The sequence below is a fragment of the Suillus fuscotomentosus genome (genome assembly GCF_016647785.1).
Source record: "Suillus fuscotomentosus strain FC203 chromosome Unknown F5891scaffold_82, whole genome shotgun sequence".
In the NCBI taxonomy this organism is placed as follows: domain Eukaryota; kingdom Fungi; phylum Basidiomycota; class Agaricomycetes; order Boletales; family Suillaceae; genus Suillus; species Suillus fuscotomentosus.
In genome coordinates, this window is record NW_024539594.1 from 1 (window position 1) to 138965 (window position 138965).

Sequence of the window (138965 nt, forward strand, 5' to 3'; positions counted from 1 at the left end):
GATGATGGTAGACCTTACAATTGAAAGCTACTTATATATAGCTAGGTACAGCTGATCACACTTGGGCACATTGCCAGTGATGGCAGCTTTTGCAATTGGAAGCTGCCAATATATAGCTAGCCATAGTTGGTACATTTGATAATAACAGCATCACTGTGCTAGGTAGATCACAGCTTACTACCATGGGTCTGCCAATATGACGGCCTACGGGGAATCCCACCTATGTAGTCTACCCATCTACTCCTTTGTCAAGTTTTCTGCAATTTAATAAAGCTTTGCTATGTATCATCAAATATTTGATGATGGTAGACCTTATAATTGAAAGCTACTTATATATAGCTAGGTACAGCTGATCACACTTGGGCACATTGCCAGTGATGGCAGCTTTTGCAATTGGAAGCTGCCAATGTATAGCTAGTCATAGTTGGTACATTTGATAATAACAGTATCAATATGCTAGGTAGATCACAACTTACTATCAGAAGTGTGCCAATATGATGGCCTTGGGAGAATCTGCCTACGTAGTCTACCTATTTATTCCTTTATCAAGTGGTCTGCAATTGTGATAAATATTTTTAACATTATATATCAGATAAAGTTAGGTAAAGCCTTGTTATACTCTGGTCAAATGCCTGATGCATGCATGCAATGGGCCACGAGGCTCGGTTGATGGACATTTAAGTCAGGCATGATACAAAAAAATTGATTTACCCTTCAAAAATAACCCATACCATGGGTGAAGGGTGTTCTTATGCTAGCCATCTTGCATTTCTTCACGATGGGAGGAACCACATGCCTGTCATACCGGAAGACTGGGCATTGTATACCACCCATGTGGCCAGCAAGTGGGTGGAGCAGCAATTTCTTGCCCATGTATCTGGATGACCATTGGTCAACCCGCCGGCTGGTTTGGACCTACTGACCTTGCTGTCTTGTGGGCACCTAGCCTTCCTCATGGCTGAGGCCTATCAACACCCAAGTAAGTGACACTAAATTGTGTTCTCAACATCTACACTCACATTTCCATCTGGATGAAGTCAAACTGGATATTGATATTATTTAGTACAACGAGGCCCTAGCCAAACAGGAATTGGGGATGAATGATGCCCAAGAGGATGCCTTGTTGGTGAGATTTCCTCCAGCCGAAAATATCTTGTTGGACTGCCCTTCGGTGGTCATTGACTCCAGATACAGGATTATTCTTTGGTATATACCGGATGCTTTGACACTGTGGGTGCAGGTGAGTTCCTCGGCTGACACTTGCAGCTCTGAATGACTATTCTTTTCATAGAATGAAATGTTTTTAGTGACCCTTTCCATAGGTGATCTGTTGAAAAAGAGCATCACAAATGGCAAGTCAGGTGGTTGGAGAACCCACAGGACAAATTTCTACTAGACAGAAACTCTGGAATTGACACCCAGCTGCATCAACATCGTGCCATGTTGGTTCCAGCAAGGACATGAGGTGGGTCTCCGTGGCTCTGGCTCCATGTGATACTCAATACAATGCAGTGCTATGGCCCGCCTCCCGAGAATCTGGATGATAGATTCAAACCCGAGGTTTCTGCAACATTGAAGGGCGATAGGAGCCTGGCAATGATAACCGCAATGCAAAGACTGGCCTTGCTAGCTTCTGCTGCCTTACATGTCATGCATCAGGAAAACCTGTTTTGTGCTAGAGAGCTTTATAGATAGGTTCCAAAATGGGCCTAACTATAACAGCTTTAGTTGCTATAGTGCTCTCTATAGAGCTTTATAGCAACAGACCATTTTATTCCCAGCTTTAACAACTTTAATAAATATAAGATCTATTATTCAACTCATTTTTCAGATGCCATTATGTTTGGAAGATTAAATTTGTTTGGTGCATAGTAACGCCTCCTAATACAGTGTTTTGTATGCATACTTGGTGGACCAATTATTTAATAAGAACCTGTCACAGAGATCCAGTACATTTTCTGATCTCCATTCTCTGGAAACATCAGCAGTACCAAAACAAGGAATTAGCTGACAAGTCTGACATATGGTGCTGATAGGAATGATATCTGCTGGTACTACATTACCGCTCCTTAGTGGCATCTTCTTCACCTCATACATACAGTGTTCTTTCTCTGGCACATTTTTGAGCATAGTATACCACTAGATGTAGGCCAAGGGTTCTATTGGCCAGTACTCTGGGGAGGCAAAGGTGCCATAGACTTGTTGGGGTAGCTTGAACAATAACCTAAGTCGCCCGATTCTTGTATCTGTATTCTCTAAAAACATCCAAGGTAAAAAAAGATATGATCAACTTGCCTTGAACCCCAGTAGCTTGGCACTCATCCGTCCTCATGGCCACAACTGTATCAAAGTGTTTCTGACCATGGGAACCATGAGTCTTTGGACAGGCCTTTATCCAGTCAGTTTGTCTACTACTGTCAACTTCATCCTCCCCTAGTTCCTCCAAAACAAACTTGAAACCATGGTATATGTCAAGCTTGTCAAATGGAAGCTGAGTCATCTCCAATCTATTGCATCCAAATCCTTCACCTATAGCCCTTCTCCTACATTGATTGAGATAATTTTTGAGGTTCTGTACCAGTCCAGGGCAGTGATGGGACTCCATGATACTCTGTAGTGATTGACCAGAACTATGTGGCTTTTTTGGTAGCAATATGTGAGGTGGGATATTAGCCTTGCCTGAGTTAAGATGTTGCCCTAGATTATCCAGGTATAGATGGAAAGATGACACCTGTTCATATCATTCCAGCCACGAAGTCATTTGAGGGCACTCCTCCCTTTTATTAGTTGCCCTCCAGGCGTCCTTAGCAAAATCAATGTGAAGGCGCTCAAATGCCTCTGTATTGTAATTGTCCATGGCACCAAATAGGCGTATAGAGTTGATATAGTGGGTGAGGCTGTGTATTTTTGGAATATTGAAGTGGTCCCTTACGCCCAGTTCAATAAGCACCCCCTTATGCTTGTGAAACATGTCCAAAGCATCTTGAAGATAGCTTAGGGTTTGATCATCGTGAGTGGGGTACTGAGCTAAATAGATGAAGTCCAGTAAGGAGCGGTATGCAAGTATGACCTGTCGAGGAACTTTTCCCACTAAGCATCCCAATAAGATGCACACCATCTCTTTCCTCTCTCTACCAGAGATCTGAGAGAGCACAGTCCAACCATTCTGGAAATGGCAAACCTCAAAGCAGGGTGGGAGCACTCTAATCCTAGCATCTAATTCTGAGGGGTGCATGAAGTGTGCGCACAGTGTGTATAGCTTCTAGTAGGTCCCTGTATTGGACCATATGTCATTCCTCTGGATTGTCTGGAAAGGACAGGTAGGTGGTGTGCCAAAGCATGCGAGATGGAATAGTATTGATAATTTGATGCATAGCGTGAGTGTTGTAAAATGATAAGCCGAGCTTTTCAACCACCTGTTTGGAATTAAGCCGTGAGCACAATAAGTAAAGTGCACATGTTACTCACCCCTGGAATGGACAACAGGCGGTCAAGGGACTTATCCCCAATGCCTTCTTTGGTTGCCCACTCGGCTATCCTCCACTCAACCTCAGAAGCAAAGGGTGAATATTTTTGGGATGCAACACCCTCCATATCAACATCTCAGTCCCCATCAAATTGATGCAGGTCTCCAAGGATGTGCCTACACCAGCTCTCAACAAAGGTTTTGCCCTCCCTCACAATAGCACTGGCAGTTGGGTGCTCCACCACCACCCGCCGATCTTCATCAACATTTAGAACCCTCCTTGATGAACCTTGTGTGGGCTCTTCTGCCTGGGCCGAATCTGATCTTGAAGGTGCATGATCAGCAGGAGGCTGCACAGGTATGAGGTCAAACAACTCTTGGTTCCATGCTTCGTTAACATCCTCAGGATCGCATTCATCGACGCCTCCTTCATCCACGGGCATATCCTCCCCCTCCGCAACCAGAGTGTCTGGGATCACAGTACATTCAAATGTACCCAGATTCCCAAGATCCCTCAACTTTCCCTTATGATACCATAGGCACCCTTTTGTCTGTCCCATATGAGTAAGGAGGCCCTTCAAAGTCCTAAAGTTGTTTCTTCCGCATGTGGGGCAGGTACAGCTTTAAAGATCTTAGGCATAACTTGGGACCATGTGCATTGTGGTCATTATGCGTGAAACTGCCGAGTGTGAGAAATAGCGCAATGGTATTGCATGGTATACCTAGTAATCAAATTGGAAGAATCCAGAGGGCATCTGGTGTGAAGCTGCATACCAAAGAAAGTGGGGGAAACTCACAAAAATAATAATGGTCAGCTGCTGCTGGGGTATCCAGGAATGATCAGTTTGACCAGGGCAAGATGCTAAACAGAAACCACCAAGACCAAGGAAGAAATGGGAGATCACATGCTCTGCCTGGAAACAAATTCTCAATGGTAAATGGGCGCTGGCGATGGGGATGACATGTATCAGTGCAGGATTCGTAGTAAGTAAACGATTGCAAGGAGTATGTACAATACAACAAGATAGTATAAATTTCCTCTGCATGGCCTAGTGTGTGTCCAAGAGGTTCAAACTGATACAGTCAATAATACTTTTAAAAAGGAAGTTCAAAACAATGCCATAGCTTATACTTTTAGTTCTTTCTCCTCCCAGATGTCGATGCCTTACCTGGGACATAATCTTCATTGTCATTACAATGAGAACGCGAAGTGCCAGACTTCTTCCCTGCTGCAACGGACTTTTTCTTGCCACCATCGCTGGTGCGGGACTTCTTGATCCAGTCGTTGGTGATGGGCTTCTTGCCTCCGCGGGACTTCTTCCCCCCTTCATCGGCAAACGACTTCTTCTTATTGGCACGGAACTTCTTCCTTGCATGGTTATCGTCATCCTCGGGAGCCCTGCATTTGGAGGAACCAGCCATAATGTTGGAAGTGGGATCAACAACAGGATCAGTGACGGTGCTCTGCTCAGTAGGCAGGTTGCCAGTGGAAATGGTCGCAGGGGGACGAGCACAAGAGGTTTGCTTTATGACAGCTCTACTAGGAGGTTCGTTTATGGGTTCTGGCTGGACATCGCCCTCAGGAAGCTCACTCATTGCTGCCACAGCATTCAGCACGAAGGAGATCTTGAATATTTCGGTGCGCGTGTATGAAGCTGCATCAGTGGGTCTGAGGGCTAGCTTATCTTCTGTAATGCTCTTTGGGTTGATGTCATCACTGACCTCTGCTTCCAGGAGGGAGAAAAAGCTGGCATGTGATTCCTCCCATGGTGAGGAGGAGGCAACCTCTGTTATGGCTGGGGTGCCTCTATCTGAGTGTTCCTCTTCTTGTTGCACAATCTCAACCATTTCAGACAAAAACCCGATCATCTCCTCATATGTGATACCGTCGTCCAATATCTAAGAAAGAGCCCCTTCAGTAACATTTCCCGACTTAGTCAGACAGCCAAAGGTTGAGAATCAACCCAGTTAGGCGGGCCATCCAGCATGGGCCTATGCATGACTGAGCATGGATGGGCCCACACATAATTCAGCACCCATGTTGGTGGGTGGGCCAGGTGAGATTGATAGGATGAGTGGGCCAATTATCATGGGACACAGGTACCAGGCCTGACAGATAGGCCCAACAAGTTTTTCTTTGGCCCACACATGTCATCTTGGAAAGGTTGGCTAATTGTTTTCGGCCCAAAATAATATATACATATATGATCTCACAGGGGCCGACAGTTGCATGCATTTGATCACGGAAGGGCCAGCTGATCATATGTTGGCCAATACGATCTTGCTATGGACTGACGGTTGCATACATATGATTTCAGGTCAGTAACATTGGCCCAAGGTGATGGGCGCATTTGATCTCGGATGGGCCAGCCAATCATTTTTTGGCCTATATGATTTTGCTACAGGCCGACAGTTTGGTGCATGTATTGAATCTTGGAAGGGCCAGCCACATGTCGGCCCGAGGGAATAGGTGGGCTCATTTAATCTTGAAAGGGCCAGCCAATCATGTTTTGGCCAATATGGTCTTGCTATGGGCCAACAGTTGAGCGCATTTGATCTCGGAAGGGCCAACCATATGTCAGGCCGAGGCAATAGGTGGGTGCATTGAATCTCGGGGGGCCAGCATATCATGTTCTGGCCAATATGGTCTTGCTATGGGCTGACGGTTGAGCGTATTTCATCTCAGAAGGGCCAGCAATATGTCAGGCCAAGGCAATAGGTGGGTGCATTTAATCTCGGAAGGGCCAGCATATCATGTTCTGGCCAATATGGTCTTGCTATGGGCCGACAGTTGAGCGTATTTCATCTCAGAAGGGCCAGCAATATGTCAGGCTGAGGCAATAGGTGGGTGCATTTAATCTCAGAAGGGCCAGCATATCATGTTCCAGTCAATATGGTCTCGCTATGGGCTGACAGTTGAGCACATTTGATCTCGGAAGGGCCAGCCATGTGTCGGCCCAAGGCAATGGGGTGTATGATTTCGGAACAACCAGCTGACTATTTTTGGCCCAAGAAAATATAGGAAGAACATGGTTGGCCTATAGTTATTTCGACCCAAGATGATGCAAAGGTGATCTCAGCAGGGCAGTTTCATGTGCATTTTCAGGACTGCCAGTCCAGCCCAGTGAGTTGTACGCAACAGTATGAATGCAGATCTCGGAATGGCTGACAGTTAATCATACTCGCAGTAGAACACCCAATTAAGCTCGGAAGGACTTACGGAGCGATGTTGGGGGCAAGAAATATGTATTCAGCACTGGCAGAGCTGACAGCAGGGCTTAGCGTCAGATGAATATATATATGCGCATTATCATGTGATGTAGGATACTGTCATATCCCGTATTCCAGACCTATGTCTGATAATATTCCCACATCTCATCCGGACCTTCGGACACCTTATCCATGTCTCCAGTCCTCTACCCATCCGGATCCCTGCACCTCTGCACATCCACATCCACACATCCACATCCAGATCCCTTTACCTCCGTACATCAGACCTCCGTACCTCCACAGCTAGCCTGCTTCATTCATCCTTTGTCCTATCGCCCTAATGTCATACCCCATACATCCACGCATCTCGTCCGGACCATATACGATCTGGTCCGGTCTGGTCCGATCCAATATACGATAAGCTACTTAATTCATTTCCTGTGCATATAACGTTAACACAGCCTATCCAGTATTTCCTTGTTCCCGGTATCTCGGCTATACTTACTACCAGTATGCTTACTGATCCATTAACCTATGCTTCATTTCCGACTCACGTTTGACAACTTGACTTATGCTTCGTACATATGTAGCCTTGGACCTTTGCTTATTGATCTTTCCGATAGTCACTTAGTATATAAACTCTTGTATATGTCCTGTAGTTCCTCAGTCTGAATATCATATTAGTCCTTGCACTAGTCTTCACTCTAAGTCCTCATATCAGTTCTAGTCTTCCAACTTAGTTGTTATCCATCTCAGGCCTAGGGAGTTTCTCCCTAGGCCAGAGCTCTACTTATCCGATACTCCACTCATCTGCTCATCTGATCCTCCATAGTTTCCAGAAGTTCATCCGGATCTTTCCCACGGTCCTCCAGACCTATTCTGCTTCGGACTTTGTCCTTGCAGCCTTTCCTCTGTTTACTTCTACTCAGGACAAGTCCCAAGTAGCCATTATACATATCCGTATCAGGACAAAACCTCATTGTAATTTCCGGAACTTTCCTGCACTCATCCGGAAGTTACTTGCACCCGTCCGGAAAGTCCTTCCGAAGTTTCCCGCGCCTTCGGATGTCTTCGGACTTTCTTCGGACACCAATCCGAAATTAAGGGCACATACTTGGGTAAGGGGCGCAGCGCATGAGCTGAAGCCAAGCCCCTCAGAATCAGTCCTACCCTTTGTGCATGGTCTTAACAGATACAGGAGAATCTTGAATCTCGGAAGGTTGAAGGATGGCTTAGCTAGTTATAATTGGCGAAAGGAAATATAGATTTGATTACAGAAGGGATCGCTATTGGGTTCAGGTAGTGTTGTATGGCCAGAAGATCATACAGAAGGGCCAGCTTGTTATCTTGTAGCTCAAATGAACATACCTACAATTCCTGGAAAGGTTAGGAATAACGGAACTCGATTTTGGGGCTGGATATATCTGCGAAAGTTTAGGATAAGGTAACAGATGGAACAAAAATCGATAAATCTGATACTGGAAGGAGTTACAAATGGGCACATCGGATGTCCAATCGGTCCAGTAGACAATAACAGTTGAGCTGATCAAATATGGTGAGCGGCAGCTGAAAGCAGTTATTAAGGACATGAGTGTAAATCTAATTGCATCGAGCTCGCCTCTTCCGGAGTGTGGCGGAAGGGTAGTAGATGGGGTAAACATCCTTCAACCTGTATACTATTTGATTGAGAACATGTTACGCATAGCTATCACTCTGAGCAGGAAGTAGTGATGAACGGTTGCTGATATGGGGCCTGGTGAGTGCATGAATGGCTGAAGTGTAATATAAAGCAGGAACGGTATGTACCCATTTGTAACACATTCCAGTGTATCTATGTATCTCCTGGACCACATATTACAGTGACCTATCACCATATAATACGAGGGAACGGACGTGCATAATATCCCATATGATATGGGCCAGCGGACCATGGGCCCATGATAAAAATATCCTTGACTATGACGGATGGGCCGGGAGGCAAATTATTCCCGATGGAGGCGGGTGGGCCCATGCAGGGAATATATAGAGTAGATGAGTGGGCCGATGTACATGAATATTAGGTAGACGGGGATGGGTGGGCTGAGGTAGTTGGATATTATGCAGATGGGTGTATTAAGGTAGATGTGTATGAGATAGATGGGTAGGTACTTGTTATCACATTCACGGGTGGGCCCAGACACATATTAAATTAGACGGGTGGGCCAAGGGTATTATAAAATATTGTATTAGATGGGTGGGCTGAGGATGTTGTATTAGACGGGTGGGCCGAGAGTGGTATAAAATATAGATGGGTGGGCCCATGTGTATCATAATTGTAGACATGATGGAGCTGAGGTAGTTGTACATCAACCAAATCAGAGGAGGTAATAAATCAAAGTTACCAAGTTCCCGGAGCAGCAGGTGATCTCCTGACATGGCCTTTGATGGTGCACAGGTTGTCTTGCAGAATTTGGAATCTGGGGTGTGAAGCTTGTGTTGCCCTATGAGACGCCAAGTTCCGACCACCCAAATTTGGGTCAACTGTACTGACTTCTGAGTTCCAGGACCCGGGAGTCAACAAATGAATATCTGATAACCAGCACACTTCCAATCAGGTAGTATGTCATTGAGCAATGGATCATCCAAGGGGTCCCTTATCAGACTCGGTAGTCAATATAGGCAAATGATAATGAAAACATGAAAGTTGTTATTATGCTATTTTTCAAACCCGAGACCTGAACATATGTATGCAACATGTCCATTTTTCACTTGTTGCACAAATCACTGAGTTTTGAGTACTGAAACCTGAAACTCAAAACCCAGCATGCAACATGTTGATTTTTTATTTATATTACACAGATCATCAAGTTCCGAGTGCCGAGACCCAAGACCTGAAAATATGTATGCAACATTTCCATTTTTCACTTGTTGCACAAATCACCGAGTTTTGAGTGCCGAAACCTGAAACTCAAAACCCGGTGTGCAACATGTTGATTTTTCATTTACATTACACAAATCATCAAGTTCTGAGTGCCGAGACCCGAGACCCGAAAATATGTATGCAACATGTCCATTTTTCACTTGTTGCACAAATCACTGAGTTTTGAGTGCGGAAACCCGAAACTCAAAACCAGGTGTGCAACATGTCCATTGTTCAATTATATTACACAAGTCATCGAGTTCCGAGGGCCGAGGGCCGAAACCCGAACCCTGAAAATATGTGCACAACATGTCCATTTTTCACTCACTGCACAAATCACCGAGTTTTGAGTGCTGAAACCCGAAACTTGAAACCCAGCATGCAACATGTTTATTTTTCATTTACATTACACAAATCATTGAGTTCCAAGTGCTTCGGGTCATGTCCATTTTTCACTCATTGCACAAATCACCAAGTGTCAAGTGTCGAAACCTGAAACCCAGTACTTCAAATGGACACAAATTGTATTTGTATGTATTATCCATTGGTGTAGGGCTCAAATAACTTGGGAATTGTATTTGTCAGTACTCAGTACTAGGTACTCGGTGATTGGTACTCGGTGATTGGTACTCGGTGATTGGTGATTGGTGGTCAGTGGTCAGTACTCGAGACTCAGGTAGTCAATATAGGCAAATGATAATGAAAAATGACAGTTGTAGTCCACATCAAGGTGAGTGTCTTGGTAGTCTTTCTTTGTCATCCGGCAAAACATCAGCAATAATGAAAAAAATGAAAGTTGTTATTATGCTTAACTTCCTTACCGAAGGTTGTAGTCCAAGTCCAGGTGAGTGTAGTGGTAGTCTTTTCTTGCCAATTGGTTATCTTGTTACTCATTACGCAGTACTCGGTACATGGTAATTGGTACTCAGTATTTGGTTGTGATACTCGGTATCCAGGAATCAATAGTCAGCTTAATGAAGGTTGTAGTCCAAGTCTAGGTGAGTTTATTTGTAGTCTTTTCTCGTCCATTGGTTACCATGTGACCAAGATATAAGCTAAAGAAATCCAAAACATCAATAATGACAAATGAAATACATGTGTGCAGTAAGTGAGTCTAAAGATAAAAGAATGAATATTAATAGCGAGACTTGCACATTATGTCAAGATATACAACATAACAAGCCTGTGATGTGATCAGAGACCTGGAATAACACCCATATACATCCATTATAATAGCTTAAAAGCTTAGAAAGATTCATGAAGGATTGATGTAATGATAGGCAAAATGACATATGTGTGGAGAGTGACAATAGACATCTTTTATACAAAGTCACATTTATATATGATTCAGGTCGAAAATATCATTACAAATAACTTTCATTTTTCATTATCGCCAATGTTTCAGATTTCTTTAGCTTATATCTCAGTCAAATGATAACTGATGGACAAGAAAAGACTACCAATACACTCCCCTAGACTCGGACTACAACCTTTGGTAAGGAAGTTAAGTGTAATAACAACTTTCATTTTTCATTATCATTTGCCTATATTGACTACCAACCACCAACCACCAACCACCAACTACCAACTACTGAGTACTGAGTATTGAGCACTGACAAATACAATTCCCAAGTTATTTGAACCCTACACCAATGGATAATACATACAAATATAGAATTCATGTCCATTTGAAGTACCGGGTTTCGGCACTCGGCACTCGGCACTTGGTAATTTGTGCAATGAGTAGATGGGCATGTGGCATACATGTTTTTGGGCTTCAGGTTTCAGGATTCGGCCCTCAGCACTCAATGATCTGTGTAATGTAAATGAACAATGAACATGTTGCACACCTGGTTTTGAGTTTCGGGTTTCGGCACTTGAAACTTGGTGATCAGTGCAACAAGTGAAAAATGGAAATGTTGCATACATATTTTCAGGTCTTGGGCTTTCCGGTGAAATTGTGGTCCTGGATGAACCAGGCAACCTCCTGCCAGAATATGATTCTTCTGATGAGGAGATGGAGGTTGAGGTGAAGGTTGATCGTCCTGGTGAGAAGGTTGAAATGGCTACATAATTGCTCAGTGATAGATGTACATAAATCTTTTTCAATGCATGTTACCTATGCCACAATTGAATGATTCAATCATTGAGTTCCAATATCCAGAACTAGAAACTGTAGATTGAGGTAGATATCACCCGAAACCCGAACACCCTAACACCCGAATGTCAAATTCTCACAGTGCCGAACCCCGAGTGCTGGGTGCTGGGTGCCGAGTCTTAAAACCCAGAACTCAGGACTTGACATTTGAAATGAAACACATTTTTCAGACATGTTTGAATCTGCCTACATATATCCATAAACATTTTACTAACCCCCGAACCCTGACAAATATCTTTGTCCAGTCCCACATATCGAGTCCCGAGTTCCAGGACCCCCGAACCCCGAAACCCAGCAGTCCACAATTTCGGGGTTCAGGGGTTGGTAAAATGTGTATGGATATATGGAAGGTTGATTTAAACATTTTTGAAAGATGTTGCATATGAAATGTCAAGTCCCGAGTTTTGATTTCTGGGTTTCAGGAGTGCCAAGTCCCGAAGCCCAGAGTCCCAAAACCCAGAGTTATGTCAAATTTTCAGTGCTGAACCCCGAGTGCCGGGTGCCAGGTGCCGAGTCCTGAAACCTGGAACTCAGGATTTGACATTTGAGACGAACATCATTTTTCAGACATGTTTATATGAACCTACATATATCTATAAACATTTTATTAACCCCCAAGCCCCAAAATATATTTTTGTTGTCTCACATCCCGAGTTCCGAGTTCCGGGACCCCCGAACCCCGAAACCCGGCAGTCCACAATTTCAGGGTTCAGGGGTTGGTAAAATGTGTGTGGATATATGGAAGGTTGATTTAAACATTTTTGAAAGATGTTGCATATGAAATATCAAGTCCCGAGTTTTGATTTCTGGGTTTCGGGAGTGCCAAGTCCCGAAACACAGAGTCCCAAAACCCGGAATTCAAAACTCAGGACTTGACATTTGATGAGACATCTTTCAAAAATGTTTAAATCAACCTTTCATATATCCATACACATTTTACCAACTCCTGAACCCCTAAATTGTGGACTGCCAGGTTTCAGGGTTCAGGGGTCCCGTAACTCGGAACTCAGTATGTGAGACAACAAAAATATATTTCAAACATGGGTAAGTCAATGTGTTTGTCAATCAACTTGATTGTAAATCAAATTTTATTGATCTCTCCAAATTTCCCAAGTTCCGAGTTCCAGGACCCCCGAAACCCAGCAGTCCATAATTTAGGGGTTCGGGTGTTGGTAAGAACTTGGGAAATTTGGGGAGATCAATAAAATTTGATTTACAATCGAGTTTATTGACAAACACATTGACTTACCCATGTTTGAAATATATTTTGTTCTACATACCGAGTTCCGAGTTCCAGACCCCAGAACCCTGAAACCTGAGACCCGGCAGTCTCAGGGTTCGGGGGTCCAGAACTCGGAACTTGTGGAAATTTGGGGAGATCAATAAAATTTGATTTACAATCAAGTTTATTGACAAACACATTGACTTACCCATGTTTGAAATATATTTTGTTCCACATACCGAGTTCTGAGTTCCGGACCCCGGAATCCCCAGACTGCCAGGTCTTGGGTTTCGGGGTTCGGGGGTCCGGAACTCGGAACTTGGCATGTAGAACAAAATATATTTCAAACATGGGTAAGTCAATGTGTTTGTCAACAAACTCGATTGTAAATCAAATTTTATTGATCTCCCCAAATTTCCACAAGTTCCGAGTTCCGAGTTCTGGACCCCCGAAACCCAGCAGTCTGGGGGTCCAGGGGTCCGGAACTCGGAACTCGGCATGTAGAACAAAATATATTTCAAACATGGGTAAGTCAATGTGTTTGTCAATAAACTCGATTGTAAATCAAATTTTATTGATCTCCCCAAATTTCCACAAGTTCTGAGTTCCGGACCCTGAAACCTGGCAGTCTGGGGGTTCGGGGGTCCGGAACTCAGAACTCGGTATGTAGAACAAAATATATTTCAAACATGGGTAAGTCAATGTGTTTGTCAATAAACTCGATTGTAAATCAAATTTTATTGATCTCCCAAAATTTCCACAAGTTCCGAGTTCCGGACCCCCGAACCCTGAGACTGCCGGGTCTTGGGTTTCAGGGTTCAGGAACTTGGAACTCGGTATGTAGAACAAAATATATTTCAAACATGGGTAAGTCAATGTGTTTGTCAATAAACTCGATTGTAAATCAAATTTTATTGATCTCCCAAAATTTCCACAAGTTCCGAGTTCCGGACCCCCGAACCCTGAGACTGCCGGGTCTTGGGTTTCAGGGTTCAGGAACTTGGAACTCGGTATGTAGAACAAAATATATTTCAAACATGGGTAAGTCAATGTGTTTGTCAATAAACTCGATTGTAAATCAAATTTTATGGATCTCCCCAAATTTCCACAAGTTCTGAGTTCCGGACCCCCGAAACCTGAGACTGCCGGGTCTCGGATTTCAGGGTTCGGGAGTCCAGAACTCGGAACTCGGTATTTGTAAACAAAATATATTTCAAACATGGGTAAGTCAACATGTTTGTCAATCAACTTGATTGTAAATCAAATTTTATTGATCTCCCCAAATTCCGAGTTCCGAGTTCCGGGACCCCCGAACCCCGAAACCTGAGACCTGGCAGTCTTGGGTTTTGGGATTCAGGGGTTGGTACATCTCGGTTTGGGGTTTGGCACTGAAAATTTGACATATATATTTTTGTGAGTGTTGTGCTTCTGGTGTCCATGCTTATAAATAGGATATGTTGCACACCAGGGTTCAGGTGTGGGGTTTTTCCACTTCAGTCCTCGATTATTGGTCAATGCCACACATGGTCGATTCATGTTTTTGTGCTTAGGGGTTTAGATTTGGTGGTCAATGGTAGGTATATGCACTCATAGTGTACATGTATCCTACGTGTTTGATTTGCTGGTGGCTACATCAGCTGTATGTCTTGATGGAACATATCTAGGCTCACCCATATATGTACCCATCTGTGTACAATTCCCCCATGTCAGCCCACCCATCTATGCATTATCCCCCACCTTGGCCCACCCGTCTATGTAATACATCCTATGTTGGCCCATCCGTCTATATAATACATCCTACGTCGGCCCACCCGTCTATATAGTTATACCCCACCTCAGCCCACCTGTCTATGTAATAAATATTTTATCACACCCTCGGCCCACCCATCTATTTGATATCCCTTTCGTCAGCCCACCTGTATATGTAATACTTTTCACGTCGGCCCACTTGTATATGTAATACACCCCACGTCAGCCCACCCATCTATGTAATATTCCCCTACCTAGGCCCACCCATATATGTAATACACCCCTGTTGGCCCGCCTGTCTATATAACAATATTTGCCTTACATCTCTCTTCAGCCCAGCTGTCTATAATATCCTACTCTACATATTACCCAGATGGGCCCACCCATCTCCATGAATGATCATATTCCCCCGGCCCATCTGTCAACATCAAGGATATATATATCATTGGCATACATGGGCCCACCTGTCTCCATCGGAAATAATATGTGTCCCGGCCCATCCGTCATCATCAAGAATATACACAACATGGGCCCATGATCCGCTGGCCCATCTCATACGGGATATTATGGAGGTCGGGTGGCCCGTATAATATGGAATTTGTCACTGAAGGGGCTCCCTGGACTTGCACAAGGTGACCAGGGAACAGTTGTGTGCCATTCAATACTGCATTCATTAAGAACTCATATCTTTCTGCAGTATGATATCCTTGACACTTTCCAGTGGCGCTTGACTTCAATATTAAAAAGGTGAGCATTGCCAGGTGCAACAACGGTATGTAATGAAAACAAGTAAAGACAGTAATATGATTATGAGCGTCAGGATCCGATACCTATCAATCGGATATAGTTGAAAGCTCACTGCAGAGCTCAACGCATGCATCTGCATCGACCGGCAAAACTGCAGGATCTGGAGTTTCAGCAATGTTTGCAGCAGATGCAGAAGTCCTGACATGGCCGTGGACACCCGTCAAAACGGATGCATCCCACGTGTGAGTCCACTGTCTACCAATGGCAGAGATGTTCGGGTTGTTGTTGTGATTAGCTAGCCAAGCTAGAAGGTGCACATTCCCATGGTGAGGGGGAGCATACGCAGTGGTGTCGATCCGAGGACGGTGTGTGGTCAGATCATCCATATGATCCCGAAGGGACATGGTTAAATGTCCGAGTGATGACGATGTTGCTTTCCATTCTGAATCCGAGTATCTGAGTTTTTTCTCCAGTACATCCAACCGCTGCCCAACCACCTCTTCCACCGAATCGAGTCGTTCTTCCAAATTATCAACCCTGTCATTAGTAGCAAGACCATCAAGTCGCCTGCCCAGGTCTTGAATGCTCTGTAGGATGTCCCTTGCAGTTGGCTCACATTCTGCAGGATTCACAAGTGCTACTTGTCCTTGGGGCTCGACGGACATGGATGAGCCCATTGTTGGGATTGGCGGTACCTCTGTTTGAGCCGGCACGACATCCATGTACTTCAGCTCACTCACCAAGGCCAAATCTGAAGCTGCTTAAGTTTTCTGTACCATCGGTGGCACAGCAACACTCACCTTCACGTTCTACTATGTCATCCTCAACTACAGACAATGACCGATTGGGCGGCATGGGCATCTTCTGGGACCTGGTATTAACCACCGTCTTGTTAATAACTTGGGACTTCGGAGCACACAACTTGGAGCATCTGGTAGGATTGGCAATTGCCTCGGCTGCCATGGCCTTGGCTTTCGCTTGCATTCTCTCCCAGACACCAACTCCATTGATCGCACATGTGACCTTCATTTCATCACAATTAGTGCTGGCAAGTTGAATGCATCCAAATTTCTTATCTGGAAGGACAAGACAGGCCACCCCCAATTTGCTACACTTATCACACTTCTGTGGGTGGTGACGAACAAAAACTTTGCATGTTTTAGCTTAGAATGGTATGCACAAATAGACTGGTTTACCTCTGCTGCCATGGCGATAGCAGAATCCCTATCCCATTCAACGGGCTATCAATATCAAAGTCAGAATCGGTGGTAGGTGGAATGAAGTCAACACACCCTGGTCTCCACATCCCAGAAACCTCTCTCATCAGCCATCTTGGTCGAATCTGAACGTTCCGGTGCCACATTCTTATCAGTGGGAACATGTAAGAATCTGGTGGGTCACCAGTGCCTGAGCTAGGATAATGGGACTTACCTCTATGACAGAGGCGATGTCAGTATGCTCATTCCGCTCGTCACCCGATACATGCTTGCTCCTCTTCTGACTCGACTTGCCCAACCAGGATGGAGCACTCGGTATGTTCCCCAATTTCACCTCTTCTGCGCCGTTATCTTCCACCTTCCTCTTCTTCCTGTTTCCAGCCTTTGGTGCTGTCTTCTCCGCGTTCTTTGTCCCTGGCACAAATAGGTTATATTTGGAGGGGATAGAAACTGCAGACATGGGAAGCGGGGTCAGAGGTTCCAGCGCCATTGAGGTGGGAGAAGGCGATGGCGGTGCAATTGCCTGTGAAGGACTATTGACAAAGTCCCTATCTATGGGAAGAGGAGACAAGGTGGGTGGAGGCGCTATGGCCAATGGTGCAAAATGGACTGCCGCAGGAGTTCCGGACGATGTTACCAGTTCAGAATACAAAAGAATGGGAATCTCATCGGCTGCATGAGAGCGGTAGTTTAGCATCTTGTTGAACCGCAGGTGACCCTTGATTCTTGGATCATTGTCTATCACAGATGTCCAATCTGGCATTGTCTGAACAGCGCCAGCATTTGAGCACTCTCGCACAACAGCAGTGCATGACAGTAGCTGTGGGGAAAAGGATGTCGCATTCCCTCCATGAAGTTTTAAGTCTTTCGCCTATGGCGAATGTGTTAATATTGATGACATAATGAAGTGCAAGCAAGAAAAAGTACTCACCATGCGTCTGGCAATCTCATCTAAGATTCTGAGGACCTCTGGATGACCAGACTCCAACAACATGCACCGCTTGATCAGCAATTGCATGGCCGCCAGTGTAGTATCCAGCGCTTTGTTAGCTGTATCAGCGGGTGTCATGATGAAATTAAAAAAATAAAGTGTTGTAGGTTAATGGGTGTTATAGTATAATGGAAGGAACAAAAAGTGGACTTTGAAAAACTTGCACATGGGTTGGGATTTATATTCATGAGTCTGTTGTGGCTCTTTCTGAGTGCTGTTGATCCACAATCCATGGATTTCATTATGACGTAATAGTATGCCACATCTACCATTGTTCCACTACATTGAGTTACCACAGTGGCACCGGTCGATTTGTATTGCAATCATCATCGACTCCCTTTTTCGAACCAGACTATCATGACCTTCAAAAAGTTAGGTTTCTTACTCCTGAACAGCCATATCTTGGTGATATCGCCTCCACCTGCTCTACCTACAGCAGCCATGCCAGCGAAGACGGTCCAGTAGCGCTAGGGCGTGCTTCTGATAAGGGTCTCATCGACTGGTTGGGCTCTTACGTCCCATTGGAGTTGTGGACTCCTCCTGCATTGTTGAGGAAACCCAGGATGAAAGGAGTTGTCGGATTGGAAAACTATCCGAAGTTTAAAAGTAAAAATGGCTTTTCTTAGCCGGAATACTAACAATGGTGCAACAACAGAATACAACTTGACACAAGAGTTTCCTACCGACCAAGAAAAGATGGATGATTTGTTCGCACAAAGGGATCAAGGTGAGTTCGTTCATTCGAGAGCAATGATTTTCACTCACCGGACAATGTATCATAGTATACGACCTTTGTTTCAACGGCCACTTTGACGAGATAGGGAGTATGCTTGCCAGTGAGTCTCCCATTAGCCCAAAGGTTCTTTCCTCACTCAACAAATGGTGCAAGACATGTATGCTATGGAATGCCGGCAAACATTCGTAAATGTTGCCTGAACTTTATGTAGAGCATTGGCCAAGTTTGCTAGAAGACAATGAAACAAATGTCTTCGAACATGCAGAACACTCTATGAGGTCTGTGATCCGAATCTTGCATGACATTTGGCCTAACAATAGTAAGTGTTCAGATTTTAGAGCAACTGCCATTGACATCTTCAGTAGTTCATCACAATGCAAATGGCATTGCAACAACTGCCGGGCATGTCCTCGACCCCATGTTGATACCGACCTCCTTCAGGACTCAAGGCAGTATCGGGGCTCACATGGAGGCAAGAAATAGAGTGGCAGAACTGGGTGAGGACATTGCAACTGTCCACCATTTACTCAACGTCCACCGCCGCATTATGACACAGCTGGATGTCATGATAGCAAACTGTGCAAAGTGACCTGCCCATGTAGATAATATATCATGTCCCGAGAAACAAATAAATGTAGTATATATTTATATCACCATGTATGTACATATGTATGTATGAAGGCTGAGAGGGCCAAATAACCGCTCAAGTTCCCTCATGTGTAAGTGGATAATCACGATCTCAGATATATATATGTATTACAGGAAGGAGGTGTAATGGATTCAAATAAATCATAGTCAAACTTGGCTTGACAAACCAAGCATACTGACCGCACCATCTTGGAAGCTATGACAACAGCAACGTTGGAATTCCAACCGATGATGAAATTGTATGGTCAGCAACATTGTGATATCCTCAAATTTATACATGTGTAAAACATATGGATATAGCAGGTACACAAAAGGGATTCATAAACACTCAGCACGATTATGTCCAGTACTGAATAAAATCAGCCTGATTGTATCTGGCAAGGTGGTACATCATGAAGTCGGCCAAACTGTACTTTGCATACTCTGTACATGGAGTTTGAGCATGGTTATGCATGCTATCCCACATAAACCAGGCCCATATAATTCTATCGCCCTCACTAACCTGGATGCCGTGCCTCACAAGTCGGCCAGAATAGCTGACCATGACGCCCGGATTATAAGCTAGATCTATTCCTAAATTTGTCAGATTCATGACTGCGTTGTCATAGCTTCCGATCAAAGTAAGAATGTCAAATCCTTCCAGGGGGTATTTGAGATCATGATGACATGGTGTGTCTCTGTTGCATACAACAGCGGCACCGGTATATGCCGACGCCCAATGTTGCAAACAGCGGTACATCTCATCTTGCCCTTGCTCCGCTGCCCAAAGCCCAAGTTTAATATGAGGGGACATCAAGGCCCGGTACAATTGTGGATGCATCACCTGAAGGGCAGCAGATGACAGGAAAGCCAGCTGCTGTATATCCATAATTGAAGAGAGATTGCAATTGCCTTTTAGGGTACCCGAAACTTCCGGTATGAACTGTTTTCCGGGATCCTGAGATGGTGGGCCTTGACACTACTGTCGTTAAGGATGACGTGATTACAGCAAAACTTGTGCTCACCTCCCACCCCTGTTGGAACCAGCAGGGAGAAATATTGATGCACCCAGGAATCAAACCAGGTTCCATGGCTGCGTGGAAGTTGGAATAGTTGGTCCACCATTTGCTTGTCCTTCCGGTTGACTCCTTTCCAGTGGTGATGCTTTTTCGCAACAAGTCCCCCATACCAACTGTGGCAATGAACCCCAGAGACCAATTCAACACACCCGGGAGATATCATAGAATGATCTGGTAACTGGCGTCAATCACCACCAATGGGCTATCTAAGAACATGCATTCGGCAGGAGGAAACTTTGCCAACAATACTTCTTCACGAGCATCATTCAACCCTGACTCCTGTTTGGCCAAGGCCTCATTGTACCTAATGATATTGATATCCAATTTGACTACATCTGTCAGAGCAGAGTAGCAATAGTCAATGCCTGAACTCACTGGGATGTTGATATGCTTCCGCCAGCACAAAGGCTAGGTGTCCACAAGCAAGCGCAGTTTCAGGATCGAGTTCTGGAGGTGTAGGAACAAGAGGTCTCCCGGCAACATGCATGGCGAACTGCTGCTCTACCCATTCACTTGCTATGTCGACGGCATTCAGAGCCCAATCCTGTGGAATGAATGATGTTGCGTGAGTATGTAGATCACTCTCAGCCAGCTATTCATAGTAGGTCATCCAATACTCATTGGATATCATGGTGGGGAGGCACAGTAAGTGCTGCAAGCACAGCTGGCATCTTATACGGATAATGTCCAACTTATGGTTGTCTTTATGATGTAAAATATCACACTCCTCAATATTATTAATAGCAAACACGAGGCATCCAGGTGTATAGGAACAGCACGTGTCATCCCATTGTAACATTTTCATAGATGCCAGAGACAGGCTATATAATATTTACATACAAACAAATCACTTCACTACACATAAAATTCGCTTCCGTGACTATTTACATAATGGCTCTGCGTCAGCATACAAAGGGATGTAACTCAGGGAATGGATCTCCACGAGGGGATGTTTCTATCTGACCATTGTTGTAATCCTGCTCCAATACGGCTGCGGCCACATGGGACACTGCTATTGCATCACAGACCTCGTTTACTGGCTGCTCCAGCCAATTCATTGCATCCACCACTGCTCCAGTGGCCTCAAGCTTACTGACAAGGAGTTAGCCAAGGTCGAGACCGAGTCGGGTGACTTCAGTCCGGAGCACTTGAAGTTGTTGAAGCAGCAGGTCCTCACTGCATGGGTGGATGATTGGTTCAGGCATCATCAACCCCAGGGCAGGCTGATTATTTGTGCATAAAAATCAGCATCTATGCTGAATTATATTCAGGATCACTTAGACCAGCCACAGGCTGCCAGGATGTCAGGACCTGAGCTGTCTGCTTGGTCTGTTTTCTGTCAATGAATGCTTGCAAACCGCTATAATTCAATTGTAAGCAGAAAACAAAAACAAAAAACACTCGGTTGAAGTACATACCTGAAGTCTCATATTATACATTGGTCAGATGTGTCGCCAGAACTTACTGCTTCTGAACCTCCACTCAAGGTCTGTATGCCAGCATCTTCGGTAACAAATGTGCACATATCGTTCAGATATTTCCTGCAGAAGAAAAAGAGGATTCCTACCCAAACTTAAGAGTGGATACAGGTGAATTTACAACATGCTCATAGGGGATTGATGGTGGGTAGTATGTCTCAAAGGATGCCTCACTTCAAAATACACTGAAGAAGTAAAGTGTTAGTTGAAAAAAAGTCGTGTTAGCAATCTCGCTGGCCTGATTCTCGCACTAACCTTCACTCGTAGGACCAATATTAGAGTTAGGAAACCTGGGGGAGACAGAAATCAATGATTGAAATCAATATAATGACAGATATAGCGCAAGTGAAAACTAGGTAGTGGTACATGATGTGATAGTGGTGAGATTGCGAGGGAGGTAGGAAAAATGTCAGTGATAGAGAGCAGCAACATCAGGAACATCATCACATTCTTCTGCTGCTATAGCTTTCAGAAGAGCATCATGCTCGGAATCATGACTGCTGCCAGTACTTCTTGCAGCCGACAAAGATGTGTGCTGGCATGTGTCATCTGATTCCAGCATGCACTGTATTTGAGTATAATACTCCATTTCCTGCTCTGATGCTGACCATCCTTTTGTAAAGTCAAGTCATTATTTGTTCAGCAAAAATTTAAGCATCTGGAGGATCTCTACCATAGCAGGGCTGAGGCGATTACACTTTTTGGTACACATCTCGCTGCTTGATGAAAAAATGTGTTTGCAGGGAACAGTGGAGGCTTGGATTGGGAGATAATCCATTGTGAGGTTGTAGATGGTGGGAAAGAGGGTTTTTGAGCTCTGGTCGACATGCAATCAATAAGGAATGGAAGTGAGTGACTCAACATAAAAATGCACGTTCCAAAATGCGAGCAGGTCAGTTCCTTGAGGGCTGACATGAGATGTACTATATGCGTTAAATTCCTCGTCAACTGTTTGAACACCAAGATGCTGATGCGGCAGCAAGTCAATGTCTAGAATATCATAAATTTGTGCACCTAAGGTTGCAGTGCATAGTTGGTGAGCAGGCAATTCTACCAGTGGATGTTGAGTAGAGCTGGTTCTCTTCTCCCGCAGCTGTAGGACACGTTAGGTTAAATATGCACCGTTCAAGTCAAGGGAGACGTACCAGTCACTTGATAGAGTCTCTGGCAATATTAGCGCGTTCTTTGCCCCAGTGACCATCAATCCATGATAAATGCAAGCTAGGGTCAATGACTATACAAAAAGATCATGAGAAATGAAATTGTATCAAGACTGAACTCACACATTGCAATGGCATACACATTCGTCTGACTCATCTTGTGACCATACTTCTCCGCCCAGGCTAAGCCTATATTAATCATGGGCGCACAGTGCATGGCGATCCGGGCCACCCCTTCCCACTGCTCCATCAGACGTTCTAAGGCAGAGACTGCACCGCTTAGCATAGGTGTACTTTCTCCGGACATTGATTGTTGGCAAGCATGGGGTGCCTGACATAAATTAAAACACATCGTGGGCTTCAGCAACATCAACACTGACCTCTAAAATCACTTCAAGGTCTTGCAAGACCATCCGCTCCATTGGACTCAACCCATGTTTGGATAAGCTAATTTCAGTCACAAGATAGCAATCAATAGCCTGGGGCACTGTGAGTTTGCAATGAATGTTATGTGAGACAAAGTCTTACCGGGCAAAGCGTTCGGAGATGATTGAGCATGACATATGTCAAATCCCATCGAGTAGGTTCATCGCATAGAAGTTCGAGGACTGGAAGCTTTCCTCCTGGAAAGAAATTTCCCTGGTTGCCAATTGAGATAGCATTCCAGAAGGCTTCGCATCGCTGGCCTGATGTGTGGATCACACGCACAAGATTCTTACCCTGCTTGACAGGTTTGAGTTTCAGGGCTTCCAAATACCCCTCCTTTTTGACGGTGATACCACAAGCTAGCCACTCGGTAGGCACTGTTGAAAAATCTACGGAATGGTAAGCAGTGATGAAGTGTTGAATGCATATGTTGATTATATGTGGGAAACATGGGATTTTGTGATCAATGGGATCAAACTCGATGCCACATGCTGACAGCAGATGAGAAAGCTCGACCATGGCAGTCTGGTTATTTGATGCATTATCTAAAGTAAAATGACCGATCTAGACTAAGTCAGAATATGTTACATGGGTGGGGTCAATCACTAACCTTATCTGTCACTTTTGCGTGATTGAGGAGCCCTAATATGACTACAGCGAGCGATGCCCCATCATGAGAACTAGGAATATAGCTAACAGCTAGAAGGCCAGCCTTGAGAACGAGCTTTGATGCATGTAGGGCGATCCAGTGAGCCATCAATGCAATGAATGGACGTCGGGACTCATCTGACCAGAGGTCAGAGGTAAACAATATCTTTCCTTCTGCTTTCTGGGAGAATGTAAGATAACTTGCAAGATAAAATAGTCGTACACTTATGGCCAGATATTGCTTTAAAACATCGAAATATTGATACCACATTTTGACTATCAACTCACGTAGCTTCGTCTGGTGAGGAATGTCGCACTCCTGTAGATCTTTCCACAGAAGTAGAAGTAACTGACGGAACTCAGGGCATTCTATTACATTCATCGCCTAAAGACAATCAATAAATGTTATATAGAGTAAATAAGTACTCACCTGGTCATCAACCACAATGAATTTTACGAGTTGCCTATGCATCTCCTCAATGGTAAAATCCAGTATCTCATCTGCAAGTGCTGACACCCCTATCGTGAGTTGTGAACCAAGACGCCCACCACCAGGGGGGGAACCAAACAACTCAAGAAGTTTGTCTGGGTTCTGGTCAAGCTCTTGACCTATCTGTGCGAGAGTCCACCCTATATGGAGAAGATCTCGAACTTCTTTCACCCCAACTTTAAGATTGTGTTGCTTGAGGGCGGTTATGTAAACATGCAGGTGACCGCGAAGAGTGCCTGTGGTAGTCGACAAGCCGTATTCGGCAATATTGTGTGATGGATCTTCTTCTTTCTATATGTCCCTGGCGAACAACATGAGAAAGAGAAAAATAAAAAGACTCAGAGATAATACTTACACACAGGGTGTACATATGCGCTGCCCTGACATTGTGTCTTTGGTGAAAGAATGGTGCACCTCTGATGCTACCTGTTTTGTTCGACGTCCCATGGCTAACAGATTGGATCGAGTTGAATTGGTACCTGCCTGTGTTTGAAGTGGGCTTGGGACTGTGCGGACTGCCTCTACTGGGGTGAGCAGGTTGCCGTCCTCTTCTTCATTGACATCGTCAACAACATCAAGATCGATGAACTCACCATTGTCTGCCACACAGCTTGGACCAGCCCTGCAAGCTGTACTGCCTCAAAGCCTGGTGGCAGGCCATTGATTTCTGCGAGGATTCTGAAGAGTTGCAGTCACTGCAACATGGGGAGCTGCAGTGAGGGTGGATGAAGTGGGGGGAGCTGCAGGGAGGGTGGGTGCAGCAGGGGGAGCTGCAGCAACAGGGGATAAAGTCTGGGGTGTGTTTACGGGGGGAGCTACAGTGGCAGGGGATGAAGTCTAGGGTGTATTGAGAGCACATTGTCGAGGTGGCATGGTCATGAATGTTGCGAATCCAGTGAGTGAATTACTGTTCTATATAAATAGTTGTTCTGTGAGTCCCAGAAAATGCAGCAGCAAAATACTGACTCACCTGATCGTAAAGGCCAAAGAATGGTCCGCATACATGTAATCGTCTCTCAAGTCTCAACAATCCAAGGGTATGTCAACTGCCGTAGATTAGCAAAGTGAGATGCGGCTAGAGCCTCAAGGCTCATGGGGTCCTGGGCATCAAACAACCCAAAAATGTTGCCTAACATGCGGTACCCTGGATATGTGCCTGGAAAGCTATTCCAAAAGAATGAATTAGCCGCTAGGAGTTTTTGAAATGTGAGTCGGAAGTACCATACCTGTACATACATCGTTCGGGGGGTAGAAAATGGAGGTTTCCGATCTTCGAGCCTTGTGCAATCATGATTCATGAGGCATGCACGCCTTCTGACTGCGCCGGTTTTATGATAAGTAATATCGGTTGGATAGATCAAATGGAAGTACGAACCTGAACTGTAATCCCCCCATTAGCTGAGCAACTCAATTGAATTGACAGTCTGTTGGCACAAGATCTCCAATGCGGCATGCTGTAGTTTTTGAATGTAGCCTAGTAGAGTAGATCAGAGATTAGAGATCCCAGTGAATAAATGGCTATCATTATTACCTGAAAGTTGTTGTGCATTCAATTTTGGCTCCAAGTGAGTCATAATGAGTCAAGTCAGCGATCATGCGGCCAATTTTCAGATGAAGTTAGTAAAGACAAGATGATGGTAGGAATCAAAATCAGAACTTCAGTAAAGCTCGAAAAACACACGGTTGACAGCAGCTGAGTAATACTCGGCATGATGTCAGACATTGGACATTGGACATTGGACATCAGACATTCAAGGGCATGTGATATGCAATGCAGGGAAGGTCATACATTAGTAGAGTAGAATACAAAACCATGTCATATAATGAGTACCTAGTACCTAATAGATCCCTCAGTGACCTTCACATTTCAACTGACAGAAATAAACAAATTTGTAAAAAAAAACCATGTCCCTGAGGGATGGTCAGTGCTGGGGAGGACGAGAGAGGAGGCTAAGCAGCAGGAGACGAGAGAGGAGGCAAAGACTCATCGCAGGGAATGATGGCAAAAAGATCAGGCAAGATCATGCCAAGGTATCAAATGTTCCATTATGGAAAGTGTCTCTGCATGTTTCATGATGGTGGCCAAGAAGGTGAGCATGACTGGGAGATAAGGATTGAGATACGCACAATATAAGTGGCGGGGGAGGGGACACCATCTTTGAGGTTCTTACCGGCAAAAATAAGACGCTGGTGACTGGTCAGGTGGGTCTGATAAGGCTAGAATAGAACTAGAGAAGGATAAACTTAGTAAACAAAGAAGGCACAAGAAAGGAACAAGGAAACACTCACCTTGTGCACATGGCCATGTTACCTGATGGGCCCTAATACAAGGAGTGGGATTTATGGACCTCATGTTCATATCAACATGCCACGTGACATGTTCGAACATTTTTTTCTGTGAATTACAGTAAGAGGTGGAGTGCACACATGAGGTGGACATGAATTGGTTCTGCACCATCAAATGTTCCAGCCTGTTACTAGAATACATGTTCCCTGTACACAAACTCATCTACATAAAATATTTGCTCATGTCTCAGGTACCAAAAAGAGTGAACTATTGAATGATATAGTACGTAACTAGGTCTTTTTATGCTGTGGTATCTTGGAAGCAGTTACAGGCATGGGGCAACCATTATGTGGGCATAAACTTGAAGGCTCGAGTTAATGAGTATGTAAAGAATGAACACGAACTACTCACACATGACGAGTTGATCTGCGAAGAGGTGTTGTCTTCAGTTGACACAGAGGCACCTCCTTGGCCACTGAGTGCTCTTTCGGGATGGAGGAGGATGTGATTGGACTGACCGAGATCCAGTGAGCATGTAGCTGGTGCAGGTGTCATGGCATGAACATCACGGAGCAATAATCTAAGATAATCATAGTCGGGATCCTCAGAGAATGCAAGATTGCGCGAATAAATCAGCATAGTGGTGACCTCAGGAGGAATTCCAAGACATAAATCTTCAATGGTGGTGTCCACCTTGCGTGCCAGTATAGAAGAAGTGGGAAGCTTCTCGTGGTCACTAGTAAACCATGGAAGGGAGCCGTGCAAGAAGTAAATCAACATGTATATAAGTGACTCGAGATCGTCACGATGACCAGGCACAACTCCTAGGTGGTTATTGATCGAAGCGAACACGGGAGTGCCAGTAAGATGTCCACCATGGCGAAATGGCATATGTGCTTGGGTGGTAGTGTTCCAGTACTCTTTCGCAACATCAAATCGACAATAAAAATGGTTTGCTCTAAGTCTCCACGACCGACAAGGACATTTTGCGGTTTTATATCGCTGTGAACGTAGTTGTGTGAGTAAATGTGCTCTAGAGATAAGAGCTGGGAAACATATTAGCATCTGCCAGTGCCAGGACACCATAAACAAAACTTACTAATTGGTCTCTGAAATTCAGGACGGTATGAAGGCTGAATTTTCGATTGTGCATGATAAAAAGGTCATGCAGTGATGGCCCAAGGAGATTGAGAACTAGAGCATGAAATGTTGCCTCTCTACTGAACCACACAGCACGCGGAATCCCAGCTCCTCCTTCAAGATGTTTCAAAATACGATATTCGTGCTCTAAAGAGGATGCATTGTTGATGAGACGCTCAAGTTTGATGGCAAGGTCATCATCATTTATAATGTTCCGTGCACGATACACAACACCTAGTACATGTTAAATTCAATTTCAACATATAAATTGTACATGTAAACAACATATTACATACCATACAAGCCAGATCCTAAGATGTCTCCCAACCTAAATCTGCCATCAACCCAAATTGGGACCTTGTTCATTGTACAGTAAGATATTTGAAGAGTTATTAGACAGAAACAAGTTTGAAACGACAGAAGAGGTTGTGGCATTGTGTGCACAAGTTGGTTGGAGCCTGGTTCAACCGGCTCAAGCTGCCTTTCACACACAATGGGCTTGAAGTTGGTTCGTGCAGCTAGCTGAGGTGAACCGAGCCGAAAAATCAAGTGAGCCTACCTACTGCTAACCGAACTGCCGCATAACCAATAAAAGCCAAAGCCGAACCAGCCATAGCCAAGCCACCCCATTACTAGTTCTGCTCTGTCATCTGGGCGATATGGACAGCAGTGAATGTGGAGGTGGTGTATTCAAACACATGGGCTGCATCCCAAATGGACAATGCGCTGATGCAAGACTCGGAGAGTGCAGGAATCTGGTCGGTCATGATTTCTGATATGATAACAACAGTAGGGAAATACAACCGGGCCTGACCTCCTGGTTTATATGTGTTGTTGGAGATTCAAAATCCACATCTGGTAATGTAATTCATAATGACCAGTTTCCATTGTTCAAATGATTGTGCCTGGACCGGTAGATCTAATGCATTGAATGACATATATTATTTATACTACGATCAATTGATGATACTATACATTCAACAATCAAGCATTTATCGTGAACTTTGGATTTGCCTTTAGAAAACTTGCACATGCATGTTCAGCCAATTCATGGTACATGTGGGCCTGCTGAATTGCATAACATTTGTGCCCTTCTGGAAGTGGATCGCCATTATGGGTGATGCATGACAACCATGAGCATGCCTTGTGGAGGAAGAACTGCACAGTCCAACCCATTTCATGGTCAACCAGTAGCAGTTCTTCCGACCACCGATCACGCAATGCTTTTGTGCGAAGCCAATGAACCCTGTAAACTGTGCCCTGTCATTGATGGGTTAATATAATAAGTGAACAGTCACAGACATTCATTTATCCAATCACTGCTGACAGAATCTCCCTGAACATCAAGAGACCAGAACCATGGAAGCATGGTGTTTCTTTGTCCCCAAGCATTAGGACTGGCTACAGCAGCAGTAGCTTTGAGATGACTTCTCTCCATCCGGAGATATTTCTCTAAGAGGTTGTGAGCTTGTAGATTGCCGAGTTGTGCCCGGCATTTTGAATAAATCATTGTTTGCCGTTTGATGACCCTTTCCACCGAATGTACCTGAGTCCACGCCCTGGTTGACTTTGCCTGGGATTTGGCCGGATGAACTGTGGTGCAGAAGAGCACAGCCTTATCAGCTAGCAGAACTTGGATTGCTTGCAGGGTGTCATTGGCCTGCCCTTCCCAAAGTGCAACTTCCTGACCCACAAGGTGGATGACGCCCAGCTCAGTACACCTTTTGATCCCAATATTCAATGGGAGAGGTATAACCACCTTCTCAGGATGGAAGAAATTGCATTGAGGGACATGGTTGGAATCATGGTCACTCTCAGTAAACATGTCTCCTTCGCCCTCTGAATCATCTATAAATTCAACCTCGAGATCTCTGATATTGTCATCCAGACCAAAGTCTTCTCTGAAAATGAGTAACTGCCGTGGTTGTAAATTCATCTATCCGACTTTGCAGCTTTGTACAATGTCTCACTATCTCCAGGCGCTGCATTTTGGTGGAGTGTTTTCCCAACCTCCGGATGTCGATCAAGAGAGATATTTGCAGCTCTTCTATAGTGATACTGGATGTGATCCATGTAGCAGCACCGCGCTTTGCATGCCCTCCTCTGTTACCGGTCCGAGAAGACAGTAAAGCCAACTCTTGCTGTTTTCTCATTGGTGCTATCAAAATTTGATCACTGATGGTGCAGATCGGACATATATCTGCTGTGACTCACCCTTTTGCAGCTGGACGTCGAATATGTCCATTGCCGATGGATCCGTGCTTCAATGCAATTGTGCTTCTTGATCTTGTTCCACCCATGCTTCGACCATGGCAGGATCCGCGGTTTCATTGAGCTTCTCAAATGCTGTCATGCTTTCGGACACTCCCTTCACTGCTTCTCAATATTTCCAACATAGGAAACCACCTGGAGAGTGTTAGTATTAAATATGTAAGGAAGAATATATCTCAACTCATTCTGATCATTTTCATAAAATTTGAGCCATTCATTTGGTAATCATGACATTCCTGTCGATGGGGAATGGACATCCCTCTCGCAGAGGGAGATATGATATTCAGGGGCGCCCACAATGTCTTCATGATCTCCCCGTTGATCCTGGCTGCCCCTGTGATGAAGGTGGATGCATACCGGACATAGCATTTGTCCTGATGACCATGGACATGCCAAAGTCCTATTCCCAGAACAATCTCCATACTGCCCAGAATGTTCAAGTGTGAACTGTCATTTACCCTGCACTGCAAATATTTGTTATATTGGTAATTAATGTCATAAAATGTCAAAGCTCGACTGAGTCCATTGGTATTATGGCTCAAAGCGTGACATAGAGCATAGTCCATGTTCATGTGTCTAATCTCCGATGTGAGGTTTAATGATAATGAGTGGCATGCATGATCTTACCTTTCGCCTTTCTGAAAATAAACAATAGAATGGGGGACGAAACAGCCATGTCGAGCACATGCACAACCGCCTATTCCTGTAGCTTCCAGTTTGTGTTGGGAAGCATTTGCTTGATTTACAGCCTGATGGTTGTTACATTCCGACATGTGCACATTTTCTTTGGCACCAGCAAGATGCATCTTGTATTGTTCTCTGGTCACCATGAAACACCTTCCATCAGTCAACCATACTTCATCTTCCAGACAAGTAGGATGGAGATGTTCTGCTTTAAAATTACCATCCATTACTAGTGATCTGGTGTATATACATTCTGGATGGTTGCTGTCTCTTTCGGATGGCTGTGGTGCATTGATACCAGGTTGTGGACAGGTGGGGCAAAACAGGGCAAGTTCACCTGGATCCGGAAGTCTTCTCTCGTGAGCAAAGCTGTTCAATTTTAGAAGTTTCAGTTGATGCCATTGCCTTCCAACCTGCATTAATTCCCTATACTGGTCCTGTCCGGAGGTCAGTTAATACGATGATGACCAACCAGCACCTCAGACATACAGGGACTAGATGCAGAAATGTGCTAGATGTCATTCTCCTTAATTTAGAGTAGAAATTCATAGCAGAAGTCCCACATTCCAGGTTGTCGAGGAGAAAACTATCCAGTACTGAAAACCTGAATGCTGATTTGGGCCAACTGAAACATGCCGGAAACATGCCCATTGCAAACAGCTGCCTGTCTGGGGTAGCGGCATTTGGGCATTTACAATACCTGATGAGGAGTGAATGGACTCCGGATTTGTTAACAACTGTTGTGCATTCTTTTGCATATAGAAATGGCAGTTCCGGTATTGCTGAGTAGTCAGAGGACAGTTCGCAAGTGGGCTCATCTAAGTCCTCCCATTCATGGATATCCTTGAGACACGGACATGGAAGCCCACTATGCCCCAGATGAAATTCCATATCGATCTTTGTCAATAATGTCACTTCAAAAAAGCTCCCGTTCCATTTGCTTATTTTGTGAAATGGCAATCGTCTATGCTCATCTTGACAGCATTTGATGCAAAACATGGGATCACTGAGGCAATTGTGGCACCGGTACACCACCGAATCTGTGTTGCATAACGAACAAGACTTGTTCGAAGATGGAGCCTCCCATTCTAGAAGGACTCGAAGGTAATTGTCCTTCCAAGCCATCTATTCCCGGAGATAATCGTTTGGGCTCTGAGGTCCTGGTCAGCCTTGAATGGGTGAAGAACGTAGAGTATCATACCTTGGTCTTTTTTTCGCTAACAACACGTTAAGCAAACCAATAGGGCCATGATCACTCCAGTCTGCATTATGGGAAGTGAAGTCGGGTGTGTACTGAGGGAGCGTCATACTGGAGCTTTGTTTTGTGGGAGACTTTGTTGGAGATGACTGTGTGGATTGACTTGGCTGGTGTTGTTTCACCGGACATCATTTGCCTTTCCGGCCCCGAGTGGTCTTTTTTACTTTCCATTCGACCAGCTGAACTGTTCTTGGAGGACTCGATATCCTTACCCTGGATTTACCCATGAACATGGTATGAAGTTGTGTGAAATATAGGACAGTAGAATTACAGCAGCAACCTCTGCTCACTTAATAGCTGACATGAAGGGAGGGCACATAACACTCTTATTACAGACATTTAAAAAACACACACTCACCATCACACCCAAGTACATCCTATCACTATCCTCCATAGTATATAATGTCTGATCATGACTCTGGCTCTGAATCTGAATCTAACAAACAGCCTGCATTAAATGAAGATGAGGTCACTATCCTGCAGTCCTACATTGAGCAATGGGATTCGGCTGAGGTATCGGACCGCAACAAGGTCTTGAAAGCAGCTGCAACCAAGGCTCGGACAAAGGCTCCAGTGATGGGTATACAACTGCTGAAAGATCACAAGGCGGTGAGTATTGTATCATTTTCAGCACCAAATAAGCTTTGATATTCGGTAGGTATATGAGACATGGTTCCAAAACTAAGGAATGAGGAAGAAGCCAGCTAAAACCCCTATCAAGATGGGGCAGAGATGGACCGAAAGAAGTGTTATAGACACCCTCCGGAAGAAAGAACTATTAAAAACAATACAAGACGAGACTGGAGCTAAGCCAGGGACGAAAGAAATGATCAACCATTACACCAAGCAGCTCAACCTCCTCATTGCATCCTTGTCCCCAGAAGAACTCAAAGAAGCCAAAGAGACGGCTGATATATGGAACTGTCAGGGTGTTCCGGATGACGTCAAGTCCGACATTGCCAGGAAAAAAAGCAATGACATGATTCATCATTTCGCAACTGAGATGTGGAACCGGGCAGGAATGAGGGTCTTTGTTGTGTCAGCTTGGAAAAATGAAGAGGGTAAGATTCATGTGGCCGGGTGAGTGATCCAATGAATGCAATCAGTAGCTTCTCACATTTCCGGCAGTCACGACTATAACAATGAATATGGTGGTGCCGATTCTATCATGAAGACTCGCAAATGGGATGCCATCCTGCTGGAATGGGATTCATATGCAGAGAGCGCATTTGGTAGAGTCCTAAACTGGCTTCTGTATAGTGGAGACTAACGAAAATCAGATGGTAACTTGGATGGCAATGCAGTTGCAACTCGCAAAAAAGGTCGACAGGACAAGACTTACATCCTTGATGTTGGAGGTGACAGATATCCCATGCTCCCTGCATGTGATTCTATGGATCTGGACACAAAGAAAGCTGTTGTGCGCGCATTTTTGACTTGGCATTACAGTAGGTTGCTGTTTGCCTCTTGGAAGTAATCTAACTGTTGAAAAGGAAAATGTTGTGGGGATCCAAAAATTTCAATCCCATGGAAGTATGTCACTCCTAGATGCGGCGAGATCATTCCGACAGAGTGCCTTCTGGAAGGACACAATCTCGCAGAGCCTTCAAAGTTAAGGCAGATCCATGCCACGGAACTGCTACAGTTCTGGTATAACCAACAGGAAGAGCGCGAAGAGCGCGTATTGGAATTTATTGGTTGGTGGGACAATGATAAAGAGGATATGGTGCTTGCTGCAGACATGGAAGTACCGATGACAACACCGAGACAGAATAAGAGAAAGCTCAAGGAGATGTCAGATCCGCCAAGGAAGCAGGCATGTCCACGGCAGCAGTCTCCAGCAGGACAATCACAATCTGGTATCAATGCTAAGACAAAAAGGGCTGTACAAGAGCCAGAAATGAACATCCGACATGGAACCGCCACTTCAGGTCGTGCACAAAAGAATCACAAGGTGAAGAGGACATCAAACAAAGAATCTGACAATGCACGAACTATCAGCGACAAGTCCCTTGCTGAACAATCCAATGGATCGGAGGATGATATTCCTAGTGGCCAAACAGCAATTGTGCCAAAATACCATAGTGGTTGCCCAGTCCTGATCCCTGGTAGCAATGACTCTGACAGCAAGGTTGAGGAAAATATTCATGAAAAGTCTGTTAAACCTGCACGAGGCAAAAAGGTTGCATTTCCGATCCAGGCCGCTGCTGTTGATGTGAGATAATCAAAGAAGGGTGCAGCAGTTGAGAAGCCAAGAGATGGCCCTCGGAAGCATGTGAAAAAGGGCCCTGACCCTGACTGTTCGGCATCCACCGTGACACGCAAAGCCATTGCACCAAGGCAGTGGATGACAGATCTACCGATGGAAGCCAGTAGATCATCTCATGAGCGCAATGATGCTGTGGTCAGCGTGAAAGCTCGAGGGCAGAAAAGGACTGCCGAAGAATGTTTGGAAGGATCTCCTGCTAAACGGAAAAGAAGTCAAGGAGTTCAACAGAATAAGTGGCTTCTATAGAGGCTAAGGAGAAGCCAAGGAAGAAACGGGTTGAAGAAGCTACCGATGGGTCACCCTCAAAATGGACAAGGAGTAAGACTTCACAACCTGCTGCAGGCAAGCGCTCCCAGAAGCCGAACTCTCAGTACAACAATTATGTGAAGCCCTAAGGCATTTCGGAGTGTTATGACACCCATGCCTTAGATGGCTTTCAATTTTGTGGAATGGATCTGGTAAGGTTTTATTGACTTTGAAGATAGACGTTTTCGAGTTGTTTGTATGTCCAGCCCCTTGTATTGCTCACTAGCTCATTTTACACCAACATTGAAAGTTATTTGGACTGATTATATACGGCAATTGAGTAAATGCATGTGAGGCTGCCGCTGCTCTATACTGGTGATCATGGCATCTAGTGGGTCCATTATCTGGCGGTGAATGTCGAGCAAATGGTGAATATTAATGACATCTGCACCAAGTTCGGTCACCTGATATTTTGCATCCGCGTATGCACCGAACAGACTTCAATTTGCCATGAATGTGATTGCTAGCTGAGGGTCAGGCACACGTGTGACCACTGGTGTGACAATGCTGTGTATGTATCAATCGACTGTCTCACGTGTAGGTCAGGCGTGATGGAGCTGCAAGATCAACATACTCACAGTCATTATGTCCTATGCTATTTAGTCGTTGGATAGCTTGATGCATGGACTCTTTGGCCTCCTCAAATGCATTGGGATCGGCTGGTGAAAAGGACCACCCTGTATATATCGGACATTAGCAAAGAATGCAGTGAGTCACATATGACTTACTTGAGGTGGCAGGTGAAGATGTAAGGTCTATAACTTCTCTCCCCTCTGGCAATGTCAGGTCAATGACATCAATTTCCTCTCTCATCTCAGACACTTCTGGTGGCTCCTTGATTGTTATGTTATCCATCAGATCATCCCACCCACAATCATAAAGATCCTCAGTGCTGTCCTTTTCAATGTCCGGAAGTGTGTTTTCCATATCAATGTCATCCACTTTGAATGAATTTAGTGAATCTGACCTAGACCAATCGGTGGGAATAATATGCTGATTTGCACGATAGTCCCCATGTTCATCGGAAGGATCCTGAAATATCTCGGCAGTTGTGGTCATCGCAAAGTCCTGCCGCCCGCATCCATATGTATAATCAGTGCTATCTCCCGGTGTTGTGGTTTTTTCTGGCAACACAGCATCATCCTCCCATCCGCAGTCGTGAGGATCAGCCATCAACAACTTTGAGAGAGCTGTCTCATGGACAACCAGATCATCCCACCCACACTCGTATGAATGATTTTCTGCCTGTCTCAGTTGACTAACCTTGTCAATAGAGTGCGACAATTGAGCCATATCATCTGTTGAATCATGGCCTTCCTGGCAGGAAGGTTGATTTATACCTTCATCCTGGCTTGGATTCAATCCTGTGAACCTGTCAGTTGGGATTGAAACAACAAAATGCCCACTAACTTTCTTCTGATGAGATATTCATTGGTGAGGCTTTGGTATCCATGGTATCCTCCCATCCATAATCATAAGGGTCTGCAGCAGCAGACTTATTTGGCGATACCGCCCTGTTCACCATCGGATCATCCCATTCGGACTCGTATAAATCATCTGCAGGTATAGGTTCCTGCAAAACTTCATTTCTCATTGAATTTGAGAATTCAGCCCAGTCTGCTTTGTGGTTGAGTAATCAAATGTTGGCTGCCAAGATAGTACTTGCCTTCCTCTGGTTCAACATTTTCTAATCCTATAACCTGGTTAGTAGAAGTGTGAAGAAGTACATAACCGACAAACTTTCTCCCGGCATTATGACTTCATTTGGAGCTGCAGTTTCGTCCTCCCATCCACAATCATAAGGATCAGGCATCGATAACTGATTTGAGGGTGCAATAGAACCATCCCATCCGCAATCATAGGGATCATCAATGAGAGTTGTGGAATCCGGAACCGGATCCATGGGATGCGGTGATGTCTGTGAATTTGGCGTATGTTCTATTTCATCAACACATGTTAGCATATTCCTGACAGCCAGGTTGTGCCAACCTTTGGATGTTGCATTTCCTAATAATATTAATATGGTCTATTCTCATGAGTTATTGAACAAACGCACCTTCTCCAGGCTTCGCAGCTTCTTCTGGCGCTGTGGTGCCATCCTCACATCTGCAATCATATGGATCGGGTGTGGAAAACTCGTGAATGGGAGCAGCTCCATCGACAGTCGGATCATCCCATCCGCAATCATAAGAATCTTGGAGAATTGTTGAATCCATCACCAGACTGATGGAATTTGGTGATGTCTGCAATTTAGCTGAATCTTCTGATTGATCAACATAAGTTAGCTTGATCCTGGCAGCCAGTGTGCTAACCTTCTGATGTTGCACCTCCTAATTCTATTCATAAGTTCAGTCACTGGACAAATCTAGTTTGTGCAGATAACTGACCATCAGGACCTTCAATTGTTCGGGAATGTTGGCCTCTTAAAAAGTTTGGGGTCCAGAGCAATTCAGTTACATACATGTCTAATACAATTTGTTAGACAAATGGATGAGGCATTTTCCATGCTCACTGGACAGCATGCTTGTGACTTCATCAAAGTCACCATTGAAACAAAGCTCTTATTCTGCAGACAAGGTTTGTTCAACCACGCCAGCAATCCAGCAAATGACTGACTTTTCTCTTTCTTTCCCATGGAATCACGCTGATATTCATAATAATGGGGAAGCTCGGCACAGAACTTATATACTTTAATGGGGATGTTTGCAGAATACTGGGCCAAATAGGGGTTATGGTGAACTTGCATTTATACACCAGATATGATTCCAGTCTGATGATTCCTTGAAATGTCGGAATGCTCTCTGGTTTGGGGGGAATCCATGACTCTAAAGGGACATAGGTGCCTCACCAATCGATCAGATCCTCCTCCAATGCGCAGCGGTCCTGTACCGGGGAGTCAGCAGGTGTAGAACACTGATATTGAGACTCGGTAGAATAGATGCTGGAGAGTTTGTCGTCAGCATATGAGAACACTTTGTCACCAGCATTTGACATAGTTGGAGTGGCACAATGAACATGTAGCTCAGATATGATCATATGTGTGAAAATGAAGTCGGAGAACATCATAATAAATATGCACCAAGATATACTGTGATATCTACGGCAATTGAGTACTTGGGACAATGATCGATAACAACCTTCTATTACGTGATAATTACATTAAATTGGTCCAGACTGCCATGCTTCTATGTTGGCCATGCTTTTCTCGGAAACACCCACCACCGACATATTGGTATAGATCCTGATATGGGTAAAATTTATCTGAGTCATTCCTTTTTCTCTTCCCCAGAGAGTTGCGCTGTTATCAACTCACCAACATTTTGCATCTAGTGCTATGACACCTTCCGAAGCAGATGCTGCTCTGAATGACACATTAGAGGATGTGCAATCACTTATAAAGTGATGTATGAAGTTGAAGGAGGGCAATTCAGTGGCTGGGTTGGCATTATCGGATGAGATTGCTAGACATGTGGTATGTCCGCTGCTGTTTATGCGGTGTTAATGTTGGTACTAACACAATTGGTTACAGGCAAAAGACTTAAAACTCTACGCAGGCCATGCAACATCATTCTCCCCCCAGCTGCTGTCATATGTGGCAGTCGTATGGCAGTATTCCAAGGCTGGCATCTTTCAAGCATTGCTGGACTGGACAACCATTGTCGACAATGATTCACGCATCAAGCATCATCCAAGATTCCACAAAACGGTAAATTATCGTCATGTCACCAGTTTTGGGGTCACAGAACCTGTTGCTTCTGGTTTGGCGGATGTGCAAGCTACCTCCTCAACACTGCCCTTTGATGCCACTCCGGAGGGCAGATCAATTGCTCATGTTCAAGACCCTGCCCTCACAAAGGATATCTTGAGCCCAGCCATACATGCACATGCATCTACCCCGGCAGCCTTGTTTTACCAGGTCCCGCCAACTCCTCCGCAAACAGTAATGACACCATTGGAACCTCTGACTCCTCTTTACCCTTCCACTGCAGCTGCACCAAGCAAGGACAATCCTAGTGTGACAGGAAACATGAAGACACAAGCAAAGACTGTTCGACAATCTGCCAAGGAGAAGAACAGACAAGTGGAAGACAATGCCACAAATAAAACTCACAGAACGCATAGACCAGCACCATGCCTATTATCCCGGAAATCTGCTCCCAAAAGGAAGAAGTTCATGTCAGATGATGAGGAGAACCGCCCGACCGGAAGCATACTCATCACCCGGAAGGTGCTACATCCTTCTTTTGCTGTTTGTACTTCTGACTTTAGCATAAATGTTGCAGCACACATTGTCGGCATCGACAGCAAGTGCAGTTGCAGGACTGGTCAATCCAATGCCCTCAGACATGGTCGATAAAGGTTTCTGGGATGCAGACACCAGGGTAGGTCGTCATCTACTCAGTGATTCCATTTTAATGCTTAATTCTCTAGCTGGCTGGATGGGGTCATGATTCCACCATTGCAACCGCAGTGGAGGTGGGTTCTTGATACTCTGGATGCTAATATCAGGTGATGTATGTTGTTCCAGTATTCTGTTCGCTATAACCCCCGAAAGTGTGACAAATGTGTCAAATTGGATGTACCTTGTATTGTACTGCCAGACAAGAAACATGGGTTCACACAACTTGCCTGTGCCAACTGCGATGAAATGAAGATAACCTGCACAATTGATGGTGTTGGCATCCAGGAGAAGTTGCAAGCAAAGTTGAAGGGAGATGAAGCTCTTCCTCCCAAATGTACCCAAATCCACACCCCCAAATTGTGCCCCACCAAAACTCAAGCTAAAGCTGTCACCACAAAAAAAAAGAAAAACCCTGCACATGTATTCACCTGTGCCGGACAAAAGGTTGTTCCATCGGATTTATCGGGCGGTAAGCACATCTATAGCACACTTCGGGCTAGTGAAAATCAATCAAATTTCAGACTCACATGCGGACCGACCAATGGAGGGTGTGACTCCACATCTGGATCCACTCGCACCCCCAGCAACGGTCCAACCAATCACTGATCCTATGGTTAGGTCAGGCAGACTCCAACATCAGCCTGAGCCTGAGCCAACTGCCAGAGATATACTGCATAGTATATATGACCTCAGTAGACAGTTCGATCTCCTTGCCACAAACAAACGGGTGGACGTGTTAGACACAAGGTTAGGTGTGATGGAGAAGACATTAGATGTGAGGTTGACCGTGCTGGAGAAACGTTTAAGCACTTCAAATCAGCATTGGACTGCGACATCATCATCTCTGGGCAATTTGGCCATGGCTCTTCGGAAGCACAAAGACGATCAGATGATGCACCGTCCTCATGAGAGCATAGCCGGAGACTCACAATCGCAGCAACATAAGGCCATGTATCTGTTGTGGTCACTTCACAATACCGGCAGCAGTGATGAGGAGGCTGCCTTGCAAATTGCAAGGCAGCCCCCTGGTGTCAACAGCAAATGGCTAGATAATGCCAGGAGATCTGTATCTACAGCTGTAGCCGGAACATCACTTCCATTTGCCTCCTCTCCTTTATCCTCCTGGTTCTCTAGTGCCCCTCCCAGCACATCTGGCAAGTAGATCGTTGTCACATATGGCTGCACATGTCATGACTAAAGGAGCCTAATGCTGTAGTTATATTTGTCTTGTATTTCTATAAGATAGCAGTGAGGAGATGTATGAAGGTTTGCAATAGAAGAATCGGATGTTCCACTAAATTGAAAGTTTGCTTTATCGGGAATGTTTGGCATACAATGGCCTACTTTCAAGACGATTCTGCCGAATGATATGTTTATTGATGCATAATATGGCAAACATATGATCAAAGGGATGCTTCTGGGATGGGCCAGCTGGTTTCACCAATGTTGTTTTGGGCCCAAGAAGTCGCGTTTTGTGTTGTCGGATGGGCCAGACAAGACAGAATTCAGTTGTGGCGGCTGTGTATGAATGTATTAATCATGGAAATCTGCCCAGGTAGATGGGCTGCACACCAGGGACCCATGGGGAGTGGGCTAGCTCATCACTCCTCTAGGGTTACGGATGAGCTTAGCTAGTTATTTTTGGGCCCATCAGCATATGCTTTGATCTCGGTAATGCTGATGGGAGGGCTCAGCTAGTCATTGTTAGGCCCAGTGAGGCTCAATAAGCAAAGGTCCAGTTGACCAAAAAGCATGAGTTTCATCTCGGAAGGGCCAGGAAGTGATGTTTTGGCCTGTGTTATAAGCATGTAACTCTCTGAGAGGTGACCAAGCTAAGATAGATAATCTCGGAACATTTGACGGATGGGCTCAGCCATTTATTGTGAGGTCTGTGAACATTACAAGGGCAAACTGACATGCCAAGCAATTGATTGTGTGTGTAATGCGGTTTTGGCAAAGCACAGTTGGTCATTTGATGACTCAGCACATATCTACACTATCTTACGGATGGGCCCTACTAGTGAACTGTTGCTCTTGAAAGGGCTTGTACACTGGCTTAAAACATCGGATATGGGTCTCTGGTGAATATGGATGGGATTGGGCATTGGAGCCATTACAAATAGCAGAGCAATGCAACTTTTGACATGATACCGGAAGAGATATATATATATTGACATTTGCAGATTGACCTCTCCAGAAATTCAACACATCAATTTCACGAATGATGTGAAAAACCTTGTAGATCATGAGCCAAATGGATCTAGTTGTGTGATAAGTGCATGGAAACATCAACATACATGATTATCTAGAAGTTACATCCCAAGCATTCCCCAGAATCGCCAAACAGGTGATCTTGACCTACTATGCACGCCCCAATTGTCATCATGAGCATCTTCTGTATGATACGCAAGACATCCAATCAGGTCGTGGCAATGCCTGGTATCGGAAGATGGTATGATGACCTGTGGCTATGTATGTACCAAGTAATCTGGTTGGTTACTATATTCGGTAGCCACAACTTACATGAGCTCAGTTACTACAAAGATGAAGCAATACCAACAGTTTGATATGGGAGCCCATATGGATCAAAAGATGATATATGTGTTAGCGTGCTGGCTACCTATCACCCCCAGAGCTATAATCGGACACAATCATTGTTCTGTAGCTCAGCATGCCAGAACTTGTATTATGCCTGGGCTACAACCAGATGAACTATATACACTGCAGTATATTATGCTATTGGAAGTTCAAGCTTTCATGCAATCACGATGAAGCCAGGTGTATGTGACTAGGTGGGACTAAGCCATATGCACAAAAACCATTCAAAAAGGAATAGGTGAAATAAGATATGTACTAGAGCTTCAAACTGGGTAAAATTACAGAATCTCCGCAATATCGGTGACCCGCGCAGTATATCTAAGAGTCCGAACATAGATAATGCTTTCAATGTAAGGACAGTGAGCAACTAGTCCAGTAGCATATTTCCGGGGGAATGTACAAATGTCCCGGAGGTAATTAAATACCAGATAGAGTTCAATATGAATGCTGATCCGGATCCGACATTGACATAGATGTAGGAGGTTTTGTATAACATCCGTAATGACACTCATATAGCTATCTGCCCACTTATCAGCATCGTGAGTCTGGTCAGACATATTATCTGCCACCATCATTCTGTAGTTGGAAGTGGTAAAACTTTCACTGACAAGAACTATGTCCACCAGAGGATTATTCTATTGGATGTCACAGTGTCATGCAATCATGGTCCTCATAACTAGGGGAAACAACCTATTCAAGAAAACAACAGTGCAGTCTATATGTACACATGAAAAGGACAGAGGTGAACTACAGGGGACAGTGACCTGGAATAGCGTAGTCAGGCAAAGAGCAGCTAAAATTACAGGATATATATGTACTTGGGTATCATGACATAGCAAACTAGTTTGTGTTTGAGGTTCTAGATGTGCCTACATATCTCTTTACTGGGAATCCGATAAGTTGAGCCATTGCTCCAAGGCCTTCAACCGCTGGTTGAAGACACTCTCTACCAAAGCCACTCTTGCCTCCCATGCTTCCACATGCTCATTGGTAGCAAAGAGATCCAATCTCCTTCCGAGGTCCTGGATGCTCTCCAGGACGTGCCTTACTGTGGACTCTGGATCTATGTTGTTGGTCGGAGCAGGGTGGTCATCCTGTTCTGACCGTGGGACAGGCTCCGATGTCGACACAGTTGGGAGTGGTTGCATAAGCAGATTGCCAGGTGGTACATCCTTTGGTTGTTACCCAGCCTCTAGGTAAGCTAGATGAGGTCAAGTTCCTTGGATCCAATGGAAAACTTACCCGTCTCTTTGTGTCCGAGGCCAGAAGAACCATGTGGGGCGGTCTTCTGGGACTTGGGAATGCGGGCTCTGGAGTGCTTGTCAGAATTGGATAACGCTGCAGCGGTCTTAGCTTGCAACATCTCCCTCACACCAACACCGTATTATTGCAATTTGCTCATGCAAGTCATGTGTATCTGAACTTTTTGTCCGGAAGGACAATGCTCGGTATGTCCAATTTTGTGCACTTGTCGCACTGCTGAGGGTGGTAATGAATGGAGCACTTGAAATATATTTGCTGTGGACTCTCGAGTATGCATGTATTGACAGACTTACCTCCCACGGCATTGCGACCTGAGAATTCTGACCCCACCCTGCAGGCTACAAACAACCATCAGTATCAATGTTGAGCAGAGAGCCGATAATGCACCCTTGTCTCTTCCTCCCAAAAATTTCTGTCATCGGCCGCAGAGTCTATACCTGCCAGATTCAAATCCTTGTCTGAAGCTGCCTTAGATGGTGGGAGCACATTCTAGTTCAGGATTCATATACAAACATAGCCGAACATACCTTTACCAAGATAGTTCCAGCGCAAACTTTGTCTTCACCAGTCGATTGGAACTTCTTCTTTCTCTTCTGTCTAGAGTGGAGGTGACTTGAGTCCATCTGTGATAACCGCCACATCTGAATCTTCATCGCCGGCCTTCTGTTATAACTTGAATAGGTCGAGTGTCCCGATGCTGAATAGCAGGTCTCTAAGCAATCTCGCGAAGATGGAAGGACAGTAGTCTAGCCTTGGATGAAGCCCAAGGGATCCTCTGACAAGCTTGGTAAGCGCGGTGGCTCATCAAGCTGTAGGGCTAACAGATATACGGCTAAGGTAGTGTCGGCTTGCCTTAGAAGTGCGGTCAAGACAGAGGGACTGGGGAGAGGATGAACAAGTACTGGGATTGTACTAGTTTCTAGAAAATACCAAGTAGATCAAAGTAAGGAATACAATGATCGGTGTCTAGTCTATATAGGCATATGCTATAAGGTTCGGTAGGAGCCTGTATCATGAATCTATCTGAGTCAGAGATAAGATGAGGTGAGGCAAGCCTTGCTTGTCTGATAAGATGCATGAGGCGCCTCTTCTATGTCAAGATACGTACTTGAGGCACTCTGGCCTAAAGGTCCATCAACACATGTGAAGGCATGTGTTGGTCTAATTCTACATGAGGCATACAGCTGTCATGATGGGATCGGGAGGCCTTCCAGGCCATAGTGAAGTCATAACGGTTCCAGACTGCTGTCAGTCAGGACCTAGGCTAGGTCCGGCAATGTTATTGTAACACCTTCCTCTTGTTGCTGTTGCTGACCTGCGGTGCTGCATTTCCGGGTTTCTTCTTGGCACCCGCAGTTGATCTACATCAGGAATGGCCTATCAACCATTGCTTCTGGAAGATCCTGTATGGCTGTCCGGGTATCCGACACACCATTTATGGGTGAGAAGTGGATTAAGGCCTATTGTGCCTAGGAAATTTTGTCATAGACTGTTTTACCCCTTTCCGGGTATCCGATGCACCATTTATGGGTGAGAAGTGGATTAAGGCTTGTTGTGGTGCATGCAAGATAAATCAAACTACCTCTGATTGCGACAACAGATGCACCGCAACAGGCCTTAATCCACTTCTCACCCATAAATGGTGCATCGGATACCTGGAAAGGGATGAAATTTTCCAGGCACAGTGTATTCTCACATAAAATCAATTTCCTGGTCATGGGGTGTTGCTGCTTGGCTTTGTAAGTGCATTGTTGCTGCAGCAGTGAGCACTCACTGCAGTCACCGCTCGAGACACCATCACTCTTGTTGTCAATGTCAGGTGTCTGGACCGCTCTGCCTGAAACTCAACTGTATTGTCTTGGGCGATAATCCTCACCATATTTTCCCAGTCGACATTGAGTGGATGGAGATTGTTGGTGACCTCAAAGAGGTCATCAAAGACAAGAAAAGGCCGGAATTTGACCATGTTGCCACTCACCGTCTTGAGCTATGGAAGGTGAGTGATCTGATGCCTAGGATTGGATGTTGATAATCTGATATTTTGGAAGGTCGACCTGCCTATCGACGAGATGATTGAGCACAATCTCAACAATCTTACACTTGACCCAATGAAATCCCTATCACCTGTGGATGAAATGGTAGAGATTTTTCCCGATGCTCCTCCGCGCAAGTATCTGCATATTATTATCCAATGCCCGCCCGCCAGTGAGTTGTCCTTCAATATTGCCACCCTTTCCTTACTGATGGTGGTCTGACTTAGTGTCTTCCGGACTGCTCCACCTGAAACTCAACTGCATAGTCTTCGGCAATGATCCTTGCCATATTTTCCCAGTCGACGTTGAGCGGACGAAGACCGTCAGTGACCTCAAAAATGTTATCAAGGTCGCTAAGAAGCCAGAGTTTGACCATGTTGCTGCTGACCATCTTGAGCTATGGAAGGTGAGTGATCTGATGCCTACGGTTGAATGTTAATAATCTGATATTTTGGAAGGTCAAGATCAATTGGAACAATATAGACTTACGGAACACGATCATAGACAGAGGTGTCGAGCTGCACCCGTTAATTGAGCTGTCCGATGTGTTTGCAGATGGAATAGAGTGCGGATGTATTCATATCATTGTACAACATCCTGCCGTTGCATGACACATTCCAGCTGTTGATCGGCAAATCACTTATCTCAAGAAGGGCGCGGGTACTCCGTAGGCTGGTGCAAAACCATCCACATTCTCTACAAAGCAGGACCAGCAAGAGTACCTTTGCAATCGTCCTTGCAGAGCCGCGGACCCTGTTCCCATTACTCTTCTCGAGCCTATCTTCGCTGAGTTCGTGGATGATTGTCAAAATCATCAACCAACTGTCTGTGATAATAAGGTTGTTTTGCAACTTTCAGAAAAGATGGCCTCCTTCTATCCCAATGAGCTCGTGTGGATGAATACATTCCGGCAAGTGCTCCGGGACTACGGTATTATACTCAATGCTTCTATGGTTGGCTCGACCAGATGTACAGCAGATGGACATCTTTTGTCTACCAATGGACAGTTTGTGCTGATGATAATTGAGGGGAAGAACAAGATTGGAAGTGACACTGCCAAATCATTCATGGAGCAATGTTGTACTACCGCAAGTTTATGGAAGACTTGAAGATTGAGATGGCGAGGCTCCGGTCTTTCATTCCATGCATCCATATCATTGTCTTTGGTTAGTTCATTTCACCAGATTAATTGATACAGCTTTTTATTGATCACAACTAGGGGAATGCATCGGCTTTTCAGGCTCTGTTTTCACCAAAAAAGTCCAGTCCAATGTTCTGGTCCCTATGATTCCGCTGTTTTGGCATTCAAGAGACTTCCACATGCAAGTGATGGCAGCTTGTACTTTTGAGGCTCTCAAAATTGTCGTTGAGAAACTTACAAAACTATACTCCCATCCAATCCCGTCCCTCGCACCCAAAGATCCACATCTTAAATGTCCTTACCCTCGGAGTTATACCAATTCCACCAGTTTTATCCAGCAATTCTCGTATGCTGAGACTCAAATCCTCAGGGATCGACTTATCTTCTTTGGGGAAACCATCAGCAATGCGGCTGGGAGCAAGATATGCATCAAGTTTGTCAGGCACTATTCCCCTCAGGCCCACGAATTCTGTGCCAGCAAGGGGAACACCCCCAAACTTATCACCTACAATTCTTTACCTAGCAGCTGGAATCTGGTGGTTATGGATGCCCTTGATATTGATAATGATTGCTTTCTGCAATGACCTGGCTCATACCGACTGCTCAGTGGGATATGTGTGTTGGACCATCAGCCGCTGAAGGAGACCATCACCTCTCTCATCCAGGATTTACACAATCACAATGATGGATACGTTCATGGCGACCTTCAAGATACCAATTTTGTTGTGCGGGATGACAAACACTTCATGTTGCTCAATTTTGATTGGGCTGGACTGATCCAGAAGACACATTATCCTATCTATGTCAATCGGAAGGATATTTGATGGCCTGATGGTGCGTGGGATGGGCAGAAGATTGTGGCGGAGCATGACTTGGATATGCTGAATTATCTATTCCATCCTGAGAAAGATGTTCAGGAGCCAGCTGCAAAGCGCTGCCGTATATTTGGTGAAGGGCCACTAACAGTCATTTGATTCATTTATAATTTGTTGTATCACCAAAAGTCCACTTTGCTTGATACCAGTCTGTTTTTTTCCCATAAAGCTATCATACAATGACTTAGGGAGAACGGCGACATATATTAGTATCTGTTATACTGTAGCTAGCCAATTTGATTATTGCCCATGGCACACGCCTTCTCACAAGTCTCAGTAAGGAGGATTCTACCATACATAAATGGAATATACGACCTCATCCTCAGTGGAGGCAGTGATAAAATGATGTCAGAGTAGACAGTATCTCACAGCCATACAGGATCTTCTGGAAGCAATGGTAAATCAGTCCTCAGTGGAGGTAGCAATAAAATGATCACAGAGCGGACGGTACCTCACAGCCGTAGGAGATCTTCCGGAAGCAACGGTGAATCGGTCCTCAGCAGAGGCAGTGATAAAATGATCTCAGAGTGGACAGTACCTCAGACGGTGTCGGCATGAGGAAGAGAATGCAGGCAAAGGCATCTGCGGCTTCCTCAAGTTCTGCCAAACATTCCGGAATGCACTTTCCGACATCTGGCGCGATCTCCAAGATGCCGGCTCAGAAAACACTTGCGCAATCCTCCTGTTCTTCTGGGGTTAAACTTGACCTCATGGCAGGTGAGTTTGCCATCAAATCGGAAGAAGTTGAACTCATTGAGATGACTCTCAGATGCGGAGCAACAGCCTGGCCTGCTAGATGATGTGCTCATGCATACATTCCCAATTCTTCTCAGAAGCCAATGACTGGAACTGGATGATCAGCTTGCGCCGACCAACCTTGCCAGTCCTGAGCTAACTGCAAGGGACATTCTGCAGGGCATCAAGGACCTCAGCAGGAGATTTGATCTCCTGGCCACCAATGAGCGGGTGGATACCTTGGAGGCAAGAGTCTCTTCAGTGGAGAATATCCTCCACCAGCGGTTGAAAGCATTGGAGCAACGGTTAAACACATCGGATGCCCAATAGAGAGCATGTCAGCATCTCTGGTACATCTCGTGATACCCAGATCTGTTATGCAAGTCACCATTACCATATATATAATAATTTCAGCCACTTTTGTCCTGACTATGCTGTTCCTGGTCGACGTTCCGGTAGGCTGGGTCTTGGTCCATGTAATTTGTATATATGAGCTGCATTGCTGGTTGCTACATATTGTTCTCCCTAGTGAGAATATACTTTACTTCATGATGATCACATGAACCTGTGACAGTCAATGTCATAATACTCCAGTATAGATAGTTCATGCGGTAGAGGACATATCATTGCGGATGCTACATGTATGGTGCATCCCTCTGATATGTATATCAAGATGCATCCCTATTGACTAAACCTCGCTATACTACCTTCTGAGACCAAATCCTATATTGTGTCAAAGTAATGTCAATCGGCCCTTCCAAGATGACATGTGCATGTACCAGGCACTCAGCAGTGTTTCCGAGACCAAATGCTTTACTCTTTTGGGAGATCTGTAAGACACTGTACAGCCTGAAAAATCCCTCACCAAACCTTCCTGAAACAGCAATAAATATTGATGTACTGGGCATATCCGTAGGCCCTTTACAAAATTGTTTACCGGGGCCATCTGCCACTCATTCCAAGATGATTACCAACAATCTGTAGATGCCCCTTCCCCAGCCGCTTGTGTACGTTCTGGGTTGAAAAATTACTAGCCACCGACTAGGCCTACAATACCTGGCTGAGCCCTTCCCTAAGTTCTTCCAAGATCCAACACTAGCACTGGGCCAAAGAAATAACCTGCTGGGCTTATCCACAAGCCCCTCTGAGATAACTTTCATATGTACTAGGCCTAAGAACATCCAGCTGGGCCCTTCTGAAATCATATTAGCCTATCTTGGGCCAGAGAAATAACCAGCTGGCCCTTCCGAAATCAAATGCAAAGTCTATGCTGTATAATTTGATTTGTGGGCCCTTCCAAGACCAAATGCAATTCCCTTGGGCCTTGTTGGGCCCAGTTGGTTTGCTAAAGCACAAACATTGATCTCGGATGTGCCGGGCTCATGAATATTGGCTTAGTGTATCCATAAGAACCTTTACAATACAAAATGGTCAATCATATTGTAACAATTGGAGCATAGCATTGGGCATAGAATATCGGGAGCCAGTATATACATGAACCTAGAACATATAAAAGCTGGTCATATGGTAACAACAGGAGCATGACACGGGGCATAAATCCTCAGAATATCAGGAGCCAGTATGTACAAGAACCTTGAAAAGACAAAAAGAATAGCCATATTGTAAGATCGGGAGACATTAATGCAAGGACAGTGTGTAACTAGGGCGTTGTTGTGTTCCTGGGGGGGAATATACAAATATCCTCAAGATGTGGACATCACTCTCCGCCATGCATCCGAGATGTTCAACCATTGGTTGAAGTTGGTCTCCGCTGAAGCAACTCTTACCTCCAATGCCTCCACCTGCTCATTGGTGGCGAAGAAATCTACTCTCCTGCCAAGGTCCTGGATGCTTTGCCAGATGTGTCTTGCTGTTGGCTCGGCATCCATGGCATTGGCCGGCGCAGGCTGGGCATCCTGTTCCAGCTGTGGGACTAGGTCGGCTGTGGATGTCATTGGAAGTTGCGCCATTGGAGCATTTCCAGGCAGGACATCCATTGGCTGTTGCTCTGCCTCTGCGGAATCTAGATGAGTGGAAGCTGCTCAGATCAAATCAAAAACTTACCATTACCCTCTTGTTCACTACCAGAGGAACTAGGGGGCGGGGGCAGTAGGTTTGTCTTCCTAGATGAGCAGCCAGCTGGTGTCTTGGCGCGGGACTTCGGAATGTGCATTCCAGAGTGCTTGGGAGGATTGGATGCTGCTACAGCGGTCTTCGCCTGCAACCTCTCCCTAACACCCATGCCATCAATTGCACATGTGATTTCATGTGATCACAGTTGGCACACACTAGTCGCGTGCATCCAAACTTCTTGTCCAGCAGGACAAGGCAGGGTATGTCGAGTTTCCTGCACTTGTCACATTTCCGGGGGTGGTGACAGACGGAATACTGTAAATTGGTTAGCATATTACAGCAGTCATATTGTCACGAGTTCCAAATACAAACCATTATTTGTTCCTTAATTCTAAGTCCTTTAAGCGCCCAGTCACAGCGCCTGTTCCTAAGAATATGTTTACTGTTGAAGAAGTCCCTATTATTGCGTCTATTGTAGAATTACCAGAGTCACGTGATCGATCGGACAATGCCGAAGATGTTGACGTCATGCCTCGCGACACTCTTGGAATGTTCCAGAGTCTTACTGCGGCTACGGCACATGTTATGACATCATAGTTATATATAGAATCGTACGATACCTTTAATTATTCTGATTGGTTAGTTAGTTCATACTCAATTTCGATCTCAGTTTCAATATGTGTATATAGGTAGCTCGTCGTAGTCAGTAGTTCTTTAGTTCAAACCTCTTGTATCTCCAAGTGAGCAATCCAAGACGTACCTGCTGCCTTATCCTCTTTGTGATTATCTTGTTGTTTGAGTCCTAGTCTCTGCCCTGCATTAATTCGTTTAAGGGGTTGTGACATTAGGTTTGAACTATAGGAGACTCCGACTCTCGCGTTACACTCTCGCATCTCTCTTTCTTTCGCTTGGTCGTGTTGATACCCATCACACCATCAACCAAAACAAAGCCGTTATACTTTTGCCCGGCTTAACCGCCACGATCCTTTGTTTTATCCCTTTGCTCATTTGAGCGCATTTCTTTACCTATCATCTTTCGTAGTTAGTAGTCCTATACCAGGCCCTGTCTTACCGCAGCCGCCAGTATACGGAGGTGTTCACGACATTAGGCGTGTCACTGCAACTTTGAGTGCTGGCCCAAAACCCTGCCTGCTCAACGTTACTATAGTTTCATTTTACCTATTCCTTTCTTCATACGCACGTAGGCATTCGTTTCGAGTCGATAGCGGAACTGTCTAGACGACAAACCGTGCTTTCGACCTACGAGGATTTAGCGACATACCCTAGTGAGACTCGCACTTGTAAGCTTCGGCTGGAAGAGTGATAACTTGTCCTAGGCTTGTACCCTCAGAACGGAGATTGCATTGTCCCTAGTTTTTCCCACTCGATCGAGTATAGTTACGTATCCTTTTTAGTTAGTATTAGGGAAGCATCGGTTGGGTTGATTAAAGAACCCTTCGATCCTGAAGTACATGGTAGATCCGATCAGATATCGGGGACCGCTTCAGTTTTCCATTACATAACTTTCTTCTTTTCACCATCATTCCCTTTCGGAAGAGCCCTTACGAGCAGCTCTTCAACAGACATCAGTGAATCGGGTTCCAGAATACAACTGGCACTATGTCTGAATTACCAAACTCTCCTACACAGTCTGCACCGACAGTGGTGTTACCATCCACTCCACAGGAGGTTGTCGAGTACATTCACATGTCACTTGCAAATCAAGCGGAAAGCTTCAGGGTCAGAATTACAGAACTAGAAGCCAAGAATGCGGCTCTAGAAGAAGCAAACAGACTCCTGGGCGTACACCTAGAAATGCAAGAAGACGAGACTGTAAAGATACAATCTCAACAACCATCCTTCGGCTCTGCAGGAGCTAGTCTACTTTCATCGAACTCTTCCCCTTCCATCAAATACTCGAAACCCCAAGACTTCACTGGAGAAAAAGACTCCATAGAACTCATGGTCTGGATATCCCAAGTAGCGCTATACACGGCGCAATGGCCCAACATCCAAGAAGGCCAAAGAATAGGAGTAATGCTCTCCTTCATGAAAGGCACTGCAGCCAAATGGGCGCAACCTTACATCACTAAACTTGGAAGGACCGGAGACGAGAAGTTGACCGTGGAGAAATTCCTGGAAGACTTAGAAGCCATGTGGGGGCAAGAAGATCATGAAGGAAAGGCGATCAGAGAACTGGAATCCCTTAGACAAGGATCTTCCTCGGTTCCAGAGTACGCGGCCGCTTTCAGACAAAAGGCCGCACACACTTCCTTTTCCGACTACGACCAAAGGCAGAAGTTCAGAATGGGACTTCAAGACCGCGTCAAAATACAGCTTGCTCATGTCCGTTACGAGGACAAAAACACCATGAAGAAACTGGTGGAACATGCGATCCAAATCGGACGCAACTTCGAAGAGCTGGACGCGGACAAAAAGAAGACGACCTGGTGGACCCCTAAACAAGGCCCCAGGACCCCTGAATACAAACCTGATCCGAGCAGGGAAAGCGATGCTATGGACGTCGATGCCAACAAGCAGCGAGGTGCTCCAAAACCTCAAGGAAGGACTGGATCCTTCAAATGCTACCGCTGTGGAGGCGAAGGCCATATGGCTAGAAACTGCAAAGACGCAGTCGCACCAAAAGTGCAGGTGAAGGCTACTACAGTGCCAAAAGAAGAAGACCCTATTCCGAGTTGGTTCAAAGCTTGGGTCAGCTCCAAGGAAGGCAAGGGTTTTTAGAAGGGTCGAAGTCAAAGTCTGCGAACTTAGACCCGAACAATCGTTTCTCCATTCTATCTACGTTCTCGGATGTATCAGAAGTATATATTAAATCCAAATCTGAGCATTTTTACATTCCGATCACGTTGAAGGGAAAGAACCGACAAGCAGATGTGAAAGCACTGGTAGATTGCGGTGCATCGACATTATTTATTAGCGAAAAGTTTGTGAAAAAGAACGAAGTCCGGTGCCATAAATTATTAAGGCCCATTCCGGTTAAAAATATCGATGGCTCGTTAAATGCCGCTGGATCGATGACTCATTATGCAGAATTAGGTCTAAAGATCGGTGATCATGTTGAGGATCAAGCAGCCTTCATGGTTACAGACTTAGGAAGCGATGATGTTATTATTGGCATAGATTGGCTAAGATATCACAACCCGGAAATAGATTGGAACGCTGGACGTTTTGCACTCTCTCGTTGCCCAGTTAAATGTATTACTAAAAAAGAACAAAGACAAAAAAATAAAGAAAAAAGAAAAGAACAAAAAAAGATAGAAGAAGTGCCAGACCTGATTCCCACAGAAGAGGATGACGAAGAAGACATGGCGATGAAGAGGGCGACAGTTGAGGAAATAGAAGACGAAGAGTATCCTGGAGAATGGATCAAGTATAAAGCCTCGGTTGCCACGGAGCAGAAGGTTGCAGAAGAAGCAACGAAGGTGAAGAAATCGGTCGAAGAGATGGTTCCCGATTGGCTTCATGAGTACCTGGGAGTTTTCTCAGAAGAAGAATCTAAGCGCTTCCCTGAAAGAAAGAAATGGGATCATGCGATAGATCTTAAAGATGATGGCGATCTTCCGCCGAATGCGAAACCCTATCCCTTATCACCCAAGGAGATGGACACTTTGAAAGATTGGTTAAAAGCCGAGACTGCACTGGGACGTATAAGAAATTCACAATCTCCAGTGGCAGCACCTTTCTTCTTTGTGGCCAAAAAAGATGGCAAGTTAAGACCAGTGATGGACTATAGAAAGCTCAACGAGAAGACGGTTAAAAATGCATATCCGCTACCGAGATCTCAAGATTTGATTGATGCTTTAACCGGTGCCACGATGTACTCCAAGATGGATGTAAGATGGGGGTACAATAATATTCGCATGAAAGAAGGAGATGAGTGGAAGGCGGCCTTCAAAACGCCGTTTGGTCACCATGAACCAACCGTGATGTACTTCGGGTTAACAAACTCCCCTGCCACATTTCAAACCATGATGAACGAGATATTCAGAAATTTAATTGATGGAAAGACCGTAGTTGTCTATATCGATGATATCCTCGTGTTCACGAATGGCAATAGGGAGCAACACCGAAAAGTTGTACGAGAGGTACTGAAACGACTAAAAGAAAATGATCTGTATCTGAAGCCTGAAAAGTGTAGCTTCGAACAGACAGAAGTCGAGTTCCTCGGGTTGATAGTGGAGAAGGGTGGTGTTCGAATGGACCCTGTGAAAGTAGAAGGAGTAATGAAATGGCCTGTACCCAAATGCGTTAAAGATATTCAAGCATTTATGGGCTTCGCCAACTTCTACAGAAGATTTATCTTCGGGTTCTCAGACATCGCTAGACCAATGAATGATTTATTACGGAAAGATGTCAAATGGGATTGGACGGAGAAACAGCAAGATGCTTTTGATGAACTGAAGTCAAGGTTTACATCAGCTCCGATCCTAGTAATGCCTGACGTTGAGAAGAAAATGAAAATAGAAACCGATGCTTCTGATTATGCAACTGGAGCAGTTCTATCTCAACTGATGGAAGATGACCTATGGCACCCCGTGGCATATTACTCTAAGTCAATGAACGATGCAGAAAGAAATTATGACATCCATGACAAAGAGTTACTTGCAATCATTCGAGTGTTGGAGGAGTGGAGGCACTATGTGCAGGGAAAACCTCACCATGTGGAGATCTGGACGGATCATAAGAATCTCGAATACTTTATGACGAGCCAAAAGTTGACAAGAAGGCAAGCCAGATGGAGTTTGTTCCTGGCGGAGTATGAATTTACGCTCCAACATAAGCCTGGTGTAGTCAACGATAAGGCCGATAAGCTTTCTCGGAGAGAAGACCACAGAGGGGGGGTAGAAAACGACAATTCTGATCGTATTTTGTTAAAACCGGAGTTTTTTACTGTAAAAGCTGCTAAAAGAGGTCAAGTTCTAGTGCAAGGAGAAAAACAATTGCTGAGAAAGATAAGGCAATGCACAGAACGAGAGCCCGAAGTCGCTAAAGCGCTACAAACGCTAAAAGCAGCACCGGTACAATTGCGTAGAGGAGTCGAAGAGTGGAATGTGGAGGATGGATTGGTGTTATTCCGAGGACTGGTTTACGTTCCAAATGATAAAGAGATCCGCCGAGAGATATTGGAGTTGTTTCACGACTCTCCACCGGCTGGACACCCTGGATGTGCCAAAACCTTAGAATTGATTTCCAGAAATTATTGGTGGCCTTCAATGACGAAGTATGTCCACGATTACGTAGATGGCTGTGATAGATGCAGAGCAACGAAGATTCACCCAACGCAACCACATGGTCCGCTTAAACCAAATGAAATACCAGCGGGACCTTGGCAATCAATCACCTGTGATTTGATAGTAGATTTGCCTAAAAGCGAAGGGTTCAACTCTATTTTTGTTGTCGTTGATCGATACACGAAACAAACGCACATCATGCCTACGAAAAAGGAAGTTGACGCTCGAGGAATCGCGAAACTTTTCTTAGATAACGTATGGAAACACCATGGAACTCCGAAACAGGTGATATCGGACAGAGGAACACAATTTGTCTCCAAATTTATGGGACAAGTGTCGAAATGCCTAGGCATAAAATGGAACATGTCGACGGCTTATCATCCTCAGACAGACGGACAAACAGAGAGAATCAACCAAGAAGTAGAGCAATATCTGAGAATGTTCACGTCTTACCGCCAAAATGATTGGGTAGACTGGCTTCCGATAGCAGAATTCGCTCACAATAACTCTGTCACTGTAACGGGTCATAGTCCATTCAAAGTACTCTACGGATACGATCCAGAGTTTACTTTTTCACCAATTTCCAATTCTAAAGTACCTGCAGCTGATGAACGAGTGGATGTAATGAAAGAGGCAAAGGAAGACGCAGAAAGTATGCTGCGAATGGCGAATGAGCGGATGAAGAGATTCTATGATAGAGGAGTAAAAGACGCACCACAATTCAAGAAAGGAGATCTGGTCTGGCTCAATGCCAAAAATATCCGTCAGAAAAGACCAAATAAGAAACTCTCCGATCGACGACTTGGTCCGTTTGAAGTGCTAGAGAAGACGGGTGATGTAAATTACCGCCTGAACCTTCCAGCAAAATATCAGATTCATCCGGTATTCCACGTAGAATTACTCACTCCGCATTCCCCCTCGACCTTAATCCAAAGACCTCCACATCATCGTCCGCCGCCAGAGATCTTATCAGAAGGCGATTCCGAATGGACAGTACGAAAAGTCCTAGACTCGAGACTGCACAGATCAAAACTCCAATACCTAGTAGAGTGGGAAGGATATCCGATAGAAGAAGCGACATGGGAACCTGAGGAAAACCTTGAGAATGCACGGTTGAAAGTTCAAGAATTTCACCGGCAAAATCCGAAGGCATTAAATCCCCGCAAAATTAACAAATCGGTGTTCGAAACCCAAGAGTTTTTGGAATGGCGCAAGAAGTTTATTCATCCTAGTTTCATTCGCGATGACGCTCATCCTAGAGAGGGGGTAATGTCACGAGTTCCAAATACAAACCATTATTTGTTCCTTAATTCTAAGTCCTTTAAGCGCCCAGTCACAGCGCCTGTTCCTAAGAATATGTTTACTGTTGAAGAAGTCCCTATTATTGCGTCTATTGTAGAATTACCAGAGTCACGTGATCGATCGGACAATGCCGAAGATGTTGACGTCATGCCTCGCGACACTCTTGGAATGTTCCAGAGTCTTACTGCGGCTACGGCACATGTTATGACATCATAGTTATATATAGAATCGTACGATACCTTTAATTATTCTGATTGGTTAGTTAGTTCATACTCAATTTCGATCTCAGTTTCAATATGTGTATATAGGTAGCTCGTCGTAGTCAGTAGTTCTTTAGTTCAAACCTCTTGTATCTCCAAGTGAGCAATCCAAGACGTACCTGCTGCCTTATCCTCTTTGTGATTATCTTGTTGTTTGAGTCCTAGTCTCTGCCCTGCGTTAATTCGTTTAAGGGGTTGTGACACATATACAGAATGACTTGCCTGCAACGGGGTAGTGATATGGGAATCCTGGACCCATAGGGCAGGCTACATAAATGAGTGAGTGGAAGAGCTTTGTCAAGCGCAAATAACATACCCTGGTGTCTGCATCCTGGAAACCTGTGTCATCAGGCACATCAGAAGTGTCCAGAACTGCCGAGTCAGCATCCTTCTTAGCAGCGACAGGCAGCGATACCTTGTGCTGAGGGAGTTAACAATTTGGTCAACAATTCATGCAACTGACATACCTTTGGGATCGCATATACCGTTCCGGTGGGAGCTTTGTCTTGGTCTTCATCTGATCGGAACTTCTTCTTCCTTTGTTGCCTCAGTTTCAAGGACCAGGGAGGCAACTCAGGTGTGTCAGTAACTGCCTTGTCAGTGTCATCATCTGCCACTTTTCTCTTCTTACTTTTGCTGACCTGTAGCATGACCTTTGCAGATTTCTTCTGAGTGCCAGCCACAAAGAGATTGTGTTTGAAGGGAGTTGCAGGAGGTGCTGAAGTGTCAGCAGATGATTTTGGATCTGCAGGCTTGGGTGGCGGAGATGTTGGTCTGGGTGGAGTGTCCGGTGAGGTGATTGGATCTCCATCTGCGATGGATGCAGTCAGCAAGACCGCCAAGACCGTGGACGGCAGCATCAAAGTGTCTGTTTGGGAGAGGACAGCAGACACAGGTAAATTTACGGGTTCAAAAGAGGTAGAAACCTCAATCTCAGAGGGACTGTGGTAGCCCATGGTCTTGTCAAACCTTGGGTGGCTCTGGATCCTTGGGTCATTGTCAGATACAGAGGTCCAGTCGGGGATGCACTCAAAAGTACCGCCCTTGGAGTACTGCCAGATCACGGCAGCACAGGAGAGTAGCTGCAGGGAGAATGATGTTGCATCCCCAGCATGGATCCTTAGATTTTTGGCCTGTGTGGGGTTTAGCTTGCCAGGAATTCCAAAGTCCAAAATAAATAAACTCACCACACGCCTGGCGATGTCATCTGATAGTGTCAAACTCTCTGGATAACCCTCCTTCAACTTCATGCAACACTTCATGAGCAGTTGCATGGCCGCCAGAGTGGTGTTTAGGGCATTCTTTGCTGCCTCGGAAGGTGCCATGGTTGATATATTGAAGTAAGTGTGGTAATGTAGATACAGACAAGCAAAATTGGGTGTTTGGAAAATTGTCCAAGTGCCGACTTTTATATCAACCCGTTGGTTGTGGCCATTTCTGCAAATTGTGGAAGCTCTGAAATGTGGACTGGGTGTAACATTATTGTTGCACAATAGAACTGCTGTCTTATGTCATCACATCCACATCAGGAAAGGCTGATCCGCATATGCCGCCTGACCATAATCTGCTGTCGGGAGATCCCATACACAGCATAGCATTCATTACGGGTGAGTAGTGGATTAAGGCTTGTTGTGGTGGCATGCTAGTCTGTATAAGTGAGACCCTCACCCAAATACTGTCTGTTATCACAATAATATGTGGTTTGATCTACAATACCTCCACCGCAACAAACCTGAATCCACTTCTCGCCCATAATGGGTGCTATGCCGTGTATGAGATCGCTGGACTCTACACAATTTTCCGAAATCAGTTGTGGATTTGCAGTGTGGATATACCTATGGCAGTGACCGAATGTCAGAGTGGTAGCTACAACTGTTCTGTACAATAGTGTGACACCCGGACCATATTTCTGAGTGACCACAGTTCTCAGAAACACCCAGAACCGGCGGATTGGGATGACACCCAGACATTTTCCCACACAAACATACTCTCTTGCTTCCATCCCGTTCATTGCCATTAATGAACTTCTTCCCTTCACAATTCGTCATGATACCTCAGGAGGCAGCCAACGACGCCCTGGAGACTACTCTGGCTGATATGCAGTCGCTCATGAAGTGTTGCATGAAGTTAAAGGAAGCCAACCCAGAAACCTTAAGGCTCTCGGATGAGATCACCAGGCGAGTGGTAAGTTATATTTCCTCTCCAACTTTAGAGTTTTTTGCAACCCGACCATTTCACACAGGCCAAAGATTTGAAACTCTATGCAGGGAATGCGACATCATTCTCTCCCCTGCTACTCTCCTGCACTGCCATTATCTGGCAGTATTCAAAAAGTGGCGCCTTTGAGAGTGTTCCCGATTGGACTTCAGTAGCAGAAGACGACCCACGGATCAAGGACCACCTGCGATTCGAGAAGACCATGGACTATCGCCCACCCTTTGCCCTTGATGTTTCTCTACTTGCAACATCAAGCACAATTCCCACCACCTTTCCCACCTCACTACCTGCCCTTGACAACCTCAGCTCTTGCATCAATGTCATCCCATGCGGACCCAGATATCATTGCCAAGCCTGTACCGGAACCAAGATGATCTTTGCACTTACAAGCACGTTAGAATCCGTCCTGCATGGACCTGGATCTCGTCACTAAGCTGGTAGAGGAACCAAAACAATCTTCCCGCCCACGAGTGCTCAAGAACCTGCCCCCTCTCTGTTGTCTGGCACATCCACCCTTGAGATACTACCACCTGTATGTGGCTGAAGCTGAGAGGGAACATTGGAAGGCACTTGTCATGGCTGGCGATAGCAAGAAGAGAAAGGCATGTGATGAAGATACAGATGGGGCCGTTGTGATTGAAACCCTCAAGTTGCCTTCCTCGCCCCAAGAGCCTCTGAAAAAGAAAAGGAAGTTGATGTCGGATGCGCCAACCGGAATCATTGATGTGAAACCGAAGGTATGTCAGTTGATCTTGGTTGATGCAGCAAATGGCTTATCGCTCCAGGCATTACCATCTGTTGCTCCTGACAAGGCTGGTCCACCAGGCAATGACCAGGGTTTCTGGCATTCAGACATTCAGGTAAGTGATTCTCACTTATCCATAGCACTGATGCTGACCCATTGTCAAGCCTGCAGAATGGGGCTCAGATGATTGTATTGCTACTCCGTTCCAGGTAAGTCGTTGTGTCTATCTGTATCAGGACAACCTAACAAATTTCAAGCATTCTGTTCATTTCCATCCCCAGAAGTGCGACAAGTGCACAAAAATGGACATACCATGCATTGTCCTTCCGGACAAAAAGTTTGGATGCATGCGACTTGTGTGTGCAAATTGCGACCTCATGAAGGTCACCTGTGTGATTGTCAGCATCGGCATGAGGAAGATAATGCAGGGAAAGGTGTCTGTGGTTTCCTTGAATTCTGCCAAACACTCCAGAATGTGCATTCGGAAGTCCTACGTGATCTCTCCAGTTATACTTAACATCGCTGAAGGTGAGCTTTCCTTCCAAATGGAAGGATGTTAATTCATTGAGATAACTCTTAGAGGTGGAGCAACAACCTGGCCTGCCAGCCGATGTGCCAATCAAAACGCTTGCAATCAATAGCACAAGCCAACAGCCCAAATGGGGTGATCAGTTTGCGCCGACCAACCACGCTGATCCCAAGCCCACTGCAAGGGACATCCTGCAGGGCATTCAGGACCTTGGCAGGAGATTTGATCTCCTGGCCACCAATGAGCGGCTGGACACCTTGGATGTAAGAGTTCGTTCAGTGGAGACTATCATCCACCAGCACTTCGATGCACTGGAGCAATGCCTTAATGCCTTGGATGCCTGGTAGAGAGCAATGACACCCTATCTGGTACATCTTGGATCGACTAGTTTCCGGGATTCTTTATATCATGATACCCCATATATTCTGTACTTTTAGCTACATCTTTCCTTACTATGCTGTTTATGGTCCCCATCTGCTGTAGCTCAGTTCTGGGTTTATGTGATTTGTAGATATGAGCTGCATTGTTGTTTCATTCAATATCTTGTCTTCCCTAGTGAGGATATGCTTTACTTCATGATGATTACATGAAGCTGTGATATTCATGCGGTAGTGACAATGAAAGTTTTGAGACTCCTGACTATGGCATGATGATCATGGCCGATGATTTTCTGAGCGTTATAACGATGTGCATCATCGTGGATGGTACACGTATGGTGCATCCCTCCGACATGTATATCAACGTCGGATCCGGATCAACATTTGTATCGAACTTTGTCCTGTATTTCATTACTCGTTTCTTCGTTTCTGTTGCACCAGTTGCATCTGTAAAACTAGTCTCTGGTACAAAGTGCACTGACTTGGCTAAAATTCCCTAGCCGAGCCCTTCCGAGATCCAACACTTGCACTGGGCTTATCTGGAAGCCGCTCTGAGATTATTTGCATATGTATTAGGCCAAAGAATATCCTGCTAGGCACAACTGTTGGCCCTTCCGAAATCTGATGCCTATCATGGGCCAGACCAAATAGCTAGCTGGCCCTTCGAGAATACAATGCAGTCCCATGCCATATATTCAGCTTAGTTGGCCCTTCCGAGATCAAATGCATATTCTCTTGGGCCCATCCGTAGGCCCATCCAAGACTACCCAGCATATGTACTGGGCCGAACAATAGATGGGACTATATGTTGCCCCTCTGGGTGGGATCATATGCATATCCGGTGGGCCAAAAAAACTTGCTGGGCCCATCTGTGACCCTACCAAATCAGTACCACATCCATATACTAATGGCTCACCCATTACTACCAGGAATTCCTTCATGGTAGGCCCACCTAACTTGCCTGCATATTGGGGCCCACCTTGACTGGCCCAATCTGTGTGAATGTGCATGTGCTGGGCCAGTTCGGGCCTTCTGGATATTGGTGCACTGGGCCTAAACCTTACCAGCCGGACCGATCTGCATATTGAATGTGAGGACCAATTGGGCCCTTCCAGATGCTTGTGTACTGAGCCGATCTGCACCTGAATTTGTTATGTGCCAGGCCAGGTCTTGCATATTTGACCTATCCACACACTGAATTGGTATCTACTGGGCCCAAAATAACCAGTTGGCCAGTATTGTGATGGGCCCAGGAATAACCGGTCGGCTCACTTGTGCCCTCTTCCAATACTGTCAATAACCAGCTGGGCTCATCCATAAGCTATTCCAATATGAGCTGAGCCCATTCGCCAGCCATGCCTGATACTATTATGGGCTCAAAATATTCCTGTTGGCTCTTCCGACATCAAATTTCCCCAAGAATAAGTAGCTAGGCCCATCCGTACCCCCCTTCCAAGATATATAACTGGGCCCATGTACCTTGTGGCCCATTACAATTGTCCCATTCATGCTATGGCATCAACACTTGGCCCACCCACTAGCATGGGCGCTATTCCACACTGTGGGCCCATCCGTGCATAAGCACACATGGGCCCACATTGGATTGCCCACCTAACTGGGTTGATTCTCAACCTTTGGCTGTCCAACTAAGTCAAAAGTAAAGTACTGAATTATGTAGTCTCATTCCTATGATTATCACATTCTAGATACTTATATGTGGCTGGGAGATTTGTACCTGTTTCTTCATCAAATCAACACCAGTCCCTGGCCTCTCTCTCCTCGCACTTCTCACCTGTTCCCTCCGCTCATTGAGCACCCGTTACAGTTTGATTCGACCACAAACTCGTCAACTTGACCATTGAAACTCATATAATTCCATTCATCTGTTCTATTGTTGCCTCAAGGCATTATTCTACTTACATGTCTGATCCTAATAGTGCCAACCCGGACATGGAGAACTCACTCCCCTCTCAGTCCACCTTTGTTCCTACCCTGAAGAACTTCCATGAGGTCTTACAGGCCATCACAGTGCTCAGACAGAGCTCTGACCATCTTGACAAGCAACAGCACACCATAGGTCGCGCCCTTGAAGACATTACTGACAAAATCACTTCCCTCAGGTTCCCCACCATGCCTACCAGCGCCATGGGACACCAAGGTCACTCAGACTCAGTTGCCCCGCAAGGTGTTGCCAAGTTTTGGAAGCCAAGACTATTCAAAGGTAGTGCGACCGACATTGATGCTTTTGTCGACGAGATACTTAGTGCTGTCGAACTCTCTCATTCATCGCCACCCACCGACATGGACAAGGCTTTGTACTTGTCCACCTATCTAGACAATGGGTCACCACACTCTTGGTTCACAGCTATTCACCATACCAATGATGACTTGCTCCACAACTTCAACTCACTAATTGACAATTTCAGGCAACACTTTGGAGACCCTGACACTGAGGGCACGCCCCTCTGAAAGATCAAAAATCTTTGACAAATGAGCAGCTGTGCTAACTATGCATCCAAGTTCTGCGAGTTATTGGTATACATCAACTTCAACACCTCAACTACGATACAGAAGTACTACGACAGTCTGAAGGATGAGGTGAAGGACTTGTTACTAACTGTTCACGATCCTCCCGATAGCTTCGACGGTTATGTCGACCTCACCATTGCCATCGACAATCGACCCCACCATTGAGAAGTCGAATGGAAGACGGCAAAGAAAGTTGCACCCCGCCAGCACACCACTGCGGACACTAACGCACCACGCCACGCCCCAGCACGACCATCAGCCTCCACCTCACTCCCTCCGGGGGTACCAATGGAGATTGATGCCACCAAAACCATGCCCTGCCAACCTCTCACAAAAGAGGAACGCAACCGTCGTTTCGCCCAGGGCCTATGCTTGTACTGCGGTGGTGCCGAGCACACCATAAAAAATTGCCTAAATATGTCAGAATGTGCAAAGAAGAAATTCGATGCACATACTGACTCAGGAAAAGCATATCTGGCTGCCATCTCGTCCCAGGGCATCTGGTTGTAGATGATGGGACATGTCAGAATCACCTTGCAACACCGGATCCCACTCACATCCGTCTCTCAGACGGACACTATACCCCGCTCGTAAAGTCTGCTCCTGCCTATGTCTTTTCTTCGAATTCATACTTAAACTCTCCTTTGCATTTCTTTATTTCTGTCCGTCTTTCATTTACTACCAGAAAACCTATTGACACTTTCGCCCTCGTCAATTGTGGTGCCACCACATCTTGCATTTCTGACTGTTTCACCTCCCGTCATTCCCTTACGTGTCGTGTCAAAGAGATGCCAATACCTATCATGGCGGTTGACGACCATCCTATTGCATCTGGGCTGATCACCCATGATGTCATCTCCCATATCTCTGTCTCTGATCACAAGGAGATTCAACCACTCGTGGTTGTATCTGTTGCTTACCCTCTCATTCTAGGTCTAGACTGGCTTCGCCAGCATAACCCCAACATCAATTGGGCAGAATCCACTCTCTCCCTCAACTGTTGTGGCCTCACTCGCAAGAACTCCATCATCATCATAGCAAAGGGCTTCAGTCCTGCACTACCATTAACTGCCTCAACACTAAACTCCTCGACCACCATTGGGCTAGGCCTTGGTCTACCTGACGCCACCTCTTACCTGTCTCACGCATGTGCAGCGCCTCAACCATCATCCACAAAGCTACCCAAGACTGATCTGGACCCCAGTCCAGGTAGACCCACATCCTCATTCCTCTCTGCCCTCATCTCCCAGAATGGCTATGGTCACTCTGTCCCTCCTAGCTTGTACCCACCAGCACCCCAAATTCATTTCATATCAGTGAAGAAGTTCGCACAAATGGCTCGCTCAAATCCTGACGAGGCTTGCCTCCTCCACTACCATCATCCACACTCCCCTGCCTACATTTGCACCACCTCGTCATTGTCAATTGACACTGTCGACAACGAAGTCCTGACAGTTCCCCTTGTCGACAACAAAATCCTCAAGGCTATCCATCCCAAGTATATGGACTATGCCTCCTTAGTCTTCTCCCCCTCCAAATTTGACAAACTACCCCCACATCGAGCATACAATGTCAACATCGAGCTCAACAAAGGGAAAATGCCCCCTTTTGGACCTCTCTATCACCTCACACCCCCAGAATGTGAGGCACTCGCCAAGTACGTTCATAAAAACCTCGACCGCGGGCACATTCGCAGCTCTACCTCATCTTCAGGTGCCCCAGTCCTCTTCATTCACAAGAAGACCGGTGAACTACACTTGTGCATTGATTACCATGGTCTCAATGTGATCACAAAGAAGAACCAGTACCCCGTTCCCATTGTCCACAATCTACTTGATCAGATAGAAGGTTGTAAAGTTTTTTCCATTATCGATCTTAAGTCTGCTTACAGCCACCTTTGCATTGAAGAAGGTGACAAGTGGAAAATGGCATTTCGGACACCACTCAGACTTTTTGAACATCTTGTTGTCCCTTATGGTCTCACTAACACTCCCACTGCCTTTCAAGCATTTATTCAGGACACCCTCCACGATCTGCTGGACATTGTCTGTGTCGTCTACTTAGACGACATTCTGATCTTCTCCTGCTCACAGGACGAGCACGACAAACATGTACGGCTCGTACTAGACTGGTTACACGATGCTCACCTTTGTGCCAACCCTGCAAAGTGTGAGTGGGACAGATCAGAGGTTGAGTATCTGGGCTACGTCATTGGTACTGATGGCATCAAGATGATCCCAAGAAACTTGATACCATCGCCTCATGGCCCACGCCCACATCTGTTAAGGATGTTCAATCATTTTTAGGGTTTGCTAATTTTTATCATCGTTTTATTGATAGTTATTCGCACATCACTCAGCCGCTCACTAATCTAACCTGAAAGGGTATTACTTTTGAATTTTCTAGTGCAGCTATAGCTGCTTTCAACATGCTCAAATGGGCCTTCATGTCTTCCCCCATCCTCCAGCACTTCAACCTGCAGAAACCCTGCATGGTTGCGACTGATGCCTCTGACTTTGCCATCTCCGGTGTTTTCCAACAACCAGACCCTGACAGCCATCTTCGTCCTGTGGCATTCTATTCCCACAAGCTGTCCCCCGCCAAAATCAACTACGAGGTCCACGACAAGGAACTCCTTGCTGTCATGGACACTTTTCGCGACATGCACGTGTGGTTACCTGGTTCGCCCTTTCCAATCTCTGTCATCTCTGACCACAAAAACCTCGAATATTTCATGTCCTCATGCATGCTCAATCACCGTCAGGTGCGTTGGGCGATATTCCTCTCTGACTTCAATTTTTCACTAGCCTGGGCCCCAGGGAAGAGCAATATCGCTGATGCTCCTTCTCAGCGGCCTGATTTCCTCCCAAAAAAGGGGGATGAGACCCTATTGGGTCAAAATCATGTCATACTAACACCCAAACACACAGATTCATTATTCTCAGTCACTCCCTGCCTTAACGCTACCACTACCCTCACCATCGACGACTCAGCCCTCCTCGAACACTTCAAAGCAGTAATTTGGGAGGACACTGAGTGGCATGACGCACTCACGTGTGGCAACACAGACTTCACCTCCGAGGGTGGTCTGGTGTTCCACAAGGGAAAGCTTTTTGTCCCTTCCTCCTTATGCACTGATACCCTATTCTCCCAACACGATGCTGTCATAGCAGGTCACCCAGGACAAAATCAGACATTTGGACTGGTTGCATGAGACTACTCATGGCTGGGCTTGCAAACCTTCGTCAGACGCTACGTTGAAGCCTGCAACACGTGCATGCACATCAAAACACCTTGCCACAAGCCTTATGGCTTGTTGCAACCACTGGACATTCCTACCCATCCATGGAAGGCAATATCCATGGACTTTGTCATCAAACTCCCGACATCTCACGGATACGACTCTATATAGATTGTTTGTGACTGCCTCACAAGATGCGCTGGAACAGTGCACTCTGGCACCAGCATGAGAGCAGACAACATGAGGCTAAAACCTCCAAGATGTGAGAACAGTAAAGACCAGAACAGCCAAGGCCTAGGCAAGCACAGGCAATGCCAAGCAAAAGCCTCACAAAGCTATCACACAGCAAAAGCTGGTGGAAAGTGGTGTATAACCTAACCCCCTAAGACATGTGCTATATATGTGCTATCTATGACCTCAAACACCTCTCCAGGACCCCTGGCACCTGTCCCTGCCAAACCCAACCACTACAGCGCCCACTTCGTCCTGTGTCAAGAAACACTATCAGCTCCTGATCTTGCTTGGTTGTTCCTTGATTCCATCTTCTGTTTGCACGGACTTCCTGACTCTATTGTTTCTGACTGTGGCTCTGTTTTCATTTCCAAATTCTGGTCTGAACTAACATCATTACTAGAGATAGATACTCGCACATCGACAGTGTACCATCCGCAGACTGACGGTCTGACGGAACGCACGAACCAGACGATGGAGACTTACCTCTGAGCCTACTGCTCTTATCAGTAGGACAACTGGGTTGATTATCTCTCTCTTGCTGAGTTTGCATTCAATAATCTCAAGAACACCTCTACACGTCAAACCCCATTTTTTGCTAACTATGCTTTTCACCCAACCTTTGAACCACAGGTCACCAAACGCTCAACTGTCCCCGCGAAGAGCTGCGTGCTGAGTTACAGCTCGCCCAGGGCGCCCAAGCCAAACACTACAACAAAAAGGTTACAGTGGCGCCAGAATTCAAACCTGACCAATTGGTCTGGTTGCTGCGCCACAACATCAAGACCACATGCCCTTCTGTAAAGCTCGACCATTGTCGGCTGGGCCCATACCCCATTATTCGCAAGATTGGTTCCTCTGCTTACTTACTCCGACTCCCTTCCTGTCTGTCTCATCTTCACCCCATTTTTAATGTTTCCCTTCTCAAACCTTATGTTGACTCTTTGGAATTCCATGCTCACTCATCACCACTGCCTTTCACTCTCGCTGCTGACCCTGCCAACAACATCAAAACCATTCTCAACTGTCGCAAGACTGGACACCATTATGAGTATCTTGTTAGGTGGAAGTCAGTGTCACTGCCCGAGTCAGATAATTTGTGGCTCCCTCTTTCTGACATCCCCACTTCGTTCAATGAGTTGATTGAACATCATCGTCGTCGCCATCTGCATTCTCCACGCCCTCATTTATTTGACATTAATAAGAACTACCATGCTGCCCTGTCTACTACTGACAATATTCTCCCTTCTTCTTCACAGGTCCCAGTGCCAAATGCCATGCCTCCCGAGCCTCCCATGCCTGCCCTTGCTGCTGTCCCTCCTGCTGCTGCCCATCCTCCATTGCCCACCGCTGTACGTCAGAGGTTGAGATCTGAGTATGTGCCCCCTATGCAGACTACGACCTGTGGGGGTCATGTCTCATGTCCTGCCGAAAGGCTTGACCTGTAGACTCATCCTCACTTGCTCTAGAAGGGGGATGATGTCACGGTCATGGTCACTCTACGAGGTCTACGTAGTCCATGGCTATTCTACTTAGCTCACAGTCTCTTTACAGTATCAGCATTGCGCTGATGTACTCTGTTCTGTGTGGAACAGCTCGTTCAGATATTTATGGACTTAGTATCTCACTGACGTGTTTACTATACCCGGTCTCATTCCTATGTTTCACCTTACATTATCATGTTCTAGATACTTATATGTGGCTGGGAGATTTGTACCTGTTTCTTCATCAAATCAACACCAGTTCCTGGTCTCTCTCTCCTCGCACTTCTTGCCTGTTCCCTCCACTCATTGAGCACCCATTACAGACATGGATTGTTGGGGGACCAGTTTCCCAACAATCATTCAGCTTTTGACATCTCTGGAAAGTACATATATAGTACTACCACATTAATCGCATATCCGAGACCGTGAGAATCTAGAACAGTATGGGTTGTCACATCAGGTGCTGGTATAGTAGTTAGTCAAGTCAAGAGGTAGGGGAAATTCAAATATCTAATATCAACCTGGACAAACTTTGCATGCCACCACCACCATTATAGTGTTATGGTCACATTAATTAAACCATATATAGTAATTACTTCCGACTTTCAACGGCCAAAATAATATGAAGAACATTGTTAAATGCGAGTGATTGAAGTGAGAGCACAATGAATGTGATATTGTAGTTGCGAGTACAAATTGTAGACTACGATTATGTGAATTCAAAGCATAGAAAGCATAATAAAGGCACTACGAATGATATCAACGGATCAAAAGCAACTCAGCGGATCAAACATGATAGCGAAGGCAAAAAAATTGACAGAATGATTACACAAGTAAAGTACGTGCAGTCTGAAGAGGTTTGATAGCAGTGCAAACACACTTGGATGTCATGGGTCCCGCAGATGCCGTTGCTGAGCGTTTGAGAGAGTGAGAACCTGAAGTTGGCACATTCTCCTTCCCCTTGTGCGAAGGTTGCCTGCACTCTGTCAGGATGCCAGCAGAGGCCTGTTCAAGCTCACTCAACTCCATAGACTCCCAGACACTCTCAGGCAAAGGAACACTGGCCTCTCTGCATCCAGAAATGGCATACTCTTTGTGCTCACTGAGAATATGGGCGGTCATATTGTAGCACCAGACACTTGAGACGAAAGCAACTGGCACCTTGTGTGAAGTTTTCCCAGGTTCAGGAGGGAGGGTTGGATAGCATAGACCGCACTTCAAGGGTACGTTGCAGCAGGGATTGTTCTTGGATCCATGATCCGCAAATCCATATTTGAACGTGTGTCGGTAGGCACACTTCGTTTCCCAGTCTGGGGTGCCGCTCGTAGGCACCTTGATGGTGATGGCACATTCGGGAAGTCCAGAACAGCTGCAGAATCTGCATGGAAGAGCATCACCAACCTTATTCAAATTAATTAATCATGTAGAGTAGCACTTGAAACAAAAACATACCAGTTCTTTCAGACTGATCTTCTCGGGTGTGTTCATGGACTCGTGCAAGATATGCTGGCCAATATGGGCATGGATATTGGTGACTTTCGTGTTGCAGAGGGGGCAAGTAGTGATACGCTCGCCTTTGGATGCAGATAGAAGATGGCCTGCTTCGATCGAGATGATAGCTAGTGTACCTGACAAGAATCATTAGTGACACATGTTTCAATTGATGTGATCAAAGACATACCATCGTTTGAGCGATAAGGGAACATATCAGCGTCTGAAGGGGAAACTTGTGCAATGAATTTGAGAGGGACTTTAGTTTTGACAGCCTTCGCCCATAAAATGTCACAAGCAGCTTGAAGTGCATCTTGACGTACTTGCCAAGTGCTTTGCCCACCTTTGATCTCCTGGAACTGGTCAGAATTGATGTCATTCCAAAACCAGATAAATGTTGGCTCGGGATTGACAGGTTCAATGAGTGAACCAGGCACACTGATAACCATGACATGTTCTGTTGACTCCTCGGTTCCAGGGATAATAGAGCAAGCCTTCACATAGCCTCCGTTCCATAGGAAAGATGTTGGGGACTCAGGTGAGGGACGTGCTGGAATGATAGTCAAGAGCTGTCCTGTGACTTTGATTGTCGATTGCGAGGCCTTCATGACGGCAATGTTCATTGATGCACAAGAAATATTGAGTGACGTAATGAGTGTTGACCGCAAGATTCCGATAGAGAGTGTAAGACCTGAATGAAGAATTGTAAGGAAGATGTCGCCGACAAGGAATGAGTGTTGATCAGTGATGCGACCAGCAGACATTTCAATTCATTTGTTGACCTTGGTGTAGCCCGCACGAACCCGCTCCAGTCGATTGTGAGACTTGGAAATGACATTCTTATTGATGACAAGACGGCACACTGTCTGCTTGTGAATCCACTGGCCTTTGAACAATAGGTAGTCATCAGGACATATTCCTGGGCCTTCAGGCAATGGGGGAGCAGATGGGTCAATGAGAAGCAGAAGATGTCTGGTACTAGGTGGAGCATCGGAAATGGACTCCATGGTCAATGCCTCCTCAAAGGTCAGCATGACTTCTTCAGAGTCAGCCTCAGCAGGTGGGATTGGGTAAGAGTTTGGTACTACATTATCATGAGAAGTGACAATGGGCACAAGTGGGCTATGGCACAAGGAGGGAGCTACATCTGGTGCAAAATTATACAACTTACCTCTGAGGGAGGAGTTCCTCGTCTGCCTCTGAAATCTCAAAGTATTTGTTTTCTCCGAAGGGCCACAGCATGTCGATAGCTGGATCATGGAAGAGCTCAATGAAGGAGAAGTTGATAGGATCAACTTGCGAAGTACTGAGAATAGAAATAGCCATTTCCTGGCCATTGCGCCAGGCAGTTGGGAGATCACACCGCCCAGAGATGATGTCACCTTTCCACATGTCATGGTTGATGTGGTCTATGTCCTCGACTCAGGTGCCCAGGCTCAGATGATGATGGCCTGGATCCAGCTCAGGATGGCGCTTGAACACGCCATCAATATCTTTGGCGGCACCCAAATGATTGATCACCTGTGAAAAAGAGCATCCAGAGTTATGGCCACCTATCATCTGAGTGCGACTGAAATGAAGTTCTAGATTGTCATCTCTGGAGTCACCAAGAAAAAAGGAAGCATGCGGATCAAGAACCTGTTGCTTCGCTATGGAAAACATAATGTTCTTGACCGTGGTGTGCATGTCGTAGTAGAGTTGATAAGACATGAAGGAGCATCAGTGAGAACGGAAGAGGGTGAATGAAAGATGAGTGAATCAGCTGAGATACTGGACCTGTTCTGTGAGCGAAAGATTGACATTGATGAAGGGAATGAGGAAAGACTCGATCACATCACTAAGGAGTGCGATTGACATCAAGTCAGCATGTCTGTCGATGTTGGGAGAAAACAAGTCATCCAGGAAGTCATGCTGTGACTCAGTGAACTTGATGATAGCTTTAATAAGTTCTACTGCTCGGGGGACATCTTGCAGATCATCGGGATGCAAGAGTTTCGTGACACTGGCTTTGTCATAAGCAGGCAGCCATACAAGATAGCAAGAGAGCATCATAGCATTGATGATCCATCTATTGTTGAGTGTGATGCCAGAGGGAGAGCGTATTAGTGTGCATACACCTAAATTAAAGGAATTGTCAGACTGGAAGACTCAATAAACATTGAATAAAAACTTACATTTGAAAATATGCTTTGGATCAATGTCTAGTGTTACATCGTCATCACCTGTCCACATATTCAAGCCAGGCATATTGATGAGTATACCATATAGCAGTGACTCCAAGGATAAGGGCTTCTTCACAAAAAGTCTATGTCCTGCTGCATGACGAGTAGCATCACCATCGGTCACAAGTGACCAAATCGGCCCGACAGTCACCATTGTCCAAGGCAACATTGATTATTTGTTGGAGGCAGGGGATGTCGTATTCAGAAATTGCCATGAGAAGGCGGTGGTAATCATCAAGCCTAGTGAGAGCACTGATATACTCGCGAGAAGCATTAAGGCCCTGAGTTGGTGTTGAATTAGCAAGGATGCATGTACGGAATGAGAGTAAACATACCTGGAGTCTCAATTGCCGAGCTTGATCGGCATAGCTTTGCACAATGTCTTGCATATTTGCGAGGCCTAGATACTTGTAGTTAGTATGAGGCTTCGGATCCCGTGCAGTTTGGGAGAGGTGGTCAACATGTGCAGAGAGTTCAGCGCATTCGCCGCAAGGTGAACCCTCGATCAAGGCAGACCTGAAGCAACACTTTGATCAAATATAAGGTGTGCTAGGCTGGGTGAAATTGATGACGAAGGGGAGCCTGTCCGGGCCATCATGATAGCATTCCCAAGGGAGAACCATGATGAAGGGAGAAAGTTCCTGTGGCCAGACGACCAGGAGTCCAGGACAATTGTCAGGATGAGCAGCAGGAAAATTGCTGGGAGGTTTGTTCGATTAGTTGAGACAAATGATGAAATGAAACCGAAATGAAACATACTACATGCTTTGATCTGAGGTAAATGATGAGAAATGTGTGATCGGTTCATCAGACACGTTCCTGGCTTCTTTGTGCCTTTGAGAAATTGTCCAGAGGCATTTCTTACTGCCTCGATGGGCACTCAGAGCGTTGAAATGTCCAGTGTCCCACAGAGGAATTCCAGATGGGAGACTTGTTTGACACCACTCCTCACAGTCAGGGCAGCAGATACTCCATCATTGCTAAGCACCAACATGTGTGAGCAATCAACCAGCACAGAACACCTGGTAAAGTCCCTCAGTTGTATTTAATGCCAGTTGTTCAGCAACGTTGATCTCCAAGATTGGGGGATTTCTCCATATCTCTGGTGAGGCAGATCAACTCAGAGATGACTCTGGAAGCCAGTAAGATGAGGGTCCTTCGCTGTCTGGTAGCACAGCAAAGTCCGAGATTGGACTAGAAGAATATCCAGATGACTGGTCTGTGTCAATAAAATCTGATCTGTCATCTGTCATGTGATTTGATCCGAATATGTGTGTTCTGATATTAATACGAGCCAAGTTGTTACTGTAGTAGTTCTGTGCTGTAGAATACATAATGCGATAACCTAATGTAAGTCTAATGGTTTGGTGAAAGCTGCTAGGACAATGGAGAGGTATCAGACATTAAGAACGTGTTGACAAGATGTGTCACATTGATATTGACGCATCATGTTGCTTATTGCATCACATGTTCTCAAAATTACATCTAGAAATTATTGTTCCTTTATCAGTGTGCCCCAACGCGCACTTCTTATTAAAATAAGTATCTAGATGTATTCTATAGTACTGATTATATCACACTTTCTGTATTCAACTAACGATTTGACGTAGAACCTAGACCGCTATCGAGAAACTTAGAACTTAATTTTTGAAACTTCGGGTGGCTGTATATTAAGGTTTACAAGCTTACTAATGTCGAGCCCTATATCCGGGATTTGCCTTTTGCCCAGACCTCTTGAGTCAAGTCAAGTTATCTCGCCTATGCCACTCCTTTCCAATCAGATCCAATCCATCACCCAGTTCGGACATCGTGAATCCGAGAATTCATGTTTACCACAAAAGCATGATTCCCTGTACCTATTCGACGGTAACATTGTCCTCACGGCCCCAACTAAGTCTGGCGGAACGACCGTATTTCGGGTCCACCAATCAATACTGTCCAATCATTCACCCATCTTTGCAAATATGTTGAAAACCCCTGTCAGGGATGAAGTACAAATGTACGATGGCATTCGACTAGTGCGCCTCACTGACGATGCCGAGGAGATCGAGTCTGTGTTCAAGTTGATGTATATTCAGTCGTAAGTAAGCTTTCTCCAACATATTCAGCGATTGATTTGTGCCGCCTTTCTAACTTAGTCCTCTGGTACTATCTCAACGCCTGAGTAGACATGTGCCTCCGATAGTGCGCCATGTTCTGAAGCTATCGAACAAATACGAAATGAGCGAACTTCGCCAAGCGGTTGTTCAGCTGTTGGAGACTCAATGGCCGACGTCGCTATCGCAGTGGGATCGACTTGAAAGCGAAATAGCAGTCATGGCATGGGATCAAGATTACAACCCTATACCACTTGACCTCGATGACAGCCTGCCAGAACCTGCTTTGGCAATAAAGCTGGGCAGAGAATTCCATATTCCAAGCATAATGCCCGCTGCTTTCTACCATCTATCTCGTCTCTCCATTGGCCGCCCGCTCCATGTCCCAAAAGATTCGCTGCGACAACGCACCGCCGACTGGAACCTTCTCACAGCAGCCGACTTGATCTGCCTGATTATGGGAAAGGAAGGTCTGTCGATGGTTGCCGCTTCAATGTTAATACCGGATTGTTGCGGTGATAAAACTGTGAAGACCCATTGGATGGAAGAAGACTGTAGGGGATGCAGAAGGTCGGAGATGGTGGAGCAAATTCGTTGGGAGTGTAAGCGCACGTCGGACGTTCTCTCGACCCTTCGTCAGTACTTGACGATAGAGTCACTGTTGTCACCAATGTGTAAAACATGTTCTCGTATCATCAAGACCCAGCTGAGGGGGGTGCGACAAACGCTATGGGCTATGTTGCCCCTTCTGTTTCAGTTGGAAGTTTGACTCGACACTTTTTGCGATAGGATACAACTCTAGTGTTAAGGATGTACATATGTTAACTGCAATCTCTTCACAGGATCAATGAGCCTCCGAGAAAAAGCGTCATGGCATTGATAACGAGTCACCTCTCCCCTGGAAAATGGGGACATCAGAAAATGACACTAGAGGTGAACAACAGATTTACCTAGGAGCATGAACTGCGACAACACTACTACCCAAACACTTGGAACAGCTTTGCACAAGTCATCAGACAACATCCATGCGGAAAGAAGACTGACTTGTTCATTCCGCGCTTTGTGAATATCGTGGATGATGTGGCTGTCGAAAATCTGTGCTCATAATAAAGCTTCTTGAAGGAATGGGCGTACGTCAAGAGCGGTGACAAGGGGAGGGAGAAGTTGAAGAATTTCAAGGGAGTCTAAGCGAGGACAGTGCGGGGCGCAACGAGTTCGGTGCTGTTTCATCGGTGGGGCGGAGGTAGAGCTTGAGAAGAGTGTGACTTATTTTGAATTATACATCCGCCTGCAGTACCTATGACAGCGTCACCGAGGGATCGGGATCGAGAATATAGCAGAGAATAGACATACTCTTCGGCCTAACTTGTAAACATGGAGCTAAAGAGCATGGTCATGCCTTACCACACGGCCCGACAACACAGCTCGCGCTTGGTAAAGATCTGCAGGGTATAAGCTCAATATTCATGGGAGTATCAGTCTGGAACTGGCTCTTCAACAGTAAACCATGCAAGCGATCGATGAAACGAAGGGGCTTCGAGTGAACGTCCGACCCATTGACTAACGGAAATTTGGTGAGAACCGGCAAAAATCACGATTAACCTTTGTCTCCTCGTTTGCGAGCACTCAGCGTCATGTTCAGATAGAGCTCTGCCAGCCGATCATGGAATACGGGACTCTCTCCGCCTTTCTCATCGATTAGATACTCGATATAACAAGTAGACATGGTGGGGTCAATCTTCTCGAGGTAATCTGTTACTTGAGTTCGAGGGAGTTTAATGTCGTCAGATGTAGATATCTTGGGTGAGACAAACGATCGTCAGCAAGGAACTAGACAAATTATACACACAAGTGTCACCTCGAAAGCCGTATCACAGTCGTTTCCAAGATCCAGCGGGAAGACTCAAATACTCGGCGTCGACGTACTTGGGACCAAGTTTTGGCAGGTAAGGCAGGTAGGATATGACAGATCGAGCATTTTCTCTCATGTCCGCTTCCTTCTCGTTCGACCCTGGGCAAGGTCATTGGTTTGCAGGCGTGATCAAGTAAAAGACATCAATGCTCACTGATTATGAGCCTTAGCATGCATCTGCTTTCCATTGTAGAGATGTATCAGCTCTGCGAATGTCTGAGACAACTGGTAAATGCTACGTTTGAGTTGTGTACAGTTTGACGCACCTCTCGTGCCCGAAGCTCCTCTGATACCTCACTCCAATTGGCCAATTGACAAAGTGCACCGAGGAGGGCCGGTTGAGTCGCAAGATACTAAGACTTGACGAGCGCTGTGTCCACAATCTGTGCAAACCGCACAAGCCGCTCCGGAGTCGACAGAGGCAAAGGGATGTTTGGCAATGCAAACAATTATTCGGTCGAAGTCTCGGAGAGGAGAAGCCACTGGCGAGACTGAGCAGGTGCAATGTGTACTGCCGCGAGTCACCGCCTGCGAATTTGGGATGATGATAGGTAAGATATCACCATAGAGCGTCCACTGACCAGCTGAAGTCATCTAGAAAGTTTATTGACGTGACAAATCAACGAAGACAAGATGCCTGACTGACCTTTTTGTTTCATGGCTCGGCGTGCGTACGTGCCATTCGCAAAATATGCCCACTCGCCCATGATGCCCTGACTCCCCAGGCGGGCGCGGTGCAAATTTGAACACGTTTGCGTTGCTGCAGCGGGTCTGCCGCACGCTCCGTACCATTACCGGTGACAACGCGGCTGCTAGTACTGCTGGGCTTGCCAGGTCGAGGTCGGCCTCTCTTTGGCAAGCCGTCCGAGGTCAGGACGCCCGGAGTAAGGTTTGACACGCAATTTCGCGAAAGCAACAAGCAAGAGTCGATGCAGAAGATTTCGAGAAACTCAAGCAGGAGAGAATGATTCTCGTTGTGTACGTGTGTTTATCTTATCTCCTAGCGCGCACATGCTCGCCTTCAACCAATTGTCAAGTTGCCTAGAAACGCCATAGCTATCTTAAATGACCTGGTAAGACTAATCCCCGCATTCCTGACTTACTGTTTTCTTCATCTTTCTACAGCAACACCCAACGAGTATATCCGCGGCGCCACCCTACGTTTCCTTCTAGAAGATATCTAAAGGTGCTGAACTCCCTGCTGCGGCAGCTGTCTTGAGCACCGTCGCTCATCCGTTCGCAAGAACGCCGTATTCGCCGTGTACATTATCTACCACGAATACGAATACCTCATCCCAGATGCTCCTGAGCTTATGCAAACTTTCATCGCTGCAGAGTCTGACGCGACGTGCAAGCGTAACGCATTCGTGTTTCTCGCTCGCTCTGCGATACCGAAGGCTGTCGAGTGGGTGTACGATCAGCTGACAAGTCCGATAGACGAGCTCTTGCATATGAGCATCATAGAAGTTACCAGGCTGTATTGTAAGAATGATACGACCCATCGAGTGAGCCCTCTTCACGTTGAGTTATCTTGCTTCTCCTCCCTTTTGTCGTCTTGCAGTCGTGATACATCAGATGCGCGTTTGAGTTGTTGAACTCATCGTCGCACGCATCAAAGCATGACGCTGCTACCACACTCACCGCACTCACGCAGAACCCGGCTGCTGTGAAAGGTACGTTCACGATAAGGTCGCGTGCACATGTTTGCTCATCTTAGTCCTCAATAGCCGCATCGTGGTTGGTCTCGCAGTCCTCCACGTTGCTGTGGTCCAGGACTGATTTTGGGATAGGCCCTGGAGTCCAGGCAACTTCTCATCCAGTCGATCCACGTATTAGCGGTTAAGTTTTCTGAGGTGGCTGCAAGCGTCGTCCATGCACTCATGGAATTCCTCGGGGACTCGAACAACCCCTCTGCGCTGGACAACTCTCCCTTTGTCTGGTTTATTTTTTCCCTCCTGATTTCCGCATCTTATTTGACTAACATATGCACAGCGAAGTGGTCGAGAAGTTACCGCATCTCCGGCAAAGCTTCTCCAGTGCAAAATTTATTTTCTCTCTCTCTCCAATTAACGCTCCCTCTACGCTGAAGAATACACGTGCGCATAGACATCTGTGATAGGGAGAGTCCTAGAGCACGGTTGAATGTGGACGCGGCTTTTCGAACAGCGCCGCTCATTTTCATTGCAGTTTCGAGGAGTAGTCGATCGGTTAGCTTGGTATCCGCTTCCTTGCACTATCTTATATGTGCGGTCTGCATCCTCCCTCGCAGATATCAGGTATTTGGCATCATCTGTGTTCGCGTCCAACTAACATCCCGAATCGGATGTGTGCAGCATGGAAGTTCATTTCCGCGAGATTATAGACCTCGTATGTACCTTCACTCATCTAATCGAACTGAGCTAATCTATTCGGACCCCCAGCCTGGAGCCGACACACACAGTGCCGTCCCTAACTCCTCGCTCATTGTCGCATGCACAGCGACCAAATTCAATACCTCTCGGCACACCCTTAACTCACGGCCGGTTTCGTACACCGAGGTCCAGACGGTTCTCCAGGGGCGTGGAATCGACCTCACGCACAAGTGTTTCATTATCCTGCAGGGTGAAGTCAAGTCTATCGCGCAGATGAAGCCTGAAGGCACTTCTGAGCACCACGACGGACTACTCGAGTGCCTAGAGGATATCATCGGTACTGCTGTGCTCAAAGCACCGATGTCTGCTTTTGTCGAAGTGGTTCGGCTGGGAGAGAAGAGAGCCGAGAATGCAGCCAGGTCGTGATGCGCCAGTCCCGACAACCCAATCAGGGCCGCAACGCTATTACCATCTATCTCGACTTTACCTCCCTCGGGCGCCTGAACTGTTGTCCTAACGACAAGGAGACGTGGTATGCGAGAGCCAAATCCAACTCCGAGTGCATCATGGGCGTCAAGGTCAGCTGCCAATGCAATCCTTGCCATGAGAATGGTCTTGCTGATATACTTCGAAGCAATAGCTAACCTAACCAAATAATGATCCCCCCAAGGTTTTTTTCGTTGCAGATCATTCACATGTATGTTGTCACTATCATTTCGATTTTGCGTTCTTAACCTCCGCGTTCTTAGTCTTCTGCACGACGTCGTCCTCGCTCCTTGGCACCGTCAGGCAGCACGTTTCTCGGTCGCTTATTCGGTCGCAGCTACTCCAATACTCATGATATCCGGCTGCAAAATCTCTCCCGCTTTGGGCTTGCCGCCACGAATGCTGAGAAGAAACGATTCTGCATGCCAGATAGTCGTGATGTAATCGCAGTAGAAGATGAAGGAGTCACCTTTACCTGTGGAGGTGAGTTCGGGGGGGATGTATTTGAATGTGAGGGAGACGAGGTAGTATCCGGGACCTAGAGACAAGTCATCTTTGCGAAGTTGACTGAAGACCCATGAAGCATAGTCTTTAAATTTGTGATTTCACGTCAGGTGTAGAGTGTGAATCTTTGGCACGACGAGTACTTTGGGTTGCGTTGAGTACATGCCAGCAGTCTGGGGTGTAGGCGATCTTACTAAAATGCCCCGCCCTATAGGAACACGTTGAACATTGTCTTCCAATTTCGTCCGAAGGGCCTGACGACGGTATCGGATTCGACGTCTCAGACTGAGTGATATCAAGCCCATCATGCAGACGGAGGTCAATTTTCCCGAACTCCCTAACGCAGCGCCCACGTCTGTCCGATTGGAGAGAATCAAGGAGGTCGTTGCCACATCGTGCTTTGAAGATAATTGTTGACAGAAAATGACTCCCCGCTGTTCGTGTACGATATCGCACCAGATGTTGGATGTGTGTGCCAAGTAATTCTATTATTTTCACTGACAAAGTTTGGGATAATTACAATGATTCATCTATAGCAGCGAACGATCGTAAGCTTAACAAAAACGAACGCACCAAATCAATCATCAGAGTCAGATGGCGTTGATACGTGAACGCGTGAACCGGGGTGCGAGTGAGTACATCGAAGTTCGCTTCAAAGACTTAGACGTTGTACGAGTGCAAGCAAGCATCAGTCAACCGAGGAGCATTTTCTGTTTCAAACTGATCAGATAATTTCCCACAGCTCTTGAGTAAGATGCTTGATTGCCTAGAGGTAGTTTATTGACTCAATACAGCTGTGACAGTTCAACGTTCAACGTTAACGTTCATGATCAAGTGGTAGTAGCAAGTAGCTTCAGTCCTGACATCTTCAAGTCACTATTGACCCTATTCCATGCTAGTTATCAGGTTGACTCCTGTTGATCCTCGGCACTTGCCGTAAACTGGCACCGTTATCTCTTGAAATTCGAAGTCTTGCCAGCCTCACAGTGCCACTGTGACGAAGGCAACACCCATCCAGCATACATCATGCCTGCCGCTATAGCAGATCGCACTGGCGTTAAGTATGATCACAGCTCTTATTCCTCCAAGGTCCCAAATCATCACTACAAACCCTATCCAACCAGAAGCTCCACCAATGCACAAGCGACACGCATTATCACCGCCAGCAGTTCACTTACTACCAACAACAAGCACAAACCCGACTTGAGGAACCTCAAGCTGAAGTCCGGGTCAAAATCCTCAAATTTACCACTCAAAGACAGCACTGCGGAATCTCAATATATCCAAACATCCCTGCCTGTGGAAGTGGAGGTGCCAGAGCAGAACAACTCTGACCCAGTTGAACTTCAAGTCGAAGAGGTCCCTCGGGCTACCTCAGCAGATCCATTGTATGATATTCAACAATTCTACCCTTCTGAACACTTTAGCCCGAGTATGTTCAATGGGAAGCAAGTGTTTATCGTATTCTGATTGTGTTGAAGATGTCCGGAAGATATTTGACTGGACTGACTCCAGCAAAAAGCCACATGGTGTGCCCTTTGTCAGTTCATGAGTCAAAAATATGATATGCTTACTATTATTACAGGAATTTCCTGGTGTGAGAGCGCAAGAATTCGAAATATTAGAACACGAGGTGGGAGCAACCGGCCGCGTGTTAACGAAGCCCAGGTTGAGTCTATTTCGGATATGCTAAATCGGGCGCTCAAGGCTGACTTACGACTATAACTCCTCACTGTAGACATGCCCACCATCCTGCATGAAGCGTTTTATGATGACTTGAAGCAATCCCTCACCCTCGCGATCCACAGTCTTCCTTACCGTCGCATGACTATTCGACCGCAAATTCACATGAATTACCCCCTCCAGATCGGGGACAAACCGTTCACGCCTGATTCAATTGTATCGTTGACGGCTACGCGGGGACCTACCGAGGTCGTGCACATTCTCTACATAGGAGTAACCGCGTTGACAGAGGAATGGGATCACGTTTTTGAGAAAATGGAGTCGATGATCGCTAAACATCCCGAGGTGATCTTAGCGTCGATTGTTTTAGTACGAGAAGTCAAACGCTACGCTTCTCCTTCAGAGGTGTGTACCGCGGCGGAGACGTTGCACAACCGTTGCGATGACGAAGAAGAAAAGCCTGAACCGTTTTTTCAGCACCAGAGTTTACTTTTCTCTTTTTCGTTCACCTTCTCATTACCCACTCTTAGCTCTGCCTCAGTTTTTCAGTTCTGCAAATGAGAAATCACTCAGGATGAGCATCTCATCCGTTAAGTCCGTTTCTTCGGTCATGATGCTGATTAGCTCCGCCTCAGGTATGCGTAGTGTATATTTGTATGGCTAGCTGTTTATTCACGGAATATCACAGATCCATTCTCTGGGGCTATTATGCAGGCAAGTTAAAGCACCAAAAAAAAACGCGGGGCTGCCAGGCTTACTTCTGGTCTTAGACGCCTTCCTCTCCTTTCGTTAGTCCAACTACTCTTACGTTCGGCTCTGGATCATTCGCACATAGCACTCAGATCGCAAGCGCCGTTGTCATTAGTCGCTTAAAGACTAGTTACACCACCATCGAGTACCGTTACCGCACAAATCTGAATGCACGCGTCCAGAGTCTCGATGCACCTACAAAGCATTCCTCAAGAGCAAGGTCCATTGTCAGATGCGCATCCTCAAAGCGGCTCCCATGATGAACGTGAAGCTCTCATTGACGTACTCGAATTGAGTGCCGATGCACTTGGAGCAGTCCGAAGCGTTTTCGTCAGGTGAACAAGGGTTCCAACTCTGAACTTGAGCCAGGGCGTAGGTTCGCCTGGCCGAGTTTGTCGCTCTTCACTCCGCCTCAATGTATTGACAATCATCCCATGTACATAGTGGCGTGCTGGATGGTTATACCGCGATGAGCCAAAAAATAATTTGTTAGTGGTTATTCTTTCATTTCATATCACTGAACTCAGGTTCAGATGCCTTACGTTCTTCACCTCTCACCAGTTTCCAGCTTTCCACCACTGCCCACGCCGGGCCACACCTTCGTTCGCCTCCTTCTGCTGGCAGGAAATAGTCGAAGAAGGACTTAGTTGACTTGCCGGTGTCGTTTCTTCTACCTGATGGGTACGTCGCGCGCATTATACTGATATGATGGGTGTGATCTTGAAACGTGAGCAGGTAAATGACAGCGCATATATCGTCGTCGTTCGAAATGCACTGCGTACGCGACTATAGACGATTCCGGCGAATGTTTAACGCCCGAGCGTTGTGCATTAGGAGTTGAGAGTCGCTGCGGTACGGCTATCCCTCCGTGCTGATCGCTGTGGTTTGCAGCCATGCGATTGGCGCGCCGAAGCGGATTAATACTTATGTCATATGAAGGTGAGTCATTAGTAGGCTTGTACGTTTCAGTAGACGTAATGAAGGCATCTCAGCCGTAAATGCCGGGTTTGCTTCCGAACCTGAAGACGACACGACTCTTCGTTTTCTGCTTTGCAAAACAATCTACCTGCGAAGATGCCGGAAAGCAACAGTCATTGTAGCATTTGCTGCATAGATGTTAGCAATTTGGATACTCATCGTGTGCAATTCCATTCGGCGTACTGCCGGTTCAAGTTCATCGAGCATCCCGAAGCACTTGTCATTGTCGCCCGCCGGGACGATGGCACTTTCCAATGCCCAGCGTGTCTTCAAGCTTTTGCGACTTATGCAAAGATGTACAATCATGGAAAGAGAACGAAGAATCCAATCCACATCGTTGCGGTGAATAGATGGGTCAAAGCACGTGTGGGTACATGTCAGCAGTCTGGGGTGTAGGCGATCTAACTTTCGGACGCAGGCAATTAAAGGAGAAAGTGATCTCGAGGATGAAGAAGAAGAAAATGAGCCTGAGGAAGAAGACGCTGAAGTCCGGATGTATGAAGAGGACGTTATTGACGACTCTTTACTGGCACCTGTAGATGAAGACTACGAAATGGCTTCGTCACCATTTTTGAGAAACCCGTATACTCCACTCACCTTTCCTGAATCCTCCCCTCCTGCCATCCCGGTTACACGGACTCATCCCAACAATTTGATCGTGGAGTCGAGCACTCAGGGCTCGGCTGATCGGGGCCTGCAACCCTCTCATCGGCAGCCGTCGACGGCAGTCTTTGCACAGCACGTGGCACAGAGTCCAAACGAAGACGATGACTTCGAGGTTGCTGCGCCACCTCCGTCTCAATTCACAAAGGTTGATCCCAGGACTAAGCCAGCACCAGCAAGGATCGAGACCGTTCTGAGTCAGTGTCACTTATATTTCTTCCTGCGTTCGAGACGCTAAATCAACTCTCGACGCAGACCCAGCCGACATTCGAGTCTTTGGTCCGCAGCCTGCTGATAGCAGGGGCATATTTGCTATTCCCTACGGTCACCCGTCCATCTTCACCTCGGCATTTCTGAATATGACTGGCTGCATCATATATAAACCCCTCGGGTTACTTATATGCATAATTTGTGAGATCGGTATCGCCACTAAATGTCTCTCTTCCCACCGACAGAAGCATCACGACGTGCCCGCGCTTACCGCCGAACAGATCTCGGCGTTGGAGGCCTACAAACTTCATGAGTCGAACAGCTTCGAGGACTGGGACAATGCCAGCCCCGTTGTTCCCGGGATCCCCTATCAAGAAGGATACATGTGCACGTTTCAGGGCTGCTGCTTCGCCACCATCTCAGAGCAGCGTATCCGAGCTCACGACAAGGATCATCTCACTCGCAACAATTGGAAGAGCTGCACTGTGCAGACTCTTTATGCCAGCATGCAAATAAAGTATCCGGTAGTCGTCCCTCACTCTCCTCCTGCGCTACATGCAGCTCCACCAGGGTCTCAAGATTTGCTTGGCCAGGTGGAATCCTTCTACGAGCAGCACCGCGTTCTGCACAAGGGACGTTTGGGACCGCCTATGGACAGAGCTCACCTTAACCCTTTTCTGGCCAAGTATAACTGGCTGGAGGTGATCAAGGATGAGTCGCCTTCTGATATCGTGGACTGGGCAAAGATGCCTGAGAGAAATGAAGGCGAGTTGACCGGCATCCTGCCCTGTTTTCAGCGTTATTTTGGCGAGATAATCAAGCTGCTGACCGATGAGAATGCATTTCGAAAGACTCGGATACTGCGGTCTGTCAACACCACAAAATCTCTGTGCGTTTTTTCCCTCTATCCATTCATTCTTGGCTGACAGTGCTATGACCCAGCCATGACCTCAATAATCGACCCTTCAAAGCACCGATGCGAAAGCAAACGGTCCACCGCTACGTGGCAACATTTGCAAAGTTGATCGCATTTGTATGTCGAGCAAAGGACGGTCATCTCAAACGTGCCAGCAATTCCACGGTTCGAAAGGTAGCTCTGGCGAGCAATATACAGCGCCGTAGCAAGCAACTTCTTATCAGCATGGACGAACGCCAGGCCGCTCATTCAGCTTCCCATGAGCTGGTAATGGCACTGCTGACGACACTGTATCCGCCTACGACGCCTCTTGAATGCCCAGGCAAGCTCTTTCTCATCTTCAGCTGCGTCAAGCTTTCCGGTCAAATACTGGATCCCATCCACATAAATCCAATTATCAGCGAGTTGAAATGGTGTTTGAGAGCCGCGGGTTTCTATCAGATTTGTCTGTTGTTCGAAAACGCTCCCACTTTGATTTTGGAGAACAATCCGCAGTCGTGCGTGTTACCCCTCTCTTGTCTTTGACTGATGGCTGACTTGACTTGACGAACAGTCTGATCGAAGAAGTCCACAGGTGGTTCCGGGATGATTGCATGAATCTTTTTGGCGACCTGCTGGAGATGGGACATTTTCTCTCGTTCGTCACTGCCAACACGTCCATGCTTCCCCGAATGATGTGGGCAGATCTTGAAGGCTCTGCTCTCAGTTTTGATGGACGACTTATTCCTATTGCCAATGTCGTAAATCTGTACCGCATCCTCATGGAGGAGACAAAGGTTCAGCTGTATGAAGTTGTACTATTGGGGTCTGCTTTACCGAACATCGATCAGGAGCACATTTACGATGATTTGAGTTGCCTTGATCAGGACTACTCATTTCTATCCGATAGAAGGAACCGGTTCTGGGAGCATGGATCAGCGTTGATGAAAGAAATGACGTCGACTTTCTCTAAGCGTTTTGTCGTGTCACGCAACTCTAGCGGCGTGGTGTGGCACCAGGGCCAAGTCAGGCGCTGGATGAGGGATTGCGAGGACTGTCTTCAGAAGCTTTTTCTTCTCTATCATCTGGGCTCTGGACAGCCTGCTCGAGGCACCGAGCTCGCCATCATGTGCTGGAAAAACACTAACATTCACCCTAGGAACGTCTATTGGTTCTCCGGCCATTTGAACTTCGTGTCGCGCTATAACAAAACTCAGACCAACCAGGAGAAGGAGCGGGTCATTTCCCGGAGCATGCCTCCAGAAGCTGCTCCGCTGATGATAGCGTACCTCACGTTCGTCCCAAAGGTTCTGGCCACCTTTGTCGCATGTCCGAACCCTAACTGATCTTTGTCTCAAAGACTTTAGCCGTGCTCGCTCTCTACCTCAGCTCCGATGGGCAAGACTTTCAGTCTTCCGCTGGGTATGAAGAACATCTGTTTAACGGGCTGCATGGGCCATGGGACTCGGACGACTTCTCCGACATCCTTATCGCCCATACCGGTAGACCAGTCTCCGAGGGTGGACTGGGTCATCCCATGGGCCTGGCCGACATTCGGCACCTTCTTATTGGCGTCATGCGCAAGAACTGCAAACGTCTTGTAGCTGATCTTGACTTAGAACACTACTTTGACGAGCAGAGTGGGCACCAGGGGGAGGTTGCAAGGGGGTACGCGGTCGACCACTCATATGTCCAGTCCGTCTCAAGCGATCACCTGCAAAAGTTTGTGGCTCTTAGCCGCGCTCATCACGCCCTTCTCTTCCCTCCAGCAACCCCAACCATTCCCGCATCTCCTTCTCGTATTTTATCCTCTGTCAACACGCAGCCGGTTGACTTTAACTCTTGGTCCCGGGTCATATCACCATATCTTAGCATATCCATGCTCCCGATCATCCATCATGCCATCGCTGATGGCATGGCCGTTTGCTCTCCCTTCTCACGAGCCTCCTCGAATATATCCCCCATCAACCAATTGCCTGCAGGCCAGCCTGCCAAGGAGACGCTTGTGCGCATTAATTCTAGCAGATTCCGGGACCTCCGGGCTCTCATGGGTCCCCAGGCAATGTTTCAATCTCGTGAGCAGGCAGAAGCGGTGGAGGTTCTGATGGGACGGAGGGCGCACGCCGTGATCATGCTGGGTTGGAGAGAGAATAGGAGTTTATTCTACCTGCTCCCAGCTGTCTGTCCTGAGGAAGTCAGTCTCACATCGGTCGTTGTGCTGCCAGGATCAGACTATATTCAGGCGCTCAAGGCCCAATTCGATCAGGAAGGCCTTTCTGCAGTGATCTGGTCCCCAGAATTTGGTAATCACGGTGCTCGGGCTGTCTTGGTCAGTTACGAAAGCCTGGAAAGTACGAGCTTCTGGACCTCCTTGGAGAACGCAAAGGGATCCCTTTCGAGGATAATTGTGGGTCAAGCGGAACACGCCTTCCAATCTTGGGATTATCAGTGTGCGATAGCTAATTGCGAGCGTCTCCAACGGTTGAAATTGCCCATCATCCTGCTCACTTATACCATGGCCCCAGCAGCTGCCCCCAAACTCCTGGCATATTTCAAAATAGACCCACTTGTGGCGCAAATCTGTCGTGGTCACACAGATCTTCGTAATATTTGTTTTTCTGCTTTTGAGGCCTCTCTGAGTAGTGAGCTTGAAGGCCCGTTGTCGACTTGTCTCAATAAGAGCCTTCAGGATCTCACGACGGAGACCGAGCTCATTCTGGTGATATGCCCGACCGAAGATGAGGCGGATCGAATGGCGACAATATTTTCCAAAGATGTCATTCACGCCCACCTAGCTCAGGACCGCATGGCTACGATACTTCAAGGCTGGAGGACATCAGGCGGTGACCGTCGTATTCTCTTCTCCTCAACTGCTCTTCCTCCCACCCTCAATGTTACAGATATCCGGGTGGTGATCCACTACCACGAACCATCCAACTTCATCCGCTATGCCGATGCGCTTGCTTTGTTGTGCCGCGATGACAGACCCAGTTACAGTTTTATCTTCTTTACGCCAGATGCCCGACCAAAGTCTTGGGATGGGGACGAGCCTGAGGCTCAACTCATGGGCGCCGGTGACGTCAGCCGATGGCTGCAGAAAAGAGCATGTCGGCGCTTGGCTTTAAGTTCGTTCTTTGGTTTCGAAGACAGTGGCTGCTGCCTAGATATCACAATTTGTCAGATATGTGATGTCTGCGAGGAGACGCTGCAGCCGCTAGACAACGTAAGTACCAAGCGTTTTCGTACGACTGAGTAGGTTGATCTATGTCACCTAGGCTCGCGGGACCAGTTCAGGTGGTAGTAGCACAGGCAACCTCACGCCTAGTACAGCTATTCAGATTTCCGCCGCCGTTGCATCCCGGATAGTGAACCAGACAGTGGTCACGCGTGCCATCACCCACCGCCATCAAAGTGACATGCTGAAAGGGTTGCGCCCCTTCAAAGATGTTTTTTCTGGTGAGGAGATTTGTGGGCTCTGTTGGATGCTCGACGATGTGCCCTATCACGCTATGGCACAATGCAAAGTACATCAAGAAATAATATCTGCCAGCGTTGCATACCACCGCTGGAAGAGAATCCTGACGCTCCCACCAAAGCACTGCTTCAAGTGCGGCCTTCCTCAAGTAAGTGTGTTGTATAAGCTCTCTCAACTTTCCTTAACAACGCTTGCTAGATCAGAGACATACATGATTTTAATACTATGGATGCACCCTGCACAATGACGGATGTGATCAGACCCATGGTTTGGACCTGTTGGACTTCGGAAGGACTTCGAGATAGGATGTTCAAGCAATTTCCGGACCTACCGCGGACAGTAGATGAGATGGGTTATGCGATATGGCTGATGGCGACTAGCTTGGAGAGCCAGCTACTTAATTTGCTCGAGGTCGCAGTATGGACGTTGACGCTTCATGCTCTACCGAAGAAGGCTGCCACTGGTGGACACCATTTGCAGTAAACCGTTGCAACCTATCCATTTCTGCCACGTACATATGATTTCACGCATTGTCGGTCTATAGGTCACTAGTAATACGGTATGTACATTACAGATACGGCCTTATTAACTTATTGAGCAAACACAGATTACATAATCATTACCTTGAACCCCTGACGCAAGACAACCAGTTGCCTGTTTGTCTTTGTTTGCAACACCGAATCTCAGATCTCAATATCGATAGTCACAATTCGATAGCCGCGGAATCATTACGGTAAGCCCCTTTCTGTCAGAAATCTAGTCAATCCCGTATCGACATAACATTAGATGTCTCGAGTAACACACACGGCTAGCAGGGGACCGTTGGCGATGAAAGGCGACAAAGTTTTAGTAAGTAATATCATAATCGGTGTCGCGTAGATAACATTTTTGCAGACTCAAGTAGACTTTTGGCTGAATGCAGTAAGATCGTCAGTAGACTGTTGCCGGTGGCTTACCCGAGTTGTTCAGCGACCCGACCAATCGGTCGCTAGAACACCTCGTCGGGTTGCGATCAAGCTTAAGCTCCGCGTCGTCGCGCGAAACATCGCGAACAAAGTTCAATCTGTACTTCGGGTGAGTGTTTTCGTTTAGCGTTACGATAATTTCTTACGATTACCTTAAGCTCCGCGTCGTCGCGCGAAACATCGCGAACAAAGTTCAATCTGTACTTCGGGTGAGTGTTCTCGTTTAGCGTTACGATAATTTCTTACGAATACACCTGTAGCTATAGTGCTTTATCGATGTCATCTTCCGTCCTTCTCCGCAATCACACCATGTATCATCAACTCATCTCAGACGGACACATTGCTAGAAGAACAGCTGTGTCATAGGGTTACAAAATCCTTAGCATCGATGCATATGCAGCAATTTTGTATCACACCATGTATCATCAACTCATCTCAGACGGACACATTGCTAGAAGAACAGCTGTGTCATAGCGTTACAAAACCCTCAGTATCTATGCATATGCAGAAACTCCAAAGTACATACAATTCACAACTCCACTATTAATGACAATACCCGGTTGTCCTACACCTGTATAATACCTAGCTACCATATCTGTCAATCATCCTTGATCATCATCCAGCTGGCAGGAACAAGTATGTTTGCTATAAATAGGTTCAGGGTTCGTCATAGCGGGTGTATTAGTATATATCACATATCATCGTGTGAACACCGCTGCATCGACAACTCGACTTGTCGCACCATGACCACAGCGGTACGTTCAATCGCAAGTCGCGTTAAAGCTGCATACTCAAGCTCTCATGCAAGTCCCAAGGTCAGAGTCTCGATCAGCAGATAGAGCTGCTGAAATGCAGCGTCCCCATATGGCCGACACAACTTCGGCGGTATACCGAAATACCACTGTTGTAAGTACCCATCGTTCAAACAGACATGAGCATGAGTACGTACTGACTTCATTTGTTACATAGGGAGCCTCGACATTACGATTATAATGTCGAGAAGATGCAGATCGACCCTGTTCGGTTTGTGGCAGTTGTTTGGAACTTGGCCAATTTAACCGTGATATCGATAGGCTCGGTGTTCAAGGGGATTGGAACGAATTTATCCACCCGTCTGGAGCAACGTATCACTACAATGCAAAAATGGTGAGTGCCGGCTGGTGTTTCACGTTACATACCCACTTTATAAGAACAAAGAAAACATACGCAGCAATGAACATGAGCGCTTGCTCAAATCATCAGCTCCAGCGGTTGGAATCTTGGATCAACGCATCAAGGAATAAACTCGACGGGAAACAATGGTTGCTTGTCGTTGAACCGATCTCCGTGAGAGGAACGGAAATCTACCCGTATTATTATGTCGTCCCGGAAGATCGCATGATCACATGGATAGAGCCAGTAGATGGTTACCTTCTATTCCAAGAGTGTACGACGGCGTGGCACTGGAACCACAAACGTACGTTACTTTTCGTGCCTTCATTCTTGAACTCAATCGCACAGGACTTGAGCTGGAGGCCCAGTATTGGTGAGTGATCGTCAATGGATGCCATCCCGCACTGGAATGATACTCACCTCTTGACTAGGAAACATGTCGAGTATTTTCCACATGGGATTGAAATTCGTCTTTCTGAAGTAAAAGCTTTGCGGGTTCGCTTGAACTGGTATCGTGTAGGCGAGTACTTTAATATTGTAGCGCCTGATCAGAATAACCTAAGCGAAACATAGAAGCGTTGGCGATAGAACAATCAACGGCAGCTGCGCTATTCTGGACTCTCGATCAAATGAAGGAGATGACTGCTGAGCTGGCCACTACCGGTACGTATCCTGATCTCAAACCCTGTGCAAGTCAGTGACCGAAACAGAGGAACTTGCCGGACCTGCCGGGATCATGGAGGAACCGAGTGTTGCAATCTGTGGTACGTGAGCTTTGGAAACGCCATGATTACGAAGTTCTGCTGAGCTGGCCACTACCGGTACGTATCCTGATCTCAAACCCTGTGCAAGTCAGTGACCGAAACAGAGGAACTTGCCGGACCTGCCGGGATCATGGAGGAACCGAGTGTTGCAATCTGTGGTACGTGAGCTTTGGAAACGCCATGATTACGAACTCATCGTAAACAGGCAAAATAATGCACATGCTTCGTACGACTTAGCTTTCCCATACCCGACGTCGTTGATTAATTGATCAAAAATAGGTCACCATGAATACCTGAACCATCATGGTCGACCCGAAGCTCGCTTAATGCGAACGCACTCACTGACAAAGAGACGCAACAACCTGGCGAATTCCCCCTTCATGACTAGCGCTGGCATCGTGATGCTTTGGACTCCAATAGTGGTGCTCAAGCAGCTCAGAGATATTTATGTTGAAGGTATCGTAAACGGGATCGACATCAGGGGATTTACGGACGACTTCAACGCCCAGTCCAAAGCTCAAACTACCGTGGTGAGCGTTATGTCGTGGACCTAGACGAGAACACTTACCTTTGACAGGCAAGCGTCATCTTGGCAGTCAACGCCAGCATCCTTGCGGTTCCGGGTTTGGGCTCACCATCCGCTACAAAAACGCTGTGCTCTATCTCATTTATCCTCAGTGTCTACTGCATTGTTGCCTGCACGATGGCACAGCACTTTGGCTACAGGCTGAGATCCCTTGATTTCGCGGTTCGGACCACTTTATCTATCCAAAAAAAATCTCGGCCTGACGTTACTAACTCAATAGGCGTATTACTTACAGGGGAAGATGGCGAGTCTTGCGGTCCTTGCAAGCATACCCAGTTTTCTGTATCTCACAAGGTAAGCAAAGCTTTGATCGCAATCACTAATTACTCACATTGTAGACCATTACAGCTTGGCATTTACTGTTCTCGGGTTTCTCGCAGGAATCTTCACAGGTGAATTCGGGCTAGCGTTATCTGCAAGGATCGTATGCGGGCTGGCCCTTGTTGTTGGGACAGGTCTCACGATTCCATTGATGATGGCCAGTTTTGGTCCTGGGCCGATTCGATGATGACGCACTGCATTGCAAAGGCCTGGACATCATGCAACAACTTGAGTAAACAATGAACGAAACAATCCGCCTTTATTCACACTTATTGGCGACTATTTGCTATGGTGGTCCAGCTATGTACGGCTAAATAACATGTATGAAATCCGTCGGTTCACCCCTTACGAGTATTGAGCGGGTCAGTCAGAACCATGGTGGAGTCTATAGCGAGTTAACTTGCATTGCACAAAGACTATCCGAACAGTGTGAATACTTGATAGATAGACAAACATAAACCTACCATAACATCCCATGAATCCAGAACCTACGTAGTACAGGAGGTGCTGTGGGTATGAGGCGAACCTACAAAACGAAGTGTAGTAGGTGCATGGGACACACCGGGCCGTGCAAAGCGAGGTTGAGGCTTCTAGAACGCGAACAGACTGCAGTGACAGAACGGTGGAGTGAGAGCTGACGACCTATCTGGAAGAAACACACGAAACAAAACAGAAGCACGTTCTGGATTGCGGGACGACGGTAAGGTACAAGCTAAGGAAAAGAGGTGTCTACGGTGCAATGAACCATGTGTATGCGTACGTGAGCCACCAGGCTTACAATAGCTCGGGACATGATCATGATTTGATGTTATTGGAACTGTGAAGCGAAAGCGCGAAACGAAAAGCACGAAACGAAAAGTGCGATAGTGAAAGTCGATATGAACCTGCGCCAATGAACGTCCCCGTTTCCCTCTTGATAAAATCCCCAAAACGCGCTAATGTTTTGCGCGCTTGTTGAGACCTCTGCTGCGGTGAGGTTTCTTCGTCTTGGCCTTCGGAAGCTTAGACTTGCTGGCCGCGGCAGTCTTCAACGGTGCGCTGCTGGTACTCGCCGCGGGTGTCACGGTGGAACCCACCATAATCGTTCTGAACACGTGATGGGAGGGAATGCGAGGACTCTTTGAGGGTGCTCGCACTGGCAGGTTGAGGATTGGAGTCATCTACCCTAGCCACGGAGCTATGATCCTCCTCTGATTCCGATGGGGCGTAAGACGAATCTGCTTCACGCCTCTGAAAAGAGCCGCATGCCAAGTGAGCAGTAAGATCCACCGCGGTCATGACTCCTAGCGCGCTAAGTTCCCAGTCAATGGGGAAGGGTGGGATGACAAAATTTTCCAGAATGCTCGCAACAATACTCGGCTACATGCAGCAAATTTCGTATATAAGCTGTATGTGCAGCTTGTGGCTACCGTTTGTAGAGGAGTTTCATACGAAGAGAGGAGCCGGAGAGCTGGTACAAGGTTTAAGAGATGTTCGAGAAGAGCATGTTATCGATCATAGGACGCAGCGGCGATAGTTGGTGATTTATTTTCCTGGATCTAGCTTGCATATGCACTCGTGTGCTCTTCGAGTGGGCAGTCCTGCAGAAGCACCACGCAAGTAAAAGTCCGGTTAATAGGGTTCTTGTTGTGTTTCTCCTTGTCGCTAGCTCAATCAGGTCGCCAAGTAGTATATAGTGCCTGTAGATAGAACTTGAGACACCGCAATTGAGGATACATCCCCAAAAAGACATACCTTGTTGTCATCTAATGCAGGAACCTCGACGACTGGAGGACTGCGACAAGGGGAAGTAGTAGGTCCTACACGCATGCGGATGCGATCCCAAGGAGAGTGCAGAAGCACGGTGCTTTTGGAAGGGACAAACATGATGGTGATGGGTACTGTAGTTGCGACAGATGTCATGGAGGTCATTGTTGGAGTCGTACTGGTCGTTGGAGGGGTAGTTGAAGTTTGCGCATGGTCTTCCGGTACGCCTCGAGCGATACGCTTGATGTGTACGAAATCGAACGATTCGTTCGCGAATGGAAGACCCTCGAGGCTATGGGAGTCAATGATGAGGATACAGAATGGATGGGTGAATACATTAATTGCCTCGAAACCCAGCTTACTTTTCTCATAAGGTCCATGTTTCTGGAGGAGACGTGCAAGGTCGGTGAGGAGAGATAAGATATCGAAGCCTGCAAGTGCTTCTCGCAAGTGGCAAGGGCAGGACCGACCACCGACGACTTCGCAGCCTTTCCAGTGCTTGGCAGCCTCAATTAATACCCATACACTGCTCTCGCAGCCTACATCCAATATTCTCTTGAGGGGGTCCTGTGGAGGTGGCTGGTTCTAGAATTGCGGAAATGCACGCCAGGTCAAGGAACCGCCGGTCATTTGGCGGGTCAGGAGGGTGTCGATGGCGTCTCTGGATAGAGGTGAGTAGATATCAAAGAAGGAGATGGGCACGTACAGATCTACGACCTTTCATTGATAACTCCTGAGAAAAGGGACTTCCTGGCGCTTGAAACGGTGATGCATCCTGCAGGGGGTATCGAACTTGCACTCTTGAGGTTGGTGGAAAGCTGCGAACGCATCTCCAAAGAATCAAAGGAGTTCTGACAGACTAACCACTTCAGGTAAGGCGTTTGGTTGTACCTTGAAAGGGTGTATGTACTCGCCTGAGCGCGGTAGTTTGAAGGGGTCGAAAAGGGAAAAGCATGCAACTCCTATGGGCCAACGCTACCAGGTGCTACACCGGAAAACACAGGGTACGGTGACTCGAAAAGTTCGCCGTCCGTAGGTTCGGTGTCTTCAAGCTCTACTTGAATCCCTACGCGCAATTGAAATTAAACCGTCCGGAGAAAAGAGCACACTCACATCGATCATCAAAGCCTGATCCACGATAACGCCCAGGACTCTCTCTGAAAGCTCGCAACAATACTCGGCTACATGCAGCAAATTTCGTATATAAGCTGTATGTGCAGCTTGTGGCTCCCGTTTGTGGAGGAAGTTTCATACGAGAAGAGGAGCCGGGGATGATGGGAGAGTTGGTACAAGGTTTGAGAGATGTTCGGGAAAAGCATGTTATCGATCATAGGATGCAGCGGTGATAGTTGGTGATTTGTTTTCCTGGATCTAGCTTGCATGAATTGTGAAAGTCGTGCTCGCTGACGAGACGCTCGTTAGGACCACACTTCAGGCGCCCGAGGGAGGCAAAGTCGAGATAGATGGTAGCGTTACGGCCCTGATTGGGTTGTTGGGACTGGCGCATCACCTGGCCGAGGAGGAATTTCTCAGACGTCGAATCCGATACCGTCGTCAGGCCCTTGACACGAAATTGGAAGCCAATGTTGAACGTGTTCCTATAGGGCGGGGCGCTTCAGTAAGATCGCATGTCAAGTATGCACACGCAGAGAGCGACAGGACGTGAAGACGTACCAGTTCTGGCCCATGTCTGTGGAGCATCACAGCCAACTCTGCCCAGCCACCCACAAGGACATGAGGCGCGAGATATTTTTGAATCAAGAATCATATTCATGGCCTGTATGGACGACAGACACTATTAAGTAGGGTGCGGTATTGATGCGGCAGGGTACGGTACGATGCGGCAAAATCCGAAGGCCCCTCAATCAGTGCATCATGTGATTTTTGGACTCCGAAGTTGCTCGCCGCTCTGCACGACTTCAAGCTATCTTTGCATTGAAGGCACGATTTGTGTTGCTTCCGAAATTCGAATATATCTTTAAACGGTGTGTATGTCTTTTCTGTCTCGTTTAGTGTGCATCTGTTCATTTTAGGGCTTCATGCCCGATCTTAGGTGCCTTCCTGTTGGTGCGCATGCAGCCTTCAAGTTAGCTTTATGACATTGCTTCATCCTGCTGCGGTGACCGGCTATTCTATCATCGTATGTTCTCTAATCTCCATGCAGAACATTCATACATCGCCCCATTCTAAATAGAAACTCCTCAAGTTCGCCTTGTAACTCTCTTCGTCAGCCAGGCTTTCACCACCAATTATAAGTTGGTCTCGTCCGCGACCGTAATGCGTCACTGCGCCTTGACGTCGTACGATGCAGAACATACGCCAAAATCGAAGTTGTCGATCGAGTTAACTCGGTACTGCCAAGGGCATTCACGTGTTCGAGCATTAACCATTGAACGCACAGGGACCTTCTCATAGGTTGGTCTGTTCAGTTCACCTCGCTCACTCAGTTTACTGCCTACCACAATTTCTTATTGATTAATAAGACCACGTGTGGATGAAGCCCCCTCAATCCCTTTACCTCAGTCTGGCGCCCTTCCAAGCCACACGGGGCAACTGAGCCCGCCACTCAGTCCCGATCCCGATCTTTCATCTGGACTCGAAATTTATTTAGTATACTACGCAGACGGCATCGATAGGACATCCGGTTGCAAGAGGTCAAGGTCCCTTGCACAGCGGGCAAGCCTGTGCGTTTTTTTCTCTTTCATAGTTCTTCTTTATCGCTGACTCCTCGCACAGAGGAACTACCACGCAACAAAGAAGAAGCCAGCTACCAGCTCATCTCGACCTCCCAATACTCATACCACGCAACAACCCAGCGGCACTCATTATACCACTCAAATATTGTTCACCACCGCTGTAGTCTGATGCAACTCGTCGTCCTGCTGCTGGGCGCCGCAGACCACCAATATTTGCCATTCCTATGGTGCAGAGACCTCTGCCTACAATAGATCTGCGACAACCCACTTTCGTTCGCCTCAGCCAACCTCTTCGCTTCTCTCCTCACACGAACCCATCATTCCCTGCTGCTTGAGTTTCTCAAAATCTTCTGCATCGACTCTTGCTTGTTGCTTTTGCGAAATTGCGTGTCAAACCTTACTCCGGGCGTCTTGACCTCGGACGGCTTGCCAACTGCCTACAATAGATCTGCGACAACCCACTTTCGTTTCGCCTCAGCTAACTTCTTCGCTTCTCTCCTCACACGAACCCAGTGCACCATGATCAATCTCGTGATCCCTTAGATGTATGTGTGTATGTCTCTTTCTCTTGTTTATTTCGCATTTGATGCGACAGTTGCAGTTCTCTGCTACCTTGCCCCTGCCCCGTCCTCTCTCTGGGCACACCTCAACCCTGGGACGCTCACATGAATTCTGGCGAGAACGCGAGTTTTTATTAAACTGTTATCACACTTTTGACTAATGTCTTTCAGTCTCGATCACCGCCAACCACTCGATCGTCCGCCACCCCACCCGCCACATTCGCAGCACGCATAACCCACCTATCATCCTGGTGGCCTGTTCGTGGAGGTCACGCGGAGCCCCGCATCGTTGACGTTTCTCTCGCGTAGGCTAAAGAGGCATGTTCCGTTCATTTTCTCGTTTTATCCGACGTCTAATGTATGAATTTACAGCGCAACGCTGTTGCGGGTGAAGACGACGATGTAGTACCCGATGAATATCTTGATCCTCTCACCGAACCCTGATTCGCAACGACCAGCTACTACAATACAGCCTGCCACAGGAGAGCATGGGGACGACCGGTCATGTTTCTGCTTCTAGCGTTGTGATGTTCATTTCGTATAATTTAGTATTATTCACTTGCATTCAGCATTCTATGGATGTGGGTACGAAACACATCCGACGTCATATCCTCAGCTATGTATTGTTTGCCATTCTGTACGAAGATGCGCTAGATTAAGTAGCGTCTATCCAGCGATCATTTTTCTGTACGACGCCTTCAGTCCCTCGCGGCCCCTCGCACGTCCAGCTCAACGCAACCCAAAGTACTCGTCGTGCCAAAGATTCACACTCTACACCTGACGTGAAATCACAAATTTAAAGACTATGCTTCATGGGTCTTCAGTCAACTTCGCAAAGATGACTTGTCTCTAGGTCCCGGATACTACCTCGTCTCCCTCACATTCAAATACATCCCCCCCGAACTCACCTCCACAGGTAAAGGTGACTCCTTCATCTTCTACTGCGATTACATCACGACTATCTGGCATGCAGAATCGTTTCTTCTCAGCATTCGTGGCGGCAAGCCCAAAGCGGGAGAGATTTTGCAGCCGGATATCATGAGTATTGGAGTAGCTGCGACCGAATAAGCGACCGAGAAACGTGCTGCCTGACGGTGCCAAGGAGCGAGGACGACGTCGTGCAGAAGACTAAGAACGCGGAGGTTAAGAACGCAAAATCGAAATGATAGTGACAACATACATGTGAATGATCTGCAACGAAAAAAACCTTGGGGGGATCATTATTTGGTTAGGTTAGCTATTGCTTCGAAGTATATCAGCAAGACCATTCTCATGGCAAGGATTGCATTGGCAGCTGACCTTGACGCCCATGATGCACTCGGAGTTGGATTTGGCTCTCGCATACCACGTCTCCTTGTCGTTAGGACAACAGTTCAGGCGCCCGAGGGAGGTAAAGTCGAGATAGATGGTAATAGCGTTGCGGCCCTGATTGGGTTGTCGGGACTGGCGCATCACGACCTGGCTGCATTCTCGGCTCTCTTCTCTCCCAGCCGAACCACTTCGACAAAAGCAGACATCGGTGCTTTGAGCACAGCAGTACCGATGATATCCTCTAGGCACTCGAGTAGTCCGTCGTGGTGCTCAGAAGTGCCTTCAGGCTTCATCTGCGCGATAGACTTGACTTCACCCTGCAGGATAATGAAACACTTGTGCGTGAGGTCGATTCCACGCCCCTGGAGAACCGTCTGGACCTCGGTGTACGAAACCGGCCGTGAGTTAAGGGTGTGCCGAGAGGTATTGAATTTGGTCGCTGTGCATGCGACAATGAGCGAGGAGTTAGGGACGGCACTGTGTGTGTCGGCTCCAGGCTGGGGGTCCGAATAGATTAGCTCAGTTCGATTAGATGAGTGAAGGTACATACACATCACGAAATCGGCCATGAGACGATTTTAATTGATATTTCTGGCAAAATCAAATCAAATATCGACATATTATATCCAAATACATAGTCTACAATATATAATCTTATGATGACCTTGGAGTGTCGTCCACCCGCGTGCGTCTCGCGTGGTTCTCACGTGTGCTTACTTAATCAACCAACTTCGATTTATATTATTAATTACATAATGTAATGTTTCTGGATATTCTATCTTCACTTCCAAGTTTCTTCAAGTCGACTTCTTGATTTCGCAGAGACAAGTACGAGAATACTGTTAGCATCGTTACATACCGACCCGCCCATTCATCCTGCCTCATAAACTGCAATGATGGCGATGGGTGACTGGTATAACAAATAGAAACTTGAAAATGAGATACCTTCAGTAGATCACTGGGACCAGACTTCATATGCGCACTGATCTGTAAGAGAATATTAATCGCTCCTTAGTCACGTACTAAGTGGCACCCCGAAAAAGGACCCCGAGAACCCCTCGAGATCAACGCACCCAACGGTGCTAACACCGCCCAACGGCGTTGCTGCCGACCTCAAGGCCATCCCAAAAGTCCCTCAAAATCATCAAACTCTCATCCTTTAGATACATATTTCCTAGTTTTTAATACTAACATGCCTCCCAGAAGGTTTAGCACCGGGGCCGGAGCAAGTCAACCCAAAGCCCACTCTCCAACCCCACCCAATGGTACCAATACTCGCAGAACCACCAGGAATCCCACCACGGTGGAAGAAATAGAAGCATCACAGAGCTGCGTCATTGACACCGAGAGTGCGGAGAAATTTTTATCAACCAAGCTTCTATGTCAAGAAGGACAGCCATACTCAGCGGTTCACCTCTCCACCATTCTATTTCATATTACCCAGATGTCATCAGCAACCCCACTTCCGGTCAACACAGCTATCCGCGCAGTGGCATTCCTGTTGAAACGACACGTGGCATACGGGATTGCGGAAGTTGCTGCCAAACACCTCTCCGATACGTTGGCTCCACAAATCGTCGACCATGTCATTGCCGCCATCGCTCCCCAAGTCGCGACTGTCCACAGTGCCTCTGAGACCTTGTCCCTGACCATCATGCAAGCGAAGGAGATACACCACTCCTTGAAATCGGAACGAGAGGAGAAAGAGGAAAGCGTGCAAATAGTGGCAGAACGTATCGAAGAAGCGGCTGACGCCCTTTTCTCCTCGGTGGAGGATTGCCAGAATGCGTTGAAAGTATTAACTCCATCCTTAGATGCCACTCAGGACCATATCAACCACCTCTCGACTCAGATGTCAACGACCACTGCACCCTCAGCACAGGCCCCACTCCAACCTACCTACAGTTCAATTGCGGCCTCCCACCTCCCTCCCAAAGTGGACCAAGCAGTAGGACGGGCGGCGATACACGCACATCAGATTCTATTAGACCCAAGGCCAGGTGACAACCTCTTCCTGCCCGATACCCCCAACGCCGACATAGTGAAGAAACTGAAGGAGGCAATAATCAACATCCGTACTGACTCTACACCCTCAGGAGGAGTCAGGGCCATCACAGCCCTTTGTAATGGTGGAATAATTGTTGAATTAGAGAATGAATCCCTGGCTGCATGGCTTCGAGGGCCAATAGGAAGAACCCTGTTAGAGGGCCAATTTGAAACAGCAGTCTCCTTCCGCTGCTGTTCATATGCATTGGTACTTGAATACTTACCGGTCCAGACACAGATAGAAAGCGAGGAGTTCCTTCACCGAGTCGAAAGGGAGAACAATCTCCCCACTAACTCCCTAGTCGCCATTAGATGGATCAAACCCACTATCCGCCGTTCTCCAGGCCAATGTAAAGTGTTCGCCCTTCTCCAAATCGCGGAAGCACCCATCGCGAATGACATCTTAAGAGATGGTCTCTGTATCGCCAATGAGCACATCTCGGTTCGCAAGGACAAAAAGGAACCCATCCGTTGCGCAAAGTGTCAGGGCTATGGTCACATCGCACGCGGCTGCTCTGCCACAACGGATACATGCGGAACCTGTGGGGAGCAACACCGCACTACCCAATGCTCTGCATACCGTACCACCTGTTGCGTCAACTGCCGTAGTCTCACTCACACTAGCTGGAGCAGAAGATGCCCGGAATTCATTCGCAGATGTGAATTGCTCGATGAACGCTACCCGGAGAACCGCATGCCGTACTTCCCTACGGAAACTGCATGGACTCACGCTGTCAAACCCTCTAAACCAACCAGGACATCCCAGTCTCCTTCTGCCTCCCCAGCACCCACCCAGATAGCAAGAAACCACGCACTTCGGCAATCAACTATAACATTCCCTCCCCGGTCCAGTTCTCCACCTAGACTCAGTCCCAGTCCCAGTCCACCCCCATGCACTCAATCTCCTCACTCGTCTACCATGAGTCTTGACACACCAGTACCCTCGAACCCTCCCACCTCCTCCAACCCATCCGCCTCTCCTGTATACCTCAATCAACTCGCCGACCCCTCCATCACCCATGCCAATGTCTGAACACGCCCATGATAACACCGTTAGCCTACGCATCTGGCAACAGAACTTGAACACTTCCCCAACCGCACAAGCATCGCTCCTCAATTCTCCTAATGCCGCAGACTGGGACCTCATGGTAATCCAGGAACCCCATATCAATTTTCTTCGTAATACCAGTGCTAACCATCACTGGAATGTCCTATACCCATCCCAGCATTATACTCACCCTCAGCAGCGAACTAGAGCGATTGTCTTAGTCAGCGCTTCGCTAGATACTAACACGTGAAAACAAATATCCTTCCCTTCCTCAGACGTAATCATCCTTCAACTCTCTGGCCCCTACGGGCATTGCACCATTTTCAATATTTATAACAACGGTAACTCTCAAGATACACTAACTGCTCTTGATTCCTTTCTAGAACGCAACATAGGCTCCATCAAGGCATCTGACAGTGACCATATGATCTGGCTGGGCGACTTCAACAGACACCACCCTGCCTGGGAAGACATTCGGAACCGACACCTGTTCAACTACGCCGCCGCTCAACCACTAATCGACCTTATTGCTGACTACAATATGCTACAGCTCCTCCCATGTGGAATCCCGACCCTCCAATCTACTAGCAGTGGCAACTGGACTTGTCCCGACAATGTTTTCGGTACTGAACAACTTTTAGATGCGATGGTCTCCTGCGAGACTGCCCCAGAATTACGCGGTCCCAAAACCGACCATATCCCTATTCTACTGACCCTTGCTCTAGAGGCCCCATGTGTTGACCAAGAACCACGAAGGAACTGGAGGGAAGTCGACTGGGAAGTCTTCAACGAGCATCTCTCTGCCCGCATTTCCACTCGCCCCGACCTGCCATTAGCATCCAACGATGAATTCCAAGCAGCCGCCCAACACCTCACTCTATCAATAACGGACACCATCGCAGCGTGTGTCCCATTTTCGAAGCTGTGTCCACACTCCAAGAGGTGGTGGACACGCCGTTTAACTAACATGAGGAACCAGGTAAAACATCTTAGCAAGTTGGCATATAAAATGCGGGGGCTACCTCTCCACGCATGCCACAAGGAACTTACGGATGCCCGGAACCAATATGCGGCGGAGATCACGTCAACGAAGAAGCAACATTGGGTGGAATGGCTCGAAGATATTGAAGGTAACGACCTATGGACAGCTAATCGATACATATCATCGGAGTCTCGCGATGGAGGCAAAACACGCGTACCCACCCTCACCTCACGTGGACCGGATGGAACGTTGATAGAGGCCACAACTAACCATGAGAAGAGCCGCATTATAGCTGAGTCGTTCTTTCCCCCTCCCCCCATCGTTGATTCCGTTCCAACAGATGTAACATATCCCGCTCCAGTAGAGCAGCAGCCTCCCATCACCTCCACCCAGATCACGCGGGCCATTGTCAACCTTAGCGGCTACAAGGCCCCGGGTCTGGATGGAATCTGCAACATAGTCTTCAAAGAATGCGTCGGCGTGTTACTGCCCTACCTGCTCCACCTCTTCAACGCCGTTATCTCTCACCGCTCATACTATCAGCCATGGAGGTCCTTCACCACGGTTGTATTGCGTAAGCCGGGCAAACCTAATTATTCTATTCCTAAAGCATATCGCCCTATCGCGCTACTTAATACCACCGGCAAGCTGTTGACAGCAATTGTCGCAGAACAACTAACATTCCTCCTAGAACACCATCAGTTACTACCTAATACGCACTTCGGGGGACACCCTGGAAGATCTACTACTGATTCACTCCATCTTTTAGAAGCCACCATCAAAGACGCATGGAGATCTCACCGAGTGGCCTCGGTATTGTTTCTCGATATCGAAGGCGCATTTCCCAACGCGGTCACCAAACACTTGATCCATAACATGCGCATGCGCCGTATACCAAGCGATATAGTTCATCTCACTGAACAGGTACTAACTGACTGACAGACACAGCTCCGCTTCGATGGATACACGTCAGAATGGTTCCCTGTCACTAATGGTATCGGACAGGGAGACCCGCTATCAATGATACTCTATATTATCTACAGTTCGGACTTGGTCGACATTGCGAATCCCCGTTGGGGACGCGAATCCATCAAAGAGATGACACTGGCCTTTGTTGACGACACTGCCTTTGTTGCTATAGCGAAGGATTTCGTAACAGCACATGGGATGCTAGCGGACATGTTGGAGCGCCCAGGGGGAGGATACAACTGGTCAAGAGCGCATAACTCCCGATTCGAGACTAACAAGTTTGCACTAATGGATTTCTCCATGAACAGGAACAAGAACCGTCCTAGCATGCTCATCCAAGGCGCCACTATCCGGCCAACTCCAACTCACCGCTTCCTTGGTATCATTCTAGACCAGGAACTTCATTGGAAGGCTCAGATAGATAACGCGATCGCACGCGGGACGGCATACGTACTCCAATTGCGCCGTCTCTCCTCTACCGCCAAAGGACTTCCAATGCGTTTAATGCGACAGCTTTACCAAGCTGTCGCAGTACCTAAAATGCTTTATGCCGCTGATCTTTGGTTCTCCCCAGCGTTCCGGACCGGATCAGACATCCTGCAGAGAGGATCCATCAGTGTTGCAAGACGACTATCATCAGTTCAACGACTTGCAGCAATAGCCATCACCGGAGCTATGAAGACAACGGCAACTGATGTTCTAGAAGTACATGCTAACATCCTCCCCACCATGTTGCTCCTACAGAACACCTGCCATCGCGCCATTATCCGACTCGCCACCCACCCCAGCACACACCCTCTCTATATTCCGCTCAGGAGGGCCGCACGACATTATGTTGGTTCACATCGTTCCTCCCTCCACAGACTTACCCATCACTACGCCATCAACCCCGCTGAAGTAGAAACACTGATTCCAGCTCGACGACCCCCGAGCACCAAGAACCCATGGTCTACGCACATCGCTGACAGCAAAGAGGCGGCTATTGCCGAGAACGAGCAACTAACGGATGTTATTCAGGTCTATTGTGATGGATCAGGATATAAGGGTAAGATTGGTGCCGCAGCAGTACTATTCCGTGCTGGGAAGAGACCCAGAACATTAAGATTTCATTTGGGTACTGAAGAAGAACATACTGTTTTCGAAGTCGAGGAAGTGGGACTTACACTAGCCACAAGACTCATTGCTATGGAACGAGACTTAGCCTTCCCTCTGTCGATATCAGTTGACAACCAAGCATCTATTCAGACCGGTGAGAGTTTTTGTTCACGTCCAGGATCATATCTGGCAGATCGTTTTCGCAGAATGATGCAATGAATTGCGAAGGACCACGACAACTTCGAGGTCTCAGTACGTTGGGTGCCGGGGCACTCGAACATCCATGGAAATGAGGAGGCGGATAAACACGCCAAGCTAGCAGCAGAGAGCGCCAGGAACAATAGCTCATGTCCCCAGCTACCCAACTTCCTATGCCATGGCGCTCTGCTGCTGAGCATCTCGGCGCTCAAAGAAGCCCATAGCAAAAACACGCATGCCCAATGGGAGCGCCTATGGCGCAAGTCTCCACGCTTTGCACGCTTGCACTCAATAGATCCCAAACTGCTCCGAAGATCATTCCTCAAGCTGACCTTAGCATTCCCCAAACGACTCACTGGCCTGTATATGTCCCTCCGCACCGGTCACATCCCTCTCAACAAGCACCTGAACCACATAGGAAAAGTCGCTAGTCCATTCTGCTCCCACTGCCCACAGACCGAGGAGACAGTGCACCACCTACTCATCGCTTGCCCCCACTATCAAAGAGAACATCACGCACTCACCTGTGCACTCGGCCGTAAGGCCTCATCCATCCCCTACCTTGTGTCCGACCCTCTCGCTATACCTCATCTAGTACAATTCATCAACGCTACCGGGAGAATGAAAGCGACCTTTGGTGATGTCCCCCTCCCTCGTGAACCGGCCGAACGATGACTTTTGCCCCATTTGTAGCACCACAAACACCACATTGACATGCACTTGGCTATATCTTTCCCATCTACCAAAATAAACACTCGCCTACACGGAATCGCCCACGTCCACCCTTGGCCTCAGTCAGCTGGATGGGAGAAGCCCATCGTCAACCCTTCTGGCCTTCTCACTTACATACTATCCTACTGCCCCCAACCAGATTCCTGTACTAGACTGCGCAAGCAGCTGAGTACTCGTTCAAGTCTTTCATTAGCTATGTTTACAACTACCGCACGCACAAAACAGCCATTTCACCCTCGACGGGTGGCGCATCTAAAACAGCTGGTGGGAACGGCGGACTGGTGGGGGTACGCCCTACACCAGGGCATTTGCGCACCCAGAGATGTGCTTAGGGACACGGGTGTCCTATAGGCTAGATAGTTTTGTCCTCCATAGAGTCTCACTCTACATAGGACAATAATTGGATTTTTTTTAAAAAAAAAAGAGAATATTAGTGCATGAACAATATCAATTAGAGCAAAAAGAGTGAATAAGTACACTGGCTGGATGCAATGTGATGTACATTGTGAGTGTAGATGGCCAAATTGAAAAAAATTGAAAATTCCGACGCAGTCCTACTGCCCATTATGGATGGATGTGTGACACTTACTCACTGACTCGCGCATCTATCAATCAGTACTCTGCCATCTACTTTGCTACTATATCATGGAATCTACCAATGCTCTGATCAACGACGACTCACTCGTAAGTTTTATATCGTCGAGTTGTACATCTTACTTAGATATTATCATAATCAGGTGCCCACGTTCCAACCAGATGCCCCAGGCCCGCTGATTGTCAGCGGTTCAGCGGTAGTATGTTATAAGTACATTACATTAATGAAACTAAATGGTTGCAGGGAGTGTGGAACAACGCAGTTGAAACAGCCCAATACTGAATCCAAAGTCATACTACTGCGCCGTCTACTCCTTTTCTGATAACCATCGAGGATAAGTGCTGGGTAACGCTGATGGCATTGAGGAGGGAAGAAGAGTTGCAGGAGACAATGAGATACCTGGAGAACACGTGGCAGGAGCTCACCGAAGTGAAGAGGCTGTTGGCGATTGGAAGTTAAGATCACATGGAGAGAGGCTGTCAATCTTGTAATAACATACCTTGTACCATATCACGGATGACCGCAAAGTCGAGTCCACCACAGGCGTCCACCTCGCTATCGGTGAGGCCACAAGCAGTAGACTCCTGGGGGATGGGATCCATGACCTCCACCATTTGTTTGGGAGAAAAAATGTAGAAAGCGGCCACAGGTCAGAGACATAAGATCATGATGAAGACACCGAGGCCAATAACAAACACGGAGCGATCGGGTTCTGCTTGCTCCTCCTAGTTGTTCGATTTCTGACCCAGTTGCTCCTGGATACCACAGGGCAAACTGTTTGGGCAGATCATGTTCCTGACGTCCTTTGCTGTGTCATGAGCGTATAATTGAGTACCTGCATCAGACTGTGCAGTTTCTGAAGAGGCTGGTAGTGCAACAAACAGATCAAGGCGAGATGGCACATTTGAAGCAGGGTTTGGGTTCGATGCTTCAACATCGCTTGGAATTTCAGGTTCTTGTCATCCGTGGAAATACCTGAGTACCTGCCTGCGTCAGACTGTGCAGTTTCTGAAGAGGCTGGTAGTGCAACAAACAGATCAAGGTGAGATGGCACATTTGAAGCAGGGTTTGGGTTCGATGCTTCAACATCGCTTGGGATTTCAGGTTCATGTCATCTGTGGAAATACCTGCAGGAGGATCAGCTTGTCCAGGCATTGAATTTGTTGGAGGATCACATGAAGATGTACAAATTGGGCACAAGAACGGCCGCAGCTGTTTTCATTTGCTTAACCCTTCAGCCCAACTGCAAGCACAAAGATTGGGGGAACAGAGGGTTCAAACCAAAAGAGATCCTTCGACAGTTCATCCCAAACAACACGCACGTAATAGACTAACAACCTCTGTGGTCATATCTTCTGTGGCAGAGTTGATGGACGATCCACTTGTAGACACTCTAGACATGGTCTATGAGAAATTTTGCTGGCCAGCGAAGAAGTTATCGAGAGGGAGAGTTCTGGAGGGTATGAAATTTGCTTACGAGGAGAAGGAGACAGACAGTATCACATGGGGTGTGTATCCTTGCGCAATGCAGGCTTACCACTGCCATCCCCATCCTCATCAATGATGATTGAGATCCATGATGCTGCCTTTTCTCCCATCCTTGTTGAGCACGTGCAGATTGGATTAGTAGAGACCGTGAAGGCTCAGGAGCGGGGGACAGGGGGGAGAGGTTGCCTTCCAGTTGTAGATCTGGGCCAATAACAGTCTAATTGGAAATTCTGCCAATCCATGCTGAGGAATGCCGCGTGCAGTTTTTCTTGGTGATCCTCCTCACTTGGATTCGAGACAATATTGTAGTCACCACCTAAAGACATGCCCAGTCCACCACCTGGGGAACAGGAAATTTCGGGAGATGTCTGGGTTTCTCAGGTCTGTGTTTCCATTGGTGTAAAATAGGACATTGCACTCGATTTTGACGAGTCCGCTCTTCATCTGAGGGATTAGAACATTCGCCAATACTCTCCATCAAGTTTGTCAAACTAGTGCGTGAATAGTGCGCAAATTGTAACATACCTCAGATGTGCAAGAGCATACATTTCATCTGTGGCAAAAGAAAGCCGGAGATAGAAAGGTTTCATCTTATTGAATATGTATATTCTCAGATTTCTTGAATGAAGAGCATCAAGAGAAGCATGAAATGAAGTTCTCAAACCAGATGCACTATTCTCAATGTACCCTGACATTATGGATATTTGTCCATCTAGAAGTGGAGTACGTGACAGGCCAACATGAGGCACAATATTTGAACGACAAGCTTCTCTGAGGCGACACTCGATGCCAGTCTGTGGCTAGTAGCGATACTTACTTCATCAGCCTCCACTTAGCATGAATAGAAGATCCATCACTGTCCAAGAAGGGGACAATGGATGGGACAACAGTTTTTTGACATTGGTTTGGTGCCTTGCGGGTGAGTCCTGTGAAGTCAACTTGACAAGTGTGCTGTCAAGGCTTGTGACTCAGAGGGAAGCAGCAGCCGCTGCTGCAAACACTGTGATTAAGAAGTTAGCATCATTTTAGGCAATACACAAATCAGGTAGATCAGAAAAATAAAAGGTCCAATAAAACTGAATAAAACTGGATAAAACTGGATAAAATTGGATAAAAAAAAATAATCCTTACTTTTTGTCTCTCCCACACTGATCCATGACTGCATAGATAATGTTCGGATCATACCTGTGTGCTAGACTGAAAATTCTAAAAGCTGCTATTGGGAGTAAGCCGTTGTTATTGATGAGAAGATTGCCAGATTTTATGTGTAGGATGTTATTCTGTGAACAGTTGCAAGATAAAATCGAGAGTGAGGAAAAAATAATTTGCACTTGGAAGAACAAGTAGGATGTATACACACCCAAGATCTCAATTATGCATGACTGGTTCATGGCCTTGATAACTTTGATCTTGTGCAAGGCAGTCACAGGTGAGCCCTCTTCTTGATAAAAATCATTTGGGCTACCAGTCGCTTGGTGAGGTGGTGGACTGCTTGATGGGCCTTTCTGAGTAAAATGATGATGAGCTGATGTAAATAGTTAACTTTGAAGAGGTAGGAGAGCATGATGGTACTTGCCAGCTCTGCGACGGCATCAACCTCATTATCTCCACCTTGCATGAAAAGCTCCTCCAGGTCTGCTACAGACTTGAGTAACTCTTGGAAAACACGATGCTCCCACTGTTTCCTTGAATGTGAGAGTAAACACACTGGACACAACTCCATAGGAGGACAAAGTACTCAGCCATGAAATTTTCTTCTGGAAAACTGTAGAATTGCCACCCTGTTCCAAAGGGCATGGGGGAATGCTCAAGCTCCTTCAGATGAAGACCATTGTTAGTCAGTTATTTTGGTGAGCATTTAAGACTCTACCTGGAACTTACATCAATTGTGTGTTGTGTGGAAGGCTGAGACCTTGCGCATCAGTAGAACTATAACATCATCCCAAACTGAACTTGAATCAGTAAGCACCAGATTATGACAGAATGCAAAAGACTGCTTACAAAGTATGTAGTGCTGCTGAAGATACAGCTAATGAGCAAGAAGATAGTAAATTTGTTCCTTGGGTTTTATCTAACATGAACCAAAAGAAGACGGTTTTGCTCCAACTTGAGCTTGACTGACTCATTCGAACAATTCCAGATTCTTCTGATCAATGGGTATTCCGGTAACCTTTGGTACCCCTAATCGGTGATCACATCATTCCTGCTTCTCGAACCTCCATTTCCAACTTTATGCAGTCATTGAAGCTTTATTCAGAGATCTCTCTGCTGCCAAACATTCATAGAGATTGGTGACGGTAAGACTCATGGTATCTGTAGTACAAAGTTAAGAACCGAGAAGGGGACCAGCGAACATCTGACTAGCAATACTGTGACTATGCGACTGGGAGAGTCGAGAAGAATGAAGCGAGTACATCCGAGACAAGTCTCAGAGACTTGGTGGAACAAAAGCCCCCACTGTTTGGGACGACAATGCATGAATCACTGATTGGCTGGGTTTCGATGGGCAAGATGTCCGTCATATTCCTAAATCTCTTCCCTGTCTCCTCTGTTGTGATTCTCGGAAGACCTGACTTGGGAGCGATAGGTAGGACATTGCTCCCCCTAAATGTAGAGCATGATCAATATGCTGAAACAACCACACTAAACATGCACTTTATGAAAGGGAGAGCCTTCACTCTTCCCGTGAATATTGGGAACCTGTCTGGATAGGCATACATATTGTCTAGGGCTGACATAATAATCTCGTTCATATCTTCTGGTCCACAATAGTCGATCACAAGTGCTTCTCTTTCTTTCAAGGTGATGACCATCAACTGGTAGAGCTAAATACCAATGCAGCATCTGTTTTTTGAGGAGAAAATGTGAAGGGCATACAAACTTACCAACATCATCAAATTGCCCACCGGTTTCTGGGCTAGACAGGTGAAATCTGAAAAGACTTCTTCGGGAAGGAAATCTGCTAGCCTCACACTGCATTTTCTATCTGCCAACTTGCTGTTTGGGTGAAAGAGTGACACCCAAAGGAGCTCTGAAAAAACATGTTCTCTGATGAGCTCAGAAATCATCTGGCGCACCTGAAAAACGAAAAAATTTGAGCTAGTGCCTCAACTGCGGTTTCGAGTCCTGTACATCATTGATGTTGTTCGAGTTGAAAAGACCCACGAAGTGAGTGATCCTCATCTCTACTGTATCGAAAGAGTCACAAAAGTTGGTGTATGGTGACATTGCACCTTTGATAACCTTCCTTAGTTCCCCCTTTGATTCATTAAATGCCTTGGCCAGTTGCTTGCATCAGTAAGGGGAAAGTGAAGGAAAGAGAGAGCACACATTCCTATGGAACTCCGGCCATCCAGCAGAAACAGTTACCCCGTTGGCAAATGTGATGACCACTGATGAAACCGTAAGATAGCATCAGGTAGCATATAGGATGCAAGGCACTGACCTGGTTGCTCCAGCATCTCCTTGTAAGTTGTGTAGGTTAGGTGAAGTGCGGTGAGAAAGCTATTGGTCACCCGGTGTCGTACTTCCACCTGATGAATTGTTGGGTTTTGGCGCTCTCCTACCCACAGGCCTCCAACAAATGAGGCCCTAGTGAGCATCATAATCCGCCACCAAAATGTCTTCTTCATTGCACAGGTGAGGCTCTCTCGTTGCTTTCTGTTCAAGGTGTCCCATACTCCACCCTTAGACTGTCTCCATTGCAAGTCAGGATGAAAAACCTCGAGGACTGGCTCCTTGGTGAGAACCCCATCTACTTCATCTAATTCATCCACTTGATCCAAAAAGGGCTGAGCTGTATCATCGATACCGCTGAGAGAAGTTATAGTGGACAATTCCCAGTAATTGTAGCCGCAATTGAGCTCTTGAAACTCCGTAGGTGTGAGGTCAAAAGCGGGAGCCAGGAGGACATCTGAGAGCATGTTGTCAAGAGCACTTGAATTGGCAGGAGGGAGCACATCGTACATGGGTTGTTGTACTGAGGTGACAATGGGAGGCAGATACCCATCTGGAAATGGAGCATAAGAGAATTGAACTGAAGCGTTCAACAGCTCTTGGAGCTAACAATGTATCAGTGAAGGACGTGCACGAGGACTTGAGCACAACACTCACAAGCCAAGTAGACATTGGGATACCTCTGGCATTAGCCCTACAGCATGTAGGGGTTATCACACTGATATAAGTGCTGCCAGTTGGCTAGATCTATTGTTTCAAAGACAGAATATTTGATGTGGTAAACAGCTCACCGTTGCTGTGAATAACTCATGAAGGTGGGTAGTATCCCTCTCGCCAGGAACAATCAGCCACCCAAGTTGCATAAGCTGACCAGTCCAAGGCCGGGCCTCCTGGAAGGATCTTTCACACTACAAATAAATACAATGAGATTAAATATTTGCATTTGAGAAGGAAACTCACATAGATAGGCGATACTTGGTTGTAATTAGCAAGGTACCATATGATCCTGTAGTGATGGAGACAAACAGATACTGAGGGGGAAAAAGGTAAAACAAAACCATGGTTGATGGATGGCGACAAACCTCCTCATGCTAGAGGAGAAGGTTGTCACATCAGCGGATCCACTGTACAAAGTCTTGTACTTACAGCAAGCTGAATGAGCTGAAGGATTTCACCCTAAGCGGGTACATATAACCATACTGGAGACATTGATTGGCCTGCAAGTACCAGGATGGGATAGGTAGGGAGGGAATTGATGGTAATAAACAATATTAACAAAGGCTGGTTATAAAGTAGCAAAGCCTGTCAAAAATTAGCAAAGGTCAAACATTAGAGATGATACAACAACTTGCTACTGATCTGTGGTGGACATAACTTCTTGGTATCGTGAGTTGGTGGCCGTTTGTGCTGGCTGCTGATCCCTGACTGATGGCCATCAATAATCTCCGGCCATATTATGTATTAGACATCCTTACCGTGGAGTTGTGCCCAGAAAATTACAAGGGTTCTGTTGCTGTAATACAATATCAATTTTCATAATTGAGAGCATGGCTCATGAACATGTCGTCTAGTGCCTCCGCGAGGGACTCCATGCTTGCATTCCTTCCTTGTTCAAAGAAGTTAAATTCCTCAATGCCAATGTCATGATCCTCTTCGTTGTGCTCATCCTGTTCATCATCGCTTGGATGGGCTATTTCTGTGAAGTTTTCTTCACCTTCAAAATCTTCATCTTCCATATAGGGAGTTGTTTGAGCGGCAGGTTGCCATGCCAAGCTATGACTGTCTAAGATCCCTACCCTATGTGGGTATACATGGCCTACCCCGAGGCCATAATGGAACCTCATGAGTGTATCACGATCAGCGAAGCTGGTGGAGTTACAATAATGATATAGATATGACCCGTATGGATAGAATTGCTCACCTGTTAACATAGTATTCTAGCCAGTCGTGTTTATCTCCAGAAAGGGGAGAAACCCCACCATTCAGATTACGCCGGCCTTGCGAAAAAGCCAGAATTATATGGCAGGCCCTCAGAACCGCTCCTGGATCCACAAAGCCGAAAGTGTTTGGATTTGTCAAAGGTAGGAAGCGAACTTGTCCCAAAGCATGTGTTTCCCATGAATGGTTTTGTACAAGTTTGTACCACCAGACAAATAGAAAGTCTATTCGGCAGGACTCATACATGTTACTTGAGTGCACAGCATTGATATGGTGGATACCAAGAACTCTCGCATAACAATATTTGTCATGGGCCCCATCATCATGCTGTAGCAGCATGATGTTACAATGGGGGGTCCTGGGGTTTATCACGTCTTGGGCCCTTCGAATGTCATATGTTGTATAATTAAACCTGACGAGGGCGTGGTGATAGATTCTGTTGCACTTAAAAAGAATTGAACTGTATTCCTGGTCGGGATGGGCAGAGTTCTGCACAGAAGATCCAAGGGTCCTTATGTGGTCTAGGATATGATCTTCCAATCGTGGAAGGAAGTCCTGAGTCATATGTTAGAATGACAATGATTCAGCCCCCGAAAGTTACCTTCATGGCAGGATCCCCTGCATGACTGTGGAGATAATGTCCCAACTTGTCGAAAGTTTTCTCACTTAGTCCAATATGATGGTGTAGCTGAGGGTCGATCACAGTTTCGTCAGCCTGCATGTGAGGAGTCCGTGTTGTTTGCTGTTGTTTGATATGACATAAGCAAATTTGATGGCATTCTATTTGAGTTAGCTGGTGTATGAAGTTTCTGCGATCAGTTCGGTGGTATCTGTCTTTCGATGTTTGGTGCTCTAGCTCTCCCTAATAGCAACTGAGCAGAGGAGCAGACAGGGAGAAAATCATAACTTACTGGCTCTGTACTATACGAGTCTGTTGTACCAAAACAACGAATGGAAGCAACATAATCGCCTAGCACGTGAAATTTGTACGTCCGAAAATTTAGCGACTTCTTCCTCCTCGATTGCCTTGGTGAATGTGGATCCTGCAACCGTTCCAAATTTGGCTTATGTTTCCCTTTAGAATTACCCCCTGCCCTCTTTTGAGCCACAGTCTCTTGCCAAACGCCATTCGCCATGCTGCCCTCCATGCGTCTAGTGACATCCTTTGCCTGCCGACAAGACCTTGCATCGACCTCACGGTCAAGTTCTTGTGTGTGGCATGCAGTGCATACCTTCGACTTGAAGTGACGGAATTTCTCACTGAGGTTGGTAGTTTGCTGGTTGAGAATCTCTAAGGTAAGGTCGGAATGCATACACAGTTTAGCAAGACCATGCCAATGCGCCATAATGAAAAGGAGATCAAGAAGAATTTTGTTGTGAGCATCAGGGAGGAGACCTTCGAAGACTGGAATAGAACACTTGTACAAAGTCAGTCCATGGACATATGAGAATTGTCTTTAAGGCGTACCTGTAAAAGGTCCTCAAAGTTGCATGCTGCCATGTTCAACATTTTGGAGGTGCTCACAGAGAACCACCTAATGGTTGCAGGACCAAACAGGGGAACCTGCCTGTACCTGTCAAAGATGGAGATGAGTCCCCCGGGCATCATCAAAACACATTCGGCACCTCCTATCAAGCTCGTGCACTAAGTCCTTGTTCAATGCAGTCAGAATTCTCAGTAGATGAATTAGAAGCATGCACCATACCCCAGGCTCAAACTCATGTAGGAAATCAACAACAAGCACTGCAAACACATTGAATCCAAATGCACTAAGATTGTTGGACAGCACATTCTTATCAAATATTAGTTCAGGCAATGAATGAGACTGATGACTATGCTCACTGAATTCGGCACCCAGGATTCAGGTTTGAGAAGCACCTCAACTGCCGTACTGTCAATACCATAATTTTTCTCATAAATAAGGTCACATGCAGTAGCAATGGGCTGACTTTTCGAGACGTTGGACAACACCAGTGTTAAACGTTGTTGCCGATCATGGCTCATCCCCAGATTTTGAAGCTGCGCAGTTGGTATGAGACAACACGGGCAAGGACAGCCTCCTAGCTGCTGAATAGTTGCAACAAGGACCCTGATTTGGTCTGCTGAGATGTCTTATAGATGATGATTATGAGTTACTTTTCAGGGTAATCCACAGAGTAGGTAAAGACTCTTTGATTAAACCTGCATTTGATTCTGTCACAGCAGAGAATTACCATCCCATGCTCATACACCTCTAAAAACTCTTCATCAGTAAGATATTCCATTGAGCTTGAAACAGTTCACGCTGGCAATGTGTTGTACATTCACAGCTGATCCCCTTGCCATTGGTATATGTCTCCACAAAATCTTTAAAGGCGTCCAGAAGCTGCCAAGGTGTGGGCTTCTGTTACGACTTGGATAGGTCAAGCCTCCTGATGCCAAATGGCAGGTCTCTAAGCGATCTTGCAAAGATGGAAGGACGGTAGTCTAGCCTTGGATGAAGCCCAAGGGATCCTCTGACAAGCTTGGTAAGTGCGGCGGCTTGTCAAGCTGTAGGGCTGATGGATATACAGCTAAGGTAGCGTCGGCTTGTCTTAGAAGTGCGGTCAAGACAGAGGGACTGAGGTCACTCTGAGAGGATGAACAAGTACTGGGATTGTACTAGTTTCTAGGGAATACCAAGTAGATCAAAGTAAGGAATACAATGATCTGTGTCTAGTCTATATAGGCATATGCTATAAGGTTCAGTATGAGCCTGTATCGTGAATCTATCTGAGTCAGAGATAAGATGAAGTGGGGCAAGCCTTGCTTGTCTGATAAGATGCATGAGGCACCTCTTCTATGTCAAGATACATACATGAGGCGCTCCAGCCTAAAGGTCCATCGACACATGTGAAGGCATGCGTTGGTCTAATTCTACATGAGGTGTACAGCCATCATGATGGGATTGGGAGGCCTTCCAGGCCATAGTGAAGTCATAGCGGTTCCAGACCGCTGTCAGTCAGGACCTAGGCTAGGTCTGGCAATGTTATTGTAACAGCTTCCACAAGAAGAAAATTAATTCAGGAGGACATTGTACCTTTTGAAAATATGTGATGTGGTTCCCCAAATGGCAGGATGGCCTACTGTGGTGGTATTTGGATTCATTTTCGAAATACATATACACTGGCCACAGCTTCGTGTTACCAAATGTTGTCAGTTGCGTGGCATCTGACCAAAACATCAATGCGATGACTACGCAGGGTAAATCACACCCCGGCTCTCCAGGAGACTCCAGGAGATCATGGTGGGCATCCATAAAGGCCAGTGAGGTGTAAAGCTCGCCTTGAATGCTGACCTCGTGGGGAAGATGGGGAGCACTCCATCGCAGTTGGTAAGGTTCATAATGGAAAAGCTCATCATCCTGAGCATTTGCAAGCTTTTCTTGGATGACGGAGGTGAGAGATTGATGGTAAAGTTCAGCTGTGATGTAAGGTCAAGGGCCTGGCTGAGCTGTAGTTCTGGAAAAAGGTACTTCAATGCTGACTTGCATTTTGTGCCAACCGGCATCCTCATCCTCCCATTCCTCCCCCTCATCATCGTAAACACTTGCACCTAGCTGTGAGTCAATTCTGCTCCATGGCGTACTCCAGACATCATCAGGATCAAAATCTGGATCGCTGATGATATCAATAAGTTCCTTGAAACTCTGCTGGGACTTCTGTGCACCTCCATGCCAGTACCAATGGCCCAGCTCAAAGGAGGATTGATTGGGGTAAGGGGAAAACAAAACATCGTTAGGCTCTGTGAGGGCATCTGACTCAGTTGAAGATATAGTCGGGATGGAACTGATGTCTTGGAGTGTTACAGCTTCTTCTGGGTCATGAGAAGGGGGGGTGGATGAAAAGAACTGACATATCAGCCCAAATATATTTCTAGCGGTACAGAAAGGGGGAGCTTGCGAAGATGCACAAGTACTGGTAGATGTGTCCGTTGCATTGGCTGGTGCATCAGGCTCTGGTGCTAGAGCAGTATATCCGGAGGGAAGGCTTGGGGGAGCTTGCGGAAGCACATCCTTGTATTGTCTATAATGGAGTGGCAATGAGACGTCAATGCATCAACTCCTCTGCTGCACCAGTGACAAGCCTTGTTCTGTGTCTATCTCGATAGGTGAGGCATCAAGATTGGTGTTTGATGATAATGTGGGTGCATTTTCTTGCAGCAGGTCAGCAGATGGAAAAGAGCTATTTGAGAGGTGGGCCTGCACGCTCAACAGCACTGTGCCAGGGCCAGAAATCTGTCTACCGAGGTTGTGGTTAACTTGTGACCGTTTCATAGAGCCTAGAAGATGCTTCGCTTTGGATAAAGTGGAGAACAATTGTTTCTTGCCCTTAGTGCAAGAGCCTTGATGCTTTGTATAGGCACTCTCCTGTGTGAACTCATGAGTACAGGTGCATCTGAAAGGGGTTGGAGTCGGCAATGAACTCGCACAATCCATGAGGGGGAGCTGAAGATGTGAGAATGTGGTTCAGTCCAATGTTGAAGGACAGGTGGAAAGACTGATGACTTTGATAGCATAACATAATATTGAGGGCACCAGTGATGGCTAGCCCAAATGGCGATCCCATCATAGTCTAGATTCCCACAGGCCAAAACCTCTGGCAGCAGGCTAAAGGTGGGGACATTTCATGGTGGCAAGATAAGCTGGGCAGATCATAATATTACTACATGTTGTGGTCTCATAAAAGCAGAGTAGATACTGTGTATTTGCTGCACTGGACCAGACAATGGAAGCCCCATCTTCACCTTCATCTACCATCACTGCCCCACCTGACTATCATGAAACTGCTTGGAGGTTAGCTAAATTGATTGCAGAGGCTATGACCTGTCACTTTGCCCTCCTACACTATGACAGCACCTCAAAATCCATGGTTGAATGGTGGTGGTGAGATGCACCCATATTCTCTGCAAATTTTGAGTTATGACGCTGCTCCACAAAAATGCAGGCCTATTGACGGTGATGGAAAGAAGATTTTGCCATTCAACCTAGAGATCCACCGCAAAGAATATGAATTGAAATACCCATGCTGTCTATGTGCCAATGGTAGTGGCAGGAGTGCATACATAGAGTGTGTGGTGTACTCGTGGTGGAATAAGGACACTGAGCAGTTCAATTGGACTGCAAGATGCGCATCTGATGAATGTGGTTATCGAGATTAGCATTCTTCACACTCAAGAGGATCACAACTGAAGAGTCAACATCACCTAGTAAAAATTGACACGTTGTAGGTTTACAACTCAGTGTGGTGCTATAGGCTCCAAACCAATATCTTTATGTTGTAGGTCGTCCAACACCTAGTCTGCTATACTTGCAGAACAAGTGCGTTCGACCCAAAAGGGGAAGCTAGTGCAGCAAAGGTCAAGCAATGAGCGCCAAAGGTGCTGCTTAGCAGCTGATGCGAAGCGTGGGAAAGCGGCAGGTGCACGCGTGGGAATGAAGCGGTGGCTGATAGCCGAAGGCATGGGAAAGTGTGGCTGCAGCGCAGATGGTTCGGATGGTAATAGAGATGATAGACAATAGAATTAGATGTAAAGCGAAATGGTAATGGACACGGTGTGGATGGTAAATGGATATGGATTGCCAATAGCTACTCACTGTAGGCTAAAGGGAGTTGCTACTGGAACATCCAGAAAACCAAGCTACTGAAGGATATGTACTACTAGTGTTTAAGTATTGCACTAAGCGCTGTCATGCGGAACTGAGCTGACGTGCTACCGAATAGGGTATGTAAAGCTATATGTAAATAAGGGTCTATGATGAAATAAAGGTGGTGCGATGCGGAAATGGTCTGATATATAAATATAATCATAGAATAATGTACCATTGGGTTGGTTGGATATGGACAGATGGTGCGAAACATCGGCTGATGAAGCGTGAGAAAGCACGGCTGTGCATGGGCGCAGGAATGCTGCGGCCATCGTGGGAAAGTAGCGGCCGATGTGCGTGGGTCGCAGGAAAGCTGCGCTTGGTGTAGTAAAGTAATAGGATGCTAAGAGATACTGCAAAATAGCCTCTATGAGGCTACAAGGACTTCCAGTCCTACAAAATACTTCAGGCTGCCGACTATATCCACCTTACAGTATCCTCGAAGAGGTATGAGCACTTGTCCTTCCTTTGCTGCAGTACTGGGTCTGAAATTATGAATGATGAAGAACAGCGAGTCTTGCCTATTCAGCTAGAGTGGACCTACAAGGAACGAAGTGAATTACTGAACAGACTTGATTCCTGTGTGGGAAATGGTATTACCAGCAGGGATTTCCAAATTCTGTTTAGCCAATGCAAAAAATGCAAGCGAGTCAGAGTGAGGTCAGTGATGAAGCACCACATCTGTTCGGGAGGTGTGAAAAAGCGAGAAGGTCGACTTGCATGATCATTGTTGCTCATTACTCAGTATTAGTTTAGTCTACATTCTATATGATCTACATAATGACATCTAGTACTTATTTATATCACTACGTGAAACTGTAGATTGCAAATTGGGGGCACCAACAACTCTTAGTCTCATATATGGTCAGGGATTTCAGCTGTTCATATACTATTTCGCCATATGCACTGTTCACATGTTGATGCCAATCATGCCATCATGCACAGCACTCAGAGGCCTCAGCCTGTAAATTCAATGTTCAATATTTTCAATGCCCGACGGACAATTAACAAGGCCATTGGATGTGTTGGCTGAATAGATGGAATGCACGTGATCCACATCATTACTAGGGCGAAGATATTAATATACTATCATACCATACTATGACTTCATTCAGATGCAGTGGTTGTGAATGGCCATCAGAAATGGCCATTCCTTTTACATAATATCCGGCACAAGTTAGTTGGTGTCAGTCAAGTACCTTTTCTAAACACTGCAATTGCCTGTTTTCTTTCAGAATCAATTCCTGCTTACACATAAATAGCACTCTCACAGTCAAGCTCGCTTGCCACACACCTTACTGTACATACAATATTTGCACCCCAACAAGATATGTCTTTCAGCAGAATCATTTGATTACTCAACTGCTTGCGCAAGCATTGTTCAATTTTCGAACGTCCTAGGCCATGAATTCTTAGATGCCTACATAGGACTCATAGCAAATCAGAAGGTCAGTGGGAATTTTTTGTAATCCTGATTCTGTTAAATCTTTTCATGTAGCTTCAGACTGAAGTATATGTTCTGTCATTCTTGCTCAAAAATCGATTTTATCCCGGCGATCTGTGGGAACTGGTTGGGGAGCGCAGCATAGAGGCGAAAGAAGAGGAAACATTGTGAAGACATCAGAGTGTATGTACTAATGGACATACCGGAAGGCACGCAGCTGTAGAACATGTTCTCTTAGAAGAGAGGAGGAAACAATGTCAGATAGAGGTGTCTTTGTACACCCAGGCTATTGAAGTCTTGGAGCAACATTGGTTGTGTGAGCTTGTTTTTGTCTGGGTGCAGATGTGCAGTCTGATGCTCTTGTTATTTGTAGCATGTCTTGGAGCTTGATCCAAACATCCCATCAGGCCTCCCTTGAGGCAAACAGTTGCTCCTACAAACTGTACACCTCTACCGTGCACACCCCTGGCCTGCTCGATAGCAGCACAAGGGATATGTGAAGTTTGGCTAATGAGCAATGATGCCCCCCTCAACTCAACTGCAGCATCTTTGATGGAAACATTATTGCCTCTACATATCCCTCTCTCTTTGGTACACGGTAATTCCACCTTGCAGGAAGAAAGACTGACGTCTGTCTGTTTGAATGTCAGTGCTTCAACAGTTGGCTTAGCTGCTCTGACCAACTGTTCACAGTGTATTGGCTCCTTATTGCTCCTGTCGAGTACATGGGTCACTGCCGATGTTCAAAAATCCTTTTATAAGTTATTCAAGCAGGAACTGACCATACAGGGGGAGTTAATGGTGACATCCCTGGCTACCAGACATAGCAATGCCTACCTGTGTAACCTTGAGTTGGATTTACTCATCTTGCAGGCCAAGAGACGCTGCGCCCATGCAGAGATAGCGCTATATACAATGGCCATCAGTAATCTTTATGGACACAACCTCTGCGATATTAGTGAGCACAACTGATCATGCTCCTTTTCATGCTAATGATACTGTAGGTTCGTCGACATCTTCGGATTCAAATATTGTCCGACCTCTGTGTAATGAAGTGCACTACCACAACGAGGATATCAACAGCAGCACAGAGGAGAGCTGTGAAGACTATGAAGATTACAAAGACTACAAAGATAACAAAGACCACGTAAAGCTTGACATTCAGTGATACTGGAATTTTTCATTGACATCTGCATATTTTTTTTTGAATGGGACTGTATTTTTTGACCTTCGTAAATTATTCTCACCTTTTTATTGACTGTTACTTCAGATTATCATTGACCGTGTATAGAAGTGTGTATCATTATTGCATTCTCACGAAATCCTGCACCATTTAGTCCTCATTTGGTTAATTGGTTCAAACCTGTCTTTATCTTGTGCTACTTCTATGCTGTTCCTCATTCTCTAGTATGTTTGTATCAAAGTGTATGTATTGGAGGACACTGAGTACCGTCCCCTTCTAAACTTAGCCTGTGAGGCCAACCTTCTATTTGGTTGTTGAAGATACTTGTAAAGTTCTCTGCACTCTGAAATGGTGTTTATCATTGTGACGCCAGCCTATGAATCAGAATCATAGCTGGTGCGCTCGAAGTTGTTCACATATATTTGTATGTGCACACCTTTGTGCCCACCAAAGCTGTACTCTGAAGTTTGCAATGCATTGGCACTCTATCTTACTTCTTGTCTGGCAGGCCTATCCTGCTCACTCCCACTATTTGTAGTTGAACATGGTCTGTGAGTTCTCCATCGCATTCTGAGATTATGACACCTAATACTATCCCATGATTCCCATCAGTATCATATTTGTTTACTTTACAAATGTCAAACTCCTGGTGGAATATAATGTGCTTCTTGTTTAAGCGACAATTTTGAGTGAGAAGTTGAACATGTCGTAGATTTTGACCGATGAGTATCCAAGCTCTCTGCAAAGGAGGCTCAAACCGCATTCCAGAAGGTCCTCCTTGAACTCGTGGAGACAAAAATCGGATTGTTTCTGAAGTGCCATGACCTCGCTGTGTATGAGCGCAGCTATGCAAGTGCTGCTGCCATTTGACCTCATTATCACCTTGGAAGTTGCACATTTTGCGTGTTAGGATACAACACTCAAGCTAATTCCACATAAGGCTTTGCCCTTTCCTTTCCCTTGCAAACAGCGGTACCTCACCCTAGCTCGCAGTAATTCTCTGTACATTCGAGCAGGTGCTGTTAATGCATGCATTGTAACACATCCTGAATCACTGCCTGCTTGTGGTTCTCCAAAATTTTTAATCTTATCACTCAGTTACAGCTCTGTAATTTCCAATTTTCAGGAAGCTATGAATGCACCATTTTCCAGGCATACAGCTTCAACCTTGTCTCTTTCACAAACTCATTCATTGGATCCTTTGATGGTCGGTCAACAGAGGAAGCTCCACTGGTATGTGGTGTTTTCTGTGTCTATTTTGAAGTCACTGTCCATGGACTAGTCTTAGTCATCTGGGTGTCCCAGATATATGTATGTCAGGGCGATCAGGACACATGTACTTCTGAGGGATAGCAGATAATGATGCCTTTCGTTGTGCAAATGGTGTAGTAGCATGCTGCCATCCATGTGCCACTATATCTGAGGATGAGGGCTCTCATGTCCATGGGACCCATTTTCCTTCCACCTCATGGTAAACCGTGTTTTACAAATCGTAGATCATGTACAATGTCCGCTAACTATTTGTGAACAGTGTACACTAGTAGTAATTGCAGTTGTGTTGCATCTCCTTGCTCAGATCAAGCCACTGCTGAATAGCCCTGAAAAGTGGGAATCTACTACAGTTCCTGCCTTTAGGTATTGTCCTCAACTTCGCCATCGTATTCGGCTGAGTAATACAATCAGGTTTTTTCAAGCGAACACATTTTTGACGTACTTGGAGTAGGAGAGGGAGAATCCCATGGGATTTGACGGGGAGAGCAAGTACTGACCCAATCTGGTGCGTATTCTTTCAACACTCTTGTCCGATAATTTTCCTCTAACAAATGAAGTCTGTACTTTTGGTACAGCCCTTCCAGCCTAGAGCAGTTCATTTCTGCCAACTGCAGTCACTCTTTGAGCTCAGTTGTGGAGCTCACATGGCTCTTTTTGTCATTAATCATTGGCAGAAGTGGGACCTCATTGTTCCTTTTGAGGGGCTGTTGGCATTAACATTGTCTACCAACTCGATTCTAAGGAAAGGCATTAGCATGTGCTGCCGCCAAGTGGGTCTATTAGGCTTACCACAGGTTCAAGCTGATACTATGTCCTTGCAGTTTGGAGGTCCAACATCCAGGCTGTGGCATATTGGGTGTTATCGAATCTATTCTCTGGTGAAGAGCTACAATGAGAAATTGAAAGTTTGAGGGAGCTATATATTGGGCGGCGATGTATCACATTTTTCTTTGACCATCTAAACTCAAGTTTAACACATGCTAGTACACAAAAAATGAGCGGCTGGCCATCATTTGGCTGTCATTCAAAGTTGCCATAAACAGTGGCAGTAAATGATGGCCATCACTCTAGGTAGCTATAAATAATGGCCACTTTTTGGCCATCATCAATTTTGCTGTCATTTGCCATGGCTTACTGCTTTAGCCACTAGTTGCCCTGTCATATTATGTAGTGCTGGGGATAAAAACTACTTCCAGTATTTGCAGATCCCTCGCTATTTTCCTCCTCTCCAGTCACTGATGACCATCCAAGAAACCACTTCCAGTGTCCCAAGTAAATGTGGCTCCTCAGCCCTCCAAATGGGACCTCACAAAAAGTGTAGGCTGTTCCAGATACTCGACCACAACTTTCATAGACTAATAAGGCTGTCTCCCAGCTCCTCATCCGATCCACTAGTGTCCCACGGACATCATTTTGGTCAAACAGTATTCGCCCTGTGTAACTACCCCGCGTTGCTCACCAATGGAATTTTGAGACTTGAACAAATCAAAGATATTCCGTTGGAAGATTTTCCTGCTGAGTGAAACATATTTATTCTGTATTCTTCGCCCATTGGCTGACGTACTTGACAGAGAGCGGTGAGAACATTGCGTCTTTGAGCAACTTTTAGACTCTTATCCCGGTCTTCTGGAGCGACTGAAAGATGGGTCTGAGGAGGAAATCCTTCACGTTGGAGAGCTGGTGCACCGTCCTCTGCGTGGATAGAGTTTATGCTTATGATTTACAGATCAGTAAGGGAGCCGCAGGCACCAGAGGCAATGATGCCAAAATGTTGAAGTCTGTGATACTTGACTGGATTTCCTCCAAAGGGGAAGGCATACGGCCTCCTTTACATAGAAATTCTAAGATTGACCGCAGTTTTAACCACGACCTTACAAGATCTCTTCTTTGTCCCGCTGGGTTGGACTGGAATGACCCTCAGTACGTTTCTGTTTGCTGGAATCTGTGTAGTCCTGAATCTTCTTTTGTACTTCTTTTTAATGTAGAACCAAAGAGAACCTCCAAAGCGGCGAGATGATGGTCTGTGAGGATCAATGGCCCGTTTCTTTGTATGCCCACCATATTTATGACCCTGAAGACCCATGGTGCAGGCTTCTTAGGAGCCACTTGCTAGTCTACATGAGTACGCACTTATTTTTCAGATATTTGATTTGTTATGAGGTATTCCGTCAGGCCTACAAGCACGTGTTCACATCTCCAAGTTCGGTTGACAGGGAGCCAAAGGCCACACAATCTGGAAACGCATGCCTCTACGGCATGAATTCTGTCACAATTGCCTCCCTAGCATATATTGCAATACAGGTCCATTAAGCATCAATTCTGTGGCAGCTCAGTTTTGACGTACAATTGAAGGTACAATTTGCCCTGAGCTTGTCCTTGGTGTTCTCTCGTACAGACACAACTACAGACTTGGAAACATTCTATCATAGCCTCCTCGACCTCTTAGAAGACCCTGAAGAATACAAGGAAATTGACGAGCTGCTAATCTGGTGGAATCAGTATTTTTTTCGCTCTTCACCATGTACCAAGGCTGATACATTGTCACTCACTCAGCCAAGTTTTCCCCACTTCTTCTGCAGCCAAGAGACCCATCAGTGCCAACAGCGCCTTATTCAAGATTCGACAAAAATGTTTGGCCCTCAAACAAGCTTCAAATCTAAATACTGTCTCTTCATAATTTCTATTTAAATCTAAATATTAGTTAATATAAATGCAATCTAATGACAGCCTGGTTTGGCTTTTATAACTCTTCTAACCCACAGAAGCAATTACAAGACGAAAAATGTAAACACTGCTGCGTCTTGGTACATTTTAGCCTGGTGTTATAAAATATTACCTGATGCTCATCATCCAGAGAGGGTTTACAATGAACAAAATCCCTCACTGCCTTGGATCTGATGACTATACATCAGCAATCGGCTGATGAAGAGCATCACACTGACATGCCTCCACATCATGAGACTGAAAGCAGCCCCCATCCACAACAGTCTAGCATTGGAAGACTCCAGCAGTTAGAGAAAGAATATGGAGCATGAAGTGACCAACTGACCCTGTGTGCAGTTACCATATCTAAACAAGGTTGGGCAGGACACCAATGCACTGTCTGGGTTGTGTACTTTTGCATATCTGAGCAGCACAGGCAAACATCACAACCACATAACTAACGTCAATGTTGAAGGAGTTCTTGTTAGGGGTGCAATAGCACGCTATGCTTGCATGAGCCAACCTCATTGATACAACTTGGTACCGTGTTGCAGATGCCTGGCACCCTTGGATTGTAGGCAGTCCGGTCCAACATAGTCTGGTCATTCAAAACTTTGTCCCCCATTAGCATTTGTTCAGATATCAGGGTGCATAAAATGAAAAACCAACTTTATATATGCTTATCGTATCTCATCGAGGTTGGGACAGATGGCAATGCACTGTGGCTTATCACCTGAATTGTGCACCTAGCAGATGTAAGCAGCACAGGACAGCATGACAACCACTTACTTACCTGATGTCAGCGCTGGGGAAGCTCCTGTTAAGGGTGCGATGTCAAACTGTGCTTGCATAAGGCATCACATTGATACAGCTTGGTACTGCATTGCGGATACTCAGCACCTTTAGGTTGTAGGTAGTTCGGTCCAACATAGTCTGGTCATATAGTTCTATAACCGACACTGACACCTATTCAAAGATTGCAGAAAAAGTCAACAACGTCAAAAGTTGCATGTCATGACTGTGGCAAGTCAAAATTGTTGTGTATTGCCAACTTACCACCAAGATGACACATATTATAATACCCACCTGCTGTGACAGAGTTGTCAAGCATGAGCACTGTCACCTAGTTGTGGACTGTTGCAACCGGACTGCCATAATTGTATATTTGGCGGCTTCCACCCAACTAAGTCCGGGTATTCAAAGCTTTCTCGAGTGGTATACAATTCTGATAGGTATTATGCAAATTTTAGACAAGATAAAGCTTGCTAATAATTTATCATTTTCGGGTCATTTACCTGATGCACCTGAAACACGGCGGAATAAGAGTCTGTGACAGATTCCATTCAAATTAAGGGATAAATTCTTAGTATGGAATACAATTTGATCTACACCAAAATTCATGATCAAAACCTGAAAAGGTCTCCAATTGGTTCTGAACCCAGATTCATAAATGAATAGGGAATATGTATGGACAAAATTGCTGAATTTGTTGGCACGGATCTGGCTTATTGTTAGATTCATAGCCAGATAACGAAAATGACAAGTATATTTAGGACACAAAATTCATATATAGATAGTAGATATGCCATGTAATCAAATATGTACTAAATTGAAACTCTGTTTTAAATTGGTTGAGGAAATGGGGCAGGGCTGTGTTTGGTAAGCCAAGGGAGGAAAAATTACAAATATGCACATGGATATGTCTAGCATTAGATTCTGACAGCAATCTTAAAAATTTGCACAATTCATATGAGTTCCCCGCTTAGTGCCCCACTGAATGGGGCACTTGTCCGATTTGAGTACAGCAAAAATAGAGCATTGTGCAATTCGGAAATCTAAGCCAGTATAGGATTGGTAGCCCTGGCACATTTTTCAAAAACAGACAAGGAAACCAGCTCACTGTGATATATCTAACCTATGCGAAAAGTGGAACTTTGATGAAAACCCGCACAGAGGAATGAGATCAAGTCGAATAGCAGGTCAAAAATGCACGAGGAGTCCAATTTGTTTGAAGGGAAGATGTGTGTCGTCCTAGCACACATGTTGGGGATTGGGATTTATCTCTGAATTATCAAGATCACAATGAGACATGGCAAACAGGAGACCTCCCGCGAGTGATGAAACTAGCGAAAATTGCAACCTCTGAGTCAGTGTTAATAATTGCAATAAGTTCAACCACCTACATCAGGAAATCACCGGGACTTAGGTATGTCTAGTGACAATTGGTAAGACAACACAAATATGGCACATCAGGGTCAACCTTGTTAATAGTTGACCATGTGATACAGCATAGTTATACAATGGCTACTCTTTATGATTTAGCGGGAAAATTGGGGGCCTTTGGTACAGGCCTGCCACCACTGGCCTCTTGGGGAACATTTAAGTCCAGGTTCATCATCTTACACTGCTACTCTTTATGATTTAGCTGGAAAATAGGGGGCCTTTGGTACAGGCCTGCCACCACTGGCCTTTTGAGGAACATTCAAGTCTAAGTTTATCATCTTACACCTTTGGTTGTCTACCTCTCAATTATTGGTGATGATATCGGATGTATATGTCATGTATATGTCATGTATCACCTCATAGGTATACAATGCCTACTCTCTGTGATCTGGCTGTGATATTGAGAGCCTTTGGTATGGGCCTGCCACCACTGGCCTTTTGGGCATCATCTCACACCTTTGGTTGTCTACCTCTCAATTCTTGGTGATGATATTGAAAGTTCATGTCATGTAATACCTCATAGTTATACAATGATCATAGGCTGCCATTTACCCATAGTATAGGTGATTTTTTATGATCAGGAAAATGCACTATACCTAGTAGCATATGTAGGCTGTCATTGGGTTGATACCACCTAATCATTAAGATAAACATTGATAGAGAACAGGATTTGATTGTGGAGAGTGAAACATAACAAAAGAAAATCAATATTCAATAGACCCGCCCGATCACCCAGCTGCTTCTAGCATGCTTATTTAGATCAGTCATCTTCAAGATGAACATACAGTGTTACCCCTGCGCGTAAACCATACCAAGCCAAGGGGCTCAACATGCACATCACAATAGTTAGGCAGCAGGCACACGTGACGAGTGCAGGTTTGGAGTGCTGGGCATCTATGAAGGCACTCGCAAGGAACCAAAAACCAGACCACATAATACTTTTCCCCCTGTAAGTAAACATGAGCGACAGAGATCAAAAGTTAACTTACCTCAACATACAAAAAAACCGGGGCATGCTGAACACCCCAACAACCACTGTCATCCCCTGATCTAGATAATAGGCCTGGTGAATTGGATGTTAGACTTTAGTAGCTGAAAACAAAACAAAACAAACTGTGAATTGCAAAGACTTCATTTTCTCGCTGAAGTGTTGCACAAACACGCCTGAAAACAAGCAGCCCACACAGAAGATAATAGATCCCTTCAGGATAGACTCCACAACCATTTCAGTAGCGACACCTTGCACAGCAAGGAAACTGGTGTTGATCGCCATGATGACCCCTGCCTGTCAGAGAGCGTTAGGTAACAAGAAGTCCTCATTCTATACTCCGAGATGCCACTCACCAAGGTGATTTGCGCATTAATCTGAGAGTTCAACTCGTCGAGGAAATTTTTGAGGTCAAGGTAATTCACCAGGTTATCGACATAAACTTGTTTAAGGTTATATAGACGGGCGGGCCGACGGGGGTGTATTACATATATGGGTGGGCCGAGGTAGGGGAATATTACATAGACGGGTGGGCTGACGTGGGGTGTATTACATATACAGGTGGGCCAACGTGGAAAGTATTACATATATGGGTGGGCCGAGGGTGCGATAAAATATTTATTACATAGACAGGTGGGCCGAGGTGGGGTATAATTATATAGACAGGTGGGCCGACATAGGATGTATTATATAGATGGGTGGGCCAACATAGGATGTATTACATAGATGGGTGGGCCGACGTGGGGGATAATACATAGATGGGTGGGCTGACATGGGGGAATTGTACATAGATGGGTACATATATGGGTGAGCCTAGATATGTTCCATCAAGACATACAGCTGATGTAGCCACCAGCGAATCAAACACGTAGGATACATGTACACTATGAGTGCATATACCTACCATCGACCACAAAATCTAAACCCCTAAGCACACAAACATGAATCGACCATGTGTGGCATTGACCAATAATCGAGGACTGAAGTGGAAAAACCCCACACCTGAACCCTGGTGTGCAACATATCCTATTTCTAAGCATGGACACCAGAAGCACAATACTCACAAAAATATATATGTCAATTTTTCAGTGCCAAACCCCAAACCGAGATGTACCAACCCCCGAATCCCGAAACCTGAGACTGCCGGGTCTCAGGTTTGGGGGTTTGGGGGTCCCGGAACTCAGAACTCGGAACTTGGGGAAATTTGGGGAGATCAATAAAATTCGATCTAAAATCGAGTTGATTGACAAACACATTGACTTACCCATGTTTGAAATATATTTTGTTTACACATACCGAGTTCTGAGTTCCAGACCCCCGAACCCCGAAACCCAAGACCCGGCAGTCCACCATGCTGGGGTTTGGGGGTTGGTAAAATGTGTATGAATATATGAAAGGTTGATGTAAATTTTTTTGAAAGATGTCTCATATGAAATGTCAAGTCCCGAGTTTCGAATTTCGGGGTTCGGGACTCCGGGTGTTGGGACTTGGCACTCCTGAAACCTGGAAGTCGAAACTCGGGACTTGACATTTGATATGAGACATCTTTCAAAAAAATTTACATCAACCTTTCATATATTCATACACATTTTACCAACCCCCAAACCCCAGCATGGTGGACTGCTGGGTCTCGGGTTTTGGGGTCTGGCACTCGGAACTTGGAACTCGGTATGTGTAAACAAAATATATTTCAAACATGGGTAAGTCAATGTGTTTGTCAATCAACTCGATTGTAAATAAAATTTTATTGATCTCCCCAAATTTCCCCAAATTCTGAGTTCCAGACCCCTGAAACCTGAGACTGCTGGGTCTCGGGTTTCAGGGTTCGGGGGTTGGTACATCTCGGTTTGGGGATTGGGGGTTAGTAAAATGTTTACAGATATATGTAGGTTGATTTAAACATTGTCTGAGAGATGTCATTTGTCTCAAATGTCAAATCCTGAGTTCCAAATTTCAGGACTCGGCACCCGGCACCCAGGACTCGGAGTTTGGCACTGATAATTTGACATTCAGGTGTTCGGGTTTCGGGTGATATCTACCTCAATCTACAGTTTTGAGTTCTGGATATTGGGACTGATCATTCAATCATTCAATTGTGGCATAGGTAACATGCACTGAAAAAGATTTATGTACATCTATCACTGAGCAATTATATAGCCATTTCAACCTCCTCACCAGGAAGATCAACCTTTCCCTCAACATCCATCTCCTCATCAGAAGAAGCGTATTCTGGCAGGAGGTTACCTGGTTCATTAGGGACCACAATATTGCCGGAGGATTCTGGCAAGAGGTTGCCTGGTTCATCCTGGAGCACAATTTCGCTGGAGGATTGTGGACCCTCAGGCTGAACTTGGGTGGGCTCAACCATAGGACCTACCATAGCAGATCCATGCTCAGGCATCAAGGGTGTGGGTTCCATCACTGAAATGTCCAAATCAATGAGGTTGGAAAGTGCGGAGGGGAGGGGTGACATGGACGGGGGGACCTCCTTGATCAAGCAACATTGATGCATCAGCCAGTGTGTCTGGAAGTGAAAATGAAGGGTGCCGGTCGATCACCGTGCGCCGGAGGCTCTCATGGAGGCATTGCAGGGTATCAATCTTAGCGTCCTGCTCCTGCACCCAAGCCTCAAGAATCGCGATGCGAGCTGCACCATCCCGAATCGTGATTGCCATGGAATGGAGATCCGGCATGGGAACATTGAGTGCTGCATGAGGCACTGCGATGCTGGAAGACCTGACTGCTAAGTAAAAAATTAGGTCAGCCGGTCATCAAAGGTTTGGGTGACTTACCAGCTGGTGCAGGTGCAGGGACAGGTGCAGGTGCAGGTGCAGGTGCAGGTGTCTTATTGACGATGATGGTCTTGCTGCAACCACGTGACTGCACCTGGGGTGTAGTTGCAGCAGGGATGGCCGGAGGTCGGGACAGGCCACAAGATTGACTACGAGTTCGGGCCCTTGACCAGGAGGGAGACGGAGCATTGGATGGAGCAGGGGCAGGTGTCTTGGAATGCATCTGGCCAGTGGTAGACTTCCCTCAGATCCATTTGGGTGGGGATCCCAGAGATGCAGGGTTGCATTTGATCTTCTTGGTGGAGCAGCGGATGCAAGACAAGCAGGGGAGACTGGTCCTCTTGTCCAAACAAGTCGCACAGGGCCAATTCTCCTTGACACAATAATGGCAGGGGTTTTCTACTGGACAGCCTTGAATGTGGCACCTTGGCAATGAACTATTACAGCAAGCTCCTGGAAAACAACCCAATGGGGCGACCACATGCAGGAATCATTGGAGAAATGCCTTCCAGGTCACGGATGCTATGCCGGAAGGCAATCCCAAATGTATTCATTGCTCGCACAGGATGCGCAGGCAGCTTTTCAAGACCTACAAAATGTGTTGATAGAGGCTGGAGATGAATGAACATTGTTTTCTCATGAAGTCCCTTTTTCCACATACATAATTGAGGCCTGGGAATTGTCCGGGTCAGCCCATGTCGGAGTTTGAATTTCATATGCATCCATCAGTGATTCTTATCTTCACATCTTCGCCATCTTTCACTTGTATTGCCAGTGCCATAGTCCTGTATTAGCCATGTCTGCAACTCCTGCATTCACTTCTGGCACTCTGAATGCTGGAAGCCATTACCGACCCCTGAAGCTGAGCCTTGCAACTATTTCCTGCACATTGGCAATGGCTGGATCGCGCGTCCGTGCATGCATCTCTCAAGTATTTTAAAGCTGGGCTGCAATGGGAGATGAATGTATGTTACCACTGCCCTGATGACTTTGTTGGTCAATGCTAAGAATTTGAGCAGACTTTTGTCACACCACTCCTGCAGTACTCCGCTTCACAGAATATCGTGTCGGTGGTTCCGGTCCCTGTCGCTTATATCCTTAAGTTGTATCCCATGCTAACCTGGAACACGGTTCCAGACGACGTCTTTTCATTCCACCTCCTTTCATTTCATGATGAGCCAATTGCAGGACATCCGTCCCAGATTGTGTTCGCATATACATGTCCATGGTGGATGGGAAACACCACAATCCCTGATCAACCATGGCAGTGGGATGAAATAATGGCTTCCTGCATCTCTCACTACCAGTATTGGGCGGTAAGATCTTAGCTGAATTACCTTGATTGATGACTTATCTGTTTCAGCTTAATGTTGAGGATGATGCTTTGGTTCTTCCAGAGAAGTTGAAAAACACTTCGACTCCACCACTTATGGGACTGAGGTTCATTAAAGAACACATGGAAGCATTGATGGAGGAGCAAGATCAGGGCATCAAAGCCAAGATGGGAGAGGTGAAGATGTACACTGACATGTTAGAGAAATTGAGGAAAGGCAAAGGAGTGTAGTCCCATTCAGTCTTCATTGTATACAAGATGTAACATATTCTATGCATTCAAAAATCTCACATCCGAGTCCTGGACGCCCAGGTCCCGAGTCCCGAATTTCGGAGGTCGGGGTTCAGAGACCCGGAGCTCGGCAACTGTGTTGGGTGTCAGGGTATCCAGAGCATTGGAGATAGCATGTGTTAGTATTTTGCGTTTCATGGTTCATGTTTTGTGGTTATGAAATCGGGCGTCAGGGACTCAGTATTGAGAACAGTGTTGAGTCCCAGGTCATGAGCTCCGAGTCCCGAGTCCCGAACCCCAGACCCAACAGTTGCTGAGCTCCGGGTCACTGAACCCCGACCTCCAAAATTCGGGACTCGGGACCTGGGGTTCGGGACTCGGGACTCGGAGCTCATGACCTGGGACTCAACACTGTTCTCAATACTGAGTCCCTGACGCCCGATTCCATAACCATGAAACATGAACCATGAAATGCAAAATACTGACAAATGCTATCTCCAATGCTCCGAATACCCTGACACCCAACACAGTTGCCGAGCTCCGGGTTGCCGAACCCTGACCTCCAAAATTTGGGACTCGGGACCTGGGGTTCGGCACTCAGCACTCGGAGCTCGTGACCTGGGACTCGACACTGTTCGCAATACCAAGTCCCTGACACCCGATTCCATAACCACGAAACATGAACCATGAAACGCAAAATACTGACACATGCTATCTCCAATGCTCTGGATACCCTGACACCCAACACAGTTGCCGAGCTCCAGGTCTCGGAACCCCAACCTCCGAAATTTGGGACTTGGGACCTGGGCTTCCGGGACTCGGTATTCAGAACAGTGTCGAGTCCCAAGTCCACAATGTCGGAGCTCAGGGTTTTGTCAAATGTGTATGGCAATAACAAATGTTAATTCGAGCATATTTATACATCTTCCCCCAGTCTCAAATATCACGTGCTGAGGTCCGGGTGTCGGGACTCAGTATCCTGGCACTCAGGACTCCCACATGTCAAGTCCCGAGTTCCAATTATCAAATACCGAGGCTTGTATCCAAATTATTCAGTCCCATATATCACTTTGCAAATGCTCAAAATTGAGTATTGAGGTCCGGATAACTATTGGTACATGGTATTCATTTGTTGGAATGTATATAGGTCACAATGCTTGCTCTTTGTTTGATCTTTCACACACTGTATGGACCATCCACACTAGCCCATCCACATGATGGAACACCAGCGTAAATGTGAACAGCATCCCTCATATACCATGCCCAAGCAATCCAATCCCCTTCCACATCATAAACTCCATGTCTCACAATCCTTCCGGAAAATGCAATCATACAGCCAGAATTGTACTTGAACTCCAGCTGAAGGCTTGGCATTGTAATCCAAGCATTAGAATAGTTCCCCACGGTGGTGAGAATGTTGAAGCATTCAGCAATGGACATGTGGTCTCGATGATGGGGGGTTTCCTGATTGGAAATGATGGAGAGGGTGTTAAACACGGATGCCCAGTACTGCAGGGCCTCTGGCATCTGTGGCAGATCCTTGCTTACTGCTATATTTCCAAGGTTTGACAAGGTTCTCAATCCTGCCCAGTACTGCTCAGGATGCATGAATCTGAGTGCTGCAGACGCGATGGCTGCTGGCCTTGCAATGGCTTTGAAGATATTCTCGCAGGAAGGTCCCTTCAATGATGCAGATACCTCCAGATCTGACACATTCTTTGGGATTGGTGAGTATGACTGCCGGAATCACCATCTCATCAAATCCTACCTCATGTCCCTGTTGAAACCATGCTGGAGATAGATTGATGCATCTGGGAGTTGGTCCAACATCTTCCGAGCCCCGGTTGAACAATGTTTGATAAGTTCACCAATTGCCATCAGCCCTTACACTTTTTTTGAGGCTTGGAGCGAGCAAATCGGTGGCCTCCCTGATTTCCTTCTGTAGGTTCATTAATATTCAATATCCATTGAGTAACAATGTATATTACACACCTGGGTGGTGTCGGTCAGGGCGTCTGGGAGGTACCATGCAATGATGGCACCGGATGCATCAACAATTGTGGCAGGTTTGTCGACCAACATTTTGCCTTCATAGCCAGGAGGACACCTCTCAAGCAACCTCGCCTCTCTATGTTCATTATGCCTGGTGTCCTTTGGGGAGATCAATTTTCTATATCTTGCAATATCCATCTGCATCTGAACTTTCATGCAGGAATTTGAATGATAAAGCAAATTTTCCGAATCTGCATGAAGACCCACTGGGATTTTATATGCCTTTATGAGTACATCAGCCAAGCGATCACACGCCATCACCAAATCAGTGTCTAGGTTGGGGGAAGGTATGACTGGGCCTCCTCCAGTCTTCTCGGCCTTGAATTCCTATTTGGCATATTCCCCTGCTTCATAAGTCACAGTCAGGGCCTAAGTACACCAGATGTTTATGCTATCAGAAGGGGAAGGGGAAGAACCGTTCATGCTGGATGTTAATCTTGGGAAATCAGACGCTGAATGCTGGATGTCCGGACTTTGGTGTTATAGGGGGTGGAGATAGAGAGGATTAGATAAGGGAGCCTGGGATAATTTTGGCTGTCAAAGATGTATTATTATCTATTGCTCAATGAAATACTACCTGATTGGAAGTGTGCTGGTCATCAGATATTCATTTGTCGACTCCCGGGTCCCGGAACTCGGAAGTCGGTACAGTTGACCCATATTTGGGTGGTCGGAATTTGGTGTCTTGTAGGGCAACACAAGCTTTGCACAGCCATGTCAGGAGATCAGCTGCTGCTCTGGGAACTCAGTAACTTTGATTTATTACCTCCTCTGAGTATGGTTGACTCACATTTTGGTGGTTGGAACTTGGCTTCTCATAGGGCAACACAAGCTTCGCACCCCAGATTCCACATTCTGCAAGACAACCTGTGCACCATCAAAAAGTATTAACTAAATTATGTGTTGAGTTCTGTGTCCCGGAACTCAGAACTCGGTACAGTTGACTCAAATTCTGGTGGTCGGAACTTGGCGTCTCATAGGGCAACACAAGCTTCGCACCACCATGTCAGGAGATCACCTGATGCTCTGGGAACTTGGTAACTTTGATTTATTACCTCCTCTGATTTGGTTGATGTACAACTACCTCAGCTCCATCATGTCTACAATTATGATACACATGGGCCCACTCATCTATATTTCATACCACCCTCGGCCCACTGGTCTAATACAACATCCCATACAACACCCTTGGCCCACCGGTCTAATTAATATGCGTCTGGGCCCACCAGTATAATACAATATTTTATAATACCCTCGGCCCACCTGTCTAATTTAATATGTGTCTGGGCCCACCCGTGAATGTGATAACAAGTACCTACCCATCTATCTCATACACATCTACCTTAATACACCCATCTGCATAATATCCAACTACCTCGGCCCACCTGTCTACCTAATATTCATGTACATTGGCCCACTCATCTACTCTATATATTCCCTGCATGGGTCCATCGGGAATAATTTGCCTCCCGGCCCATCTGTCATAGTCGAGGATATTTTTATCCTGGGCCCATGGTCCGCTGGCCCATATCATATGGGATATTATGCATGTCCGTTCCCTCGTATTATATGGAGATAGGTCACTGTAATATGTGATTCATTTGCTTAATCATGGAAGTCCCCTCGTGAATCAAATTGGTGGAATCCTGAAACATACTGTTCGCCCTTTTGAAAATCCACAACCGAATGAGGTACAAAACAGCCTTGGTGGGCATACGCACACCCACCTATCCTGTTAGCTTCTAGTTTGTGTTGTGGCACATTGGCCTGGTTTACAGCTCAGTGATTGTTGCACTCGGATGGTTGAACAATGTCTTTGGCAATGGCTAGATGAGCCTTATATCGGTCTTTGGAAACCATGAAGCACTGGCCATCAGTCAACCAGACTTTGTCTTCCGGGTGAGTGGGATGAAGGTGCTCTACTTTGAAGTTGCTGTCCATGACCAGTGATCGGGCTTATACCCAACTGGGATCATCGGGGTGCCTATTGGCCAGTAGTGGGGCATTGATGCCAGGCTGAGGGCAAGCCGGGAAAGAGAGCGAGTTCACCAGATGTCGGCCTTCTTCTCTCATAACCAAACCCATTCCATTTGAGCAGCTTCAGCTGTCGCCATTGCCGTGCTACCCTCATCAGTTCTCTGTAATGGTCCTGTGGGGAATTGAGCTTTGATGATGTTGAATTTCTATATGCAACACCTACAGGGACTAGTTGCAGAAATATACTTGACATCATTCTTCTCAACTTGTTGTAGTAATTCATTGCTGAAGTTCTGCATTCCAAGTTGTCCAAGGCGAAGCCATCCAGCACCAAAAAGGTAAATGCAGTCTTTGGCCGGGTGAAGGATGCTGGAAACATGCCTAACTCAAATAATTGCTTGTCGGTGGTGCAAACATTCAGACATTGACAAAACCGTATCATGAGCGAATGTACTCCAGGCTTGTCAACAATGGTTATACATTGCTTGCCGTTCAAGAATGGAAGTTTGAGTATGGTAGGGAGGTCCTCTTCCAGTTGATGTATTGGCTTGTCAGTGTCCTCCCATTCATGGATTTCCCCAAGTACTGGACAAGGCTTTCCCTGATGCCCCAAATAAATTTCCATGCCCATCTTAGTCAGAGACGTTTCCTCAAAAAATCCTCCATTCCAATTCCCTATCTTATGGAAGGGCAGTCTCCAGTGCTCATCTCTGCAGCACTTCAAACAAAATAATGGCTTGCCGAGACAGTCATGGCACCTATACACAGTTGACTCAGCACTGCACAGGCAGCATGATTTAGCTGCTGGTGGAGCCTCTCGTTTGTGGAGGATCTGGAGGTAATCATAAGTCCGAAATTTCCATTCCCAGAGATAATCATTTGGGCTCTAGGACATCGGTCAGCGCAAAATATATGGCATGAACATCGTAGTGCACCTTTGTCTTCTTTCTCCCTAACGGTAAGTTGAGTGCACGAATTGGTTCCTTATTACCAAAGTCCTCATAGTCAGCATTGAAATCGGTTGATGATTGATCCCATGCCCTATTGGAATTATGTTTTCTGGGAGACTTTGCTGGAGATGATTGCATGGATGGGCTTTGCTGACTGGGTTTGACTGGACACCACTTCCCTTTCAAGCTGCGAGTGGTCTCTGTTGTTTTCCATGTCACCCATTGCGCTGTTCCCTGCGGAGCCAATGTCCTTGCCCTAGACTTGCCCATGTGGTTACTGGAGACTTGTGTGAATTTTAGGACAAGCAAAATTTCCATGCTAACGGCTCAACCGCACCTTGTCAGCCAAATTATATTCTGCATTGGGAGAGTTTTGAGCAATCTCAGGTCAGAAGCTTTGACAGCTGACTTATGTTTGAACCTTATATAAGGCTCCACTCCGATCAGGCCCTTAAACCTTGGGATCTGGGAAAGTATGGGCGGAATCCATGAGTCCAATGGGGTATATCCACGCCACCAGGCGAGGGGCCCTTCAAATGTGTGTTTTGCTACCTCCGGAGAGTTGCTACATGTAGATCTGTGGGAGTCAGAGGAATTGACATAGCTACTATCAGAAGTGGCACTGGTGACCAAGTCATTGCCATCCAAATATACCACTGTAGCAAAGTGAACTTGCTTTCCAAACATGACTGTTTTGTGTAAAATAAGGAGGTCGGGGAAGGATTACGATGGGCCAAGATGTACTTCCATATGTGGATCACCCGACTGTGCCACTGTGGTTGTGGCAGTGGAATGCATGGGAGCCCCTTCAGTGACAAATTCTGTATTATACGTGCCACCTGACCTACATAATATCCCGTATGAGATGGGCCAGCAGATTATGGGCCCATGTTGTGTATATTCTCAATGATGACAGATGGGCTGGGACACATATTATTTCTGATGGAGATGGGCCCATGTATGCCAATAATATATATATCCTTGATGTTGAGGGATGGGCTGGGGGAATGTGATCATTGATGGAGATGGGTGGGCCCATCTGGGTGATATGTAGAGTAGGATATTATAAACAGCTGGGCTGAAGAGAGATGTAAGGCAAATATTGTTATATAGACGGGTGGGCCGACAGGAGTGTACTACATATATGGGTGGGCCAAGGTAAGGGAATATTACATAGATGGGTGGGCTGACATGGGGTGTCTTACATATACAGGTGGGCCGACATGGAAAGTATTACATATACGAGTGGGCCAACAAAAGGGATATCAAATAGACGGGTGGGCCAAGGTGGGGTATAATTATATAGATGGGTGGGCCAATGTCGGATGTATTATATAGATGGGTGGGCCAACATAGGATGTATTACATAGATGGGACTCACATTGTCATAGTTGTAGGTAATACATGAATTTTGTACTACGAAATGATCTGTACGCCGCTACGATACAATCATATATTCTTGCGAGTCAATTGATCGCCGTGGTGCACCACCGCAAAGGACTCGCTTCTCTTCCAACCACTCAAGCCTCGTCACCTCATCCAACAAGTAGAAAATGATCGCCTGGTTCTCATGTTCAGCTAGAAAGTTGGCAATGCCCAAGCGCTCTTTGCTCATGAGGTCTGTATATTTATTGAGGAGGGAAATGGTGCTTCCAACATGCATGGAAGGCTGAGGCTGTGGCTGCACTGGCGGCAGTGCCAGCGCTAATACAAGAGTCTTCTGCATCTCACGTACTACTTCTACGAGGCTTTTCATCGTTTCGGTGCCCTCCTGCTGTGCCAATAGCGTGGCAGATGGTGGCCAGCCTCGTTTCTGAGAGCCTGCAGCTGACGCAGGCGAAAGTGCACTGTGTTTTCACTTTCCCCAGCTTATACCTGTCCATGCTGAGCCACCGGCAGAGGTAGACCCTTCCGTGGAAGGAGCGAGAAAGGTAGATGGAGGGTCCACTGAGGATGGTGGCAGCCCTGGAAGTGTGTTGTCT

General features: G+C 46.3%; 36 protein-coding genes across 36 annotated transcripts; 16 read left to right on the plus strand and 20 right to left on the minus strand.

Moving 5' to 3' along the window:
- Positions 1 to 732: 732 nt before the first annotated feature.
- On the plus strand, positions 733 to 1695 carry F5891DRAFT_985133 (uncharacterized protein; the record flags this gene model as incomplete). Its single annotated transcript, XM_041377542.1, has 6 exons — positions 733 to 873; positions 947 to 979; positions 1064 to 1240; positions 1292 to 1356; positions 1423 to 1465; positions 1513 to 1695. The coding sequence occupies 6 exons, from the start codon at positions 733 to 735 to the stop codon at positions 1693 to 1695; spliced, it is 642 nt and encodes a 213-aa protein (XP_041219819.1).
- Positions 1696 to 1881: 186 nt separating this feature from the next.
- F5891DRAFT_1130999 (uncharacterized protein) lies at positions 1882 to 3235 on the minus strand (the record flags this gene model as incomplete). The annotated part of the gene is made up of 4 exons (XM_041364600.1): positions 1882 to 2139; positions 2200 to 2239; positions 2292 to 2507; positions 2754 to 3235. 4 exons carry the CDS (start codon positions 3233 to 3235, stop codon positions 1882 to 1884), a joined length of 996 nt encoding a protein of 331 aa, XP_041219820.1.
- A 55-nt stretch (positions 3236 to 3290) lies between these two features.
- Positions 3291 to 3570, minus strand: F5891DRAFT_896513 (uncharacterized protein; the record flags this gene model as incomplete). Its single annotated transcript, XM_041373374.1, has 2 exons — positions 3291 to 3416; positions 3469 to 3570. Coding segments are annotated over 2 exons (228 nt in total), but the record flags the coding sequence as incomplete, so codon positions are not given.
- A 33-nt stretch (positions 3571 to 3603) lies between these two features.
- Positions 3604 to 4080, minus strand: F5891DRAFT_961796 (uncharacterized protein; the record flags this gene model as incomplete). The annotated part of the gene is made up of 1 exon (XM_041375842.1): positions 3604 to 4080. A coding segment is annotated over one exon (477 nt), but the record flags the coding sequence as incomplete, so codon positions are not given.
- An 11457-nt stretch (positions 4081 to 15537) lies between these two features.
- F5891DRAFT_1195380 (uncharacterized protein) lies at positions 15538 to 17737 on the minus strand (the record flags this gene model as incomplete). The annotated part of the gene is made up of 6 exons (XM_041368110.1): positions 15538 to 16202; positions 16252 to 16576; positions 16648 to 16692; positions 16744 to 16815; positions 16883 to 17539; positions 17600 to 17737. The coding sequence occupies 6 exons, from the start codon at positions 17735 to 17737 to the stop codon at positions 15538 to 15540; spliced, it is 1902 nt and encodes a 633-aa protein (XP_041219823.1).
- Positions 17738 to 18271: 534 nt separating this feature from the next.
- On the plus strand, positions 18272 to 18984 carry F5891DRAFT_985136 (uncharacterized protein; the record flags this gene model as incomplete). The annotated part of the gene is made up of 4 exons (XM_041377543.1): positions 18272 to 18386; positions 18442 to 18495; positions 18607 to 18714; positions 18761 to 18984. The coding sequence occupies 4 exons, from the start codon at positions 18272 to 18274 to the stop codon at positions 18982 to 18984; spliced, it is 501 nt and encodes a 166-aa protein (XP_041219824.1).
- Positions 18985 to 19380: 396 nt separating this feature from the next.
- Positions 19381 to 20113, minus strand: F5891DRAFT_961807 (uncharacterized protein; the record flags this gene model as incomplete). Its single annotated transcript, XM_041375843.1, has 2 exons — positions 19381 to 19980; positions 20048 to 20113. The coding sequence occupies 2 exons, from the start codon at positions 20111 to 20113 to the stop codon at positions 19381 to 19383; spliced, it is 666 nt and encodes a 221-aa protein (XP_041219825.1).
- Positions 20114 to 26997: 6884 nt separating this feature from the next.
- On the minus strand, positions 26998 to 28096 carry F5891DRAFT_1131000 (protein kinase; the record flags this gene model as incomplete). The annotated part of the gene is made up of 5 exons (XM_041364601.1): positions 26998 to 27129; positions 27155 to 27508; positions 27532 to 27636; positions 27690 to 27964; positions 28027 to 28096. The coding sequence occupies 5 exons, from the start codon at positions 28094 to 28096 to the stop codon at positions 26998 to 27000; spliced, it is 936 nt and encodes a 311-aa protein (XP_041219826.1).
- Positions 28097 to 28714: 618 nt separating this feature from the next.
- On the minus strand, positions 28715 to 29975 carry F5891DRAFT_1195384 (uncharacterized protein; the record flags this gene model as incomplete). The annotated part of the gene is made up of 4 exons (XM_041368111.1): positions 28715 to 28990; positions 29058 to 29645; positions 29701 to 29888; positions 29945 to 29975. 4 exons carry the CDS (start codon positions 29973 to 29975, stop codon positions 28715 to 28717), a joined length of 1083 nt encoding a protein of 360 aa, XP_041219827.1.
- A 202-nt stretch (positions 29976 to 30177) lies between these two features.
- F5891DRAFT_961809 (uncharacterized protein) lies at positions 30178 to 31810 on the minus strand (the record flags this gene model as incomplete). Its single annotated transcript, XM_041375845.1, has 3 exons — positions 30178 to 30577; positions 30629 to 31122; positions 31175 to 31810. 3 exons carry the CDS (start codon positions 31808 to 31810, stop codon positions 30178 to 30180), a joined length of 1530 nt encoding a protein of 509 aa, XP_041219828.1.
- A 535-nt stretch (positions 31811 to 32345) lies between these two features.
- On the plus strand, positions 32346 to 34167 carry F5891DRAFT_985140 (uncharacterized protein; the record flags this gene model as incomplete). The annotated part of the gene is made up of 5 exons (XM_041377544.1): positions 32346 to 32552; positions 32665 to 33023; positions 33072 to 33175; positions 33224 to 33391; positions 33437 to 34167. The coding sequence occupies 5 exons, from the start codon at positions 32346 to 32348 to the stop codon at positions 34165 to 34167; spliced, it is 1569 nt and encodes a 522-aa protein (XP_041219829.1).
- An 882-nt stretch (positions 34168 to 35049) lies between these two features.
- On the minus strand, positions 35050 to 36981 carry F5891DRAFT_1195386 (uncharacterized protein; the record flags this gene model as incomplete). Its single annotated transcript, XM_041368112.1, has 8 exons — positions 35050 to 35195; positions 35247 to 35882; positions 35929 to 36135; positions 36259 to 36456; positions 36508 to 36525; positions 36575 to 36781; positions 36831 to 36854; positions 36906 to 36981. The coding sequence occupies 8 exons, from the start codon at positions 36979 to 36981 to the stop codon at positions 35050 to 35052; spliced, it is 1512 nt and encodes a 503-aa protein (XP_041219830.1).
- Positions 36982 to 37924: 943 nt separating this feature from the next.
- F5891DRAFT_1195387 (uncharacterized protein) lies at positions 37925 to 40082 on the plus strand (the record flags this gene model as incomplete). The annotated part of the gene is made up of 6 exons (XM_041368113.1): positions 37925 to 37990; positions 38048 to 38746; positions 38802 to 38900; positions 38950 to 38994; positions 39047 to 39389; positions 39442 to 40082. The coding sequence occupies 6 exons, from the start codon at positions 37925 to 37927 to the stop codon at positions 40080 to 40082; spliced, it is 1893 nt and encodes a 630-aa protein (XP_041219831.1).
- A 2317-nt stretch (positions 40083 to 42399) lies between these two features.
- On the minus strand, positions 42400 to 43434 carry F5891DRAFT_985143 (uncharacterized protein; the record flags this gene model as incomplete). Its single annotated transcript, XM_041377545.1, has 5 exons — positions 42400 to 42617; positions 42761 to 42881; positions 43075 to 43119; positions 43169 to 43270; positions 43309 to 43434. The coding sequence occupies 5 exons, from the start codon at positions 43432 to 43434 to the stop codon at positions 42400 to 42402; spliced, it is 612 nt and encodes a 203-aa protein (XP_041219832.1).
- A 1159-nt stretch (positions 43435 to 44593) lies between these two features.
- F5891DRAFT_985144 (uncharacterized protein) lies at positions 44594 to 45485 on the plus strand (the record flags this gene model as incomplete). Its single annotated transcript, XM_041377546.1, has 6 exons — positions 44594 to 44600; positions 44671 to 44777; positions 44830 to 44986; positions 45114 to 45220; positions 45273 to 45387; positions 45436 to 45485. 6 exons carry the CDS (start codon positions 44594 to 44596, stop codon positions 45483 to 45485), a joined length of 543 nt encoding a protein of 180 aa, XP_041219833.1.
- Positions 45486 to 49268: 3783 nt separating this feature from the next.
- On the minus strand, positions 49269 to 49807 carry F5891DRAFT_985146 (uncharacterized protein; the record flags this gene model as incomplete). Its single annotated transcript, XM_041377547.1, has 2 exons — positions 49269 to 49588; positions 49630 to 49807. The coding sequence occupies 2 exons, from the start codon at positions 49805 to 49807 to the stop codon at positions 49269 to 49271; spliced, it is 498 nt and encodes a 165-aa protein (XP_041219834.1).
- A 6723-nt stretch (positions 49808 to 56530) lies between these two features.
- On the minus strand, positions 56531 to 57777 carry F5891DRAFT_1195394 (uncharacterized protein; the record flags this gene model as incomplete). Its single annotated transcript, XM_041368114.1, has 4 exons — positions 56531 to 56719; positions 56769 to 56867; positions 56920 to 57585; positions 57640 to 57777. The coding sequence occupies 4 exons, from the start codon at positions 57775 to 57777 to the stop codon at positions 56531 to 56533; spliced, it is 1092 nt and encodes a 363-aa protein (XP_041219835.1).
- A 694-nt stretch (positions 57778 to 58471) lies between these two features.
- Positions 58472 to 60945, plus strand: F5891DRAFT_985148 (uncharacterized protein; the record flags this gene model as incomplete). Its single annotated transcript, XM_041377548.1, has 9 exons — positions 58472 to 58636; positions 58695 to 58988; positions 59068 to 59406; positions 59455 to 59529; positions 59579 to 59623; positions 59672 to 59942; positions 59995 to 60286; positions 60556 to 60792; positions 60897 to 60945. The coding sequence occupies 9 exons, from the start codon at positions 58472 to 58474 to the stop codon at positions 60943 to 60945; spliced, it is 1767 nt and encodes a 588-aa protein (XP_041219836.1).
- A 1295-nt stretch (positions 60946 to 62240) lies between these two features.
- Positions 62241 to 62789, plus strand: F5891DRAFT_1195396 (uncharacterized protein; the record flags this gene model as incomplete). Its single annotated transcript, XM_041368115.1, has 1 exon — positions 62241 to 62789. One exon carries the CDS (start codon positions 62241 to 62243, stop codon positions 62787 to 62789), a length of 549 nt encoding a protein of 182 aa, XP_041219837.1.
- A 5841-nt stretch (positions 62790 to 68630) lies between these two features.
- Positions 68631 to 69919, minus strand: F5891DRAFT_1195399 (uncharacterized protein; the record flags this gene model as incomplete). Its single annotated transcript, XM_041368116.1, has 3 exons — positions 68631 to 69206; positions 69258 to 69433; positions 69487 to 69919. 3 exons carry the CDS (start codon positions 69917 to 69919, stop codon positions 68631 to 68633), a joined length of 1185 nt encoding a protein of 394 aa, XP_041219838.1.
- Positions 69920 to 70066: 147 nt separating this feature from the next.
- On the minus strand, positions 70067 to 70622 carry F5891DRAFT_1195400 (uncharacterized protein; the record flags this gene model as incomplete). Its single annotated transcript, XM_041368117.1, has 2 exons — positions 70067 to 70418; positions 70468 to 70622. 2 exons carry the CDS (start codon positions 70620 to 70622, stop codon positions 70067 to 70069), a joined length of 507 nt encoding a protein of 168 aa, XP_041219839.1.
- A 432-nt stretch (positions 70623 to 71054) lies between these two features.
- Positions 71055 to 72113, minus strand: F5891DRAFT_1195401 (uncharacterized protein; the record flags this gene model as incomplete). The annotated part of the gene is made up of 5 exons (XM_041368118.1): positions 71055 to 71413; positions 71471 to 71611; positions 71670 to 71799; positions 71854 to 72034; positions 72091 to 72113. The coding sequence occupies 5 exons, from the start codon at positions 72111 to 72113 to the stop codon at positions 71055 to 71057; spliced, it is 834 nt and encodes a 277-aa protein (XP_041219840.1).
- Positions 72114 to 73278: 1165 nt separating this feature from the next.
- Positions 73279 to 74383, plus strand: F5891DRAFT_961767 (uncharacterized protein; the record flags this gene model as incomplete). The annotated part of the gene is made up of 2 exons (XM_041375836.1): positions 73279 to 73595; positions 73657 to 74383. 2 exons carry the CDS (start codon positions 73279 to 73281, stop codon positions 74381 to 74383), a joined length of 1044 nt encoding a protein of 347 aa, XP_041219841.1.
- A 2933-nt stretch (positions 74384 to 77316) lies between these two features.
- F5891DRAFT_895189 (uncharacterized protein) lies at positions 77317 to 77505 on the plus strand (the record flags this gene model as incomplete). Its single annotated transcript, XM_041373360.1, has 1 exon — positions 77317 to 77505. A coding segment is annotated over one exon (189 nt), but the record flags the coding sequence as incomplete, so codon positions are not given.
- Positions 77506 to 79893: 2388 nt separating this feature from the next.
- On the plus strand, positions 79894 to 81560 carry F5891DRAFT_1195403 (uncharacterized protein; the record flags this gene model as incomplete). The annotated part of the gene is made up of 5 exons (XM_041368119.1): positions 79894 to 80299; positions 80349 to 80407; positions 80453 to 80540; positions 80606 to 80955; positions 81321 to 81560. The coding sequence occupies 5 exons, from the start codon at positions 79894 to 79896 to the stop codon at positions 81558 to 81560; spliced, it is 1143 nt and encodes a 380-aa protein (XP_041219843.1).
- A 3496-nt stretch (positions 81561 to 85056) lies between these two features.
- On the plus strand, positions 85057 to 85347 carry F5891DRAFT_930090 (uncharacterized protein; the record flags this gene model as incomplete). The annotated part of the gene is made up of 1 exon (XM_041373938.1): positions 85057 to 85347. A coding segment is annotated over one exon (291 nt), but the record flags the coding sequence as incomplete, so codon positions are not given.
- Positions 85348 to 89229: 3882 nt separating this feature from the next.
- Positions 89230 to 91496, plus strand: F5891DRAFT_1195405 (uncharacterized protein; the record flags this gene model as incomplete). The annotated part of the gene is made up of 15 exons (XM_041368120.1): positions 89230 to 89241; positions 89295 to 89392; positions 89456 to 89509; positions 89560 to 89632; positions 89735 to 89942; positions 89987 to 90011; positions 90070 to 90154; positions 90202 to 90301; positions 90349 to 90402; positions 90495 to 90560; positions 90608 to 90628; positions 90682 to 90932; positions 90980 to 91150; positions 91209 to 91282; positions 91337 to 91496. 15 exons carry the CDS (start codon positions 89230 to 89232, stop codon positions 91494 to 91496), a joined length of 1452 nt encoding a protein of 483 aa, XP_041219845.1.
- A 2521-nt stretch (positions 91497 to 94017) lies between these two features.
- Positions 94018 to 94303, minus strand: F5891DRAFT_961818 (uncharacterized protein; the record flags this gene model as incomplete). Its single annotated transcript, XM_041375847.1, has 2 exons — positions 94018 to 94121; positions 94165 to 94303. Coding segments are annotated over 2 exons (243 nt in total), but the record flags the coding sequence as incomplete, so codon positions are not given.
- Positions 94304 to 105337: 11034 nt separating this feature from the next.
- Positions 105338 to 106988, plus strand: F5891DRAFT_985159 (uncharacterized protein; the record flags this gene model as incomplete). The annotated part of the gene is made up of 7 exons (XM_041377549.1): positions 105338 to 105376; positions 105430 to 105486; positions 105621 to 105741; positions 106141 to 106329; positions 106392 to 106587; positions 106617 to 106795; positions 106819 to 106988. The coding sequence occupies 7 exons, from the start codon at positions 105338 to 105340 to the stop codon at positions 106986 to 106988; spliced, it is 951 nt and encodes a 316-aa protein (XP_041219847.1).
- A 721-nt stretch (positions 106989 to 107709) lies between these two features.
- On the minus strand, positions 107710 to 108572 carry F5891DRAFT_985160 (uncharacterized protein; the record flags this gene model as incomplete). The annotated part of the gene is made up of 6 exons (XM_041377550.1): positions 107710 to 107775; positions 107907 to 107934; positions 107961 to 108055; positions 108107 to 108280; positions 108319 to 108460; positions 108484 to 108572. 6 exons carry the CDS (start codon positions 108570 to 108572, stop codon positions 107710 to 107712), a joined length of 594 nt encoding a protein of 197 aa, XP_041219848.1.
- Positions 108573 to 109150: 578 nt separating this feature from the next.
- F5891DRAFT_985161 (uncharacterized protein) lies at positions 109151 to 111967 on the minus strand (the record flags this gene model as incomplete). The annotated part of the gene is made up of 14 exons (XM_041377551.1): positions 109151 to 109379; positions 109494 to 109600; positions 109661 to 109852; positions 109908 to 110063; positions 110106 to 110167; positions 110221 to 110836; positions 110889 to 110972; positions 111023 to 111139; positions 111192 to 111237; positions 111314 to 111355; positions 111378 to 111448; positions 111607 to 111656; positions 111707 to 111744; positions 111792 to 111967. 14 exons carry the CDS (start codon positions 111965 to 111967, stop codon positions 109151 to 109153), a joined length of 1986 nt encoding a protein of 661 aa, XP_041219849.1.
- A 4948-nt stretch (positions 111968 to 116915) lies between these two features.
- F5891DRAFT_985162 (uncharacterized protein) lies at positions 116916 to 120447 on the plus strand (the record flags this gene model as incomplete). The annotated part of the gene is made up of 16 exons (XM_041377552.1): positions 116916 to 117073; positions 117135 to 117257; positions 117418 to 117467; positions 117510 to 117686; positions 117716 to 117785; positions 118001 to 118128; positions 118270 to 118282; positions 118313 to 118495; positions 118781 to 118857; positions 118951 to 119011; positions 119211 to 119283; positions 119334 to 119446; positions 119489 to 119595; positions 119824 to 119924; positions 119973 to 120237; positions 120284 to 120447. 16 exons carry the CDS (start codon positions 116916 to 116918, stop codon positions 120445 to 120447), a joined length of 1863 nt encoding a protein of 620 aa, XP_041219850.1.
- A 2525-nt stretch (positions 120448 to 122972) lies between these two features.
- F5891DRAFT_1131003 (uncharacterized protein) lies at positions 122973 to 124394 on the plus strand (the record flags this gene model as incomplete). Its single annotated transcript, XM_041364602.1, has 8 exons — positions 122973 to 123049; positions 123110 to 123253; positions 123306 to 123311; positions 123466 to 123654; positions 123720 to 123846; positions 123907 to 124035; positions 124087 to 124255; positions 124288 to 124394. 8 exons carry the CDS (start codon positions 122973 to 122975, stop codon positions 124392 to 124394), a joined length of 948 nt encoding a protein of 315 aa, XP_041219851.1.
- A 2994-nt stretch (positions 124395 to 127388) lies between these two features.
- F5891DRAFT_985163 (uncharacterized protein) lies at positions 127389 to 127933 on the minus strand (the record flags this gene model as incomplete). The annotated part of the gene is made up of 4 exons (XM_041377553.1): positions 127389 to 127410; positions 127446 to 127607; positions 127650 to 127723; positions 127775 to 127933. The coding sequence occupies 4 exons, from the start codon at positions 127931 to 127933 to the stop codon at positions 127389 to 127391; spliced, it is 417 nt and encodes a 138-aa protein (XP_041219852.1).
- A 3303-nt stretch (positions 127934 to 131236) lies between these two features.
- Positions 131237 to 132004, plus strand: F5891DRAFT_985164 (uncharacterized protein; the record flags this gene model as incomplete). The annotated part of the gene is made up of 4 exons (XM_041377554.1): positions 131237 to 131350; positions 131373 to 131405; positions 131460 to 131756; positions 131804 to 132004. 4 exons carry the CDS (start codon positions 131237 to 131239, stop codon positions 132002 to 132004), a joined length of 645 nt encoding a protein of 214 aa, XP_041219853.1.
- A 4615-nt stretch (positions 132005 to 136619) lies between these two features.
- Positions 136620 to 136796, minus strand: F5891DRAFT_930051 (uncharacterized protein; the record flags this gene model as incomplete). Its single annotated transcript, XM_041373936.1, has 1 exon — positions 136620 to 136796. A coding segment is annotated over one exon (177 nt), but the record flags the coding sequence as incomplete, so codon positions are not given.
- Between the last annotated feature and the right edge of the window lie 2169 nt (positions 136797 to 138965).